This window comes from Cydia splendana, chromosome 11 (assembly GCF_910591565.1).
Source record: "Cydia splendana chromosome 11, ilCydSple1.2, whole genome shotgun sequence".
Taxonomy (NCBI): Eukaryota; Metazoa; Arthropoda; class Insecta; order Lepidoptera; family Tortricidae; genus Cydia; species Cydia splendana.
Genome location: NC_085970.1, coordinates 14,180,901 through 14,325,079, shown reverse-complemented (window position 1 = coordinate 14,325,079; position 144,179 = coordinate 14,180,901). Strand labels below are relative to the sequence as shown.

Below are 144,179 nucleotides of genomic sequence, written 5' to 3'. Positions count from 1 at the left end.
TGGTCAAGTACTTCTTGCACCTTTTCTGGGGGAGTTTTATTTGGCGGAACATGATGTCCTCGTCCATCAGCACCGGAGTAAAATCCAAGTTCATCTCGGTTTTTAACAGCGTCACTGAGTGTTGCACGTGAGATGCCTAAAGCAGAGCAAAAGAATTTCTGACAAACTTGTCGCTTCTCTGTGCCTAAATCAAAATAACACTTTGTAGTGTAAGGTCTAGCTGGTCGTTTTCTCTCTACCAGGATTTTCTTTGGTGGCTGGACTGTAATACGAGCCAGTATAAAGTTTTTTTTGCTTACAAAGTCCAAATGCCAGTAGGTTCTACAAATTTTCGCTCGGTCTTGTTCGGTGAATGTATCTGTACATTTGAATAAGCATTTTGTACAATCAACTGTCTTAGGGACTTTGGGGGCTCTTATTTGGTTATTAGTTGTATACGACAACCCTTCCGCACGTCTCTTTTTTGCGACATTTTTTTTCCAATTGCTCGGATCGGCAGTTCGCCAACGGCTTAATGTTTTCACTTCTGCCCAAACCAACTCTAACACATCTGATAATATTAGAGTAGCAATGTCAGAGACTGTGTCATTATTTATCTCTTCATATTGGTGAATGGTGTCTGGCTCTGGTGATATAGTAAAAGATTCAATGTTTTCCTTAGCATTGGGGCCTAATAAGTCCTGCAACGTAATTAAACCACCATCATCATCGCTGTGGTTGCCAGGAGACCGCTGCTGGTCCTCTTCGTCTGGATGGTACGTAGGATCGTTATCAGAAAAGTCGCTGCCGAATAATGACGACTCTGACTCTGATGTCGTTTCCGAGATTCGCCTTGCAGGCAATGTTATTTTAGTCCGTGGTAGCTCTTGCTCCGACTCTGGCGTGCTATCATCGAGAAAAATATTATCATTAAATATCTGCTGCATGTGATCAGCTATACGTTCTTGTGACTCGTCGAGATCTGAAGCCTGGCGTTGTTCGTACTCCTGCTCGTGTTTATCTGCAAAAAAATACCCTGACAATTTATTATTATAGATATACCTACTAGTGGCTCTGTGAGCTGTAGACCTCGCGTTATGCTTAGAAAATGTAAAAGTTAAAAATAATTAGGTCGTTGAGTCGTTATATAAAATTTGTAGATTATACAAGTCAGTTACGGCTACTAAACAATAATTAGGTAAGTATGTGAACAGTATTTATACGCAGCAGTAACTTACCGTGCCGCAGTACTTGATGTACAGCGCGTGCACTTGCGGGAAGCGGCTGATCGTCAGCTGAAAAATAAACGTACAGATTAATTTAATACAAGTGGCCAAAAATACGTTGACTAAAATTTTTCACACTTACAGTGTAGTGCATAATTATTCCAAGTATCCACCGGCCGGCATGCCCAAATACTCAAGAAATACCGTAAATTAAATTAGTCAGATACAGGCAAATTATATACATAAATAAATTGATATATAAATATTAGGTAAAGACACTCGGGGTTTGCATATAAACTAGGGCTTCCAAATACCGGACTTCTTTCAATACCGGTATTAATACCGAAACTGTCTTCATCAATACCGGGATCCCGGGATCCCGGTATTGACTATAAGTAGCTTAAAAAAATTGAGTTTTTTTTAAAGGCTCACTTTTACACCAGATATGTATGTCCTTAGCTTAGGATATTAAACAATAATCGCCATCTGCAATAATTATGTCAACCCTCCAGGTTGGCAATCATTTTATCCGCCTTATTGTCTTCACAAGTCACATTTTTAGTTCAACCTAATAATCAGCCAATAAATATTCTTTGGCACCAAAAATTCGTATGCCATTACAATTAATGTCTTTCTACTTTTTGATAAAATTTTAAGAACTAATTATATTTAATTATTATAAAATTATAGAAAAAAAAACACTTTTTTCGTATCTTGTTTGCAGTGAAGAATCTTACAATTACATGTACGAAATCTAAATATTTGGGTTCGTCTTTGACGTCTCGAGAAACGTGTCCAGGGTTTTCATTTTAAACTAATTAACACAAAAGTTATGGCCAGAAAACCAGTTTAAAGCCTAAAATTGTTCAACTTTGATGCCAAATATCTCGAAGGCAATGAACTTTGAAGTAAATATAGGCTACTAAACTGCAAAACGTAATTCAAGACCAAAAAAAGGTAAGACAATGTTGCCACTGTAATAATTTGTTTGTAAAATAGTAAATTCCTTTTGATAAATAATCACGCTAAGATAATTTATTTATTAGTAATTTTACTCCTGCGAGTTAAAAAAGTACTTTTATATACTTATTTTTGCATTAATACAAGACGCGCTAGTAAAAAGTGGCAACATTTTCTTACTTTTTTTGGTCTTGAATTACGTTTTGCAGTATATATTGCTTCAAGCTGTTGTTGTTAATATAATAAGCTACAAAAAACATTAGAAAACTAAGGGATTCAGATCGAAGGTCATTCGCGTGGGGTGGCCCCTTAATATATCCAGAACATCAGAATTCATCACCAAATATTTATCTAACGCATATGCACAGATCTTGTTTCAATTAAATGATCTTCTTTAATTAAATTGGCAAGTTATCTTTTGATACAGCCGAATTTGACCATTTTAATAGATTTTAAACGTTATAATAGGCACATTTTCCTTGTTTTTGAAAATACCGGGATCCCGGTATTTCATTAAAAAATACCGGTATTGAAAAATCTGTTTAAACAGACGGGATCCCGGTATTTCGGGATCCCGGGATCCCGGTATTGGAAGCCCTAATATAAACACAGAAGTAGGTACCTACCTACTTACATAGTCAACCGGCCGGCACGGCACGCAGCGAGCGCCTTGGATATTTGAATGACCTTGTACCTGCCTACATCCCAGGTATATCCTCTTTGCAGAACTATGCAAGTCTATTCTTTATTAGAATCTATAGTATATATATACAACAGTTAAAAATATTCATTCACCGGCATAAACGTCTCGAAAATACACACATACTAACCTCAAATTTAAATTTAGGCCATAATTAAATAATATTACTTACGGTTTCCATCCTTGTCTTTCGTGGCCATTCTAACGAGTCTTCTACTCCTGGCACTCATTTTTATTACACAGTGTCATTAACTTAGGATTCTAAACAAATTATTCACAACAATTATCAGAGCATCAAACGTTACATCGGCGCGTGAGTCGCAACTGAGTGAAGTTAGCTACGGTGCGAAGCTAGTATTAAGCGCACTTAGTTCATTCTGCCTGTACAACTACATGTTAACATTGCAATAAAGTTACATGCAAACCCTACTAAGCCGTTGTACATTTTTTTGGCTGAATGATATTGCAGCTTAATGAATACGTAGATCTTCAGACAAAACAATATAAAGATGTTTAGTATATTTAGCTTGGCATAAAATAAATAATTAGCTGGATAATCTTTTACGCAAATACCAAATATGTATACATAGAAGATACTTTTAGAATATACCACGGATATAATTTCATAAAATGAGTATGCAAAAACACATTAAAACCTGGTTACAGTTTTTACTTGGAGGAGAACACATGAATCATTGTGCTATGATACACATTTCAATTTCTTCCAGTACATAATGCTACCAAATCATCAATAAGTTGCATTACGCTCGAGCTATCTTCGGAACGAAAGGTAGTATCAAAAAATGGGTTTTACCAGTTTGTAGAGCTTGAAAAATTAATTCTAATGGTCTAATAAAACCACTTTCGTCATAAAGTCACTTAACAGGTATTTGCAGTAATAGGACGAAATTCTCTTTAAAATAAAACGATGGGTAGACACTATTACGACTCAAATATTAAGTTTGAGATTAGACTTACACTTTTCGCTTCTTGCTAGTCGAACTCGCCATTGTTCACGGAAGATTTGAATAAAAGTAAGTTTAAAATTCCCCGTTGCCGTAAAACTTTTAAAAGTGCCTGTTTAAAATTTGACACTGACATTTCCAACTTAAAAAAAAAATTGGCTATCTCTTAATCTTAATACTGCGAGAACGGGACAAAGTTATCGTGGCTAGTGACGTCCGTTTTTAAGGCTGACTATTCACGCTTTTTCCAATTATTTTTGTACCGATTCAGTGTTGCAACAAAAGAAAAGTTTGTTCCATGTGTAAATGGCCACCCCGGCTAAGTCGCGCGCGGGATGGCTTTCTCTCGTGGAACTCTTTTCTCGATGTGCGAACTCATGCTACCAAAATCGAGAAATTGACAGATAGAGCTAGAAATTTGTGACAGGCGACTGCTGTGTCTCGCGGCGCGAGTTATCCCGCGGGTAATCATGTGCTAACCGTGCAGGATTGCGTTCTAGAACTTTCTCTAATTTATTTTCTATTATTTCGTTCGACGACCAGTTCAAAACACATCTAACGTTGTCAATAATATCAAAATATTCTGCTAGCGATAATTTAGACTCTTGTAATTTTGTAAGTGCTACTTGAATTATTCTATAGTTTTCGTGAATAAAATTTAGTTGGGATTGAATATTCTCTTTCCACATCGCGGCTTTTGCTTTTCTTATAGATATTGCTTCATTGCTATTAAGGTTACCTACAACACCCGATATTTGTTGAAAATGTTCCGCATAATACGACGTTGCCTTTAGCCATGTACCCCATCTAGTAATTACTGGTTGCGGAGGTAGCGGTAAATTAGGGTACAGTCAACGGTAAAAATATGGGTGTACAAATCATTTCAAAAATATGTCCCATAACTCTTATGTCAGTGAATTAAGAACTATGGGACATATTTTTGAGTAAGTTGTCTACACCCATATTTTTACCGTTGACTGTACATATCCTTAAGTAGTCTTACTCTGTTAGGTGATTTTAAAAATATCTTTTTTACATTGGCTACTAATCAACGTTTTCGTATTGAGAGCGTACTTGTTCCGCGACTCTGTTAAGGGCATGTGCTAAGCAAGTTACGTGCAACATATTCGGAAAATCGATTTTCAACAAACGTCCGGCTCGTAACGTATATGCCACGCCGTCAGAGCATAACATCAGCACATTGTTACATTTTTCTTCAAATGATTCTCCCCACATTTCTTTTAATGATTCAATTACAAATTTTGCTACAGTTTCCCCGTTTACCTTTTGTAGCACTTTGCATGCAATTAAATACGGTCGAGTCGCAACATTTTTTATTAAAGGCATTGCTAATAAGTGAACCACATATCTTCCCAAAAAATCGGTTGTTTCGTCAAGAGATATCCACACCTTATTGTTTCCTATTGTGTCGTATACATGTTTCAATCGATCTTTATAAAATTCATCTAGATACTTTTTTCGTCATATTGATTCAGATGGGACTTTCTTATCTACGCATACACAACAATCACTGTAGCAAACATATTTGCCAAAAAAAGATTGGAACGCAGCATTATTAACTTGCGACCAAGGGATGTTACACAAAATTAAAAAATTTACTAAGTCGAAGTAAAATTCTTTCTCAGGATTTTGTCGCCTGCCTTGATGTATGGCTCCATTGATGTGCCGAACGTTGCCTTTCTTCGTGGCTTTCAAAGAGGTCTCGCATTTGGTGCAAAATATGACACCACTTGCTTCGTCCACTTGGATTATTAACAATTAACTAGTGACAGTAGTGATTAGTTCGGGTCTCACTTTGTTTGCCATGTTGACAACAAAAAATATATAATTTATTCCGAAGGGTACCTGAAATAAATTAAACGAAGTGTTAGCAATGAGAGTTATATTCCTTAGGCTCGAACATTTTTTTGATATTTAATAATTGGGAACCAGAATCCTCTTCACAGTTAAAACCCGCCGAGTGAAATTTAATTAATCTTGTAATCAACAATGATTTGAGCGTGTTTATAAAGCTGTGGCAAGTGGGATCATTGTTGGGGTAATTGTACGCTCGTACCTGACCGAAAAAAAAATTCAATGGAGTCCGAATTAAAATACCTCGGCTGGATTATTTTAATATATATGTTTTTGAAAAACTGCCACAGCCACATTTAATGCCGCTCGTTTGATTTATTTTTTTATTATTATAAGATTTAGGAGCTTTTAATAATTTGTATGGAATTCGTTTTTCGCTCCTAACTCTTAATAATAATTAAAATAATGGTGTTGCCCTTGAGCCATTCTAGATGTCGCTTTTTGTGGGGGCCCATCTTGTGAGGGCGAGTCACCGTCTGCCGGAAATAAAATTGCATACCGTTTTATTAGGCAGGCGTCCGGTTTTTTACCCCATAGCTCAGTACTTAGTCCATCGCTTTCACCCAATAACCTAGCTCATTTTAGATTCCATCAACTCTCAATAGCCCTTACACCCTGGCGGGTGCTGCCTCTGCGTGCGTCCCATGACACGGGCAAGGGCAGCATCCGCTCGGTGTACCCCTTACATTTCATTAAAGTGTCAAAAGGGTCTCTACGTGTTGGCTTCGGCTCCGCGCACGCCTCCCAAAGGTCCGGAACACCATTGTTCCGTGATGGGAAAGACACTAAAATAAAATCTAAAAAAATCAAACGAGCGAGCATAGCTGTGTTTAAAATACATCAAATTGTATAAAAATATTTTCAAAAATACATCCTATTAAAATTACTACTGTTTTATTTTATATACATATAGGTAATTCAAGCTTTCGACATTATTTTAATAATACAAAAACATGATTCATGATTGTCCATGTTTAGTAAGGCAGGATTATCTTTGGAAGCTGCAACGTGTTTGATGAAATGTTTCAGTACATCAACAAACAATTCAGCATGCATCCATCCAGAAAGGGCAGCTAATCCCAATGTACCCGACGGTGCACCATACAGCATATGCGGCTTAAATTTTTTTCGCGGAAATACCATAACCGGGGGTAGCGCTTGTCCCATTGCGCCGACAATGCAGCATGTTGTGACTAAAGTTCCTCTCTCGCCACTTGTTACCTTGGCTACGTTTGTACCCTTCCGTGCCAAGACTTTTCCTGGCCGCTGGACTGTAGTAGTAGAAGTCTCGTCTAAATTATATACTCTGATGCAATCTGCAAAGCTTGTATGTCTCTCCATAGCAGATTTTAAGTTGCGGAAGAACGAATCAACGTTGTGCTTATTAAAAGCTGTCGCCCTTGCTAAGCTATTAGCCTCTGGTTCCCGTAGTGAAATATCGGGATGTCTTTTTCTGAATGATCGAAGGCATTCAACCCCAGCCATTTGATTATCAATCCATTGTAGAGGAATGTTTTTATCATTGATATTGGCCATCTGATAAGCGACGCGACGGCAGTCTTTGAGGGTGACACCGTAAAATATTTGAGCGCAATAATCAATAAGGTACTTGCGGGTATTAAGGCCTAGCTAAGGGAGATTCTTAATAAAATGAAAAGTTGCGAACAAAATCAACATATTTTAATTTTAATCACTCTGCAGTTTCATGCACAACAAAACAAACTAAAAAAATGGCAGCTTCAGCCAAAAACAAACCCATAAAAAAATGTTTTTAAAAACCTTGCTCATAGGCCTTATTTTACTGTGGCAGTATAAAAAGGCCTAAGACTTTAACAACTTTTTAATAACAAAATACGTCATATATTTGGCTCAATGAGATCAATAATCATTTAAGATGAATAATTACGTTTATATTCCTAAGCATAGATGCTTAATAACCTAGATAACCTTTATTTAGCACCCAAAATCATCAGTAACTTCCGGTCACTTAACTATCAATATAAGGAACAATAATCAGTTGGAGAGTACCGTACATAACAAATAAACAAAAACTGCACATTTTTGGCATAAACAAAAACAAAATTAAATATTTTTTACCATCTTACCTGTAGGCCATATTTTACTACAGGCCTTATTTTACTATTTGTAGGATAAGAAGGCCTACGTCTACTTTAACATAAAATTCAAATTAATTTCACGTTACACGTGTATAAATTTAAGAATATTGATTATTAATTAAGGTTAATTCAAAATGAGAAAAATAATGGGCTCCTCTAGCATCCATTTGGGCATTCAAAATTTTCTGTGCCTGTCGCTGACAAACCGACGCACTCCTCGTGATACCATTTACCACATTTAACACATTTTCTCATGTCAGCTACTTTATCCTCTTGGCAGCCATGACAGTACCAGATTTCTTGGATTTTATTTTCTCTGCCTTTGGATTTAGAGGTATTTTTCTTCTTTGCCATGGAAGATTTTACTTTACTATTTCTACTTTTGTTTTCTTTCGCCTTTTTGTCAAACAGATCTTTTGTTACTGGAGTACCTCTATAATTAATAGCTTTTTTCCTAATTGTTGGTGTTTTGTTTAAGGCTTTGAGCGGCGTAGGCATAAGATCTTGAAATGCAGTTTTTTTCAACTGAATGAGCGGCATATTGTCTTCATCATCATCGGAAGTAGAACTATTATAAACCGTGCGATAAAAGCTCCCAGCCGGTCTAACTGAAGTACTATTCGTTGATGACAATGTTCCAGAAGGTGACATATTACGCGACCTTGAAGTTGTTGGCCTTACTGGGGTCAATGCTTCTGATGGCGATCTGTTGAGCATTGTTGGGGAGTTGTTCGTTAAGGCTAACAACATTTCAGGCGACGAGCTAATTGGAGAGCTTCTGGTTGGTGTTAAGGGCACTTCAGCTGGAGAACTGCATCCCAGAATCTCTTCCTCGACTGCATCTGAAACTGGAGGTGCTGGAGCTTCTGATAATATTGATGGAGCGAAAGCAGTCTCTGGAATAGCCTGAGGGTTCAAAGGATACAAGCCAGTAGCCTTAAAACCACTAGTAATGTTACTATGGGTCATGCATTTGGACCAGACATTTGTTAAAATCACATTGAAGCGAGCCTTGGTGATTTTCTTATCTGGATTTTGGTCCAGAAATAACAAAACTTCAGCATCCCAGTGGTGTTCAAATGATCGATAGACAGCGTTGTCGAGGGGCTGGAGCTCATGAGTGGTATTTGACGGCAAACAGTATAACGATATGTTGAGTGAATCAGCGACTTCGACGATAGACAGATCTAAATGGCAGGCGGCTCCGTCGAATACCAAAAGGCATTTTCCACCACTTTTGTATCTGGCCAGGTGCTTTAAAAATTCTTTGAAAAGTTCATTGTTCATATAACCCTTCGAAGATTTTTCAACTAATGATCCAGCAGGCAAATTATCGTATAATTCTGGTTTCAACCGCTTGCCTTTAAATATGATCATCGGTGGTATGGCAGTACCTAGTGCATTTACACATCCTGCGATGGTTACACTTTCTGCATGCTCCGATGATACTAAATGCACTCTTTTGACTCCTTTCTTAGCTAGAACAGCTTGCTGATGGTGGATTGTCAGGCGGCAACCTTTTTCATCCATATTGTAAATTCTTTCAGGATGATCTTTTAGATCAAGTTGATTATATATTTCGTTTATTCTTTCAAAGTGATCATCGACAATGAATTTGTTCAGCTTTTGCGCTCTGGCTGGATTCATGAATTGAGCCTTTCTCTTTGATATTTCTGGATGCCTTTTCATAAACGCCTTGTACCAATCTTTTCCAGCTAGTCTCATGTTTTTATTAAAACTGTGTTTGATGTCGTTAACCTCGCAAAATTTATAAACCAAACGACGCAGTATGCGTGTTGTCACAGGTAAACCTATATCAGCAAACCTGATTATTCTGTTCACAAGATCGGTTTCTTGGTCATTGTTCAGTATAGTTTTTCGGCCTAGTGTTTTTTTCAAATTGCCACTCTTGAGATGATTTCTTATAGTTCTTCTTGGAACCCCATACCTCGCTGCAGCTTTGTATGTGCTAAGTATTCCTCTTTGAACTGCCTGAACTGCAGACGCTAAGGCATCTTCTGACCACAATGCTCGTTTTCGCGGCATTGTAGTCATAAACACTGAAAATATAACAAATCGTTATATACTAACGTCGTGGTTATCTAAAATACATTAAATATATATACGAAAAACCGATATGCGAAGTAGGAGGATAATAAAGCCTAAAAGAAATAATTGTCTTTATATACCGACAATTTGTATTTCAAATCAAATCGTTAAAAATAAATTAATTCATAAAAAAATAATTATTACAATACACCTAAACCGATATGTGAAGTAGGTGGATAATAAGGCCTATAAGAAATAATGTTTCACACTATGAAAATATAACAATTTATTACACACTAACTTTGTAGTAACCTAAACTTAGTTATAGAATAATCAAAAGTGATATTTTAAATACGAGGATAATAAAGCCTAAGAGAAAATTCGTTTCCATATAGTGCAATAAGGCCTATAGGTATTTTTTGTAGGCCATAATAACCACCAACCACGTTTATAAACAAAAAAGAATGAAAAATATTTAGATCACATCACATTGACCATATATTCAGCCCATTAGAAGAGTTTATTAAGAAAGAAAATAAACGTCAATTGACATTGTCAAATGCAATAGTACAAAAGATACTTAAGATTCTTTTGGGCCTATTTTTGTTACACGTGCCACGCGGCCACTTCGCAAACTGAATGACGCAATACTGGCGGCGGGGAGCGGGGCAGCCGCGCCGAACGAACTTGTAGTTCCTTGTTTGTCCGCTAGGTGTTAAGCCCCTGCTACACGGCAGCCGACAAGCCTACTAACCGTCTGACCTTGGTCTGTCCTTGGTGTGTGGGTCCGTTTGAGTTGTCTGGCTAGACGGTGGCAAACCACAGTGTGTTCAGAACTCGCGGACGGACAACACGTATTGCAAGTGTTAGAATATTGTTATTCTATGTACAAATTGTATTACGTATGAAACTGACCTGTTTCTCTTTGACGTCCAATGTTGATAATATATTACACTATTTAAACACTTAACGCAACATCACGTGAATTTTACAGAATTTGCTATTTATGTGGGTAGGTACGATACGAAACCACCGTTGACAAGAGAAACAGTAAGTCTGTTAACTTACTACTTAAATTTGTAAACTACTTTGAAGTAATTATATTTTGAATGAATATTACTGATTAATAATTTGTATAACGGAGTTTATTGAAAATATATTCTAATAGTTTTATTCTGCATGATTCGATAAATGGACGAGGTACATGAGAAACTACTTCTGTGACGTCACTTATCGAATGTCAAGTGGCATGATCAACCAGTTGCCAGGTAGAAATGGGTATAAAAGGGACCGACCGATCCATTATTGATCATTCTGATTCTGCATTCTGCTTTGAGCATTCTACATTCTGCTTTGCCCTGCAGCACTGAGTTAATCATCGCCAAAGGAATATTGAAAGTTAAGTAAATACTATGTTGGTAATTATTATGATAATTATGTACTTACTTGATTAATTAGATGGATTAATTAATTAATAATTAATTAAATAATCTCTTACTGAATTATAAACTAATAGTGATTGTATTTATTAGTTGTTGATGATAAGGTGAATAAATTGGATTATTTACTTGAATAAAACAGTTTTATTTTCAATTACATCAGTTTATTATTTTATTTATCTTACTTAAAACTTAAATAGTATCCAGTTATTGATTTTGCAGTTTTACATAATTATAAATCATGATAAATAGATAACTTCCTGACAAGTTTTACCTTGAAAATAATATTTACTATCAGTTTTGTGTTTTTAATATTTAATATTTTAAAAAATTATTCATTTATCTAACATCAGAAGTGGGATTGTATCCAGCTACACTACATATATACTTATATAATTTCAGACGAATTTGGAAGCCTTCTGAAAGCTGTCTCCGGTGCTCGCAGAAGAGACAAGGACATCGCTTTGCCCACCTTTAACCCCGCTACAAACGACAGTGGAGCAGAGTCCTGGTGTACCACGAAGCTATGGTCAAGTAGAAAGATGTGTAGCAACTGTAATTAATATTTTTAACACAATGTGCAATGATTCGTCAGATTGGCCGAACGATCTTTATGTTATGTAGGTAAATATATAATATATGTTACTCTATATTCGAATAGTGATCATACAAAGATTATACGTATAATTAATATTTATTGGTCAAAATCACTTAAAAGTGATTGATTAAAGTTGTTCAATGATTGATTATTTTTATTGGATTTGTGGCGATGTAGTTAGACACTTTCGCTGGTCGGCCTTTCATTTGGTGTTTTTCTGTCTCACTGGCAGCGAGTGAATGAGATTGACATGTCTAGATGATTGGCAAAGTGATGAGTTAGTTAAAGCACTCCGCTGGTCGGCCATTTGTTTGGTGTTTGTTCATTTCATTAGCAGCGGGTGAATGGGACAAACATGTCTAGATATCTGGCAAGTGGTCAAAGTTAATATTATTTTAATCAATCACTATCCTATGATTATGCTATGGTGTTTTTTTTTATTATTATTAAGATTATTGATTAATTGTGTACTTCGAGAACGAAGTATACGTCAGTATGGCCGTGTTAGAATATTGTTATTCTATGTACAAATTGTATTACGTATGAAACTGACCTGTTTCTCTTTGACGTCCAATGTTGATAATATATTACACTATTTAAACACTTAACGCAACATCACGTGAATTTTACAGAATTTGCTATTTATGTGGGTAGGTACGATACGAAACCACCGTTGACAAGAGAAACAGTAAGTCTGTTAACTTACTACTTAAATTTGTAAACTACTTTGAAGTAATTATATTTTGAATGAATATTACTGATTAATAATTTGTATAACGGAGTTTATTGAAAATATATTCTAATAGTTTTATTCTGCATGATTCGATAAATGGACGAGGTACATGAGAAACTACTTCTGTGACGTCACTTATCGAATGTCAAGTGGCATGATCAACCAGTTGCCAGGTAGAAATGGGTATAAAAGGGACCGACCGATCCATTATTGATCATTCTGATTCTGCATTCTGCTTTGAGCATTCTACATTCTGCTTTGCCCTGCAGCACTGAGTTAATCATCGCCAAAGGAATATTGAAAGTTAAGTAAATACTATGTTGGTAATTATTATGATAATTATGTACTTACTTGATTAATTAGATGGATTAATTAATTAATAATTAATTAAATAATCTCTTACTGAATTATAAACTAATAGTGATTGTATTTATTAGTTGTTGATGATAAGGTGAATAAATTGGATTATTTACTTGAATAAAACAGTTTTATTTTCAATTACATCAGTTTATTATTTTATTTATCTTACTTAAAACTTAAATAGTATCCAGTTATTGATTTTGCAGTTTTACATAATTATAAATCATGATAAATAGATAACTTCCTGACAAGTTTTACCTTGAAAATAATATTTACTATCAGTTTTGTGTTTTTAATATTTAATATTTTAAAAAATTATTCATTTATCTAACACAAGCGCACAAAATGGCCCCTAACCTTTCAGAAAGTTGGCGTGGCATTAGTACCTACTCAGTGGCGTATGGCCCTAAGGGCGGCGTATGCCACCCCTGGCGGATTGCATTTTGTTTTTCTTCCTTCACTTCTGGGGCAGCAAAACTTATTGGTCGCGGCGCCAAATTTCATAACCTACCTACTCATACTAGTGCAATGACAAAAAAATAAGTTTATGGCAAAAAAACAATTTTTGGTACAAGCTTTTATCGCTGACTGTACTTTTCTTTCCAGAGGCAACTAATACTCGTCGAGACAATTCTAAAAACCCCAAACACAATTAGGTCGCGTTGTTCTATCACAGGGTTCCTATGGCCACCTCCTGTCTCCATCATCAGATCAGCTCTATGGTACCATAATAATGCATTGTCACCCGACTTATATATGTATGCAAATTTTCAGCTCCATCGGAAACTAGAAAGTGGGTCTAATTTAACTTGCAAGATTTGACCCGTACAAACATATTTACATACTTACGATTAGGTATATTGCAAGTTAATAAAAAGTTTGTAAAAAAAGAAAAGGGTATATGAATGAAACGCTGGCTCAAAAAACGGCATTTGTTGAGTCATTTCAACTTAATGAATTCGCTGGACTACGCTACGGGGACATACATAACTTTCTGAGAATGAAGAGGAAAGTATTTGATAAATTATTAGAAATGCTACTGAGTACCCATGGCATGTCTATTAACCACACGAGCGCACACGGCGCGTCCTCCAAGCGAAATGGCCTAGTGCGGTCGGCGTCGGGCGGCTACACGGTTCCGGACCGACCGCTCAGACCGCGGTCGCTGGCGCGCGCTCGCATGCCAAGGGCGTCCGGAGGTCAAACGAAATTTTGTTGGTAACAACTGTCTACACGGTCCGGGACAGACCAAGGCCACGCGGTTTGGGGGCTTGTCGGCTGCCGTGTAGCAGGGGCTTTACTTACCGCGGCCTTGAGTGTAAGCAAGCATTTTAAATAAGATTTTCGCTACTTAGGCCTTACTACCCGACAGGCTTTATTACCCGCAGGTACCTTATATTTTACGAGTTATTCTTCTTCCTCCAATGTAAAAATTCTATTTACTTCATAGTTTGGGGTCAAACGTATCGGATTGCCTTCATTATGATTCAGTTTTATCCAATAGTACAAACGTACTGTTGGATACCGCAGATTACATTCTTTACTGGCTCCTCGAATGCTCATACCAGGGTCTTCGGTATGAGCGCCTATTTTCTAGCCGCTGTTTTTATACGCCCCATCTTAAATAAGAGAAAAAAAAAGAGTTATATTTCGCAAGTTGTGATAATATAGTTGGTACACATTTAGCCACCCTTGTCGTACAATTAGCGATGGCTAAATGTTAGAAAACACGTTTTGGTTAAATGATGGACCCCCCCCTTCTAAATATAAAATGAGTAATAATATATTATTTATTATTATATAATAAAATGAGTGATTATATTTTATGAAATTCTATTAAATATTGATATATCGACAGAAAATATATTAATTCTTTTTATATTGATCATTACACACCCGTTTTCATAATAATCAATAAGTATTGTTAGTGCTAGGTATGGCAATGCTTTGAGATGAATTGTTCGAACATGGCGTAATTCAGCATTTACCAACTATCATTATCTCGCTCCAAAGATATGAGAAGATCCAAATTGTTGTCCTTGCTGCTGTTCTTGCGTGTCATGGCAAACGCAAAAATTTTCGGCTTTAAAGTGGGGAATGTTTCTGTGATATCTGTATATTTTCCCGTGTATAGGTGTTCAAAATCCTTTTGTAGCTGAATAAACAAAGAATTATTAATTGAAATGAAACACTCTATAACCGATTAAAAACGCTTTTCAAGATCCAATGCACCAAATAGGACCAGACAATGTAAAAGACCCCAAATCATTATAGGTGTGCAATATTAGAAGAGTTCCCTCATTTTTGTCAGATGCGCATAAACAGATCCATACCTAATGACAATTGATCCAACTTTGAAGTACAAGTTATAATTCTTTCAAATAAAATATGAATCGTAGAGAAATATAGATATCGGAGAGCATACATATTGAAAGGTCCCCATAAATTGCGAACCTTCTTTCTAAAGTTAGTAACTACATATAATTATACTAATTAAGCATATGATAACATTAAATTTGTAATTATTAAACTTACCAGAAGGTATCCTTTGGGTTTTTTTAATGTGCCATATACTCATTGAAATACTGTCCTATGGTCAATTCTTTTGACTGTAGCAGCCTTGCCTGTGTAGTTTCAATCCATTTTTGTTCCACTGCTGTGGTAGGGCTCAGAAGAATTTTTCAACCACAATAGCTTTTCTTCTGCGTTCTCTTCGTAGCTTATTCCATCTGGCAGACGAAGGCAGGGTGATGGTGATGGCGAGGAGTCTGTAGATCTGCGTGGAGGTTGGTGTACTGCACACTTGGGCTGGACTGGAGGAATATTTTCAAAATAAACTTCACTTTATGTTCCACAAATACGGAGCTTTTATTCCAATAATAAACGCACCATTTGCATGTCAAGATTGCCTTAATTATAATTAATACAAATATCATATCGCGCACAACAGTATTCGGGAGAACGGACATTAGTTAAGAGAGAGATAGCAATAGAAACAGATACGGAACTATGTATCAAGTGACGTTAGCTGTCACTGTTATGCATTGCGTTTTGTTATATGCTTAGATATATTCGATAATCTGGATTCTGGAATGTCGCCGACGCTTTTCTATTATTATACCAGTCTCCCTATAATTTCTTTCCAAATTATGGACTTGATCTGGTAATTTACCAGCCAATCGTGTCGTTATCACCCTTGTTGATTCCACTAGCTTTGTGTGATAATAGACTTGTTTTCTCAAGCGGAAATAACTCTATAATAGAATGTGCCCAATTAGCATAGACAGATGATCGTACAGTTTGATTGGGGTCTTGCCGCAATATAGCAGTGCCTATAATCCTGGCTAAGTTTGACCGGACTGCATTATTCAGTGGAATTGTCTTGTCCAGGCAGTGTTGCCAGATGGTCACAAGTCACATTTTTCGTGACTTTTCGCCTTCTCGTGTGACATGTGCGTGACTTACGATCTTGAGGCAATTTTTGTGACTTTTTAAGCTAGTCGAATTTTGGACAAGTTTAGGTCTGCAATTTGTATTATTTAGGAACGCGGTGAACGCACCCAAGTTGACACTTGCACTGACACCTTGACGTTACATTCACCATTATGTTTATTATAATAGTCGTGGCAAGATGAGACTTGTTACCTTGACATGACGGTGTCATTTAGTTTGATAGTAGTGGTTATTTTTTTAGTGTATGATTCATTTCTTTTAGCCTCATATCTCGAATATCTGTACGAATAGCATTATAATTACTTCGGACAAAAGTTTTATCACAAAATTTTCTACAATATTGGTTATGTTCATTTTTACTCTGCGATCAATACTTTAGGAGCTACAGGCTGTTAAAGTTAAATAAGAGATAAAAAATAGACGGTTTAAGAAATCGTCGTCTTTTCGTAATTGTTCATAATAAAAAAAATAGTTTAGGATTAGCAAGCTAAGCGATCTGCTGATATAATATAAAAAAAAAACAGACCAAGAGCATGTCGGGCAATGCTCAGTGTAGGGTCCCGTAGTTACCCGTCCGTAAAAAATAGACTATTTGCAAAAACTCAAAAACTGCTAAACCGATTAGGTTCACTATATTTTTCCTTGAAAGTCTTTACTAAGTTTTACTTTCACGATTTTTTTTGGACCCATATTTTCGGAAATAATCGATCTGAAAGAAAAAAAGTTGTGTTTTCCCCTTTAGTTCCCCTAACTTTTGAACCATGGGTCCAAAAAAAATCATAAAAACATAGCTTAGTAAAGACTTTCAAGGAAAAATATAGCGAACCTAATCGGTATAGCTGTTTTTGAGTTTTTGCGAATAGTCTATTTTGACAGTCGGGTAACTACGGAACCCTATACTGAGCATAGCCCGACATGCTCTTGGCCGGTTTTTTTTTATATTTTATCAGCAGGTCACTTAGCTTGCTTACTCCAAACTAAATTTTTTATTTATGATGAACAATTACGAAAAAAACGACGTTTTCTTAAATCGTCTATTTTTTATCTCTAATTTAACTTTAACAGCCTGAAGCTCCTAAAGTATTGATCGTAGAGTAAAAATAAACGAGTGATTCTCAAAATAGTGGCATCTTAACCTGTCATCCAGTTTTTGAATTGAATGAATCCTTATTTGCTCTTTTTCATATGAAACAAAAATGTATCTAGATAAACTAAAACAATGTTTATCGAGGCCAAGTCATTATTTTTATTTAAGTTTAATACTTATATTTATAAAAAATAAAGAGTAGCACTTTTCACTGTAACCTGTATTGTCCAAAAGCATCGCTCTTCCAGTTTTAGTTCTTTAGATTTTATATGCATCAATTTATGTAAATAAAATATCATGCTATATAATAACATAAACAATACCTTTTAAAATGTATTTTGCACAGGCCGTATATATATATTTTTTACAACAATATTCACGCACGAAGTTTGTCCAAGGATATTTTCACTGTTAACCTGTACTAACCTGTACATGCGCGGCATTGCATCTGACTCATACGCAGAAAAAATTATTTAGATCATAACTATGGCAAAATATTAGGTAAGTATCAAGCTAACCGCCGTAGGGTACCATTATGACCCAAGTGTCGTAGTTTCGTAGAGACAAGTGGTTAAAGGCAGACATCTGGGGTTTTGTAACGGAATGTTAACTTTAACTTGTCTGGATTATTTTAAGAATTTGGTATGGGGCCTAATGTAATAATATCATTTTAATATTGTATGAAGGTTTATTCATCTATGCTAAAAGTGAGACATTCGTATTATTATCCGTTCAAGGGAAAAAATAAAAATGAATGTATTTTTCACTGTAACCTGCTTAACATTAACCTGTGTTCGATGTATAAGTTATTGTAGGTCTTGAAAATAACTTCTTCATTTTCCGTTCCCTTTTGAAAATTTGGGGTACTTGAAGTAGTAAAAAAGAAGTAGTAAGTACTTGAAGTAGTTGCTTGAAGTAGTAAGTAGTAAATGCTGTGCATGGACGGCTAAGAGGACGGACTTTCTTATAAATATAATGTACCAACTATTGTAACTCCTTTTTTTGCAAATAAAATATTATTATTATGAATTGAATTAAAACATATTTTTCATTCTTAAAAGTAAAAAAAATACAAAAAAAAATTTTTCATTAACTTTAACCTGTCGATGCCACTTTCTTGAGAATCACTCAAACATAACCAAATTTGTAGGAAATTGTATGATAAAACTTTTGTCCGAAGTAATTATAATGCTATTTGTACATATTTTCGAGATATGAGCAAAAATATGAAAAAAGGTACCTTTAACCCTCCCTGCACTCTCAGCACACCCCCTACCCTCGAGGACTTTTAGTATGTTTATCTGGACACCATTCGGTATACCTGTACCAATTTTCAAAACTACACGAATTATTTCCGCAGTTTTTTCTAATTTGCTTGGGTTATTGAAAACCTTAATTTTTTAACTTTCTCATTGACCCCCCAAAAGTAGCCCCCATGCTTAAAATTCATTTGTTTACGTTACATGACTTAGATGTTCGTCTTTGGGTCACTAATTTACATATGTGTACCAAATTTCAACTTAATTGGTCCAGTAGTTTCCGTGAAAATAGGTTGTGACAGACGGACAGACAGACAGACAGACGCACGAGTGATCCTATAAGGGTTCCGTTTTTTCCTTTTGAGGAAAAATCATATAAGGTTAGTAGATTCTTTGTGGAATATATTATTTTCTGAATTTCTTCTAACAAAATCGATTTACCTACCTATACAATACAATAATATAAAAATGTGACTTGAGCAGCAAAAACGTGACTTTTAGGGAAATGAAACGTAACTTATTACTCCAGAGCCCTGGCAACACTGTGTCCAGGTTCAATGGTCCTTTTCCTTCCAGTGATTCATTTACTTACTTACTTACTCCTCTGGCGCAGCGACCCAAAGTGTGTCTTGGCCTCCAACACGACTGCTCGCCACTGATCCCGGTCCTGTGCCGTTTCTCGCCAGTTCTCAATCCGTAGCTCGCGCAGATCAGCGTCCACCATTCATTCAAAAGTAACCAAAAGTAACCGCAAGTTCTAAACCAAAAAATTACAAAACACATTACACACACACAAACACCCACAGGTTTAAAATATACTTGTATGTTGTATTAAAGCCAAGTAGGACGATATAATTATAAACATAAATATGAGCATGAGCATAAACCAATATACCGCAAAATGTGGTGAGTAGGGACAAAACTGACATTCAAACCTCATTATACATAATAAATGTTCCGGTCGTTTGAATTTTAGTTTTTTTATGATTTTGTGTAGTTCCATTTCATAATTTTAAAGATAAATACGAAATAGTAGGAAATCCCAGCTCACCCCTTAGTAGGGGCGAGGAGGGATTTCCTACTAAGGTGAGTTTTGAAAATTGTTGGATCGACACTTTGGGATTATGAACATTATAAATTATAATAGCTTGATTTGTTATTAGCTCAACAAAAAAAACTTTGACATATCTCAAAATGCTTATCTTATCTTATTGCTTTCCGGGGCCCTTGCGGATACACTTCGACCCACAGGGATCTTTTACCTCAAAATGCTAGTAGCACTTTCTGAGAGATCTTCGCCAACAAGTTATTCGGGTGGTAAAGTTCTTGTTCCATAAAATAACCTACAAATATTGGACTGCGCACATCCAATTGTACAAAACTCCAGGCAAATAGTCTAGCACCAGCGGCTTCCCCTTAGGGGCACACCATCAGTGAGTATCTTCTTCTCTTCTTTCTTTCTCTTCCGAGAGTGAAACATAACACTGGACACCATACCTTATAAGGTGTACAGATCTGTAGTTGTGGGGCGACAGACCTTTTGCACCACATCCTCATGGGCACAACCTGACCAGGTTAATAATAAGGGTTTGCATATAGTTACATAAAAAACATATACATAGAATATAGTGGCACAAGTACAAGTTTCAGTAAAAGGCATTTAAAAGTACACGGGCAAAGTCTAATGCATTACACAGGTTGTCTTCTCACAAAATTTACGTTTAACAATGCAAACTAAATCTAAATTTGTCGAGAGACAAGGTAACTATGCCATACTTTAAATTTTAAAACATTACTACCACGTGAAATTTGGATTAATGAGCTACCTTACTAAATTAGTTAGTCAAAATAAACTACCGTTAACAAATGAAAAAACTAGCACCACCAAAAAGAAAAGAAAGTCATACATGAGCGCACCACCACTGACACTTCACTTTAGTAAATTCTTCACTTTAACAGCGCTGATGTTCCCGACAACTTGTGAAGATGGATACTTACTTGTTCAAAGCAGGGCACACTATTATCCCTCTCGAAGATTCACACAAGTCCAGGCTACATTACAGCTACTGACATGTCAATGTATTATATATCTAAGTCATGTGGTCGCCCACTGCCACATTGGCATCCTTCTTTTTCCTTATGACCAAAGTAAAATCAATTCAAAGCTGTGCCCTCAATGCGAGCCAAACCAGGCAAGCTAATGGTCAATAGCAAGTGCAGTCTTAGCAAATACAGTAGCAGCGTGAGACTCGCAAGCGAAAAAAAAATCCGTCTTCGAAAATTCACGTTGAAAAATACAAAGTTAGGTTAAGCACGTAGACGTTGACAGCCACTTTGGTACAGTGCAAACGAGAAACTTTTAGGTTACCTTCTTAAATAGTTGCTATCACGAGTATCGCGACACGCGGCCCTCTTTGAGTCGGTCGGAACTGCCCGGAACGCGATCCGCCATGCTGCCAAATCAACCACTTTTCTTGACCGCTATTATGCGCAGCAATTACAAAAATTGGTTTCAAAAATAGATGAAGTTTTCAATCAATTCGGACTTAAAATCAATTGAAAAAAAAGTAAAACTCTTACAGTATCAAAAAGCATCATGACAGCATCTAAACGCCCTAAAGTTTACAAATCCATCATATTACAGGACACACCAATAGAGCAAGTCAATAAATACAAATATTTAGGAAGCGTAATAAAATAACCAATGACTCTAGATGCACCGAGGACATCAAACAGAGAATCGCTATGGCTAAAAGAGCCTTCAATAACAAAAAAGGCACTGCTTAAGGCACGCATTTCAAAAATAGCCAAAATACGATTGATAAAGGTGTTTATCTGGAGTATTGCGTTGTATGCAAGTGGGAAGTGGGACATGGACACTGAGACAAAAAGATAGAAAGAGGTTGGAGGCTTTCGAAATGTGGTGTTGGCGGAGGATGGAGAGGATTAGCTGGACTGAAAGAAAGACGAATGAAGAGGTCCTGAGAATGATAGGAGAAAAGCGATGCTTGTTAAACGCAATAAGAAATAGGAGAGGCATGATGTTAGGACACCTTATACGGCATGATAACTTTTTCCTAAACATCCTGGAAGGCAGGATTGAAAAGACAAGAGAAGAAGGGAGACCTAGAATCACTTATCTCAGCCAAATAAAAAATAATGCGTCGTATGTGGAAATTAAAAGACTGGCACAAGAAAGAAATGATTGGCGATTACTCCACCGACAAGAGCAAAGCTCTTAAGTTATGATGATGATGATGATGATGATTGTGCGCAGGGCGTATGCTACTCTGGACCAATAACCTATTGGAAATTGTGCCTGGCAGTGCGCGGCGCGGCGGAGTGGTTGATATGAAATTAAAGTACTGACGGACTTTCGAGAACTCGGTTTTTATTAATAATTTAACTACATGTAATACGTGCTTACAGGTGGACGGCTTGAGACAGAGAGTGCAATAATGGGACAGTATAATTTGACATTGACAGATGACTATTTCTCAAAAAAGTGTCCCGTCATGAAATTGTCAAGAAATCAGTTTGTCAAGAAACGTCAGGAAATTATCAATACTAAGGATGTCATTATACCACAGAGCTATAGGAATCAAGTAACGCAAAATTAAACACATGTTAGTCTCATAGTAATTAAATGTTTTTTTTAATTATCTGTATTATAATAATCTAAATCTAAAACATAAACAGCTACATCGAGTGGTAAAAAATGAAGACAAAATATATGCATTTTATCAAAGGAGGAGGTATTCCACTTCAAAACATATCCCGAGTCGACGAGAAAAATATATATCCGAGGAAGGAGGGTAACAAATTTAAATTTCTTTTACATTTATGTCAGTAGGAAAAATGTAGCAGTTTCCTTCTTTTTTTTTGGATGGTTAAGAAATTCAACAATATCTTCTTTTTCAATTATTGAAATATCATTCTTTATAGTAACATAAATATTTTTCATCTTTTTAGACTTAAACCTTTGCACTAAGGTGCTTTGGGGTATATTCGACATATTTTTAGGCGAGTGTAGAGTATGTTAGGGTTTGGGCTCGTAAGTCAGAACTTAAGAAGTATTCCTTCCAAGTAATGAGATCTTTGCGAAATAGGATATATTCATCAACGGTTTGTGACAATAGCATTTTAATACGTTGCTTGAATTTGGAAATAAATGTAATTAAAAACATAAAATATATTGAATACCATTTTTTAAGGAGTGGGTAATTTCGAAAGCAATTGGGGTAATTTCGAACGTCTGCAGAAATGGTTTTTATGCAATATGAGTTTAAGAATCATATTTCTTTTTAGTTCTAATTTACCCCCTTAAAAAATCCCGCTGATTCACGGTAAAGAATATGTTTTTTTTTGTTAAAAGCACAATTTATTTTCAAATTTCCCCCGCGCTGTGATTAATAAGATCAGTGATTGTCAACATTTTTTAAATAAAATAATGGTTTTTTTTTATAATCTATAAAACTGTAGTTACTAATTATATATTCGTATTCAATAACACATTTACAAAGAAAACATTAGTCTAACGTGAGGCGGTCTTAAAAATGAAACAACCATGAGATAATAAAAAAAGAATTTAATACTCAGTAACAATAAAGTTAAGTAAGTATCTTGTATGTGCATAGGTACATATGATCAAAGTAGGTATTGTATACACGGTGTTTTTGTTATGTCCGACCATACTTTAGAGATTGTTTATATAGATGGTCAAGCAAATCTTGTCAGTAGAAAAAGGCGCGAAATTCAATTTGTCTACTGATTCATACATAACGTAAAATCATTATGTCGATGGTTTCTATGGAGTAAAGTAAAAATGTTGATGAACCTACTTTAATATTACCCCCTAGAGTATGGCCAGCGATAACAAAATCACCCTATATTTTACCTAACCGTCTTAACAAAATAATGACTGGTTAATATCATAATATAAGAAGCTACCCGTAGGTATATGACACATTTGCGTTGATAATCTTTCCTAATCAAATTAAATTAAATCTTAACTTATGAAGTTTAATTATTCAGTCTCTAAATACAGTAACTATATACATATGTCATTAAAATAAAATAACACTTATTCATCCTCATTCAATAACACATTTTAAAAAAATCCCAATACTCTTGGTTCTATAGAATTATAACTTTGTTTTGTTCTGAATTTATAACTTACATCTTCTTTAAAAATAATAGTGTTTAATCGAGAAGTTGAATCGAAATAAATTTTAAAATGGACTGTATGGTTTTTACATTAAGACGAAAATTTTCTTTTGCTATTAAATATTTAAGTAAATCGAATTCACGAGAAATAACAACTTAGAACAGTGCACAATCACATACCTTTATGTTAATGATGGTGAAGGTTCGTGCGGGTTCAGGCTCGCTCCCCGAGGATTCCACGGTGGCGGCGAAACGTGCGAGCTCGACTTATCGTTACCTTAACCCAGAATACCTCCCTGCAAGGCCTGTCACTCTCCACACGCACAATGTAATTGGCACTTCTCTAAATTACTTCGAAAGTACAAAATCTGACCGAAAGTTGGCTTTACAATAATTACTCCACAATTTTAACTCGGAGCAACGTACTTTTAGTAGACTGATTAGAAGGTTAATGGCTGCCGGAAACGGCTAGTGTTGTATGTAACTAACCCTACCGGAAGTGATAGGCTAATAGAGATGTCACCTAAAACCGATATTCAAACGAAAGTTGAACATTCCGCTCACCTAAATATGCAATATTTACGCTGTAAATAACATTAGAATCCGACAAAATACTTAAAACTAGCATACTATGCTAAGTGGTGATACTAGTTTAGGTGATTAGTTTAAAAATGGTAGAGGGCACAGCTTCACGACTGGGCGTTTATACTGTCCAGTGGCTGTGCGGATGGTGGCGACACGGCAAATCCCGTCGTTACCGGGATGCAGTTGTACAATGCGGCCTAAGGCCCAATTGAGTGGACTACATTGTTCGTTAGCAATGACGACAAGAGCCCCTACTTTTACGTCAGGTTGTTTATTAAACCATTTATGACGTTGTTGTAAGGTGTGTAAGTATTCTAAGTGCCACTTACGCCAAAAATCCTGATGGATTTTTTGCAGTAATTTCCACCTTTGGAGCGGACCTATTTTAACATCAGTTAGATTGCTTTCTGGCAATATCGTGAGGGGCTCCAATGTGAGGAAATGACCAGGGGTCAACACCGATAGATCATTAGGGTCCGAACTGACTGGGGACAGAGGCCTCATGTTCAGCATAGATTCAAGTTGAGGCAATACCGTGTAAAATTCCTCATATGTCAGACGTTGTAAGCCTATTACACGCGACAGATGAGTTTTCACCGATTTTACTCCAGCTTCGGCTAAGCCAGAAAAATGTGGGCTACCAGGCGGGTTGAACACAAATTCTATTTGTTCCCTTTGGGAAGCTTCATCCATTAAATCCTTAAGCAGGTTGCAGGCACCTACAAAATTTCTGCCTTGGTCCGATATAATTCTTGAGCAGCGACCGCGTCGCGAGATAAACCGGCGCAGAGCTGCCAAGTAAGCCTCTGATGTGAGCTCAGAGACGAGTTCAAAATGAACTGCCTTAGTGGCAGTACATACGAAAACACAAATGTATGCCTTGTAAGATTTGCTGCCTCTTGCCCTACCTAACGAAATAGTGAAAGGTCCAGCATAATCTACTGCGGTAGACGAAAAGGGTTTCAACTGGCTTATACGAAATGACGGTAGGTCTCCCATGAGAGGCGGTGGCGCCATTTGCGGGCGCACCCGAAAGCATCGGAGGCATGACGAGACAACAGAATGAATCGCGCGCTTGGGCGAAAGAATCCAAAAATCCTGAGCAATGAGGTTGTGCAGGGTTTGTAACCCCGGATGGGAAAACCTGCGATGATATTCCTCGATCACCAATGCCGTGAGCCGATGTTCACGAGGCAACAACATGGGGTGCTTCCTTTCATAGTCGAGCGTGTGGTTATGGGTTAACCGTCCGCCCACCCTCAACAAACCCTCTTCGTCAATGAACGGGTTCAGTTTCCGAAGAGGCTTGTGAAGTGAGTTAGTTGAACCCTTTTTGATGAGACGAATTTCAGTCGAAAAGACATGGTCCTGGACATGCCTTACGAGAAATCGTATCACCGAGTTGGTTTCACACGTCGACAAGGTCTGTGTCGAGGCTCTCGCTGCGGGATTCTTCAAATTATGGAGATAACGAAAACAGTATGCTAATATATTAACGATACGACGAAATGATGAATATTTCAACAAAAGTTGTTCGACAAAATCCGAATTTATGGCACTAAACAGTGTCAAAACCTTTTCCTCTTCGCATGCGGCTCCGTCACTTTGCGTGACGTGCCTTGGCCAATCCTTTTCAGGACGCGACAACCATGCAGGTCCCGCCCACCATGACTTACACTGCACTAAATCAGCGGGAAGTAAACCACGGGATCCGTGATCCGCTGGGTTATCACCAGTGGAAACATGGTGCCAACAATCGGGAGCAATTTGCTCTTGAATCGCTGCAGTCCTGTTAGCAACAAATGTTTTCCAACGAGACGGACATGATCGAATCCATGTCAAGACCACGGTTGAGTCTGACCAGGCATATGTTTTAGCATCATAATGGGAGTCCTTCAACGCATGACGAACTGACGCTACGAGATCCGCCAACAACACCGCCGCCAACAGCTCCAATCGAGGAATGGACAGCCGACGGAGGGGGGAGACTTTACTTTTTGCACAACAGAGACGAACGATAATTTCTTCGTCATCATTAACCATGCGACAAAAAACTATTGCGCAATATCCTCGCTCCGAGGCATCACAAAAGACATGAATTTGAATGTCATGGGACAAAACTATTCGACGAGTATGGAGAGTGAACTCAAACACGACAACTGAAATTTTAATTTGAGCCACTCCTCAGCGATAGGTGCGGGAACATCCTCATCCCAGTGGAGCCCGGAAGACCACAAAAGTGCATCAAATATTTCGCCAGGAAGACCACTGGCGAAAGGAATCCTAAAGGATCAAAGATCCGAGCGATCTCTGAAAGAATCGACCGTTTAGTGCAACGACACTCTACGTTAGAAGTTTTAAACGAAAATTTGTCAGATTTAGGTTGCCACAGTAGTAGAAGAGCCGGCCGCAAAATTTTTAACCGACTTGATACCACGATGAAATGCACAATGGTTTCCCAGAAAAGTTATGCTAAGTCCGAATTCGATAGTCTGCCACGGCGGAACTTGCCGAAAGTACGAAAAAGAAGGCCACTTCCGGTGCGAAAAAAGGGGCTGATTTAACCCATCTGATACCGAGATAGTAGTTATGGCAGCAGTTAGAAATTTACATGTAGACACAGAAAAGCGAAGTCTGCCACTATTTTTTTTGCCGGAAGTGCTTGGCAGACGCTCTCAAAGGTGACCATCGGGACCCCTAAATTAACCCATCTGATACCACCATGAAACCAATGCCAGTCGGTAGGTATGAACTCTCATGTCAGGAATATATAAGTCTGCCAAGGCTTTTCCTGCCGAAACACCATGGCAGACGAGATTATGTAAGCAAGGTCGCCATCGGTTACCCTACACTAACCCATCTGATACCACCATGAAACCAATTCCATTCGGTAGGTATGAACCCCCATTTTAGGAATATATAAGTCTGCCAAGGTTTTTCCTGCCGAAACACCTTGGCAGACGAGATTATAAGCAAGATGACCATCGGTTACCGTACACTAACCCATCTGATACCGCCATGAAACCAATTCCAGTCGGTAGGTATGAACCCTCATTTCATGAATATATAAGTCTGCCAAGGCCTTTCCTGCCGAAACTCCTTGACAGACGAGATTATGTAAGCAACATCCGCATCCGTGGGACCGGTATAGGTACGTGATTACTGTAGGCTTATTTATTACTTTATGCTTTTACATATTTGTATATTATTATGTTATTAATGAAATATATTTATAATTTATTAAACCTATACCTAATACATTGGGAATTCATTACCTGCTTACGGCAGTAGTAGGGAGTAGTGGGTGAGTTCTGGCTCACTTAGCCAGGCCAACAGTCCCTCCCCCTTTTTTTCCCTTGTTGAGGCCCTGCAACCTTACCTTGAACCCAACCTAATGTCATTGTAGCTCGAATCTAACCTAATCTATTTTTATTGCGTTTAGAAAATATTCTAATAACAATTATCTACTTTTGCAAAGTTAAATGTTGAATTCTTTATTTCGCAAAATGGAATTTTAATGTGACTATAATGTATGTGCAATCTACTTAGAAACTGGGTTTAGAAATATAAAAATACACATTTTATATAGGATAATAAGTTTATTCAAGTAATATTCTGAACATATGAGATAGAGTAACATCATTACTTATTCTGTGTACAGTGGAGAAAACATGCAAGTTGACATTTTTCGTTTTAAAATAAAGATAAACTAAACAGTATTTGCCACAAACCGATGTTAAAAAACTTTGCAGTTGTTGGTTGGCATAATACCATCTCTTACAATTTCTCTTCATTAACATTTTATGATACCTTCCTGTTTTTATTTACTTAATTTAATTTTTTACTTTTTATGTGATCGGTACTTCATTTATTTTAGATTTTGGGCTAATATTAGTTTGTTAACCGACTTCCAAATCTCAAAGAAGGAGGTTATCAATTCGGTTGTATGTTTTTTTTATTTTTTATTTTTTTTATGTTTGTTACTCTATATCTCCGTCATTCCTGGACCGATTTTGAAAATTAGTTTTTTGATTGTATGTATATGCATACAGATTGGTTCCGTTTTTGTCAAAACCCAGTTCTGATGATGGGATCCATGAGGAATCGAGGGAACTCCTCAAATTTTAAACGCATACATATAGTGATTTTTGGGTTTTTATCATCAAATTAAGCATACACATTCAAAAAAGTGACATTTGATGAAGTGCAACTGCTGATGATGATCAGAACGGAACTCTTCAACGACGCATAGTTCACGTTTGGCGATTTGTCGTCTTCGTTATGTTTGTTAAGCAAGTCAAGTTTTTAAGCCACATTTTTGTCAAGCTCGAGTTCTGATGATGGGATCCATGAGGAATCGAGGGAACTCCTCAAATCTTAAAGGCATGCGTATAGACATTTTTGTATTTTCATCAGAAAATCAAGGATTTTCATTAAAAACTGGCGCATTTGATGAAGTGGAACTGCTGATGATGACCAGAACAGAACTCTTCAACCACGCATAGTTCACGTTTGGCGATTTTTCCTCTTCGTTATGTTTGTTAAGCAAGTCAAGTTTTAAAGCCACATTTTTGTCAAGCTCGAGTTCTAATGATGGGATCCATAAGGAATCGAGGGAACTCCTCAAATATTAAAGGCATAAGTATAGATTTTTTTTGTATTTTCATCATAAAATCAAGCATTTACATTAAAAACTGTCGCATTTGATGAAGTGGAACTGCTGATGATGACCAGAACAAAACTCTTCAACGACGCATAGTACACGTTTGGTGATTTCTAATTTCGATTTTGACTTGGACTGCGACCCGGACTCGGACCCAGAACCGGACTCATACCCGGATCCGGTTCGGACCCGGACTCGGACCTGGACTTGGAATCGAACTCGGACCCGGACTCGGACTCGGACACGGACTCGGACTAGGACCCGGACTCGGACTCGGACCCGGACTCGGAACCGGACTCGGAACCGGACTCGGACTCGGACCCGGACACGGACTCGGACACGGATTCGGACCCGGACTCGGACTCAGACTCGGACCCGGACTCGGACCCGGACCTTGACCCGGAAAACCACTATAATATATATTATATTATAATTATTATTATTACACGTAAATTTGTTCACGAAGAAACCGTGTACCGACTCTTCATGCCATTATATTTTTAATTTGCTGTTATTCTCTACAAATCGACACTAAAAGTATCAAAATATCAAAATATGGAGTTCCGTTTGAGAAAGAAGCAAAACAATTTTGTCTTTGACAGTAATTGAATTATTGTGTGATTTTGAAAGCTAGACAATTCAAGATTTATATTTTTACTCACAAAGACAACACAGAAATTCAATCTCAAATGTAAACCTTCGAACAATTTCCATACATTGACGACATCACTCAAAATTCTTCTTCAAGTCAGATGCCCGCTGGGGCTGCACCGGAGCACACGTATAATTCTTCAAATAAAAATGACAGCTTGATTTGACATTAAATCATATACGCACACGACAAAGTATACCAGTAGATAAATTGTATTTCAAAAAATAGGGTACATAAATATCAGCTCGCGTCTCCTTTAAACTTGATTTGCTGTTATTTACGGGTCATAATGGTTGAAAACCTCAGTAAACTATCTTAAAACAATACGATTACAGTCGAATTTAAGTATTATGTTCCTTCAAATCAAAACTCGCTTAAAATGAAAAAAGTTTAAAGACTCATCCTTTACTGATTGGGATTAATTTTCATTTTGCGTCATTTTAAAAACGTATTTGACTTCTGTACGTCAATTAATTTTGATGACAATTGTAATCTTGTAATATATTATAGAACTTTTATCTTAAAATATTGCCTATTAACAGGAAGCGTTATGTAATTCGTATTAGACGTGTGCGCCGCGCCGGCGCGCCGCCGCCGCCGGGGTTTTTGACCACGCCGCCGCCGCCGATAAATGATCGGCGTGAAATCGGCGTGACCTTGAGTGTTGTTAATGAGCTATTCCAAGTTGGTTTTTGGATTACAAAATCGAATTTCTGTATTAATTATGTTACAGTTGTCAAATATACATAAATTATTAATTAAATGAAACTGAATAGCCAGTTGCAGAAACTATTTGACTCACCAATTAAAGTAACTGAGTAATCCTAAGTATTCACCGTCAACTGTTAACGAATGAACGAAGATTGCTGCTAGTGCTGCTTATACCTTGGACAGCTAGAAGAACAAACCCCTCCATTCTCAAAGAGCTCTATATCGCCACTCATCTCTTCCCAACATGCCATGGGTGAGCCATTAGATTCTTCGGACATATTATCCAACGCATGATGTGGAGAAACACATGAATTTAAGCCGAATGAATGGCAAACGTGCTCGAGTTGAAGCATGTGTGAGATGGTCGAACGCTATGAAAAGGTCGGCTTGCAGCAGTCTGCACCGTGCAGTCCATACGGCTTATGACCGCACGAAGTGGAGACAAATTACATGTGGTCACGAGCCTCAGCAATCAGAAAACGACAAAGAAGATACGTCTCAGTGAGCCTGGTGCTTGTACGACAAGTAAACTATTAAAAAGAAGCCATAGCAATCCACTAAACTTACTTACTCCGCTGGCTCAGCGACCCAACATGAGACTTGGCCTCCGACACAAGACGCCACTTTTCTCGGTCCTGTGCGACCTCTCGCCAGTTGTTGACTCGAAGTTCGCGCAGGTCCGCCTCCACCATGTCGCGCCAGCGATATCTGGGGCGTCCGATAGGACGTCTTCCTGCTGGACGGCCCAGGTATGCTCTTTTCACGTTCCGATCTTCATCCATTCTCTCAAGGTGGCCCAACCAAGAGAGTCTGTGAGCTTTAGTCTCTCCCATGATATTAGGTTCAGCCACTAGGTCTTCGATCTCACGGTTCCTAAGGACTGAACTGAGTTTCCGTCCGGTCTTTTTTTTGGGCCCAGTATCTTACGGAGGATCTTCCTCTCGGTCACCAGCAGCATGTTTTCTTCCTTGAGTGTCAGTGTCCACGCTTCGCATCTGTAGGTTAGGGATTGGGCGAATTACGGTCTTGTAGATTCGGATTTTGGCGCGTCTACTTAGAAGCTTGGACACTAACACTTTATGAAGGGCTGCACTGCATCGCAAGGTATTCTGAATCCTGATCTTGATATTCTCGTCACGATTGTTGGTGTCTGTAACAGTGCAGCCTAAATATTTAAATTTTGACACTCCTTTGTACTTTATATCTCCTACATTTAGATTTTGGGGTGGAGCGCGGGTATTTTTATAGCGTCGCATGTGGAGATACTCGGTCTTTTCGTGTGATATACTCCACATATGACGTGATGTGTGATATAGCAGTCCACTATAGTCTAACAAATGTCAAAGATATGTGGAGTTCTGTTTTGTTAAAGTACGTCATTTTAATAGGATAAGCCATGGAAAGCTTGAGAAAACGGAGAGTTACAGATCGGATCGAAGGTCATTGGGACCAGGTAACCTCTTAATGCAAGCCAGTTACTAAGGAAAATAAGTTATTATACCTATCCTATATTCATTTACAAACCCTATTTTACTCACAGCATTTTCAAACTATACGTAGTTAACTGACCAGTAACCTGCATTGATAAAATTTTGAAGAAAAACAACAAATTAAGGATTTTTTTTAAGAAACCTGAAAGTCAAGGTCACGCCGATTTCACGCCGAAAACACGCCGCCGCCGCCGATTTTTTGGCAAACGCCGCCGCCGATCATTTTTTAATCGGCGCACACGTCTAATTCGTATAAGTAATACCTGAAAATCTGATCTGTAATACCATGGATTGCGACGAATAAATGATTATGATTATGCCGTTCGTTCCGTCTATATGTATAATGCGTGTACGTGCTGTTCTCTGAAAATCTTCAAGAAAAAATAACGGCTAGACCAGCACGAAGTACTAGCGAGTTTTTGCGGCTTTGGAGACCGAGATAAAGCTTACAGGCCAATACCGCTGTGGCCTGGTTATTGTTATGTATACCTATGTATCGAATGTTTTAAAAAAAAAATTTACTATAAAAAGCAATGTTTTATTTCGATTAGGTCTACATTTTGTGCATATTGTATATCTGAAGTATTTTCGTACTAAACTTGAAACTTTCGTTGAAACTAAATAAAATAATTATTCCTAATATACAGTCACCTGCAATTTATGTTACACAACACACAACGAAGGCCGCAAAAATATCTGACACGATCTTATTTGTAGAACCATAAGAGCATGTCATATATTTTTGCGGCCTTCGAAGAGTAGGTACCGGTCATTATCACCAACTTTGCCCGCATTTAAAAAAAAACACGAATTTCTCAAAAAAAAAACAAATCGTAATTACTTTTTTTGCTCAGCACGTCCATTGTGATCAAACGCATCAGTTTATTTGAAGAAAAAATATTTTTATCGTGTTTTTACCCATTTTTTTGCGTTTTAGAGGGTGGGCAAAGATATCCGGAGTTTTCGCCAACATTGCCCACGTCAATTTGGTATTCAAATACAGCTCGTATGATGATGATGTCTAAGGATCACTGGTTTTGGGCAATCCTACCATTCCCTGTTAATAACTCTAATAGCGATAAGTGTAAAAACTTTTAAATAAATTTGCTGGGCAATGTTGCCTACCCGTTTTTGCTCATTTCCATATAAGGCTCGCCTAAGCATTTTACAAAGGCTAGGGTTGTCACTTTTGAGAAAATCTGTTACAATAGTTTAATGGCCAAAAATATGATTTTTGCTGTGTTTTTCATTAGTTAACGGGATAAAACATCTAAGTAAAGGATAATAAGACAAATTAAATACAGTATATATTTATAAACTTACTTTAGTGTACAAACATAACCTTATTTTACATGCGAAGTTGGGTAAATTAGATGAAAGTGACAACCCTAATCCGTTTTTGGTGGTGGGCAATGTTGGTATGGATGCCAAATCACCGGATTACTTTGCCCACCGCTAAAACTCGCTAAAAATTACAAATTAAAGATATCTTATTGATACTGTTTTAACACCCCCTGGCACTAATTAAAATAACCGACTTGGTTTCACATTACATCTCAAAACTTTTTGAAGTGAAAATTTCTTTAGCGGCGTGTAATAGTGCCCTTGCGGCCTATTTGCTGAATAAATGTTGAAGTTTGAAGTTTGCATGCCAAGTTTCGTGCTTTCTGCCGGATGCGACAGGATTTAGGATGGGTCAGACCAGGACCGCATTTTTGCAGGTTCATCTTTTATTAGCCAGACTCTACCTCCATACTGAATCGAGCTAAGGAGTCGCACTATAAAGAAATATTGAACATTTTCTTTCAAGTTGATATACAGGGTGTCCATGCATTAGGCTATTTATATTCAATATTCAATAATTTATTCATAAAATCAATACAATTTTACACGTCAATGGTATTTAGAACCAGTATACAAAGTATCATAACAAATTACGATTTTTTTACTTTGGAGCAACCTGTATGTGTTAGTAGCTCCTGAGGTAATAAATAGTATGACTAGATTTTGCCCTGTGCGCGGGGCCCGAGGGCCCCGCGGTCTTCTTGTAGTTTGTTGTTGGTGCTGTTGTTTTTGTTGTAGTAGTAGTAGTTTGTTTTCCAAAGGGAAAAAGAAATAAAGTTGTACTTTTGCTAGGACGAAAAGATCCGCGTGAAAGCACTACATTCCCGCAGCTCGGCCTGGCCTCGCGTGCTTGGGAACTCGTAAGGGACGCTCCGGGCCTTCGGCCCTACGCGGAGCTCGGCCTTCGTCCTTCGCTGGGTTTCGAAGCTCAGCGTCGGGCCTTCGGCCCGCCGCTTCGCTTATTAAAACAGTTGGGAGGGTTGGTTTTGCTTCGGGGCTTAAGCGGGAAGTTGGAGCTTAAACACGACCCAATAGGAAAAGTGTCATAGACAAGCGAAACGGCGGGCCGAAGGCCGAAGGCCGTAGGCCAACTTCCCCCTCTCGTGTGACGCTTCGGGCCTTCGGCCCTACGCGGAGCTCGGCCTTCGGCCTTCGCGAGCCTCGACGCTTCGCCGTCGGGCCTTCGGCCCGCCGGCTTCGCTTATCAAGACAGTTGACTTTGTAGAACGCTTGGGGGAACTGCATTCACGCAGCTCGGCCTTCGGCCTCGCGTTTTGGGAGTCGGGGTGGAGGCTCCGGGCCTTCGGCCCTCCGCCGGGGTCGGCCTTCGGCCTCCCGGCCTGAAGCTCGCCCTTCGGGCTCGCTTAACACACTTTTTGTATAGGATTTGCTTTGTTCGTCATTCCCGCAGCTCGGCCTTCGGCCTCGCCCAAAATTACTGGGGGTGGGGCACGCTTGGATATTCGGGGTGAAGCTCCGGGCCTGACGGCCCTACGCGGGGTCGGCCTTCGGCCTCCCGGCCTGAAGCTCGCCCTTCGGGCTCGCTTAACCTACTTGGAAATTTGAATTTTGCCCTTGTCGCCCGCCATTTTGGATTTTTCCAAAAAAATTTTTTACATGGTAATGCTGGGCCCCCTAGCTCGCCGCATGCCAAATCTCAGCGCACTCGGACCAACTTGAAAAATTAAAAAAAAAAGTCGGCCATTTTGAAATTTTTTAAATGCAGTTTGCTTTGTTTCGGGGCCCTCTATGACATTTGGTCGAGCACCCCCCACCTACCTCCCACCGTTTGGCCGGGCCGTCGAACATTTTTCTGACCGGAAGCGGTAGGCCAAAAGTCGGAATTTTCTGAAGTCACGAGACCGCCCTCTATACGACCGTACCAAAGTCTAACACCCCACGAACCTCCTTCTGGGAGAACAATCATGTCAATTAATCAGTCGTGTTGCAGCTTTAAATAAGATTAATTATTAATTATTAAATTATTAAATTAAATTAAATTAATTAAAACTTTCTTCGACCGTTTTGATTATCTTTTTTATTTATGACATTAATAAGATTCTGACTTTTGACAAATGTCATCATTGCCGCACATTTTCAAACAAATTGTCAAAAGCACTGCCAATGATTAATACAGTATGTTTCTTTTTGTTGTCGATTATTGGAATTAACTTTTGTTTGATAATTTAATGTTTTATCTTTTGTTCTAATTAAAAAGAAATTACCGTTAGAGCATTTCTGAGAAGTAACCCTATGTGGGATTTCAGGGTTTGTCCAATGGCTAAGGTCACCCTGTATTTAAAAACGTAAACGTTAAAGTTTTTGGGATATATGTATAGTAGACTATTTATACTCCACATTGATACCATAAGAAGTTAATAAAACTGCCTGAAAGTTAGAGAGGACTATGGAGAAGATTACTGTTTACTAGCTTTTGACTTAACTCCTGGCCCCTGTTTCACTAACGTGACAGGTGCGACGAATTGTAAAATCACTGTTGCTGACGTCACAGGCATCCATGAACTACGGTTACCGCTTACCATCGGGCGGGCCGTATTCCTGTTTGCCACCATCATTGTATTATTAAAAAAAAACTTTATGATATCGAAAAAAAAACAGATATTTCTCTTGCTAAGTTTATGACAATTGTCACAGAAACACTGCAATTGTCACGAAATTCCGACATATAACTCATTACCTGTCAAGAATTACCTACAATTCTTCTAGATCTTTGACAATTGTCAGAAACTTCACAGGAGAAATATCTGTTTTTTCCGATATAATAAAGTTTTTTTTAAATAATACAATGATGGTGGCAAACAGGAATACGGCCCGCCCGATGGTAAGTGGTAATCGTAGCCCATGGATGCCTGTGACGTCAGCGATAGTGATTTTACAATTCGTCGCACCTGTCACCGATGTGAAATTGGGGCCTGGCCTCTATTTCACTAAGGTGGCAGGTGCGACACTTGTCGACATCACAGTTGGTACTGACGTTACAGGCCTCCATAGGCTACGGTAACCGCTTACCATCAGACGGGCGGTGTGCTTGTTTGCCACCAACATGTTAATAAAATAAAAACTCCATTATATCGCCAAATACTAAGTACTTATTTTGCGAAGCTAATGACAATTGTCACAAGAAACACGACAATTGTCGGTAATTCTTGACAGCAAATGAGTTCTGTGTAACACTATATGAGTAAAATGAATATAGGAGTGGAATCGAATGTATTTGCAGCCAACAAAATGCCAATGTTTGTTCAGCTACCTGTTCACCTGTTTAAATTGCTTATTATCAACTTAGATCCGGATTTTAAACCTGGCTGACATCGGATAGCCATTTATATTGATGTCAATGGTGTTGGTGAATATTTTAATTCATTCGGGCGAAAACCGGAAGGTTGGTTGGGTATCATAAAATGTTCATGGAGAGAAATTGTAAAGGCCCCAGTACACAATGGGCCATTGCCGGCCACTCCAAGGGACGCAGCCATGCGGTAGAATGAGATAGCAATATCATTTGCTCCCTCTAAGGCATAAATGCGTCCCTTGGAATGGCCGGCGATGGCCCATTGTGTACTGGGGCCTTAAGATATGGTATTGTAATCAACAACTGCAAAGTTTTTTTTACATCGGTTTGTGGCAAATACTGTTTAGTTTATCTTTATTTTAAAACGAAAAATGTCAACTTGCATGTTTTCTCCACTGTACACAGAATAAGTAATGATGTTACTATATCTCATATTTTCAGAATATTACTTGAATAAACTTATTATCCTATATAAAATGTGTGTTTTTATATTTCTAAACCCAGTTTCTAAGTAGATTGCACATACATTATAGTCACATTAAAATTCCATTTTGCGAAATAAAGAATTCAACATTTAACTTTGCAAAAGTAGATAATTGTTATTAGAATATTTTCTAAAAGCAATAAAAATAGATTAGGTTAGATTCGAGCTACAATGACATTAGGTTGGGTTCAAGGTAAGGTTGCAGGGCCTCAACAAGGGAAAAAAAGGGGGAGGGACTGTTGGCCTGGCTAAGTGAGCCAGAACTCACCCACTACTCCCTACTACTGCCGTAAGCAGGTAATGAATTCCCAATGTATTAGGTATAGGTTTAATAAATTATAAATATATTTCATTAATAACATAATAATATACAAATATGTAAAAGCATAAAGTAATAAATAAGCCTACAGTAATCACGTACACCGGTCCCACGGATGCGGATGTAGCTTACATAATCTCGTCTGTCAAGGAGTTTCGGCAGGAAAGGCCTTGGCAGACTTAAAAATTTCCGAAATGAGGGTTCATACCTACCGACTGGAATTGGTTTCATGGAGGTATCAGATGGGTTAATGTAGGGTAACTGATGTACACCTTGCTAACATAATCTCGTCTGCCAAGGTGTTTCGGCAGGAAAAGCCTTGGCAGACTTATATATTCATGAAATGAGGGTTCATACCTACCGACTGGAATTGGTTTCATGGCGGTATCAGATGGGTTAGTGTACGGTAACCGATGGTCATCTTGCTTATAATCTCGTCTGCCAAGGTGTTTCGGCAGGAAAAACCTTGGCAGACTTATATATTCCTAAAATGGGGGTTCATACCTACCGAATGGAATTGGTTTCATGGTGGTATCAGATGGGTTAGTGTAGGGTAACCGATGGCGACCTTGCTTACATAATCTCGTCTGCCATGGTGTTTCGGCAGGAAAAGCCTTGGCAGACTTATATATTCCTGACATGAGAGTTCATACCTACCGACTGGCATTGGTTTCATGGTGGTATCAGATGGGTTAATTTAGGGGTCCCGATGGTCACCTTTGAGAGCGTCTGCCAAGCACTTCCGGCAAAAAAAATAGTGGCAGACTTCGCTTTTCTGTGTCTACATGTAAATTTCTAACTGCTGCCATAACTACTATCTCGGTATCAGATGGGTTAAATCAGCCCCTTTTTTCGCACCGGAAGTGGCCTTCTTTTTCGTACTTTCGGCAAGTTCCGCCGTGGCAGACTATCGAATTCGGACTTAGCATAACTTTTCTGGGAAACCATTGTGCATTTCATCGTGGTATCAAGTCGGTTAGAAATTTTGCGGCCGGCTCTTCTACCACAGCAACCCTAGAATCTTTAGGGATACGTCATGAACGTCCTCGAAATTTCGAAAATGTTCCGAGTATAAATCGGAATCCGACAAATCTGCAAGGAAACCCTGATCGTTGGACGTCCATTTCCTTAAATGCAAACGAGCAGAAGCCAAGATTTTCAATAGCTCGTCACGAATGAGTATCGCATTTTCTACCGAATCTGCGCCCGACACGATGTCATCGACATAAGTGTCCCTGTTGAGAACTGCAGCACCCAGAGGAGCGGTATCGATAAACTCTTGCGCCAGCTTCGAAATACACCACAATGCTTGGTAGGTAGAGTAAAAATAAACATAACCAAATTTGTAGTAAATTTTATGTTAAAGCTTTTGTCCGAAGTAATTATAATGCTATTCGTACAGATATTCGAGATATGAGCAAAAATGTGAAAAAAGGTACCTTCAAACCCCCCCCCCCACCCTCAGCACACCCCCTACCCTCGAGGACTTTTAGTATATATGTTTATCTGGACACCACAAGGTATACCTGTACGAGATTTTTCTAATTTGCTTAGGCTTAGGGCTTGCAATATTGGATGGTTTCCAATTCCGGAACTGATTTTCGACATTGGACTCCAATTCCGGAATTCCGGAACTGGTTCCGGAATTAGGGTTTATCATATTTTTATTCGATTTTTTAGTATAAAACAACAAAAAATGTGAAATTCTGATACTTAACGTTTATTAAGGTTAATATTGTTTAAGAGAAATTGAATTTGAAGTACGTTTTTTTTCACCTCTTATTTTATCAACTTATTAAAATGGTACCACTTATTCACTTCTATTATAGGTACGGGGAACAAATTGGGGAAACTATAGTTGCTAGCAAACCATTCGATGCATAATTTTATAAAATAGTTACATACCTATAATAGCTTCCTACTCTTCCTAACCTAGTATTCTCTCTGAATCGAAGATAAAACGTCCAAATATTTTTAAATTTCAATTCTTAAAATTCGCTTATGTAGGATTCAGAATATTCTGACTTTTCTAAGCAAGTAAATTGCTTTGCTTTTTTATGAGCCCATATTGTCCCACTGCTTTAGCAAACGGAAAAGTAAAATATACCTATACTATATGTAGTTCACTGAATGACTAAGAGGCACTTAATAACAACAAAAATCACCAGTATAGTGTAGTTTCTTAACAATTTTCAATAATAAACGTATTAAAACCTAAAAAAAGTACTTAAATCCAATTCCGGAATTTTCGATATTCAGTTGTATCAATTCCGGAATTGTAATATTGGAAAATTTGTCCGAGATTCCGGAATTCCGGAATGCAAGCCCTACTTAGGCTATATTGTCTATTCTCGCGACCACTACCAGCGACAAGTCTAATGTGACATTTACTGTCACTGATCTGTATCCGGTCTCTTTCAAACATGGCTTCCACCTACTAGCTGCCCAATTTTGTGTTGTCCCTATTTTATTTTACCTATACAATTTTATTTATACTAGTGTTTAAATGAATTTTTATGGTCGATTACTAAAATAAAATAACGTAATATTCAGAAGACATCAGTTTTATTTAACCACAAGATCTTCAACACGTGCCGGCCTCTGCGCCAGAGTCTGTTTAACTAATATCCAGCCGGATACCGGATAGTGACCTACTATCCGGCCGGATACCGGAAACGTTGCTTGATTTCGGAGTAAACAAATTGGATTTAAGAAAGTCACGGTCATAATCGTACTTGTTTATTATTTTATAACAATTTAAACATTCCACTGACTTGCACGCGCACTCATTTCGAACCTATTTAGAAATGTGTCCGCGCGAACGTTACGGAATATTCGGCCGATGGTCAGGCCGAATATCCGGTATCCGGTCCAACAACTATCCGTTACATCTCTCAGATTTGCGATTTTGGTATTAAGAAAAGGTAATAGGGTAGATATTTGCCGAGAGGGTCGAATAGATTTACCCGAGTTTAAAGTTGAGCAATACATATTTCCCGCCTGATTTTAAAGTGATAGGGTTTAATTTTACATAGAGCGCTGGTGGCCTAGCGATAAGAGCGTGCGACTTTCAATCCGGAGGTCGCGGGTTCAAACCCCGGCTCGTACCAATGAGTTCTTCGGAACTTATGTACGAAATATCATTTGATATTTATTTACCAGTTGCTTTTGGGGCTATTCATAAATTACGTCATTTCAATTTAGGGGGGGGGGGGGGGGTCTGGGCATCGGATGACGGTAGCATGAAGTAGGAGGAAATGGGGTCATTTGAAGCATGATTTTTGGATGATTATGGGGTGGGGGGGGGGGGTCAAAAATCGTCAAAAATCGATGACGTAATTTATGGACAGCCCCTTTCGGTGCAGGGAAACATCGTGAGGAAACCGGAGTATTCCTAAAAGACCTAGTTTCCCCTCTGGGTTGGAAGGTCAGATGGCAGTCGCTTTCGTAAAAACTAGTGCCTTCGTCAATTCTTGGGATTAGTTGTCAAGCGCACCCCAGGCTCCCATGAGCCGTGGCAAAATGCCGGAATACACGAGGAAGAAGTTTCATTTTACTTAATTTCTGACCCTTATGCCTTATAAAGGGTTAACGTAGTAATAATTAAATAAAACCACTTACATTCAGGAGGATCAAGTTTTAATTTTCAAATAATATAAAATGTTTTTATACACCAAAACTTGAAAGAAGGAAAACACATATTATTGTAAATATAATATTTTGCCTCACAACATAAACTGTACTAAAGTTGAAACTCATGCGTTGGTACCTATATAAAACAGTGAATTCCAACAACAAATTTAACAATAATAAAAAATTTGATTCCACTCATTTCATGCTTACAGCTAAATATACTATTATAATATCAACTAATCTTAAGACCAGAGTTTGGACGGATAAAGAAAATTAATATCCTAAATTATATCGAAAACAATTGGAGGTTTTAAATTTTACAAGACAACAACCATAGGGTAAAGGCTAAGGGTTGAAGGCACGTTTGCATTTTGTTGGGTACCTAAGGCACAAAATTTTGTATAGCCTAGTGTTAGACGACCAAACGAACGAAAGAAAGAACACCCGTAGAAGTAAGTATGAGGGTTTTTATGAGGCACTTTATGCCGTTAATTAATTAAATAATTACTTAACACGGTCTTCATACTCGATGCGCAACGCTCGCTGCTTCGGTGTGCGAGCGGGACCTCGCTATATATGTGCAAATGTCTCGCTCACACACCGGAGCAGCGTGCGTATTAGCATTTGAGGCATTACCGCGAAAAACGTAAATCAAAATTTCTTTATCTGCCTCTTTAACTCTAATATGCAAGAGCGATAGAGAGGCAGGTAACGAAATTTCGATTTTTTTGCGGTAGGCTGTTAGTGTCATAACCGCGTTAAGACCGCATGCTTACTTCTGCGGAGTGTTTTCTCATCCCAAAAACAAACAAAAGCGTCTATGAAGTTTGCTCTAATGAATCTATAATCCGTATTTCTTTAGTGGAAAAGTACAGATTTTTCGCCCATTTTAAGATGTTCTTTCGTTCGTTTTGTCAACTCTCTTGTGAAGAGGGTTCAGAGCGTCCTGTTGAAATTTTTCATATAATTATTTGGCCCATTGTTCCACATAATTCGCCAAAAATGCATATGAAATAATCCCTACTATAATCAAGGAAAACTAAAAAGCGCGGAACATCTAAACAAGACGCTCTTATAGGTAGAAAACTTAAGTAAAGCCCCTCTTGTATGTACAGTCAGCAAAACTATTAGCTTAGCATGCATACATATTTGTACAGCCGCCATCAGATATATCGGAGCGGCTTAAGCGCTCACAAATATCTGAACACGCCTCTATTGTCAGCGCGTTAGAGTGCGTGTTCAGATATTGTGAACACCTTGGCCGCTCCGATATATATGGCGACTGTACGCAGGGGTGCTAAGCTAATTACTTAGCTAACTGTAGGTACTATGCAGTAGTGATATTTGGGCGGACAATCCATATTTGAGATTCCAAACGAAACATACAGTTTGATGAACTAATTGTATGTACTGAATCTCGTAATTTATTTGGTTAAGATTAAGTTTGATGCCCACTGTTTTTAATGTAATGATTAGAAAATGAATACTTACAGTTTGTCAAAGGACTGTCTCATTTCAAACATAGACAAAGAGAATCACACTATCTTTGTCTTAAGGCCGTAACACACTATCGCACCGCACCAAGGTCATTGTGCGACGCACCGATAAGTAAGAGCGAGAAAGAGATATCGCTTTCTCGCTCTTACTTATGGGTGCGTCGCACAATGACCATGGTGCGGTGCGATAGTCTGTTACCACTATTACACTAGTACATCATTAGCACCCAAAAGAAAAGGATGAGTATGATTTTTTTGGTTCTTATTTCATGACCAATTTGGTTTGACCAACTATAGCAGCATAAATAGTCAGACCGACTGCACAGATAGACTGTGCAAAGTGTAAAAGCCGTAACAGACTATCGCACCGCACCGCAACCTTGGTTCATATCTCTTTCTCCCTCTCCCTTCTGGGTGCAGCGCACCAAGGTCGCGGTGCGGTGCGGTAGTCTGTTACGGCTTTTAAGTAAACGTCATAATTTCATAGAAGTTTGACGTTTAAAATAACACTTGTCCAGTCTGTGCTATCAAAATCGCTGCTAACTTAGCTTGGTCTGACTCAAATTGGTTATTGGAAATGTATACACGAATGCAAGAAGGGCATTGCTTAAGTTTATACCGCTCAAGGTTTAAAATTACCTAAATAATATTTTTAAGGCGAAATATGTTTTTACCCTAAACTAACGTGACGATCTTGTAACAAGCCTGGTGGGTTTTATTAATTTTAGGAATGTATATTTACAATACTGTGTAATACTAACTTATATAAAAGTAGTCATTATATTGCAACTAAACTTACAGTTAAGTGATAAAATGAATTGCATAGAAATATACAACAAGCTATATGTATAAAACATTCTCTCAACACTTTGTGCTGGTAATAATTATACTATGTACACGCGTAGACAATATATAGAAAAGAACTTTGTTCACGAAAATATACATAAACGTAATTAAGTATATAAAACTGTGTAAAAAAAGGTATTAAGTCTTACAACTATTTGATTGTAAATAACTATGACATTTACTCTCGAATAGTTTTGAAACTTTTCGCCTTAATAGTAAATAATAAAGATAAGATTTTTGACAAATATATTCTTACTTTTTTATCCATCTACTCCAAAGAGCAATGAAATCGGGTCACTGTTAGTGAAATTTTCATACAAACTGACCAGCTTTCGTTGCTCTTCTGTATTTAACTCAAGAATCGAATAAATGGCGTTACTACCATGCCAAGCGCCATTCAAAATGACTGAAAACTTTTATAATTACGCCATATGTATACAACTGCCTTGTTATTCAGATCTTTATTATTTACTATTCGTCTTTGATCGCCACATAACCCTGTGGCTGTATTTCACAAGATTTCGTCTAAAATTGGTCATGTTCATATAAGTACACAAGAAAATACTCATAAAAACGGATCACTCAAGAATACCATAGAACGAGAATCATTTTGATTGCTCTCAAGCCATTTATGTGGTCTCCATTTCACAAATAAATTTATTGCGATATAAAGTCATCAGTATAAAAAGGTGTAAATAGTGAGATATGTAGAGATTCATGATGTATGAAGCGTGCTTTAACACTTGCCACTTAACCGATATCTACATCAGTGTGTGCGATGCTTTTTGATGTTTGCTTATATTTATATTGCCGCTTAATCCTTTGAACCCTCAACCTTTTCGTCGCCGTGTCAAACACAAAAGCTGTCACTCGGACGCCACGTCACCAAAGTGTCAGAACTGAAATTGAACTTTATGCATATGCACGTAGGTCTATCTTGCTCTGTGGTCTGTGACCGATTAATCAGTCTTTGGCGTTGGACCTGCGGTGCGGATATATAGGTCATTGGCGTCCAAAAGGTTAAGGGCGTCGTAATAAGTCGTGCCTGTGGCGCCAAGAACGCTTATAAGTGCTATAGCATACGTTGTCAAAGTAACCTTATTTATGAGTAGTAAGGTTTATATTTGCTAGCTTGGGTTTGACAGAGGCGTTCAAAAGGTTAAACAAGGTAAAAGATTTTAATAGGACTTGAGTCTACCTGAGATACCTTAGCCGTATCGTCCGAGATGGTTAGACAGGTGACATGGTTAGGCAATACTGAAATTTTATTACTATGGGACCAGTCAAGAAATAGTAAAAAAATATTTGTTGTTTTTCGCGACTTTGAAGTTGGTCTCATAGTCGAAGTTGTTTAGTATAGTACCCACCTCGCATAATATGGCTTAAGGGCGAAAAAACACCCAGTATAAAAACGAGCATTTTACAAATATAAGCAAATATCTTGGTTTTGCATATCTTACAAGCTAAATATACCTACTAAATTACTTAAGTCAGGTAAGACCAGTGACATTTACAAGTTTCGTTTGCCTTAGGACTAAGGTGCGTATTTGAGAATAATGTATCAACTTCAGGTATTACTTTTCAGGTAATTTTAGGTGTTTATCTGAGCCTCTACCATCAGTTTTAACATTGACATAACGCTCACGTCTACGTAATTTACTTTCTGTACATCTCGCTTGCACTATTGCTCGCATATGCGAGTACGAGCGAGATGCATAGAAAGTAAGTTACGTAAACGTGAGCGTTATGTCAATGTCAAAACTGGTGGTAGCCGTACTGGACACTCGGCAAAAACTTTGGAACCATAACAAAGTGTCTTTACAAATCGTTATGTTATAAAACTCATACAACTATGGGTTCCAGGGTAAAGTTCAATCCAGTTCAAATTTAATCTGATGACAATCGTATCTAAATAAAATTTTATTTAAGTTGCAATCAAATTTGTAAAAAAAATCGTTTAAAAAGCGTTTAATGTGGTTCTAGATATTGAATTTGACGTTTCGATCCAAAAAAACAGATACATGCAGTTTAATTTACTACAAAAGTTGACATGTTACATTTTGCCGTAGCAAAATAAGGGTTATGCCCACTAGTTACCACCAAGTTCTTACCAGTGGTAACTACTCGGCTTGGTGGTAACTACTGGGATTTTTATTCCCAGTAGTTACCACTGGTAAAAGGTGAGAAAATAATTCCCAGTAGTTACCACTGGTAAGAACTTGGTGGTAACTAGTGGGAATAACCCCAAAATAATTGTTGTATAACTATTTTATGTAAATGTGGATTTAAGTATATCCATGTCACTAAATAAATATTGCTTAAATTGTTACAATTTAAGTTTAGTGTATAAAATTGGTCTAAATTTATGTCTAAACAAGTAAATCAATGTCCAAAGTTTTTCTTAGTCCTTTTCTGCTTTCGAAGACACATACATGCTTTCGTAAAGGCGATGTTCGGATGTCAACTGGAGTTAAATTAAGGTGACAGTCCATTTCCAACGACAGCTGCATTACTGTTGCGACGTTACTGTCATTCATTTTACTATGGAAATTGACGATAACATCGACGTGCTGAGCAGTAGTGCAGCTGCGGTCAGAAATGGAATGTTACCTTTACTGTTTGTTGTCGCCGCTGTATCTGTCAATTTAAAATGAGTGACGCTTGCCGCCGCATCACTGCCGCGATTATGACATTCATTGCGTCATTCAATTTATCGAGGAAATTGACAACAACAGCGGCAACAGCGACGCTGCAACAGTAATGCTATAATAATGCAGCTGCAGTTGACATCCGAACGTCACCTTTATTTGATATTATTTATTGACAGGCCGATTCCCATTTCGCCGAAGAGTCGCTTTCCGTAAAAAAACTGGTGAACGAGCGTCCTCCCGACGGTTTCGGTATAAAAATAATTCAAATCAGGTTCGGTTTCGGTAGAAACTAGAGCAAAACCGAACCTTTGGTTTCGGCAATAAATCCGATTTCGGTGGGACACTACTCGTTCCCAAATAGACTCACATTATATTCGATACGGTCAATTCCTCCGTGCGTGCGGTATCGCCTCGCCTATACCTCAGTACTGTGCGTCTGTATGCGCACCTTCTTCTGACTGCCGTTCCTGTTGAGCGGGGGGGAGTGGCCCGAGTAGCCGGGGTTGGGGATGCCGAGGCCGGGCGCGGGGCGGGGCTTCTTCAGCGAGGAGCGCAGCGGCGAGCGCGTGATGCTGGCCTCGGAGGCGCCCGTCAGCGTGGTGGCCGTCGTGTTCATGGAGGCGACTGAACCGTGACCGTTGCTGCTGTACGGCTTGCCGGACGCGTCCGTCATCGAGATACCTGGAAGCAAGCGGGGAATGATAGGTAGATAATAAAAATTGGAATATAATATTTAAAACTTCCGCGTTTTAACACATATTAACTCACATTTATAGACGGGTCTAACGCGAAATTTACCTGATTTACCTGTGTCGAAACGTCGGTAAATAAAGGTAATTGAATAAATTAGAATTTAAAATTAGACCCGTTATAAACGTGAGTTAATAAAAATTGGACCGTAAGGGTTATATGTAGGGACATATCGACGCGCATTCAGCAAAATCCGATAGGAAAAAGCTTTATGTCTGCGCAATAGGAGCGTAAAAGTCGTCGATCGGCTCGGCTCGCATCGGCCGGCGCCTGCCGACGCGTCGACGGCTTTTTCGCTCTTATTGCGGCTCCTATCGGCTTTTGCCGAATGCGCGTCGATATATCTGGGGCGACCCTAAGCCACTTGGGTGCTTTTGAGCCTGCTTTACTTTCTTTCGTGCAGGCTAAATTGAAATTTAACTCATTTCCCGGGCTGAATCCGACCTGTACACAGTAATTTAGACCTCTAATAAAGACTTTGTGACAACTCGCATGCGCGTAACATTACATTACGGTATTGAATTAATTGACTCGGTTATAATTATTACTCACTAGCGACCCGCCCCGGCTTCGCACGGGTTACACAAAACCTTAACAAATTATACACCTAAATAACCTAAACCTTCTCAAGAATCACTCTATTGATATGTGAAAACCGAATGAAAATCTGTTCAGAAGTTGTTGAGTTAATGGCGAACATACATTACATACACACAAACAGACAGACGCGGCGGGGGACTTAGTTTTAAGGTGTTAGTGAAAAGTCGACAATGTAACAAAAGTTGCGTATCTTATAGCAATTACTCGAATTAGCTCGACCCTCCTTGAAGCCGGGATTATTGATGGTGGTGGAGTCGGTCTCGTGCGTGGGGTCTCCACCGCTGCGGCGAGTGAACAGCACGTCGTAGACAGACATGATGAATAGAAGCGAGTCAGTGCAAACTCAACGTGGTCGAACAGAAGTTCTTACCTCGGCCCTCCTTGAAGCCGGGATTATTGATGGTGGTGGAGTCGGTCTCGTGCGTGGGGTCTCCGCCGCTGCGGCGAGTGAACAGCACGTCGTAGACAGACATGATGAATAGAAGCGAGTCAGTGCAAACTCAACGTGGTCGAACAGAAGTTCTTACCTCGACCCTCCTTGAAGCCGGGATTATTGATGGTGGTGGAGTCGGTCTCGTGCGTGGGGTCTCCGCCGCTGCGGCGAGTGAACAGCACGTCGTAGACAGACATGATGAATAGAAGCGAGTCAGTGCAAACTCAACGTGGTCGAACAGAAGTTCTTACCTCGACCCTCCTTGAAGCCGGGATTATTGATGGTGGTGGAGTCGGTCTCGTGCGTGGGGTCTCCGCCGCTGCGGCGAGTGAACAGCACGTCGTAGACAGACATGATGAATAGAAGCGAGTCAGTGCAAACTCAACGTGGTCGAACAGAAGTTCTTACCTCGACCCTCCTTGAAGCCGGGATTATTGATGGTGGTGGAGTCGGTCTCGTGCGTGGGGTCTCCGCCGCTGCGGCGAGTGAACAGCGCGTCGTAGACAGACATGATGAATAGAAGCGAGTCAGTGCAAACTCAACGTGGTCGAACAGAAGTTCTTACCTCGACCCTCCTTGAAGCCGGGATTATTGATGGTGGTGGAGTCGGTCTCGTGCGTGGGGTCTCCGCCGCTGCGGCGAGTGAACAGCGCGTCGTAGACAGACATGATGAATAGAAGCGAGTTTATTACTATGCACACGATCTGGAACATTATGAATATGGTTATAAATCACTGTTTAAATTTGTACATTTTCGGGTAGTTATAACATTAATTTATAAACCAACCAAATACAAAACCACCTGGATCTGTCACTGAACGACCTGACTTTAACCTACATTATTTGATCATGTAATGTTTTCATTTTTCATCTACCCTCAACTGGCTTAAGAAGCCATTTGAGGGTAGATTTTGTTCACTCTTTTTTAAATACCTAAAGATACAGACTATAATCAAGGTCATTAGTAACAAAACTTTCGTGAGACAGAAAATCTGAATTTTGTGTGATGTACTCGTAATTAATGGATGACCCCTATGATAAGAGAAGATAGGTACAGATGTGCATAATTGTTCTCATACGATGGAGATGTTCGGGTATACTCTTGGGTCGTCCCATTCGTTTTTTGTCAAGTTCTTAAATTAGTCCCATTCTGCTTTCGTCGCCCATTCTACATTCGTCAAGTTCATAGGTGGTCTTTTTCATATTTGGTTATATTTGGTTGTTTGCCTTTTTCTTATTTCGGCTTATTTCGGCTTATTCCGGTATTCGTCATCATCTTCTTTGGGCATGTTCGATGTTAGTCAATTTCTTTTTTTAGTCTCATTCGTTATTCGTCCTATCGTCTTTGGACTTATTCTAATTTCGTATTTTTCTTATTTAGGTTCTTTTGAAATTTAGACACATTCTCTATTTGTCCCGTTAATTATTCGTCCCGTTCGATATTTGTCCTATACGATATTCGTCCCATTCACTATTTGTCTCGTTTTTTGTTTTGATTCCATAAACAATAATCCTTATACTTAAATATTAATTAAATGTATTCTAAACAATACACATGTAGGGGAGATTAGTCCAAAACGGGGACACGGGGCTTACTCCGTCGTGCCGTGCCTGGTCTTAAACCAGGGCACAGTAGTATGGCTACTTAAAGATTACCAGCGAAAGTGACGAATGAAGAATATGACAGAATACAGAATAAGACAAATTAAGAACTTGTCAATAACCGAATGGGACCAACAACGAACGTGTCGATGAAAAAATGACGAATAATGAATGAGACTGAAAACGAGATAGACTAACATCGAACATGCCCAAACAAGTTAATGACGAATACCGAAATGGGTCGGAATAAGAAAAAGGCAAACAACAAATATGACCAAAGATGATAAAGCCCACCGACGAATGTGACGAATGTAGAATGGGTGACGAAAGCAGAATAGCACTAATTTAACAACTTGGCAAAAAACGAATGGGACGACCCTAGAGGATACCGTTTTTGTCATGCTACTTCAGTCAACCTCAGTACTATTTGTACCGACGCTGACTAAAATAGCAAGACACGTTCGGACGTTTCCGTGAAAATACGATAGAAAATAATTATTCACTACATCTGTAACAACATTACTACACATACACATTATGGTTTTTGCGACGTACAATTTCAGCTGAATCCCTTAATAGATATGACATTTTCCTTTCAGTCTAGCTAAGTTTCCTAGGACTAGGTGGACTGATGACCTCGTAAAGGTCGCGGGAGTCCGCTGGATGCGGGTGGCGCAAGACCGGTCATTGTGGCACTCTTTGGGGGATGCCTATGTCCAGCAGTGGACGTCCTCTGGCTGATATGATGATGATGTTTCCTAGAAGAAACTCATCGTAAGAAAACGTCGCATATGAGTAAGTAATATAATTAATGAATATTACCTGCACGTAGAACGCCTCTCCTCTCGTCACCCTGAAGCCTCTGTCATCGCCCTGCACGGCGAACAGACCTGCCGCGGCTATGGACAGCAACGCTGAAATGCACATTTGTATGGTGTTATTAACACTGCTGTACGGATACGATGGTCGTTCTTGTCTGCGTGCCAGCGTGATAAAACGGTGTCCGTCACTTTCTATCCCGCGGTGTTGGAAAGTGACAGTTATTTTATCACGTGGATAAAACCATCCATAATACGCCGGCTGAGCTCGGTTATTCAAAACGCCCTGTTTGTTAACTCTTTGTCTTTGACCGCCCAAGACGTCAACTGACGCGCGCGGCTACAACCCAATATCAACATTATCAACCTTAATGCATTCTGATTAGGTCCACGATTACGCGCCGCACATAGGTGTAGCGTTCAAAGGATTAACGCATTCACTGCCAGGGGGCGTGGCCTAGGAACAAACTTGTATGACGGTGGACGCACATGTGCGTCGGGGGCAGTGAATGTGTTAAACAGTAAATATGTACAGTGTTTTTCTTGTCTAGCCACTCTGGGCATACTGTATATTGCCTAACCCAGAAATTAGAAAAACGATACACATTTTTTAGCCCATACGTTTTCACTTCTCGGGGTAGGTACAAACAGCACCACTCCTAACTGTACATCGGTGGACCTTATTACATTAGGCATAAAGTACACCGATGTACCTACAGTTAGCAGTGTGAGCGATGGTACATCTATGGTCGGCTTACAATACTTAACCCCTAAATTTGACAGGCAGCATCTGTCAAATTTGATAATTAAAAAGTGACCTGGACATTTAAATAGATTAGGTTAAAATGCCCACGCACGGATCCGTATCTAAGCATACGAGGGATTAAGGCTTATTCAATAGGTAAGTACCTATACTATACTTAGGGTTTATATTAATCAATCATCACCAAAGTGAAGTGGAAGTGCCGTGCTGCGCTTGGACTTTACAGCCACAGGAAAAGATGTTCCGCACCTCCGATCTCCGACGGCGCACACAGACCGAAGAGGCTCTTGATAAACTGTCGCTGCAACAATCATCTGTCAAGATGCTGTGGCCAACGATGAGGGTTGAGACTTACCGGCTAACAGCGCCAGCGCTAGCTTCAGCATGACGAGGGTGGAGTACTTCAGCCCGACGCGCTCCTTGGACGAGATCATCGCTAGCTGCAGTACCGTAGTACCGATCGTCCCCGCCACGTCACGGTTACATATCAGAATACCGAAAACTGATTTACCTAATGTTGAATCACCTATGCTTGATTCACCTATTTTTAAATTACCTATCGATCATTTTACCTAAACATTGACTGACCTAAGTTTATAATACCTAAGCTCAAATAACCTAATGGACGAAACACCTAATGCACGATATACCTAATGCACGTTTTACCTACTGCACGTTTCACCTAAAGCTATTATACCTAATGCACGAATCACCTATAGCTGATATACCTAATGGACGATACACCTAAAGCTGATATACCTAATGAACGATGTACCTAAACTTGATTTACCTAATGGACGAAATACCTAAAACTGTTAAACCTATCGCACGAAATACCTAAAGTTGATATACTTCCTGAACGAATTACCTAATTTCGATATGCCTAATGCACGGAATACCTAAAGTCTATATACCTAGTACAAAATTCATATCATTTTGCCGAATGATCAAGTGGCAACTCCACCCAATAAATCGTATGATTTCCCAACCTTACAGTAGAAACTGTTTGTTTGGATAACAATTTAAAAATACACTTTTTGAAACGCTACTTTTTAGGTAGTAGAATGATTTCGTTAGTCTAATACAAAATTAGTTATGTTATCTTATCTTATCAAAAACTAAAGTTAACATCATGACGATGAATAAAAGTCGGTTTTGGCACTGTTTGGTCGTAGTTAACCTAACACGCTCCTCCTCGCTTTGCTCGTCATCGCACCTGTCTCGACTTCTTGTATGTCCTAATAATATTCTACTAAACAATAATTATATTTTTGATTTTAGGTACATATTTCGTTCATTAAGTGCATCGACTTCAGGTATTTCGTGCATTAGGTGTATCAAATTTAGGTATTTCGTTCATTAGGTATGTTAACTTTAGGTAATGCGATCATTAGGTATACCGACTTTAGGTAATTCGCGCAGTAGGTATGTTAACTTTAGGCAATTCGATCATTAGGTATACCGAGTTTAGGTATTTCGTGCATTAGGTATACCAACATTAGGTGTTTCGTGTATTAGGTATATTAGCTTTAGGTATTTCGAGTATTAGGTGTTTCAACTTTAGGTAAATCGAGCATAGGTATTCTGAGCTTAGGTAAACCAATTGTAGGTGAAACGTGCAATAGGTAATTCATTCATTAGGTGTTATGAGCTTAGGTTAACTGATCAATAGGTATTTAAAAAAATAGGTGAAACGAGCATAGGTGATTCAACATTAGGTAAATAGATTTTCGGTATTCTGATATGTAACCCACGTCACCGAGTATGTGAACTGTTCTCTTACCGGATAACAGCGCCAGCGCCAGCTTCAGCATGACGAGGGTGGAGTACTTCAGCCCGACGCGCTCCTTGGACGAGATCATCGCTAGCTGCAGTACCGTAGTACCGATCGTCCCCGCCACGTCACCGAGCATGTGAACTGTTCTCTTACCGGCTAACAGCGCCAGCGCCAGCTTCAGCATGACGAGGGTGGAGTACTTCAGCCCGACGCGCTCCTTGGACGAGATCATCGCTAGCTGCAATACTGACAGCACGCAGAACACGCCGAGCACAGAAGTACCGATCGCTCCGACTACGCCCGCTATGTGGACCGCAGCTGGAAATAGACAATGTTAATTGTTAATTTATATTGTTAATAATCTTTTTCATTGAAGTTTTAATTTCGGCCATGTGGAGAGGAGCTGGGGCGGCCAACTGGGAGTCGTTCGGTCGGAAGGCCTAGGTACCGATGGATTGATGAGGTCCAAGCGTGAAGTGTGAAGCGTGAGCGTGGCATGAGGTGTGACATCCAAGCGGCTGAATGGCGTCGGATTGCACAGGACAGGAACGAATGGCGAAATCTAGTGTCGGAAGCCAAGATCCACTTCGGGTCGCTAAGCCAGCGAAGTAAGTAAGTATTAAAGTTGTAATTAAATAAGCATTGGTAGAGCTGGAATGACAACTGGAGATAGTGGGTTCAAAATCCAATTCGTTACAATGAGCTTTTTGGGACTTATGTAAGAAATATAAAGAACCGTGTCCCGGATAACTAGTATGGGTTCTGGGCCATGTCGCGTCCCGAAGTAACTTATATATTATTAGATAGTACATAGCCTATATCGATAGAATACATCGTTCTTATGAGCGTATTTGGTGGGCATTCCTTGTTAGAAAAAAAGGCTACTGCCTTATAATAGTGTGGCAGAAACCCATTTCATTTGTAAAAATTACGCCTGTAATTTATCTGTAAAATATAAAAACATTGTATTCATACTTTTCAAATGCCAGATTCAGTTTTTTTTTTACATTTTAAAATGTTTGACTTCGGCCATAATTCAATTTAAATGGAAATCGTCACCGCCACGCGCTACACATTTATTGTTCACAAAAAAATATATGAGTGCCTATTATAAAGTGATACTTTTTAGAATAAGGAATAAATGAGCTAAATTGTCCAATTTTTTATGTAGTACAAATCGCCACACTGTGATTGTAAAGGCCAAAATTGTCCTAAAAAATACATATAATTTGAATTTTTTGTACAAAAATCAGTTTATTTGTATGAAAAGGTATAACGATTATTTCAAAAATGAATTCCTCGTCCCTAAATTATACAAAAATGATATATTACTTGCCCTAGTTGCTAAGAGCATGAAGAAATATAGCATAGATTGGACCTTGGACCTGGGGAGCCGACCATTTCCCCTCTCCCCTTCTTTTGGTACACGGTACGATCTCGTTGTTACCGGGCCAAATCAGCACATTATTTGGTAATAAATAAGGGTATGCAAGGCATCTAACACAACCAATTAAACGTCCATGAACAGAAATGTAAGACACATTTTATAAGATTTGACATTATCCATGAAGAATCTTCAAATATATAAACGGCAATTAAGACACCAGTGTTGGGTTGCCTATAATCATATGCCCACTTCAATTAACAATGAAACTATTTTTCCGTGAATGTGCTCGTAAACCCCTATCCGTTAGTATGCGATTCGTTAATGGACGCACCGTGGCCCAAATCGGGACACGGTTCTTTGATGTTTTTTCGGTGTAAGAAAATCTCGCGAGGAAACCAGGCTTACAACTCTTACAAGGCGTTGTTTCCTTTCTGGAGATGGAATTCGCATTCATAAAAAGAAACACTACTCCTCAGGCAGGCTATTTAACTGTACATTTTTAAGTTTAATGAATACGTAAAGACACTTGACACCAAAACTGTACAAAAATTAATATGTCCGGTAATACCAGTAACAGGAAAAAATAATTACGACAGATCCGTAATATACTTAAAAGGGCGCAATAAAATGGTTTACCTCTCAACTAAATTGACCCTGAATCTAATCATATCAGTTAATGAGTTGACCTTTGGAGCGCCAAAGACGCGCATGGTTACCACTTAATATCAACCTTTATGCATTCCAATAAGGTTTACTATAGAGTGTTATTTATTTAGCCGTAGCGTGGAAAGTGTTAAATTTCGCCAATAACCTTTTTTCCCATTTTCCTAATATCCAAATAGGCACACATCACTTTTAAAACCAAAATAGTCCCAGTAACCATTAAAACAGTTTTCAGTTTTATTTATTGCAGCAAATCGGTCACATCAAGACACCGAATGACACAAAGTTGGACTGAGCGGGCACCAAAACACTTTCCTCTTACTTCATTTCACAAAATGACTCACCACATACACTTCAGACTTGAACTACCGGCTTTTTAAGTCACGACTCGCTTTCGATACTTAGTTGAAGTATAGTTACTTACTTTTAAATATTTTCATGAGACAGTTTATGTAGAATCAGACCGAACGAACTCTGCATGGCATTCTCAATGAAAAGTGAGGAAATGTCATCATTAATGTCAAATTTCTAGGAAAATATGACGTTTATCCGGTTTATCCCACGCTTTGTTCTATCCAAGTTGGTGCACAGTTAGCTTAGACGGACTCTAATAATGTTTAGGTTTCCTTACAAAATGTACCGGTAAGTATAAATACGCCTAACCGATGACTGATTTGGCACTTAAAGGGGCCCACTGATTAACAGTCCGACGGACGGTATCGGCCTGTCAGTTGTTCGGAACTGTCAAAATTTTGTTCTAACTGACAGGCCGATACCGTCCGGCGGACTGTTAATCAGTGGGGCCCACTGATTTTAAATAGTTGGGCCTGTGAATCTAACAATGTTAAAGGAATTCTGAGCAATAGTGTTATCAATATATTCAATATGCATGACACGCGTAACCCGTAAAGTTGTGGTAGGTAAGTTAGTCAGGGCAATCCCATGCGTCATTACATTTAGACACCTGCTTATTAGTCATTCATTAAAAATATCAAACTAATCGTAGCGACTAACGAAATTGCGCGAATTATCTATCATTACGGTAATAAGCAGTTATATTTTATGATCGTCTCAAAATTCCATTCGACGATATGAGTGTTTCCTGTTTCCGGTATAGTAAAAAAAGCATTGCTCTTGTCTCTTTTACGTAGCAAGACCCATGTCTGTGTCCATACTTTTTCATAGTTTTTCCGGAAAAAAAGTAGCTAAGTTCACAGTGTTAGCGTGCACTGAAGAGGATAATGTGAGTACATATTTGGGTCATATTTCAAGGCTGGGCATAGTGTTTACATGTTTTAGGTCATTTGCGACAGTTGACAGTAAGTAATGTTGAGTAATGTAGAGCGAAGCATTAGCTCAGCTGAATTTGCATGAAAATTACATAATGCTCGTTAGACCAGACTAGTATTATTAGTATTTATGATGGCTGTTTTACCACTTATGTTCGTTTTAACGTACGAGTTTTTGTTTTCAATGCTTAGCTTTATTAAAGAAATAAATAAATGTAAACCTACACACGCAAGGACTAAGCAAAGTCAGGTGAGGTAAGAAAAGCATAGTTTAATTTGGTCAGGGCCAGAGAAACAGAAGTAGGTATGAAGACTATAAAGTCCTGCTTCCTAAGTATCTTAAGTTAATTTTATTCATGCATTACTTTTATTTTTAGTATCTGTAACTGTTTATTTTCCCTACAAGTGTTTCTTGTTTCAGAATTTCTCTTACCCTACATATGCATATATATTATCTATATTTGAATTTTCACTTTAAAAAACTCCATATCAGTTCTCTGCATAACTTCATACATACAAATACCATGTGACAAAATCTTCAAAAATGTAAACACAATTACACATTTGCCGCGCTCTGGTTAGCGATAGAGAGAGAGCAAAACCGAAATTGACAAAGGACCGACGAACGAAACATAGTCAATAATGAATGGTGGTCAACGGTTTTATATTAAAGTATGCTGTGGTGTGGCATCAAATGACAGGCCACAGCAAGTTATTGTCATATAACCATAACCCGGTTACATTAGAAATTTGAGCCCACGAATTCGTTGCAAGCCCTAACATTAAGATACTTAGAAACTATTTATAAATTAATAGTATTGAACGTTGCTACAGAAAGTAGTTACATTTACAGGCTTAGGTGACAGGTGACCTCACATTAAATTTGGTCGCTATAGGAACATAAACATATACCATACATAGGGTATGGATGGATAGATATCCACGTATATGACAATAACTTGCTGTGGCCTGAGATTTGATGCTACACCACAGCATACTTTAATATAGAACCGTTGAATTCATTATTGACTATGTTACAATCGACAGTCCTTTGTCAATTTCGGTTTTACTCTAGGATTGGATAGGTATCCATCCATACCTCTACGTATTATGACAACAAAGGAGGATTTTTATTACACATATAATTATCATTCGACGTCCCAACAGCGTACTTGTAGCAGACCATCGCCCAAACGGAGTATCCCATCGTCTTGTCAAGTTACGTTTAACGTTTTAAACCTGGGACACAGCGACTCCACTTTCGAAAGCTCTACTACTAATCTTGACCTACTCCTACTACTACTATTTCTTACTAATCCTGACCGTCTAGCATGAGTTGCGTTCTCGCGCGCGAGTCCATACTTGAAGTCGCGCAAGATATATGGAGTCGCGCGCGAAACGCAACTCATGCTAGTAGATCAGGCTACCCTTGTACCAGTCCATAACATAGTCACTTATTTCTCCCGCGCATGAGCAGTTTAAACATGGACTACACACAAGTCTACCTACTCTACCTACAGTGACATCATTATAGTGGTCAGCACCGAGATATAGTTTGTCAAAAGGACTGTCTCATTTCAATCATAGACAGAGGAATCATACTATCTTTGTCTTACACTAGTACTAGCACCCAAAAGAAAAGGATGAGTATAGTTTTCCTAGTTCTTACTGACTGACAAATTAACTATATTCATTTTAAGATACCATGTACTTTACCGCATTCTTGTATTTCATGCTTTAGCTCCAGCTAAACGTCATCTAATGTCATGCCATTAAAAAGCGAGTAGCAGTCACCGGTCACCGAGACAATAGCGTTGGCATTGACAACATCAGTCATAAAGTAATTGTCCATTATCTCTGATACACCGTGTAGGAGATACGAGGAAAATTGACGAAGGTAAACGGTTACAGGAAATGCGCTTCTTGCGATGTAGAAGTAAAATGCATTACGAAGTTAATGTTCATAGTTTACGTATTTTAGATGATCTTCCTTGAAGAAACAACATGTATTTAAATTACGTTACGATAATGTAATGGAAGTCAACGGTAGCCTGCCCTTTACCAAAGAGAATAGATAGTATAGAGGGGTTCTGTCATTTTTACTAAATCTCTAACGGTAGCACGTTTACTACGTTTACGAGTATCTATCTCTATTGTATATTTTGAACCCTTGGTTAATTCCCAATTGACAGGGAGAGATTAAAATCAAAAAAGTCACCGCAATCCGAAGATTTATTTGCCGCTTCGTGTTAATGCAAATGGTTATAGATTATCTACGTTAAATATTGTTAGGTAGGTAAGTTAACATATTCTATAGTTTCTATACGAGTATGTATAAAATATAAGGAACAATAATCAACATTTTAATTTTGTACTACAGATAAGCTGCGAGGCAAGGTATCAATAAACTGCAGTCAATCTCGTGGAATTTTAATGAAAACTATTAGTTGCTCGCGTGCTGCCAAATCGAATCAGTGACGTCATACCGAACTGGTTTTGTGTCTAGCTCGGAAAATAACTTATTATAATAAACGCCGTTTATTAAACGGTATATTAAGCATATATGTATAAATAAATCCTGTTGTGTGTATTTAATATGTTAAGTTTTACTACATATTATTTCCATTTCTAAATTTTGTTTTGAAATGTCAGCTCTCTATCATCTACTACGGTTATTGAGATACAGCCAGACGGACAACGAAGGATTAGTAATAGGGATGGCTGCTGGTGTGCTGGCACTGGCAAAGCAGGGACCCGGTACGCCGGAAGTACTGTAAGCCGGATTCTTCCTCGCGTTGTCCCGGCATTTTGCCAGGGCTCATGGGATCCTGGGGTCCGCTTGACAAGTAATCCCAAGATTTGGCGTAGGCACTAGTTTTTACGAATGCGACTGCCATCTGACCTTCCAACCCAGAGGGTAAACTAGGCCTTATTGGAATTAGTCCGGTTTCCTCACGATGTTTTCCTTCACCGAAAAGCGACTGGTAAATATCAAATGAGATTTCGTACATAAGTTCCGAAAGCGTACATAAGTTGGAAGCGGGAGAACCCCAAGCCTCTCGCGCATGACCCTCGCGCAAAAATTTGGAAAACCCTGAGCTCAAGGGAGCTCGACTATGTACAGCTAACACAGCTTTGGTATGCCAGCGATAAAACGCGGCTTTAATATGTAAATATCGGCAGATTGACAAAAAATCATTTAAGAACAGAGACGCAAAGCTATATAAGTACTTGTGAACCTATTCAAATCGATAACCATATACTTCCGTATCTTATACCATAGGCAGTCTCATATCATATTCCCAGGGAACCTGATACTTTCCCCATTCTCAGTCTTAAGGCCCCAGTACACCCCTTGGAGTGGCCGGCGATGGCCCATTGTGTACTGGGGCCTTAACGACGTATAATGAAGTTGGTAACGTAGCAAAACCTGTAGAACTCACACTGATAATATAATCAACTTTATTACTGGAACCGTTATTCGAATAGGTGCATTTCAATAAGGATTCCGCTGAAGAACCGGTTATATCTGTATCTTAAACATATTGTGTACCTGTGTCGGTGTGAGCGTGGTAAACAACTATACGCGTTGGTGCCATTTACGTCGTAATGTCAATGTCAATTTTATTGTTTTGCTGATGTCATCATTAGTAAATAGAATGAGTTTGAACTAAGTATATAGGAAACGAGGTTATTTTATTATTAATCTCTTCTACTCTATCAAGTATAAAATTAGTTCTGGTAGTTATAATTTAAGTTTTTGATAGTCACTACCTAAGTGCATACTTTCTCAAGACATTCATTTCGCGATTTCACGGATGACTTAATTCCTCTTATGCCCCATAACTATATGTTCCTAAACCTGTCTACTTGCCTTTACCCTTTCTTACTTTTCTATACAACAAATATGATTATTATCCAAAAAAACTATTAAAAAAAAACACAAAGCATAGTGGGAAATACGTTGCAAACAGATTCACCGTCACAACACAAACTAAAGAACACCGATGATTCAACATTATATTATACAAGTATGTATTAAATTAAATGCAGTTACTATTGATACTGCAAGGCGTGACTCAGAGAGACGTGCAAAAATGCCGTCCGACTTTAACGTGTCTGCTGAACTATAGTTCCAACTTACATTTATTTACTAAACTCTCTAATAGTCGTGACGTTTATCACGACCATGGTATTATCTAGACCAGTGGGCGTTTAGCACTAGGCTGGCCACTTACAAAAGTTGCGAACACATTAGGAGAGATACCGTTAAAGACTACATGTCGTTAAGGTTGGGACTATATTCTGGTTTTTCTAATGGGTTTTTTTGTACTAGAATGTCTAGAATGCTAAGTTTCTCGTCATATCGAGTTCAGCTAAGTCAAATACTTAACATTCATCAGCAACGGTTTCTATATAAAAACAAATAACTAAAAACATAAACTATAAACCTATATTGAACCGGTTGGATCGTGCTGTGCAGTCGAATTAAGTTATATTAACTAGACTAGCATAATGAATACTAAGTAGAGAATAAACGCTTCATTCTGTACGGCATCGTCCGCTTCTAACAATACAGGAGATCTCACAAAGATGGAATTTGTAGGAATCATTTTTAAAATTAGAATTTTACTTGAAATGAGGTCGGCAACTGTCAAAGATTTTTATAGATAGCGCCAGCAAAGCTTTCCCCTGTTTCTAGTTTTGTTCTATTGGATTTCGCTTAAAAGGTATCCGGGTCGTACAATAAACAACCAATAGTGATTGGTACCTAAGATCGACAGAGAGACGTACATTAGCGCAAGCTGTAAAAAGCTTCGACCAGCCAACCCCATTAGAAGCTACCATGGAAATTACATGTGCTGGCTGGATGTTGATCTAATTGTAACCAACTTCTTTGCACGAATTTGTCACAAAGGTTTACTATTTATGTGTTCTTAGTACAACTAAACTGTTATCTTTTATTAAATAAGCTGCATCCTGTCTAGTAAGTCTATACATGGTAAAATCATTCAAACCATGCGTTGCTGCAGGCGCCAGACGTATTGTAATTCACTAGATGACTAGACGCACTACGCTTAGGTCTATGTAGATATGATATCAAACAGTCATTCTATGGAATCAATGGTCGGTAAAGTACCGTATGTTGGTGGTTTAAAAACTTTAAAATTAGATAAAGGATACTGACTTTTGCGGGAAAGTATTTAAGGATATTATGATTACGGCTATGATTCTTTTAAGTACTTTTTATTAAAGTGACTTTTTTTATAGCATTATCATATTTTAGTGTCCTTCGAGGTGTATGTTAAAAGCTAATTTAAACCAGTGGTTCCAATACTAGGCTAGGCACATGACTAGGGCTTTCAAATACCGGACTTCTTTCAATACCCGTATTAATACCGAAACTGTCTTCATTAATACCGGGATCCCGGGATTGACTATGAATCGCTTAAATTTTTTGAGTTTTATTTAAAAATAGGCTCACTGTAACACCAGATATGTATGTCCTTAGCTTAGGATATTAAACAATAATCGCCATCTGCAATAATTATCATTTCACCCTCCAGGTTGGCAATCATTTTATCCGCCTTGTTGACTTCACCAGTCACATTTTTAGTTCAACCTAATAAACCAGCCAATATATATTCAAATTTGCCACCAAAAATTCGTTTGCCATACTACAATTCATTTCTTTCTACTTTTTGATATAATTTTAAGAACTAATTATATTAATATCATATCCTGGGCATCAGAATTCATCACCAAATATTTATCTAACGCATATGCACAGATCTTGTTCCAATTAAATGATCTTCTTTAGTTAAATGGGCAAGTAATCTTCTTGATACAGCCGAATTTGATCATTTTAATGGATTTTAAACGTTATAATCGGCACATTTTCCTTGTTTTTGAAAATACCGGGATCCCGGTATTGCATAAAAAAATACCGGTATTGAAAAATGCGTTTAAACAGACGGGATCCCGGTATTTCGGGATCCCGGGATCCCGGTATTGGAAGCCCTACACATGACTGTGGTTCCTCTTAAACCTTACTGCAAAAACGTACGGTTCTCCAATGGCCAATTAATGTAGTGTTCGTTCTCATTTGCGCTCACCAATACATGGACTGCAAGGCAGGTGACAGAGGCGCGTTGCATCTGATTATATTACTGAGTGAGTCATATGTCCCTGATCTATAACATGAGGCATGCTGAGCTAAATCAGACCATTGTCGCTGGTACGTGGCCGGGATTCTGTATGGTTGTATAAAGTTAGACGATTGGGTGGTTTTGGTTGATGGAAAAAGTGATGGTATGACGCTAATAATGGCTCATTTAGCAAAATGTATTTTGACGGGTCTCTGTATTGATAAAGCAATGAAATCGGTTATTTTCCGTAAAATTACGCTCACCTGTACCTAGTGTACCTAATCGAAATAAATCTCAGCGACACTTCCTTCGTCCTTGTACCGTAGGTATGATAGTATTCAGGAGAGAAACTAGTAACAAAGTAAACAAGGGGTAAAATAGTAACTTACTGTAATTACAGTAGGTACTTCAAAACACTAAAATGTAAGATTTTCAATTCGATTGAGGAGTAGCAAATAGGTATAAGTAATGAATGTATGTATTGTACAACACAAATAATAATAATGCCTTCTACAAATAGTAGCGACTAATACTAATAGTAGCTCATTAATCAACGTCACGTTATACGCATGAATCTAATATTAGTGGTATTTAATCCAGAGCACGTAAAATCGGCTGGAAGCGTATTTATAGGTCGGCCTTCCGAACGCATAGCCCTAGATTCAGTGCAAGGGCATCTTACAAAACAGATGCTGTATTCTGGTACTTGAACGTTTGTGGAGTAGGTATTGCGTAGGACTCCAATACGAGTACAAGTGACTAAGCATCGTTGGCGATAGGTAAATATGGTTAAGTCACTATAAGATTACACTAAGTACCTACGCATTTTTTTGACTTGAGAGAGCTGAGAGGAAAACACGAGTCATGGCAGAACACGTTATACGAAAAAAAAAAAACAATCTGCAAATGAGATGTTTCTTTCGTTTGACTTATGAAATTCAAGTCTCATCTTAATCTAATATTAATATGGGTCAATCACTAATATCAATATGTCTCGCTCACACCGACATATATAGGTACCTATATCAATAGTTAATAAATATAAGATGTGATTAGTAAAGTTCACATGTCCTATGTTATAAATCTGTTCAAATCTGTCTTATAGAGAGAAACAGGTCTAAGTAAAATTTGACTACCTTTGTTACATTTAAGTTTTTACGTTTCCGTGTCAATATATCAATAAGTTGATTCATTATAACTTATTCGTAAATTAAATATTCACCTAACCTTGACGTATAATGATTTAATACTGTTGTGGCTGGATAACAGTCCATCAGCATACTGATTTGGGGATCATTTGTGCTAGTTTAACATATTGTCTGTTTATCGTGTTCATTACGTTTGTTTACGTTAAGAAATTAAAAAAAAATTGTGAGTTCAATCTTCAGTTGCGCCTGATAGAGCAAAAATACAAAAAGAGGGTGTAAAATTAAGTATTAGGTATCTTGTAAGATACATTGAAAAGAAAATGGGTATATAGGGTCATTTGTTTCTTCAAAAAGTTCTGATGTTAAATCATGATTAATGGTGCTTTTTTGTAAGTTTTTCACCATTTTGGTATAATTTAAGTGTTTAGTTCATTTAGTAGGTAGTAACTACACGCGGACATACACAAGGGTATCACCGTAAGCAACGGATGTATACTTTAAACACGTTATTTGTACCGTCTCCACCGTTCAGCCATAAGGAAACATTCACACGAAGTAGATAATACCGCAACAATGACACCCCAATATGGCTAACTGTTTGAGGTGAATCGTAATCTGTGAAACACATGTGTTTAGGTTTACCAGATACAAATTTAGAATTTCCTGACAAAATTCCTGATTTCCGAATATTTTTCCTGACATTCAGGGGGAGGGGGGGTCTAGCCGTTAGCGATGGCCACCCGATTGAGCCGATAGCCGGGTTTTATTAAATTTATTATTTGTATCGATTTACGTAAATAAAAAGCTACTTTATAAAAAAAGTCTATCAATTCCAAAAATTCCTGACATTTTCGTGTTCCGTCCCCATTCCTGACAAAAGGCCAAAATTCCTGACATGTCAGGAAAATTCCTGTCATCTGGTAACCCTACCTGTGTTTAGGTTCTAGAATTAGTATGCCGACAGTGTTTACTGCAGTTCTGTATATGTCGCGTCATTGTCGGGCTATTGTGAACAAACAAATGATGATTAGATACAGTAAGTGACTTTGTTAATTATTGCTGCATTCTGCTGCCCAGAAGTGCTATTGATTGGTCGGAATTAAGTTTTGTAGCAAGTGTTGATTGTACATTTAGTATAGTTAAGTCTAATTGAGCTTTTTTTCTGGAGAGATAGGCTGAAGTGATGGATTTTCATATACAACTATACCTTGCTTTATAGAATTACGTTTGAGCATTCAATTAATATTCGTTTCTTTACCCGTTATGTCCCGCTGATATAATATCGCGATCGTGTCATCAGAAAATGTACCTGTCTAGGCACAGAATAAATAATAGTACTAGTCACAAAGACGCGATTTCGTAGAAAATGTATGGAAAATCAAAAATGCCCAGGACATTCAAAAGTACTGGGACTCGACAAAGGGTTAATCTGGCAACCATATACTTGTTTGTAAATAAAAACGTAGGTACCTCCAATATGTACTAGTTTTATTGATTCGTATTAGTTTATTAATTTTTCAAGCCCTGAAAATGGTGTGAACTACGACACTAGTTTCCACGTGTAAATAATTAATGCCACAGGTTACATTAAAACGTAGGAAGATAGTTATTATCTGCAAGTTACATTTCTCAGATAATATCGTGATGTTTTTCCTGTACCTCTAGTTACAGGGTCACCGATCACCGTATGTTACTGTCTTCTCGCTTCAATCGGCACGATTCGGGAAATAAACTAGAGATTCACTAGATATGAAATAGTAAAGATATGTGACGTTCCACGTCAAAAGGTACCTTATGGCGGTTGGCGCTTACGCTATTATTAACGCCGCTCCAATATAATTGCGGCCGCCATAAGGTGCCTTTTGCCGTGGAACGTCGCATATCTTTACTATTTCATATCTAGTGAATTTCTAATTCATTTCCCGAATCGCGCCGAATGTCATTTTGTATGAAGAACATTTTGTATCTATTTGGATTAGTTTTATTAACCGTAGTTTTTCAGAGAGCGATCAATTTTGTTTTTGTCATAAATGCAGATAAAAGCATTGAGATTAAGGTCTAATACGAAATGGAACTGCTTTCTCGATAACCACGGTTCCTATGGATGTATAATACAATCTGGCCATTCTACTTTTATCGCCGCATCGATCTGTCTTCACATTTTGACGTATTATTCGTGACTTAGAGATTTATGTACTATATATGAATATAAAACATGATACAACTCAGTTTAAATAGACGATCAAATAGTGAATTGATCGAAAGTGTTCTGCACTGTCTATCACAGTGCAGAACCCCGGAATCGAATAACCCCGATTGGTAACATTGGTAACGCAGTGATGCCAGTGCTAATTTGAGCAGAAATTAAATTAGGTACCTATATGGGGTATTATCTATGAAAAGGGACCTTATTGTCGATGGCGCTTACGCGGTACAGCGTCGCGCAACATTGTATTTATATCGTTGCATCGTTAATAATGGCGTAAGCGCCATCGACAATAAGGTCCCTTTTCATAGATAACGTCACATATTGATACCAGAAATATTTAGTAAATTCGTGACGTAGAATAGACAACTTGTTTTGAAACGAATATGTATTATGATGTTGCTGGTAAATAAATGAACACAGCGTTACATTTAATATAAACATATCTAACGCAATCTTTTTTATCCTATACTTACATACTAAGTAATTAATTGTTCTTTGATTCGTGCTTTAAATTTAAATAAAGGTTTAATATTTAAATAACCGCATGCTTACGGAATACTTAAAAGAGTACAGTTTTTTTCCTCGTCCAACTGTAAACTGAGGATGGTTGCCAACAACGGGACCAATGTATAACATCGCATATGAGTGGGGAGGGGGGACAATGACATTGTTGTCGCATTACGCGAGCACATGGCAACGTTTCGATGCGAAATTCCTTTGCCCGTGCAAACGACAGACTTGTAGTGAGATCGTTTGTTTAACCCAGTATAAAAACAAAACTTTTGTAAGTAAGCATTGTCAGAAAAACATTTGTTGGTGGCTAATATTTATATTTTTCGGCCAGGACGTCGCATAAAGCAAATATGAGCTTTAAAGCACCGTTTATACCGACTGATAGGCTCGTTCTTATTGCAATATGCAGAGTTCAGAGCCATTGAGCTCCATCACTGGATTGAATTCCTGTTTTCGGTATTTTTGTGTTCTAAGATTAAGTAGCTTATGACATGACCGAACTTAAGACAAATCAAATCATATTAGAATAACAACGAATCCGCTCTAGTCCTACTAAACGATGGCTAAGATCATTATTCTTGACAATGACAATGATGATGCCGTTCAGCCTTCTACCACCCACTTCTACTATTATAGGTCTACGTATGTATAGGTCTCTATTGGCGTACGCCATTTGTCCCGGTCCTGTGCTAATATAATACTGTGAAGAGATGGGCAAGACGTTGCGTCTTTACACTTCGGCTAGGCTGTAGTAACCGCTCACCTTATAAAGGCGGATTGTACTCTCGTTTATCACCGACATGGTATAAAAATGGTTTATCACCGTGAAGCAGTGTAAAGTAGCACGTGCGAAGGATCCCATACTACTCTCGACATTGTCGCGACTTTCGAACACGTTCGTATCATCGGACGTGGTAAAAGGAGTGTTTCTGTTGATTCAGATAACATTTTTGTGATGCTTTGCTTCTTAAACAACCTTAATGCCAGTAGACTATAATTAAACGAAAGGAATTTGTAACAAAGAGGAGTTTCACTGTCTTATTCCCACATATAGTAATAAACTTTCAGTGTTACGGAGTCTACCTATCACTAAAGCAGAACGGTTCGCGAAAACATTGTAATGAGAATCGACATCTGTGGTTTGAATGCTAGTAGGTAAAAATGAAATTATTCTTCGTGTTCAAAAGGTATTAGAAATTACCGCGGAACTATCTCAGGATATAATAGTTAACACATTTCAACGTAGCTATAACATATGTCTTTCATAATTGCTATAAAATTTGGATATAATTTAATGGCTAAGTTAATTAAATTAGTACTCATAATTCCACAAATTACGTTAATGTAACAACTTCGTAATTACAGGCTCATTTTCTCGTCTTTTGTTTCGTTGTTGCGCACTTGCTAGTTACTTAAATAGAGATTACAGATTTATTGAATTAAAGCGATACACATCACACGTTGAGCAAGCATGATACCACACAACACAAAGGTTTAAAAAAAATATCGCAATAGTCGTGGAGGCCCTATATTTCATTCGCTCACCGCACGGGTCACTGGAGTACCTGTTTATATGATCTGCTAAGGCATTTGTTACACAGAACTAGCGAAGGCTATCCTCGCTGAGGCAGATTGCTTGATAACCGATTGGAACAGTGCAAGTTTCGAAAACATCACACCAACCACACAGCGTGGAAACGCGTCCAAGCGATAAACAAAACACAGTCGCGTCAAAACTTCCACGTACCGGGCTCAGTAACAATCGCATTCTTCTAGAAACGTTTAGATAAACCACTAACACTAATAGCTTAACACGTTAGACTGTCGGCGGTGTGGTGGGAATACTGACTGGGCACCGGGCTAACCCAAATGAGACGAGCCTATAATGTTAAGGGATAGTTTTTGTTTAACTGTATTCGATACCCCGCGTTTTTACATCCACGAAATACGCGTAATGCCCATCAGGGGGCAGGGCAGGCAGGCAGGCAGGGCAGTGACAATTGTTTATATGAAACGCCAATAGAACCTCAAATAATGTGTGGAAATGTTCACGAGACTTTCCGTCGCATTTATATTCCCGATACATTTTTACTTTTATATTGGCGTTTCTGGATAAAAGTTTACGCCAAAGCTACGGCCCCTGATATTGAGACGTTACTGTAGTGGTTAACACTGTGCTGTCTTGTGTTAGTTTGTGTAAGATTGTACCTAATACGAGAGCTTGAAAAACTACGTTTAAGTTTGGCGTTATCAGCCTATTTAAAAATAATTCACTGAGTATTCTATAAGTAGGTGTTATTTTACTGATGCAGTCTGTTGTTCACCTGATCACGTGTGAAATACTAACAGATGACTGTTCTATTTCTATGACATTTGATTATTTAGTGGGCAATGACAATGCATGACCCAAAAACTAAAATCAAGCGTGTGTCCTGCGGGAACCATCGTTTGTTGACCTAAAACTGGCGATCAATACAGGAATATACAGCCCACTAAAAACAACGTACAAGCCTTCGAAATAACATACATTTGTGATGATGGCGACATACGTTAAATTTTTGAGCGGAATTTTGTGTGCTCATGTTTAAAGAAACCATGTTAGGTACGTTACAAGCGTAGTTTTTATCAAAGTTACTGTAATACGGTTACAACCCAAAAGTTAACTTATTGTCGGTTATCAATATGACATTGCTGCCATAAATATGCCATTAAAAATCGCCCTTATTGACAACCGATAGATTTAGATAGAAAACTTTACATTTATCGGCTGTCCAGGACCGGTCCTACCGCGTAAGGCGACAGAGGGGAAAGAAGGCCGCGGGGGACGGCCCCGCGCCAGAGCCTATACAACCACCAAGACGAGCGCGCGCGCGCATCCCTAAAAATTAAAATAGAAATAGTTCAGCATGTAACTTTCCAAGAAATAAATGTTAATATCAAGAATCTGCAGTTTTCATCATCAACAAAAGTGGCGACCGTGACTACGACACATAAGAAATGAAGAAGGACACTACATGTTAAACTAAAACCCGTTATTTAACGGACATAATTTGAACTTCGCCATACGACGCATCGACGAGCTGGGCTGGATATTATGCGACATAAGTGAAGAGTGGTACCTACATCGCGGCGAGTCAGCGTTATTACAGATGAGTAGCCCAATCCTTTCATTTATTTCCTAAATATTCCCTCTTCAAGTTTGTGTGATCGGCGAGTTTGATCACGAGTGTGTAACACTAATATTCTTTGTGCACTAAGTGTCGTGTTAATCTAGAATTTAGTTTCTTTTTTGCATGTACACCACGGTGCTTACATATTTTTACGTGGTTTAGCTCTTAATATTTTTAAGCAATTGCAATATTTCCGCTTCGCTAGCCCTTTATAAAAGTGTTTACTTAAATCAAGCACTGCTTAATGCTACGGTGGTAAATAAATGCTTAAATACCTTAATTTCATAGCTAAACGCTTAATTTGCACGTAAATATATACATTATAAATAAAAGCGCAGCGTTTTCCTGACATTAAAAATATAATTTATCGTTCTTTATTTGCAAAAAGGCTTCTCAAACTCGTAATTTATTTAATTATCTTAAAATAACTTTATTTCTAGAAGCAAACTATCTTTATGTCCCTATAAGTTGCTCGATACTTTATTTCTTCGCTTAAAAGTAAAATCAATCGTAAACATAATTATAATAAAACCATTTTGCTAATTATTTTCGCCGAACATTCCAGGCGGACCGCTTACGTAACCGGCAAGTGGCCGTTGCTACCTGCATTGTCATCGTGCACTGTGAATCGCACGGCGCGGCACCGTGTCTCAGCGTGTCGAGTCGCTCGCGTTATCAGAGCGCACCTCGCACGGCACTGTGTCTCACCGTGTCTACATGGCGCGCAACTGCTACTTCATTTTTAACTGGTTTGATGCACATTTTACTTTACTTAACTCATTAATTGCGTTACGTTTTTAGCTTTAAAAATGGTTGAAACTTCTAGCGTTGATCCTGATGGAAAGAAATTGAAAGAGTTAACTAAATTACGGGGCACTATTAAGGGTCGTTTGACACGATTTAAAGATTATGTTTCTGTCTTGAATGCATGTAAACAAGAGGAAATAAGTGACTTAAAACTTAAAGAATTGAAATTTCGTTTAGAACGAATTGAAAACTTGTTGTTTGAGTTTAATGAAGTTCAGTCTCAAATTGAAATGTTTTCGTCTGAGGAAGATGATAGTGAGGTGGATAATTTTGAAAGCGTTTTTTATAGCACTTTATCTTTAGCTCAGCATATACTGGACACGCGTCTTAAAGTTCATGAAGAAAAGGAAGGGAGCCTTCACTCTGCTCGCTCCTCATGTTCAAATACGTGTAGTCATCATCATCATAACTCAAATATCAAACTACCCACTATAAAACTACCTACCTATGACGGAAATTATTTGAAGTGGCTTGAATTTAGAGACACTTTTGAGTCGTTAATTCACTCCAATGATTCCATATCGGACATAAATAAATTCCATTACTTGAGGTCATCATTGGAGGGAGGTGCGGCTTTAATAATCAAATCATTAGAGTTTAGCTCAAAAAATTATACTGTTGCGTGGGATTTAGTACGTGAACGATATGATAACAAAAAGGTTCTTATCAATAACCACTTAAAAGCGTTATTTGAAATAGAAGGCATCTCAAGTGAGTCTCACAAAGCAATACGGTTCATGATAGACTATGTGTCAAAAAACTTAAGAGCGCTTGATACTCTAGAGCAGCCCACGGACAAATGGGATGTTCTCATCATATACTTAGTGTCTACTAAATTAGATACAACTACCTTCACTAAATGGGAGGAACATAAAAATACGTTCAAGGACTTACCGACCTTATCCGATTTTATGCAGTTTTTGCGTAACCGTGCTGATATTCTTGAGACCATGGCGATCAGCAGAAGCGACAAACGTGATAGTAAACCTAATTTCTTTAAAAATAATCAGAAACCTGAACCTAATAAAAACAAGGAATACCCTCATAATAAAACATTAAAAAGTTTTGTTGCCTCTGCTAGCGCCAAACCGACATTTTCGTGTCCATTCTGTAATCAGCAGCATCGGATTATAGATTGTCCTTCCTTTAAGCAGCTGTCACCTGAAAAAAGATGCGATGAAATTTCTAAATTAAAACTTTGCTCCAATTGTCTACGCAGGGGTCACGCAACAAATGAATGTCGCATTTTGGGTACATGTAAGATCTGCAAAAGCAAACATAATACATTATTGCATGTAGATAGTTACAAGCCTGAAACAAGTACTACCGTAAATCATTGTAGCTACGCACCTGTGTCCCTGCCGGCCTGTTCTTCGGGTGAAGTTGTCCTTGGCACCGCCATAATCAAAGTCATAAATCCTAAAAATAATAGTACTTACCTTGCACGTGCGTTCCTCGACGGGGGTAGTCAACCATGCTTCATCACGACAGACCTGAAAGAAAAACTCGGATACGTTAGTAATGGTACAAATACATCATGTGTATTCGGCTTAATGAAACAGCAAACTCCAATATATGATAGTTGCGAAGTGACGATACAATCATGTGTAAATGATTTCGGTACACGTCTTAAATGTCTAGTGGTTCCTGACATCACAGGGACACTCCCTAATTCCCCAATAAATGTATCAGAACTTAACTTACCTGATAACATTCAACTGGCGGATCCTAACTTCTTCCGCCCTTCCAAAATTGATATACTAATAGGTGCAGAGTTGTTCTATGATCTCTTGTGTTACAACAAAATAGAGCTAGGCCCAGAAAAGCCGCTGCTTGTCGAAACCAGGTTAGGTTGGATGGTGGCAGGTCGTCGTTATATTTCCGATCTGCAACCAAAGCGTCAAGAATATTGTAACTTCACCAAAGAAATCAGTGATCAACTGGCAAAGTTTTGGAGCCTTGAAGAAGTTCCAACCACAAAACCAACTTTGTCAGCTGAGGACGAGTTCTGTGAACGCTACTTTACTGCAACTACGAAGCGCCTTGATGATGGTAGGTTTTCAGTTTTCATGCCCTTTAAAGAGACTCCAGAGGTAGCTCTTGGTGACTCTTACAGCATGGCTGAAAAGCGCTTCTACAGTCTTGAGAAAAAACTTAATAAAGATCCTCACTTTAAAAATGAGTATTGCAAATTTATTCGTGAATACGAGGAGCTAGGTCACTTAACTGAGATTAGCAGGCCTCAATTCGGGTACTTTATGCCCCATCATGCTGTGATTCGCGAACGCAGCGAAACTACGCGCTTGCGCGTTGTTTTTGACTCGTCAGCGAAATCATCCTCAAACAAGTCACTTAATAACATTCAGCACGTTGGCCCCGTAGTCCAGGATGAGTTGTTTAACATACTCATTCGCTACCGCCAGCATAAGTACGTGTTGTCTGGAGACATTCAAAAAATGTATAGACAAATCATGATAGATGAGTCACAAAGACATCTCCAGCTTATGTTATGGAGAGAGCAGGATAACATGCCTCTTAAAACTCTGCAGCTGAACACAGTGACATACGGTACTGCATGTGCACCTTACTTAAGCACTCGGTGCCTGGTTCAGTTAGCAATGGAATGTTCTGATCCTGTCGTGTCTAAGGTAATAAAAAACGACTTTTACGTCGACGACCTCTTGACAGGTGCCGCGACGGTGGGCGAACTAGCTCACATCCTAAAGTCGGTTACCGAGGTCCTTAACTCTGCTGGTCTTCCTATACACAAATTTAAGACAAATTGTCCAGAAATATTTCAGGAAGCCACAGAATCCGACTCTCATAATTTGTCAAAAGAGTCAAGTGTACTGGGAGTACTGTGGGCACCTAGTACTGACACTCTCAGATTCGAAATAAACATAAACAAAGATGAACATAAAGTCACCAAACGCATAATTCTATCGAATACATGTAAGATCTTCGATCCTTTAGGTTTGCTAAGCCCGTGCACAATAACACTTAAAATTCTGTTACAGAAGCTTTGGGAACTTAAATTAGAATGGGACGCAGAGGTGCCAAAGAGCATAAAAAACACATGGGATAGGATCATTAAAAACTTAGACGTGTTGCTTGCACTTTCAATCCCCAGGTCTGTTCTGTGCGCTTGCCCTGTCTCCACAGATCTTCATTGTTTCGTGGATGCCTCACAAGACGCGTATGCTGCTTGTGTGTATTTACGCTCAACTGACGATGAAGGTATCGTAAGCATCCACCTATTATGCGCCAAAACGCGCGTTGTTCCCTTGAAACCTGTTACGATTCCCAGGCTCGAATTATGTGCTGCTCTTTTAGGAGCGCGGCTTGCAACAAAGGTTTGTGAAGCTTTGCGGTGCAAAGTTAACACTAGAACGTTTTGGTCTGACTCGACAATAACCATAGGATGGATTAAAACTCAGCCGAAACTCTTAAAGACTTTCGTTTGCAACAGAGTTAATGAAATCCATGAATTGACAGAACGCGAATCATGGAGACATGTACCGACTCACCTGAATCCAGCGGACATGGCTTCTCGAGGCGTTGAACCCAGCGCGCTTGTTGATTCTGCGCTGTGGTGGAACGGTCCTAAGTTTCTGTCAAAACCTGAATCTGAATGGCCTCAGCAGCTAACTGGGCATTCAGAAACTCAATTGCCTGAAATTAAAGTTCATCATGTCCGAAACGATAGTCCAAAATTCGTAAAATTTGAAAATTTCTCGAATCCTTTACGCCTTCAGCGAGCATTCGCATATGTATACAGGTTCATAAATAACTGCAGAAATCATAAGAACAAAACGGTGGGTTCTCTTAATGAAGCTGAACTTCATCAATCTCTTACCTTCCTTCTTAAAACCGTCAACAGGAGTCCTTTGGATTTGAGATAAATGCACTTCAAGAACACAAGTCGCTTAAAAGGTACAATGTTCTGCAATTATCTCCCTTTATTGATGAAAAGGGACTGCTGCGAGTAGGTGGTCGGTTAAAACATGCGAACCTTAATTACGATGCCAAGCACCCTATTCTATTGCGATCAAACCATCGTCTTACCAAAATCTTGATGTCAAGTGAGCACTTAAGGTTATTCCATGCTGGTCCTCAATTGCTTCTCAGCTCTTTCAGAGAAACATACTGGCCTATTGGCGGAAGAACACTAGCTAGAAGCATTGTGCATAAATGCGTCACTTGTGTCAGGATGAAAGGTAGGACGATGGAACCATTAATGGGTAATCTACCTACGACTAGGGTGTCTCAATCTTATCCTTTCCAGGTTACTGGAACCGATTTTGCTGGCCCTTTCATGATTGCCAGCAAAACAGGTCGCGGCAGTAGAACCACAAAATGCTATCTGTGCATCTTTATTTGTTTCTCTACTAAAGCTGTGCACCTTGAGACGGTCAGTGATCTCACAACCCAAGCTTTCATTTCTTGCCTTAAGAGATTTATCGCTAGAAGAGGTAAACCTGATTACATTTGCTGTGATAATGGCAAAAATTACGTCGGAGCAAACAATGAGTTAGGCAGAGTGTTGCAGTCAAACCTAAGTAGCGTAACTGACTTTGCGACTAATAAGGGCATAAAGTTTGTTTTCAATCCCCCATACTCTCCAACTTTTGGCGGCCTCTGGGAGGCTGGCGTAAAGAGTGCCAAATTTCATCTTAAACGTATAGCAGGGAATGTTAGTCTTACATACGAGGGGTTAAGCACGCTTTTCACTCAAATTGAAGCGATCCTTAACTCCCGACCCCTAACTCCTTTATCACCTGACCCAAACGACCTTTCTCCTTTGACCCCAGGGCACTTCCTCATCGGGCGGCCGCTGACGTCACTACCAAGCCCGCAGAAGCCTGAAAACATGAAGATTCGCACAAGGTACCAGTTGGTCGAACAGCTCCGATGCAACTTCTGGGAGAGATGGAGAAAAGAATATCTGGCCGAACTGCAACAAAGAACAAAATGGCGTTCCCGGCAGATAAACCTTAAAATAGGGGATCTGGTGGTCTTCAAAGAACCCAATTTACCACCACTTAAATGGAGACTCGGCCGAGTTCAGCAGCTTTACCCCGGCGATGACGGAGTGGCCAGAGTCGCTGACTTTCTGACTTACCGAGGCGTTGAACGGCGAAGCGTCAACAAAGTCTGCCCTTTGCCAACCACAACGGAGGAGTCTGATGTCTTGGAAGAAGCTGCAAGTCCTTCCAAGGGCGGGGAGGATGTCCAGGACCGGTCCTACCGCGTAAGGCGACAGAGGGGAAAGAAGGCCGCGGGGGACGGCCCCGCGCCAGAGCCTATACAACCACCAAGACGAGCGCGCGCGCGCATCCCTAAAAATTAAAATAGAAATAGTTCAGCATGTAACTTTCCAAGAAATAAATGTTAATATCAAGAATCTGCAGTTTTCATCATCAACATCGGCAATCCGGGATCGCTAACTACGTAAGTACTTATTAACGTACCTTACAGCATTTTTTTTAAATTATGAGAACCAGTATTTAATGATTAATTGGGACGCTGGGAATAATAAAGTTTAAATCAACCAGCACAAATAACAATAGATGATGCCATCAGTAATTATACCGGAGCCATCCTATTTATACAGATATGAAGATTATCATCTACCCTGTCAATGGCGATGGCGTGTCGCAGAATCTTGTCAGTGATAGCATCTCTTATTTAGGTCCAATGTGAAATGACGTAACTCGTGATGATGAACACGGTGGTGACCCAGACCGCTGAAGTCTTATATTGCAGTGGTTTTAGAGTTCAGAACCTGAATTCTCGGTCTCCCTTTGACGCTTGTCCCTCCGTATACCGCACTTTTCATGAATATTGCAACATTTCTATGGAACATGATAATCGCTTTTTAGTGATACGACCGTCTGTTGTTTACCTCTACTTCTGTTGCTGTTTTCTTTCTGTATTGTTTTTATTGAGGTGTGCAATAAATACTATTTGTATTGTATTGTGATGTTATAAGCAACGTATATACGGTGTCAAATGGGAGACCAGGTAATTTCGCGTGAAAACTCTTCCTTCGCCTTGTTATAGCAAAGAAGTACAAAGACTGCCCGGCAACCTTATCTCTTAGCATCGTAGGTTTTATCACAGAATAAATAATAGTACTAGGTACAGAAGACTCACTCTCTAACAAAGCGCGTTTGTTACGATCAGCACAGATATGGCCGCTAGGTGGCGACAGCCACCAAAATTGGTGTGGAACGGATGTACTTGTAGCTACCTGTTGCAAAGCGACGAAATCGCAGAGTGACCCACGCCTGGTTTTATTATAATTCATAGGAACAATTATAAAGTTGTTGAGATTGGAAATCGTCAAAAAGCGAGCAATTTGAGTAATAGAAGTTTTAAACCCGCTCTTAAATCTCTAGCTCCTCTAATAGTTAGTTATTCAGCCACCAGATTCAGGCCTAACGTGCCTTCAAAAGGAACTGAATATCGTGGAAAGTAAAAGCTAAAACTTTTAACAATGTAAAACTTTCCCTTAATGCGCTAATATGACAACATAAATTAAGCTTTCGTGACATGGAAAATGAGAACGCGAAAGTGTCAGATATGTCAGGTGCTAATGAAACATGTACGTGTACGTACCTATGCGTGTGGTCACGTCCCAAAAAGCATTACTTGTTGATTGGATAGCCTAATAAATACGTAATACCTATGTAAACGAGCCGTGTTTATTTGCTATTTGTGATCAAAGTCAGTGGAACATCACTACGCTATAGAAAGATGACGATCCATTGCGTGTTAGCTAAGAAAGGTAAAAATAGGTAGGTAAACAAAACCGGAGACTTTCAGTGAACTGTGCAAAAATTAACGATGATTTTTCAACTTACAACTTTTAGTTAACTTATTAACGGTTTAACGTGCTTATAAGGATGAAGTAAGAGAGTAAAAATTAGGCTTTAAACTGCGTTTACTTTATAATGTCCGCAAGAAAAATATACGAACAGGACATTAAACTAAAAAGTTTTTGTCCCTTGTGTAGTTAATTCGTAATTGAGAAGCGATTTTTTAGATTGTTTCTAAATCTTTATATTGAATTGTTAAATACATACTAATACATGCCAATACTGTATAATAGTACAGAAAGAAAACCGTTTATGTCTTGCACTACTTCCGGAGGGTAATTAATATTAACTTTACTGAATAGTTTGATTGAACGATTAATATGAATAGGTGCCAATCAGCGAAAGTGACTACTAACGATTTTTTCCTTTTTATAAGTCTGTACGAAGTTTGTACAATAACGGCAAAGTTTTCAAATTACATATGTACAGGAAGTTTGTCACGTAAGACATAAGTCTCATACAATCGTCCTGTTAACTGACTATTCCTATACTATATACCTTATCGCAAACACACAAAGTCCACCAATGGTCTAGGAAACAGGTTTCATTTACAACTATCGGTTTTCTTGGTTATGTAGAGCAGTCGCTGGAATGCAAATAAGTCACGTGCCAATTCCGACAGCCGATCTACGTGATCTACTATTACTATAACATGACTATAGCTCGTTACACGATATGCGCAAGAGATTTGCAAATGAAGTATAGCGGTTATCACATTGCGACGCACGACGCTCCGGTGTGTGAGCGAGAGATAGCGCTTTGCACGTATCGAATATAGCGATCGCGCATCTCAGCTTAAGGAATATTATATAAAATTATGTCTGTAAAGCCATTTCCGTCAGTAGAAAAATGCGGCAAATGTTAAAAATGTAGGCGCCAAGGGTTATCGTTCGATAGAAAATTTAAATTTTGCCCCTTTTTCAACTGACAAAGTTGTTTGACCGGCTTTATTTTTTTTATATAGGGTTCTATTTTGCCAGTGTAAAGTGGCGTAACACATAAAATCGTAAAGATTCTCTTACATTATGATATTTATGATACTTTGACATGGTTACATGGGCATACTTCACTAAAAATCTAATAATACTTAATGATAATAATTTCAGCCTATAAACGTCCCACTGCTGGGCACAGGCCTCCTCTCATGCGCGAGAGGGCTTGGGCCCCAGGCTAGCGCAATGCGGATTGGGAACTTTACATACGCCTTTGAATTTCTTCGCAGATGTATGCAGGTTTTCTCGCGATGTTTTCCTTCACCGAAAAACACGGGTGAAGGAAAACTAAAAATCAAATTTATAAAATCTGACTAAAAATATAATACATTATAGTACATAATGTCTGGAACTCTGGCTGGGCCTTTAAATCACTAGAAGAGCGCTTCTTTTATTGTTTGCCAGTTTTATATATTGTGACTTTTTTTGCCACTTTTGTGTTATTTCTACTCAGAATCACGAGCTCTTTCGATCCTAATGGGATAAAAAAATGTCCCAGTGTATTTTCTTATTGTGTTACCATTTCCTCATATACTTTGTATGGCGGTAGCAAAAATGAAAGTTTGAAAAATGTATGGAATTTTTAGGACACTTTTTTTTCTCCTATAAGGATGAAAAGGCCACGCGATCCTGACTAGAAATAACACAAAAGTGACAAAAAAGGTCACTAGTTATATATAAAAATCGCAAAAAAATAAAAGAAACGCTCAGAAATGAAACTAGGTTATAGGCTTAAGTGAAGTGTCTGAAATTAACCTTGCAAGGTAGTAAACTGGGAAACTTTTCCCCAGAGGGCTACAAACCCATAACGATTTATTATTACCACGGTAAAGCCCAGACTTAAGGTGCGGTTAATACATTAAGTGCATCAAGGAAATCCAATTAGCTAAGTTTATTTGGCAATTGACCTAATCTGGTGCGTCAAGTTTGCTCAATAAAATGTATTAAAAATGCAATGACACAAAAAGAATTTATTTGTACAACAAGCAAAATAAAAAAAAATGTAATGGCACAAAAATTGTTATTTGTACAACAAGAGATCAAAGTTTGACATTTCTTCGAGTGCTTATTTTGAGTCCCGTGCAAGCGAAAGATTCTATAATATAAGATTTTGCTCACTGTTTTTAAGTAGCAAAGTACCCTTGTTCGAGGTACTTAGAAAAGGTAATATTCGTATAGTAAATGGTGTATACCTATAAGTAAGCTAGCTTGTGCCCGCGACGTGCGTAGAAAGATGAATTCCGTGATGAAATCTACCCTATGTCCTTCCCCGGGCCTAAAACTATTTCTATACTAAGTTTCATATAAATCGGTTCTGCGGTTTAAGCGGAAGAGGTAACAGATAGACAGACAGTTACTTTGGCATACCTTTACCTATATAAAAATTCAAAATATGTGATAATCTGTATCAAAAGGGACCTTAATGGCAGTCGGCGCTTACGCAAGTATTAGCGGCACCCCAATGCTAATCCGGCATTACGCGACGTAAGCGCCGACCGTCATAAGTTCCCTTTTGATATGGATTGTCACATACCTATATAGTGTTAAATAAAGATATGATGCGCTGAGTAGTTGGTAATGATCGTAAATTATAATCTTGTGGTGTTAAAACGAATGGTTATGACGTGCAAATCTCATTTTATGACTTTGTTCCTTTTCTAATACATGCAAATCACATGCAAATAGTGGTGTGTTAAATTAACATTAATTAATGAACAGTTAAACGGAAATAATGATTTATAAATTAATGACTGGAGTTAAATGGCAGCGGAAATTTACTTCAGATACAAAAAACAGGATAGTATATAATTTCCATTACATCGTATAAGCGCCATTTATGGTTAATTATTACATTAGAAAGATACTAATATTTCAAGTAGATACTTAAACAAAAGTAAAACGAAAACCTGCTGTTAGGTAGGTACATAATCTTTACTCCGCTGTTTAAACAGCTTTTCAAATATCAGTGTAAGGAAATACTTGGCATAGTTTGGCTTTTGTCACAAACGTTATCAAAGAATGTTTCATTGATTACTTAACGTCTGACTTTCATAGGAAACCAATACACCGTGATATTGAATTACCCGCCCCACTTTAATGTATAAAAGTTATATGACGGGGATAGGTACACTTTGCTTGAGAACTTCACAAAGTATACTATAAAGTTACTCACATTTTTTTTGAATAAATTATTATTATACATACTTTTTTTTGGAAATTAATTATTTTAAAAAATTGAGAATTTACAGATGTGTATCTTTAATGGATAATACATTTTTAGGGTTCCGTGATAGCTAGACAGTTGAAATTTTCACAGATGATGTATTTCTGTTGCCGCTATAACAACAAATACTAAAAACAGAATAAAATAAAGATTTAAATGGGGCTCCCATACAACAAACGTGATTTTTGACCAAAGTTAAGCAACGTCGGGAGTGGTCAGTATTTAGATGGGTGACGGTTTTTTTTTTGCTGTTTTTTTTTTTTTTGCATTATGGTACGGAACCCTTCGTGCGCGAGTCCGACTCGCACTTGCCCGGTTTTTAGTTTAACTTAGGGTGGTATTCCACATGTCCAATCTCAGTGTGTCTGACTCTCTCATTAAAGCAAAATGAGACGCAATACACATTGGACAAAGAAATTGGATAGATGGAATACCACCCTTAGGGTGAAGTGGTCACGCACATGGTCTAATAAAACATGGTCTTCTATTCCCAGAGTGACACAGGCCTACGTCACAATAACATGGCCGCTATATATAGCGCTATCGCATATTATCATATAGCGCTGTCGCGTGATGACGTAGGCTTGTGTCAGTTAGGTGACCTAGAAAAAACGGGAATAGAGTACCAGGCGGAGTATATCATTATACCATGGTCACGCATTTATAAACTGACATATCTACATCTGAAATCATTCGTATAAATTAAAAAAACCCTGGTTACCAATTATTTAACCCTACTCTTGCAATTTTCTAACCACTTTAAATGATAAACATGACTTGAGTCATATTCATATTAATCACAATAGAAAATAAAACGCAACTGAAAGTTATGGCTAGAAACACCCTAGTATGTTACATCGATTTGAATCAAAAGGACAGTTGAATGACATTCAATGACAACCTGGCACGCGGTGACAGCCTAAGCACTGTCTTTTGTCTAATATGGGACATTTTACACAAGCCACATACGCCCCATTGACGTATCTACTAGGTAAGTAAAAGGGTTGAGCTAGCTGTCTCCTCCTAAGGCCCGAAATCGGCAGTTAAGTTTGAAATCATTAGTGAAGGAAACTTGGTTGAATTCGTTTTGTCGTGTCGTTGAATAAAACAAGAAAAATGCAAGTGTGTTCTGGACCTTGCATATGAAGCTAGTTTATTTTGCAATCAGATTAAATCCGATAAAAAATGCTTGAAAAATAAAATCCTCACTTTAAAATACCACCATTATTTAAATTGCATCTCAAATTAATATGCATGTGAGTAGTCGACATCGTCAATTCGTCGTATTAAATAAATAAATATTAGGGGAGGTCATACACAGATCAGGGATGTAACGGATGTGGTTTTATCGGAACCGAAAACGGAAACAGATGTTTTCAATTTAGTTTAACGGAACCGAAAACGGAAACGGAACCGAAAACGGAAACGGAATCGAAAACGGAACCGGAACCAGAATCGGAGCCTGCCTTTTTAACGATGTAGTCGTTTTCCCCTTTCTAGAATAAACCTTCAGACAAAGTTTACACTTAGCCGTGTCCCCACTAACTTCATCAAAATAGTTCCAAATCAAACTTGATTTCGGCTTCATTGTGCGTTTTTTTACACACTAACATTCACCACACACACTACACACAGTCAGTAGTCAGTACACAACAGAACACATACGATTTTAATTTTAATAACACGAATAAAACAAAGTATACAAACAAACAACAAATTAGCGTAGCACGTGGCAAGCGGGGCGATGAGCGAATGACTGGTATGAACCTGTTTGTTTTTGATGTACGCCGCCGCCGCCGCGCGAAGCATTGACATCCGTTATAACTTCCGTTTCAAACATAACGGAACCGGAACAGAAACGGATGTGTAATACCAAACGGAAGTTCCGCCTTAACGGAAACGGAACCGGAGCTCCGTAACATCCCTGACACAGATCAACGTAGCCCCAAACTATGCTAAGTTAAATCAGCTAAGTTTAACTTGAATCAGTGTTTTATGAGTCTACCCTACCTACATACGAGTAGTAGAAGGTTTATCAAAAACCAACTAGGTTGTGTACGTGTATTGTTCATCTTTTAGTAATGGAGGCCCATCTGTCATGGGTCGGTGGCACCTCTACATTTGACTAAACGGTAACCACTGACCTATTTTAGGAGACAACGCCCTATAGACTTTCCTTTGTTGTTGTTAAGGCACCCATTTCACGTTTATCTTTCACGTCCGTCAACTGTATAAAAGTGATCGTTTTTACGTTAATTACGCCTGTGGTTGAATATTTATTGTATTAGGTACAGATGTAGTGCATAATTATTCTCCTTCGTATTTTCACGGAAACGTACGAACGTGTCTTTCTATTTCAGTCAGTGTCGGTACAAAAAGTACTGAGGTTGACTGAAGTAGCATGACAATACGAACATTTCCGAGAAAATACGAAGTATAGCAATTATGCACTACAACCTGTATGTTGGTATTTATTAATGATTGGTCTAGAATCTAGGTAGTCATTAGGAAGAACAAATGTGGTGTCACGCAGCTTTTTTTTTATATATTGCGCCACTTGTAATTGGCACTGTTACAAAATTCGTGTTCCAAAGTAAAATTAAACGTAAAGCGATGTTCGGTCTCTAACAAGCATGGTCGATCTCCAGACGGCCGGGCTCAGTACAAAATTAAGTAATTTTATTGTTCTATTTCTATAAATATTGACTTTGATTGTACCTAAATGTTTGTGGTGTAAAATAAAATTTCTCTCTCTCTCTCTCTACTATTAGCCGTTGCGTTGTCCAATAAAACAGTTCCCTGCCCTGTCTGCGTATTGGATCTCCTGACATACGATCGTCTATGTTTCGGTTTTGTCAAAATTCTTATTTTATTTGCTGTACTATGTTGTCCTATTTCAAAAATCCAGCTCATCCATGGAAATCATCTAAACATAAAACCAGGAATTATATTTCCATAACTGATAAGTTCATAACACAAATCGTTATTCGTTAGCCTCCAACATCGTTAGTTAGGTATTTGTTGTGTGAACTACAAGCTTGCTAATCAAATATTCATAAGTGTGTAAATCGTTTTGTAATTGGATAACACTTCAATAGACGATATGAAATGTGGCAAGGACATCGCCTATGGAATACTCTGACGGCTGTATTGTACGTAAAGCTATAATTAGTACCTAATTGCTGCTAAACATAATTAGAAGAACATTTTTGCTCAGATGTTTACAATAAAAAGAATTAGTATGAATTCATAATTCTCTCAAGCTAAGTCAAAGAAGTCGCATAGCCGTCTAAAACTCATACAATAATACAAAGTTTAACAATTGTTCGTATTTTGGAAACGGGGGGTTTGTATATCGTGGTTATATTTAATAGTGCTTGACCTAAATACAACAGATCGCAGGTTTCCGCGTGTTACAAACCCATAACCTAAGGGTTGTTGGCGATGGCGTGCCATTCCCGAGGGGTTGTCAAGGAATCGATTAAAGAAACAGGAATAGCATTAGCATATCCACTTCGACAACTTCGTAATTTCACGATGGGATATCAACTTAATTTTGATGAGATTAAGGCTCATAATACATTCTTATTATGCAAAAGATATAGAGCTGAGAAATTATAGCCTTTGTTCCTTGCGGTACTATTGATTACGGAAAGACACTGCAGTTTTATAACTAAGGAAGTATCTATTTCGTGACAATACAATCATTGTGGACTGATGTAAGAGGAAATAATTCAAAGTTGGACGGACTGTGTGAGAGATGAGATGATTAAAGAAAGTATGAGAATGATGAGATGACAGGCGACAGAAAGGTGTGGAAGAAAAACGCTTTGCCGACCCCAAGTGAATGGGACAAGGGCAAGCGAATGATATGATCTAAAATAGTCTAGTTTTATTGTCTCCGGTTCGGGTTATATTGAGCTACTGTGCTTTCTAAAAAGTTAAACACCCAAACGTTAAAAAAAACGTGTAAAGATAATAAAGCTACCGTTTTTGTGTAAATCATCGCTCAATAAAAAATAGCTTACATAAATTCTAACTAGTTAGATTAGATCCACGTTTAGTTTTCATAAATTAATGTTTATGATTGCTATAAAATAATCAAAATGCCTTAGAAAATATTCTACGATACTTCCTCTTAATTTAGAGTACGAAAGCTGAGCTGAACACTTAATTTTTACCTCTCTAAAAACATAGGCAAAAATTTATGCAGAACGAATCAGATTCTGCTAAATAATTATTCTCATAAAAAGATAATGCTTGGGTATTTGGTACCTAACGGTAAATTCAAAATGAAAGTGTGAATACTGTATAAAGTTCCCGTATTTGGCAGTCATGCTAAATTTAATTAGTTTGCAATAACTGTGATTGACATTTCGCCGTGGAAACACTAAATAAAACTACGTTCATCTCTCACTGTTTAAATTTTAGTAGCGGATCAGACGCGTCAAAAGTATCTATGGACCAATAAATTACAAACTAATAAATAAACTTTAGCTTAACAGGAAGAGATGTTCTAGAGCAATTAGACACCGCGACAGATACTTTTTAACAACTGTGAAGTTGTTAATTATTTTTCCCTTTTTTCATTGTGGGACGTATATACGACATTACAATCTCGACTAGAGGTTTATCACGTGTATCGTATCGTGTATCGTGAATTTTTTCATTGTGATTGACATCTGTATACACAATTTATAAATTGTAATGATATATCTCTATTTTGAAAAGTATTCCATGGTGGCAGTGACTTTTGGCAACTTTTGGTGAGTTGTTTCATTCGCTACTATTAATGCTAACTGTACACATTTTGAATAATCCCTTTAGCCTAACCACATATGTAAATATATCCCAATAGTTTGGTGTCTGCAGACACCAAACGACTTTGATGTTAAATCAAGAGTAGCTCAAGGGCAATATTATACATGAATGTAATAATAGAACTTATAGAACGCTCTGAAGACTGTATCCCGGTTTATATCCATTTGATCTATATTGTTTAACCATCAATCAATATCTAATTTATAAGCGTAGAAGAATCTTGTTTGTTTTGGTTATGCATAATATGATTCAACGAATTTATACTAAAATATTTGTGCCGTTTTGAAATAATAAAATGCGTTATAAATACAAATTTCGTTACGAATCAGTATTTAATCCATTTCACCTAGATGATCGGCTAAAAGGGGTGTTTCAAAATGGTCTACTGACTTGATTATACCGTCTGAGATATAAACGGTATTTGATATTCTTTTTTTATACTGACGGAATTAAGCACTTTCGTGTTTCTAAAGGCACGTTAAGCCGTTGATCCTTAACTACTCCCAAGGGTTTAATTGGACAGGCAAAAAACGGCTTTAAGATTTTAAATTTAGGACTGAATTTTGTATTTCTTTGCTGGCCCGAAATCGAATCGGCCAGAAGCGAGATGTTCAACCTAGTCTTCACAGCTCTGCAACGGGAGGCAGCGATCTGCTAGAGTGAAAAACTAATATAGGTAGACTCATTCACTCTAAACCAGTAGATTCGCAGGATTGCAAAAAGGATCTAATACAGGCCTCTGTCTTGAAAACTCCTAATTAAAAAGTCACTTAATAAAGCTTAACTAGTCAAAGTTTTTTTCCGCGGATTGGCTAGTCAGCAACTGCGTTTCTGATGTGATCCTCGCCACCTTCCTCGTTTCGTGTAATTTGGTATGTAAGCCTAATGTGGACATGCCTTAACCAAAGGATCGGCAAACGGAACAAAACGAGTAAATACCTCCAAAGAGCCGCATGAGAATCGTGAACCGCGGTTTCCCGACCCCTGCCCTAACCTTTTTTTTTATTCCATTTCAATCCTGCAAGCTGTCTATCTTTGACATTTAGCTGGAGATTAAGTATTTTTAATAGTCGTGCGTGGTGCGATATCCTTTGATACGCCCATCAATTTCATAAAATCTTATATTTATTTTATAAGATCTTGAGGTGCTCTTCGCTTCAGCCTTGTAGTGTTAGGTGGTTCCTTCATGAGGTTTCTCGCGAGTAAGTTTGGGTGTTTCTCCATTCGTTTGCGATATTTGTCTAAGGTGTCGGACACTTCTTGGTTTATTGTTTTGATTTTGAGATCTCGATGCAAATTCTCTTTTTGATGTACCAAGGGGCTTTAGTGATAATACGTAGTATTTTTTATCGGAAGCGCCCTAACCCAAGGATATTTTCATTAAGATAGTACTTACTCGAGGGTCTGAATTTGGAGACGTCGTCGCCACATTTCTCCCTGTTGTAGAGCAGACTCTTGCACATGCGCCATGGCCCGAAGTAGCCTTTGTCGTAGTTCGGGTTCTCGACTATGGACAAAAGAGGGATGAAATAAGTAACGTATTTTATTTATTTTGTAGCTTATCCTTGTGTGTGGCAAATAAAATGCTTACAAAGGCCAGTGCACACCGGATGCGTGCACTTGCAGGTTGTAATATACAGATCCTTATGAGAGACGGCACACCGCTTGCGTGACGTGCGCACGTGGGGCTTCATTCAACCTAATGAGAGTGGTGGGCCGATTGCAGAATTTCGATTATCTATAGAGTTTAGGAGTGAAATTTAAGGCAAAAGGTAATATCGTTCCTCCTTATGGCAGGAACGCCTATGTATTATTAAGTTGCCTTTTCTTTGAGAACGGCACATATTGTTGTCGTTTAGCAATGTTTCCAGTACATAACTCAAACTAATGATCGGAATCGTTACACAATTATAGAAATTCTCTCGATTGAAACTTCTCACCATATCACCCTGAGTACTGAACAGCAGGCGTACCTAGTACCTATTGATATCATAATTTCACAATTATTTCATCCATGCCAGCATTCTAGTATTGATACTTGAAAAAAGCATGCACTAAAATTAAAAATAGGCGATCAATAAAGATATTCATGCCAACTTAAATTCATCCAAACCGGAAACCTAATAATTATAGTAATTATTACAAATTAGGGTCAATTTTCATAAAGTACCTATACCGCATTATAAGTATTCAATCCATGCTCATCAGATGCGAATTATCTTATTAGTAAACCATACATATTCATAAGTAGTACCTATTAATAAATAGTACACAATCATTCGGGTATACCATTATTCAATGTAATGCTTTTACAATAGAACCTAATTTGAATAAATTGTGGAGATCAAACTCCTAAAAAAACAATTTGCTGGTAAATACTACCTGTGTAGCAAAGACGAACAAAAAGACCTCTACGAGAGCACATAGATAAAACAAGCAAATGGTTAAACAGACTAATTTATACTTTATTTCAATGTTAAAAGAGTTGTTTTTTGTTAGTTATAAAGCTTGAGAATCGTGGCCTCGCGACCCGTGGCTCGTAATCCTAACAGATAAAGTAAACCATATTAGATCCCTCGTTATGTAAAGTTGAATTAGGGTCTCCCCAGATATATCGACGCGCATTCGGCAAAATCCGATAGGAAACAGCTTTATGTCCGCGCAATAAGCGCGAAAAAGCCGTCGACACGTCGGCAGGTGCCGGCCGATGCGAGCCGAGCCGAACAACGACTCTTATTGCGTAGACATAAAGCTTTTTCCTATCGGGTTTTGTCGATTCCGCGTCGACATATTTGGGGGAACCCTTAACCCATAAAGTGTCATCGGCGGCGTCGGCCTTGACAATTACCTTATTACGCATCTTAGATGTAAGGGCCCTATTCTAGTGGTTTACATGGTAGCTCGTCATATCGCCGTAATTGCGACGTCTTGATTCGATTTTCTATAAAGTGGACTTTATGTTACCGTGTAATATACGAAGTTTCTAGTTCGGAACGTAAGCTAGAACCGTACTTACCTCAAATTGATTAATTTTATTTTGGAAATACATAATTAATAGATAGGCAACAATGTATCTGTACATATCAGTATGTCACAAATCAAATCAGCGATATCGCGACGTGATATTGTTACGTCTAGAATAGAGTCGGTCAATAAACAAACAGAAGTATTCGGCAGTGTGATGTCACCGATTTTAGAATAGGCCCTTTTCGGTCAAGGTAAAGTACTGTTACATCATTCATAGATATGTGTATGCGTCGAAAGCGAGTGTTTTCCAAGCTAATTTAGCCCATTGAAGCAAGCGTTATGAAATCTAACATACTAGTATTCAGGTCAAAGAGATTTTCATATACCTATAGGAACTATATTGACTAAAATTATACACTTTGAAAGTCTTTATCTCGGAAACTATTAGGTCTACAGAGACAATTCTAATCTCATATTGTAGTAAATTTAGTCGCCTTTAAAAACATCTTGAGAATGTATATGAAAAACTAGTCATTTAGGGTTATAATCGCCCAAATCTGAAAGAAAAAAACCGAAATTATCGCGGTTTTTTCGATTGTTGACAAAGTTGCGTTCGACGGTCGAGGTCACAAACTTGGATTATTCATTAGGCCAACATCATAAAGAAGTCTGCAAAAAATCAGAACTACCGGATTTGACGCAAGCGCTAATGTATAAAGTTACTAGATAATTTTCTCAGGAAAGGAAACTACTTCATAACCTGATCTGGTCTTACATAAACTCCTTACCTACGCATGTTATGAATATAGATACATAATTCGACTACACGTAAACATAGTTATTAGCGCTTTCATGTCTACGTGATCATGAAAAACATGTTTATATCTGAAATAACCCTGAGGTAGTTCTTTCAATACTTACTTTATTGTGTAACTAACTCAATTTTTTTTCTGTACTGGTTCCCCGTGATACAGGCGTAGCCAGGCGGAGACCCCTGACATATTCTGCTATATGTGTTTTATTGTTAATAAAATGTATTCCTATTCTTTATATAAACCATGGCTAAAATATTCTTATTGGACAAACAGTCTATCGGATTTTTTATAATAGAACTAAAGAAATTATAGTGTGCCAGTATGTATTTCACAAAGGTATTAAGCTGACAAATATTACGATCTTTACACATAAGCGCCTCAGTGTCATTGCTAAATATACTTCTTTGAACTCAGCTCTCAGATAGGTTACTTAGATAGAGTGTGTGCGGAAAGAGAAGAGTCAAGAAGAGACTCTAGAAGATTGTCAGTTGCGAGTTCACACTGTGCACAGTAAGCAGTATCTAGGACAAAGTATCCATTAATTTCAGTTGACCGTATGACCCAATAAAATCAAATCACGATGAGTTTTTAATTCGCATTCTTCCGCTCATTTGTCTCAATCATTGACTACAAATCTAATTATATCAAAGGCGTGGCTCAGCAGGTACCTTTGAACTATTCGGTGCTAAAAATAGATTTGTAGTTTCCACTGACATTCAGGTGAAATTAGCTTTAATGCTTACCGACTACTTGGGAAGAGGCAGACCAGTGTAAGAATGACTTTCGAGTGCGCTTATGAAGCGAGTATTCAGGGTTCTACGTCAACGAATGTAGTTTGGCAAGTGACACTTATCAAGTTATCACTGAAGCATAAGCAGAGAAAATGACACATACTGTCATTTTCTTACTCAAAATAGTATGTTTTTCATTTATTCTGCTCTGCTGCTGCTGAGAAAAATGTTTCCTATAGTCGGATTTTAAGGTTTCCGAATGTTACTTAAAACTCTTCCTAAAAACGGACATCTAAAAAAATTCTAATTATACGAGTAAGTGGATTTTCTTACATCAGAGACGAGGACGTCTTTTCATGAGGCGGCTCGTCTACTTAACTTTACCTAAGTATTTCATAAAAAAATTGAGCACAATTTGTACCTAAGATAATTTTGCGAATGATAAAACAGGTCGTGAATTCGCCTTGGGTCTGTTTGGAAAGGACAACAACGTGCAACATTGACGTTATATTATTCTTCCTAATGCCTAACATTATCTTAAGGCACGACTAAGATTTGCCTGTTTAGATATTCTAGCTAGATTTTAGGGTTCAGTCTCTCTCCGCCGTCCGCTTGTAAGCGGGCTGTACCTATCTCTTACCATAATGCGGGCTGTACACACTCGTCGAGAAACCCCAAGAGTGTGTACATGTGCTCCCTTCTCATCTCGCTCTTACTCGTCTCGTTACACCTTTCTCCGTTGGGTAGGTTTTTTGCTGAGTCTCGGCTTAAGGGGTTAGTTATTTTGCAGAAGATTTGAGCAGGATAATAGGTAACAGATAAAAAAACTAGATTAGCTCGAGGTATTAAAAAACAAAGTCGTGCTTTCGTGTCCCCTCTTAAGTGAAAACAGTGGGGTATCGTCACGACTTCCTGTGTGCGCACAAATTGAATTTGCACCACTTCTCTAAACCGGTGGAACGCTAATTGTAACTAAGTACCATGCTCGTTTAGGTACCAATCTGGTCAGATAATCTACACAAAATATGGTAACTGCGATCACGGCTCTTCCATTACTAACTATAAACTAAAACATATAAAATATAAACCAAAAGCGAAATAATAAGGACTCGGGATTTTAACGTCCATTTTGTGTTTAAATAGTGGTCGCCGAGTGGATATGACGTCCGACTTTCAATCCGGAGGTCGCGGGTTCAATATGAGTTTTTCGGAACTTATGTACGAAATATCATTAAATATTTACCACTAGCGTTTCGGTGAAGGAAAACATCGTGAGGAAACCTGCATACATCTCCGAAAAAATACAATGGTGTATCCGCAATCCGCATTGGGCTAGCGTGGGGACTATAGCCCAAGCCCTCTCGCACATGAGAGGAGGCCTGTGCCTAGCAGTGGGACGCATATAGAGTGAATGGATTGCGGCATTCCAGCACCAGAGCGAGTTGGTTTCGAGCTACTGGGATTTTTTTTGTCCCGAGGGGAACCCCCTTCATAACTAATTTCTTATTTTCATGCAGCGCTAGAGTGAACCTTTTATTTAATTTTACAACCATACACGCAAGTTCAGTGTGAAAGCTGAAAGGACAAGAACCCGTGCACCTTAAGACGAAACAGGAGCTGAGTTTTAAATATTTTAGGTAAATATACCCGTCTCCCGTTGGCAATACAATGGTATTACCAACATGGTTTGGTCTAGACACCCATTTCGGATGACGAATGATCAAAGATTTTGATCTGCGTTCTTAATTTTATCATACTACAAAATATCAAGGACACAACACAGCTATGCGGAATTAGGTATACGAGATGAAGTCACAAGTGTAATCATAATCAAGATTAGTTCTTGTTAATTCTGTTTATTATCAGCCACTGATAAGAAAAACTCGTTATTTTAATAATTAATTCGTTCAAACAGGCTGTAAAGTTCTTATCACGTGCAGAGGTTTCAATTATATAAGTGGAACACAGCAAGGCTCTAAACATAGGCATAGGGTAAGTGTATGCTACCATTGCTACCTACCTACCCACCTACCTATCTACCAGTGGCGGCGCGTCTAGATTGTTCGTAGGCAAGCCGTAGCTGAGTTGCCCTTCCTTTTCTTTATACGTTTAAAGAAAATAGCCCAAGAGCCTGAATATCAGACAAGCTGATGGGAATCGAGTTCTATGGACGCTCCGCCACTGCTACCTACCCACATACCTACCTATCTACCGAACCTACCTACCGAACCTATCTACGACCGAATAAGAATATAAATGTAACATTGAAAGGTTTTTAATTCCTTTTTCTTGTTTACCTTATCTACGCCTATTATCTTATTTGTGCCTGAGGCTAAACTTTCATTCGGTTATCTCATACACTCGCTGACATACTAATTTAGAGACCTTCCGAGGTCAAAACCTTTTGCCGTCACCTTTACACATCGGAACTCATAGTTTAAGTGATGCGATGAGTTAATTAGCTTCATGATGACCGACAATTATGACTGCATTATGCATTTTTATAGCTAGTTATTTGGCAGGCCGTTTCGTCACACGATTTAGTCATTAGGTACATAATAAATGCCAAAGCTTGGTTATTAAAATTGATATTTTCAAGTAACCTTCGCCGATAAGTCGAAAACAAGATCACACGTTTGTACATAACTTGGAAGCCTAACCTATGATACATTGCAAAGTACGTGTGCACAATCTTACGGTGTCATACACACTTTTTGTGAAAACGATTGTGACCCCATAAAAACCTTTGTGAACATTAGGATTATGTCACCGACGACACTCCGAGTACATCCTACACCTACGCAAATATTATTTGACCCTTACGGTTACCATCAGTTTGTCACTGACGTAAACGCCGTCGAGAACGTAATTTACTTTCTATGCATCTCGCTCGCACTCGCATATTAGTGCAAACGGGATGTATAGAAAGTAAATTACGTTCTCGACGGCGTTTATGTCAGTGACAAACTGATGGTAACCGTACCTGTAACTACAACGTAACCTTCAACCTTACGTTTCGTAATACAAACACTTGATCAACTCAAATCAGATAGAATACTGGAAGTATCGGCCTGTCAGTTAGAATAAAAATTTGACAGTTCCGAACAACTGACATGCCGATACCGTCCGGCGGACTGTTAATCAGTGGGCCCCTTTACCTTTGATAGCAATACGAGACGATTTATGCCATTGAAAAGCTGTATACAAAAAAAACTGGACAAGTGCGAGTTGGACTCGCCCACCGAGGGTTCCGTTCTTTTTAGTATTGATTGTAATAGCGACAACAGAAATACATCATCTGTGAACATTTCAACTGTCTAACTATCACGGTTCACGAGATACAGGCTGGTGACAGAGAGACGGACAGTGGAGTCTTTAACTAGTAATAGCGTTTTTACCCTTTGGGTACGGAACCCTAACTATGAAATCTAAAATAAGACGAGTCGTCCTACTAAAGGTATGATTCGTTCTTTGTTTAGTACCGTACACAACGATCAATCTGTCAGATAAGTCGTATTAGATCCGACCTGGCCGTATTATGAATGCACAAGCGCAGGGCAAGTTCTCGAGCCAACCAATGTAACGTGTACTTAGAGATGACGCGTCACATTACATTTATTATTCCTACTATTATTTGTTCGAAAATGTTTCTCTTGCAAAACTTCATACAAGAAATTTGCCATAATAATTATTATTCATAAAAAAAAGTCTTGGATAAACTCGCCTCAGAGCGGAAAATGAAGCCCCGCGAAGTGGGGCTCCGTCAACTAGTTACCAACCCTATGAGTTCAAATCAAATATAATACTTTCATCTTGTTTCAATTGCCTTCAATTTGATTTAATAATTTCATCGTACGTTTTCATGATGCGACCTCCTTAGCAGGAGTGAAACTTAGTCTCCTAGGCCAGAAGGGTCATAACTAACAATCTACTTGTACACTCTACTTGTCTACTTGTACAATTGTGTCTTGTTGCTAACGAGACATAGGACGATGACGATACAAAAATCGAAGTTGTCCACATAATCGAATCGCTGAGCGCACTTCTCTGCTATTCATCTAAGCCTTGTCGCTCGTGCTTGGTAGTAATGGAATGACACCCCATGACTGTTAGTCTACATAACACAACATAATTTTAACAGATCATGGATATACCTTATCTCCCTGTATTAAGGCTCACGATTGATCAGCTAACTGGGTGGATGACGGTACTATTCACTCTATATTTACCAGTATAGTTAGACCTTAGAACCTGAACTAAGTGTGTGGCTTCAGGTATCTAATTTATATTGGCGCAGCTTTTGGTCGGTGTGCTATATAAACAATACTGCTGGTTCCGCTAGCATAATTTTACTAACGGTGTCCGTTACAAATAAAATTCAATGAAATTGAAACTCATTGCGCAAGAAAACAATAAATAGGGTATTTTATACAAAAAATATTGTTGTTATTTGAAAAAGAATAAAAAATTAAGCAAAACGGCGTAAAATTTAACTTGTAAGTATCTAAGGTAAAATATAACGAAGTAAAAGGTTGCAAAATGGTAATTGAAGGTTGAAAGAAATTGATAAGTACAATATACGAATATAGGTATATATACCATAACATCACCTTGTATAGCTCGATTGATAAGAGATTTGTACTGAGTTGTCAAAATTCGCATACCTATAAATTCCGCGTCAGCTTTCATGAATCAACCTATAAGTAATAAAATTGTCGGCGATGATAATCGGGCGTCGTCGCTTATCGAATCTTTGTAGCTACGGCGGCGCCATTACAGACAAGACAACCGAAAATACGTAAGCCCAGTTTTTGTTAAAAACTACACTTTTTTAATAATATTTTAGCATAATACCGTACAGTTTACAGCTTAGGGCTTCAGTTAATGTATCATAACAGTAGGTTGCGAGCGTAGGAACAATAAGTCGTTAAGTTCCGCGATAAATTTTTACGATTTCAAGGAGCCCTGGTAAACCGATAGCCTAGTTACGCCCCGGTGTAATGCACTCTGGTGTACATTATTATCTAAACTTATGGGGAGACAATGTTTTTCATTGAATGTATAATAGGTAGGATGAGAGACGCATGAAGGTTTAATGACGACAGGCGTTGCATCTTGGATATGTCTTTTATGTTATGTCAAGAAAGCTACAAAACAAGGAAGCTAAAAAACAAGTGTCATCAAGTGCTGGTTCTGTTGATGAAGATTTGATTAGCTCACCACAATTTAATTAGTACAGTTTCAAGATCCTGGATGACTGACTTAGTACACCGTCAAGCTGCATAATAAGCCTCCAGTGAGTAAGGTAGCCAAGGTAGGAGTGTTCTATAAGTCGTCTGTAGACTGTAGCGGGTAGCCCCTAAACATGTTGTTAGATTTGTCGGGTAATATATGTAGACAATTAATATTTAATGTTTTTAAATAGCCGGTTCTTTTGCTTTTCTTGTTGACCTAGGGCGGTAAACTAAGGTTTACCATATCACACCTGTGTTTTTATAAACATGTAATTGACGGTTTTTTATAAGCACGCAGTTGATATCAGCCCTTGACTTGAAAAAATCATTTCCTGCACGCGAAGTGGGTGGCAAAAGATAGTTAACGGGAAATTAAGTAGGTATTCTATATTGACTAAGACTAATCTATTTTTAAGCCATGTTTTAATATCTTTCAATGAAATAAAATTTATCTTATGTTATATAGTTTGTTAATACTAGTATTAAGAATAAACTGGCCGCTTTAATATGTTTCTTTTGTTAATCCAACGATTGAGATATTCCGTAAAAAAATCTGTCTTCTTCGGGTACTGAACCATCTTTTATATCCTTCGGGTACGGAACTATAGAAAGAGTAAGTAAAAATTATGATAAATCAACAACAGTACCTACTTCTGCTGGCGTATTATGGATCGCTTTATCCACATTTATCTACGTGATAAAATAACTGTGCCTTAACTCCGCGGGATAGAAAGTGACGGACACCATTTTATCACGATGCCACACTTGCTACGTAGACAAAAACGACCATCATATCCGTACTGCAGCTGTAATCAAAAGTGCATAATGTCACCGTGCTCAACAAAACGTAACAAATTGTCAGACTTGACAGTTCATTTGGCATCAATGTCGCGAACAATGAAGACGCCATCTAACTGCGGAACAAAAAGGCATAAAGAAAAAAGCTGGACCTTCATATTGCGAGGCATCTAAGGTCAATGGCTGGCAGTAAAGACTTGTGAATAATAAGGACTGTTAATTTCGCGAGAGAGCTAAAGTCCGTCCAATTACATCCATTTGAACAGCACTAAGTAAGCCAGTCATTATAAACGTCATGTTTTAATAAAAATATTTTTTGACGTGATAACGTCTTATAAATCGATGAACATCGGCATAGCATGCACGAAAGTGTCACGTTGTGGACAGATGTCCATGGTAACGTTACGTAATGTAAAGGTAATGTTTTTTTTCTTATGACGTTATCACGCAAAATCATCGTCCGTAAACCGACTTTACAGTCAGTGGACAGGTGGGATACCATACCACCCTTACTTACAGATTCAATAAGCGTAAATTTAAGCGGAGGTCAAAGCTCTATTCGACGGATAATTCGCAATGCCAATGAATCCCAATTGTATGGTATGGAAATTAAATTGGTCTCTCACATATCATTCATTGCATGTTTTCACCAAAAAAGTTAATTTATAACGCCACGTTATTAATTTTTTTGGGTTTTTGTAGTGGCAAATTGACGATTTATCGAAAAAACATAAAAATTCAGAAGCAAGATTTTTAAGGTTTATGTTTATCCGGATTAAGCCTATCCAAAGGCGATTTGGAGGAACTGTCATAGGGATCATGGTTCGACGCGTGAAGTATTGTCTTCATTATTAACTCGTCCCTGATGTCACTCACAAAAAATGGCATTGTCATGTTGTCCATTGATGGCTCGATACGCGTTGGCAAACATCAACAACAGTTACTCTATTATAGAACTGTGAGAGAAAAATTTGGATCCGAGATAACATATATAACCAGGTGGATTTGGTACGAAGGGTCAGATGAGCGATAAGCAGTTCCATCTGGTTTTAGGGGTCTTCGGCAAGGCATACCTTTTATTTAAGGGGCTACCACACGCCAATTACCTTCGATCTGAATCCCTTAGTTTTTTAATGTTTTTTGTTATTATTATTCTTATCATATTAACAGCAACGGCTTTAAGCAATGTATTTAGTATCCCATATTTACTTCAAAGTTCATTGTCTTCGAGATATTTGGCATCAAAGTTGAACAATTTTAGGCTAGAAAACTGGTTTTTTGGCTATAACTTTTGTGTCAATTAGTTTAAAATTAAAACCCTAGACACGTTTTTCGAGAGAAAGACGAACCCAAATATGTAGTTCGCGTACATGTAAGATCCTTCACTATAGCTACGAACTAATTAGATACGAAAAAACTGTTTTTTAAGCAATGTTTAAATTCATAAAAAAATAAGTATTCATTTCTTTCAAAATCCGGTAAACCAAAACGGAAATAAAAGATTGAAGAACCGATAACCGTTTGTCTTATAATTCTATCTGTAGTGCAAAAAAAGGAGATACGATAAAAAACTTGTCAAAAATCGATGAAAACCTCGGGAAGCCCCTTAATAATTTAAGGTTCCATTCAGATTGAGACTACACCAGCATTACTGTAGCAGTAACGTGGCGCAACATTGTTGCCTACTACACCTAAAAGCGACTGGTAAATATCAAATGATCGTATGTAGGTGTAGGTACCATCGCCAAAACTGTTAACTGACAGTTCGTAAACCTTATTACAAAAGGCATAATGTCCACCGATGGACAGTTAAGGCCGTTCCCGTACCCAAATGAAATCTACAATCGAGCCTCCCCTCACGCCACCCATCCCGCCCCTAGATACAATGACGATACAACAGCGCCACGCAAGAAGTAGCGACTTAAATGAACTAACAGGACACTGATTTGTAAAACGTATTACTAAATACTGAAAAAAAGCATGCTGCATCTCATAGATGGCGTTAAAGTTAAATTGGAAAAATAAATGAAACATAGTGCAAATTAAATATTCATTTTAATGAAGTCAACTCTTATTTCAATAATATTTAATTATAAGGGTAAATACAGTTTATATTTAAACAAATTAATGACTGCAAGTTTTCTATAATATCATTATTTATTAGGTATACTGTGCAGGTATATCATCGATATTTATTAAAAAATTAGGGCATACCGATACAAGTGCGAAAAATAGGTAATTCGCACATGTATCATACAACGTTTTACAGTACATAATATGGCCCTTTAAATTTTCGACATAGTTACGTAATGTGCTAATTATCGCACTAATGCGGTAAAGTAGCACCATATTGTAATAGTACTTACCTACATTACGTTTACAAGTGCGGCAAATAGGAAATTCGAAACGAGTGGCGATAAATTCGAACACGACCGAAGGGAGTGTTTTGAATCGACACGAGTTGCGAATTACCTATTGGCACATGTATCGTACAACGTTTTACAGTACCTACAGTCCTACATACTAGGGTTTGCTCCCGGGAAATACCGGTACCGAAAGTACCGGGCATTCCCGGCATTTAGAGCCAAGCAAAGAACCGGGATTTCAGAATTAAATTCCCGGTACTTTCGGGATTTTCGGGACTAATATTTCCGGTACAATATTTGACTGTTTTCTGTTACTTAGCATGAAATATCATGTTTTTTAAAGAAATACATTATATAAATCCATTGCTGACGCTGATACTTTTACGACTGACCATATATTAAAGCAAAACAAAAATAGTCAATGGGTTTGACAATGCCAACAAAATAAAATAGCTTTATTTTGAAACTATACGAGTGTTTCTACGATAAATAATTTTATACGAATAATTAGTTAGTTGTATAACTAAATACGAGCAAAAACTAGAGAGAATTGTGTAATTAATAAAATATTTCTTTTAATTCGAATACGGTATAAGAAACTCTTATTGATAATCTGAATGACATTTTAAAATGAATTAAAATATTATAGTGATATGTCCTCTCCTTGGTAAATTCTTAATTCTGGCTGCAACAACTTCTTGATCCTTCCTATTGATAATTTTATTACCACTTTTACCTACTCACATGCAATTTTGCACATTTATTCAAGCCCCTTATCTTGTCTAGAATACAAAATTTCGTAAACGTAGCTCTAACAACTATTCATAAATTAACGTTTTAAAAATCTTATCTTATCTTATGGATCATTGATCTGCAATAAATGTTTTTTGTTTTTTTTTTTTTTTTTTAACCGGCATAGTTGTAACTGACTGACTAATAGATCAAAAACCTAACCCACTTCGAGCTGACCTAGAAACTTGAAATTTGGCACCAAGGTAGACTATTAGAGTCTGGCTACTGAAATATTACCCAAAGTTTTGGCGGGAAATTCAAAAAATCTTGGGCTGGTCACACTGTGTGTAGTAGGAATTATAGTTTTGATACTAGAAAATATTTTTTATTTTCTGTGCACACGTAAGGTACCAAAGGAAATACGTTGACTGCACTCAAAGTCAGCTCACATTAATTTCTACCACTATGTAAAGTATAGTCAACGACAAACACATATGATTACGTTCCAATGTTTTGATTTTATTGATATTTTCCAGAACTTCTAGTTTATCCGTTTTTTTTTACACACTTGTCCTGTTTATGAAATTCAGGTATTAATAAATTGACATACTTAATCAAAGTTATAGGGAAATGTTAGAAGTTTAGTACTAGTACTTAAAGTATCAAAATATTAATAGAGCACCAACCTACTAAATTGTTTCCGACTTGTAAACATTGCAGTTTTTCGTTATAAAACGCTTCACGTCGACTTCGCACATTGTCGTAATTATTTACGAGCTTAAATAATAGGTTGCGGATGTCACTCGATATAGTAATTATTAATATTATTTAAGTATTATTTAAAATAAACGCCCTTATAAACCGCGAACAATTTGAATGAATGACATAAATTGACAAGAGACTTTTAACTTTTTTTAAAAGCATAGACAATTGGTGATGCAACAAGGAAATATCTGTCAACAAAATTTGGCTAGCCAGACTCTAGGAGTTTATAGAGGGAACAATCTAAAAAATGAAAATTATTGATAATTTGATGAAGAAAAACATATATACTTATCGATAATAGGCTAGATGACTAATTTTCATTTATGGTATCAATCGATCAGGTTTGTCTTTAGGATCAAAAGTCTATATGGGATCCATTGCATTAAAGGAATACAAAAGTCAGAAATGATAGTCAAAGTCCGACAGTCGTACTTCACTCGCGAAACGCCCCGAACAAAACGATATGTGACCGTGACGTCAAGGTCACAAAGAGTCCATCTTGAAGTATGAACAAAACAAGAAAATTGCGATTTTGTCGGTGAAATATTGCGTTTATGTAGGTATATAGTTTCCATACAATCTTTTATTGGATAAAATGTGAGGAATCGAATCGAATGGTAACTAACTGCGACAATTCTTCGACCGACGGTTTTGTCAGGAAGCTCTTCTTCCACATTGAACGATATTTGTAACTGAAAATAAAATATATTGTATGTGTTAGCATTTACAATTTGTCACATCATGTACAGTCGACGTCAAAGATATGTACCTATTGCAGCATACTCCTTTGTAATAAGGTGAAAAATGTATATATATATTTGACGTCGACTGTACATATAAAGCACCGGTGGTAAAGAACCAACGAGAGAAATAGAAGTAAGACCCTGTATAATGACTACGAATCGTGTGATAAATCAATTTACGATGGAATTCTGGCACACGAAGTTGAAACAATGTTATTCTAGCTAGGTAGTTAGTACAAAAGGTAAAATTGTTCTCTGCTCTACAATCAATAAGCATAATTAGCATGAATCACCTACCTCATGGGTATCTTCTTCCTCTAATATACTAGGAACCCGCTAAGTGTCATCCACCTGTGCAATGCGTGGGTTCAAAATGTTTGAGCCTGTCGCCTCACTGTCAAAACCAAAATTAAATAAATGTATGATGTTTTACAGCACATATGGACTTTACCGCACTAGTGCGATAATGCACACACACATTACGTAACTATGTCAAATATTTAAAGGGCTAGTAGTAGTAGTAAACTCTTTATTGTACAAAAAGACATATTAAAAATAACATACAATTAGCAAGAAGTACAAAGGCGAACTTATCCCTTTGAGGGATCTCTTCCAGTTAACCTATAGGGCTATATGTACTGTAAAACTGTCGGTCGAAGAATTGTAGCAGCCAGTCATTTCTTTACAACATCACTCAGTTTATAAATTAGTCCATTACTATTTTATAAATTGATCATGGACCCGCGAAACGCAGCATTCCAGAAATGCAGTTATTTCGAAAAGTGAGACAGACTAATTTCAAAATTTTTATGTAGGTACCTATATTATAACAAGTGATGACAATGGAGAAAACTACTTGAAAGTAAATAAACCATTGTGCTGGTTACAGGTACAGTCGGCGTCAAATACTTTGTAGCAACAAAGTAACCAAATAGTAACATCTAGCAAGTAACATAATAAAATTGCGGTTTATGACGTAAGTATTAAAAAAACTGCTTACTAGATCTCGTTCAAACCAATTTTCGGTGGAAGTTTGCATGGTAATGTACATCATATATATATATTTTTGTTTTATCATTCTCTTATTTTAGAAGTTAAAGGACACACATTTTACCACTTTGGAGGTGGTCTCTCGCGCAAACTATTGAGTTTAGAAAAAAATGATATCAAAAACCTCAATATATTTTTTGAAGAATCCATAAATACCCCACACGTATGGGATTGATGCAAAAAAAAAATTGAGTTTCAGTTCTAAGTATGGGGAACCCCCAAAATGTATTGTTTTTTTCTATTTTTGTTGGAAAATCCAAGTTTCAACAGTACCTATAGTTCTTATAGTTTCAGAAAAAAGTGGCTGTATATACGGACGGACAGACAGACAGACATGACGAATCCTTAAGGGTTCCGTTTTTTGCCATTTGGCTACAGAACCCTAAAAATGCTCTATCACAGGTAAATGAGAAATTGAAAATGGAAATAATTGCCCAAGATTATTAGTTTTATTAAAATAAAAAATCGGTCAACACGCTCAAGAAAAGGAAATCATTTACTATTGTGTAGGGTAGGTATAATATAAAATAACTACCAGTTCATTAAAAAAAACGTAAAAGAATAACGAAAGTACGGACAATCGGTAATCCCGGGATTTTAATTTCCGGGACTTACTCAGGCAACCCTATTACATTCTATCAGTGTACATTTTTAGGGTTCCGTACCCAAAGGGTAAAAACGGGACCCTATTACTAAGACTTCGCTGTCCGTCCGTCCGTCTGTCCGTCTGTCATCAGGCTGTATCTCATGAACCGTGGTAGCTAGACAGTTTAAAATTTCACAGATGATTGAATTTCTATCGCCGCTATAACAACAAATACTAAAAACAGAATAAAATAAATAGTTATGCAACAAACGTGATTTTTGCCGTTTTTTGCATAATGGTACGGAACCCTGCGTGTGCGAATCCAACTTGCACTTGGCCGGTTTTTTTAAATTAAGTACCTCTTGGAGAATATCAAATAACTGATGAGGGCAATGTATCTCGTACGATATTATTGATTGGCGACATTTTATTTAGTTTTCGGCGAACATTTGCTAAGTAGGTAGTACTAATAGCCATCTAGGAAAATAAGTACAAAATATGTCCATATAATTGAGAATATCAATTCAATTCATAAAAAGATATAAGCATCTGCACTGATAGGAAAACAGTAGGTATCTAAATCTAACTAAGGTCTTTTCGTACGCCGCCGCTGTGAGTACTTGAGTAGGTAGGTATTTATCGCAACGCACGAAGTTACGCGCGACATAGGTACCTACATATGTGACGTTATCTATGAAAAGGGACCTTATTGTCGATGGCGCTTCCGCCATTATTAACGATGCTCTGATATAAATACCACGCCGTGCGACGCAGTGCGTCGTAAGCGCCATAGACAATAAGGTCCCTTTTCATAGATAATGCCACAATTAGAATTAGAACTTACTCGTTACCTTGAATGTCAGTGGTTGATGAAATCGGAGATTCCATTTCCATATTTTGCAGTCTGTAAATAAAGATAAGTTGTAGTAGTGTATTGTGTTACGTAGGTAGGGCTAAAAAGCACAAGTCAAATAATTATACTCACTCGATGTAGTCTAAAGATATAGTATCATGTTCGGCTGTGAAATTATCCAATTTTCTTCTTTTCCTAGAAAGACAAAAAAGTAAAAAGTCTAGACGCATGACAAATCACGAGCTGAGGTTCGAACCCTCGATAGGTGGATGGATTGCTAAAAGAACGCTTTATGCGTCTAATTGTGTGCGTTACATGTATCACTGTGTGCTCGTATTTATAGGAAGGCCCACTACACCGCAACCGCGTAACTACGACTCACGGAGACGCACACATAGACGGCAATGTTTTCTGTCTTTGCCGTGCATTAGGCAGCGGCGCTAGTGCCGCGTGGTGTAAACGTCGCGAATCGCAATATCCTTTTAAGCTATTTAAATGATGAATTGATGACAATGTTTAACCGGTAGATGGAGCGATTATTAAATTCTAGAATGTTTTAAGTTATATGGATTACTAATTAGTACGATCAAGTATATATTAAATTAAGTAATAATTACGTATTTCACTGTGTAATAAATATACATTTTTACTTACGTTAGTTCCATTGTTTGTTGGAATCTTCCGAGTTGTCTTTTTCGAGATGTCTTCTTTTTATTCAATTGCTTGTTACCCATTATAACTTAAAGGTTTTGGTGCACACGGTATATCACTAGGACACACAACACAGCACAGTTTTTATAAGTAAATCTTATATTTGTTTTGGGGACACCTAGTACAGGTCCGTCTGGCACGAGCGCTCAGCCATCACTGTCTCATTTCGAAAGACGGACGGAGATAGAGCATGCAGGCCGGAGTCGATATTTTGTTACGATAGAATTAGTTGATGTTTATTTATTTTAAAAATATTGCCTCTAATTATCGTTTTTCTAAAGCTGTCAAATTACTGTTATAGTTATGATTGATTTTTCTCCTTTTTTTGTTTCATAGTGTCACATAGTAAAGAAACGAGTAAAGTTGGAGTAAAAATTCGAATTGGAGGTTACTTTGGGAATAAATTGTATCGAGCGAAGTGTTATGAATCGTGTATCGAAAGCTGTGTTATTAAAGATAATATAATCAAGAATTATATTTATTTTTCCCACGTCTACAAATATCACCGTTTCTTAGAAAAATAGGATAATTATTGGGGTATTTTTACATTTCTGGCTCAGGGAACGGCCTTAAGAGTGTTGCTCCTTGTACTACATAATACATTCTGAAAATCTCATTGGTACGAACCGGGGTTTGAACCCGCGACCTCAGGATTGAAAGTCGTATTGACAAACGACAAACTGGAATATAAAATCAGAGCTTAGGGAGTGAAAGAATGATATCTCTAATGAAGTAAATTTTGTCTAATTACAAAAAAATTTGGTCTAATCTGTCTTATTGCGAACAAATTGATAAACACAAGTATAAAAACTTGAGATATGATTAAACAGTTAAAAAAATATCGCGATTCAATTTAAGCTGTGATATACCAGTAAAAACTGTCGTTTCAAACGTCGTTTGCCATTTTTAGGGTTCCGTACCGTACCCAAAGGGTAAAAAAAGGGACCCTATTACTAAAACTCCGCTGTCCGTCTGTCTGTCTGTCTGTCACCAGGCTGTAACTCATGAACCGTGATAGACAGTTGAAATTGTCACAGATGTATTTTCTGTTGCCGCTATAACAACAAATACTAAAAACAAATAAATATTTAAGTGGGGCTCCCGTTCAACAAACGTGATTTTTTTGTCGTTTTTTGCGTAATGGTACGGAACCCTACGTGCGCGAGTCCGACTCGCACTTGTTATTGCACCTAAAACGCAAACGTACGAAACTCGCTGTCGCTGTCGCTGTATGAATCTTGAGTTTTTTTTGGTTCCTCAGTGCATTGTACCTTTGCTCGAGTGTTTAGGACCCGATCCGTGTGGCTCCCACGCAAAATATTTGCTCGTACTGTGGTAGCCATTTGTAGACTTTAATACGTGGCAATAAGGTATACGTATGATCAGTTTAAGATGGTATGTTAGCCCTGAATTAATGAGATATCTTTTTGTATTGTGGCGAGAGGATATTGGAAGTTGTGTTAATGAAATGAAATGTTTATAGGACTAAAAGGTCCACGACCGTAAAAGTTAGTTTGTTATTTCTTAATTATATACACCACTTTAGAAAGGACATGGATCGGCTTACAGGTTTAATAATAAAGGAGTTTAAAAAAATCAGCTTTGAATTGAATCAGTGACTACCTAGAGGTAGAGTAGGGATCTACAAATACTCGCGGAAAGAGGCCAGTTCCATAAAACCCGGGGCGCAAAAAGGAAGCGGGGGGCCTGCGGGTCAAAAAATTTGGACTTTGGAGTCCCCTGACTTAAGAATAAATAATAGTACTAGGTACAGAAGACTCACTCTCTAACAAAACGCGTCTGTTACGATCAGGACAGATATGGCCGCTAGGTGGTGACAGCGCCACGCGCGGCTTATGGCTAACCACCAAAATTGGTGTGGAACGGATGTACTTTTAGCTACCTGTGGCAAAGCGACGAAATCGCGGAGTGAGCCACGCCTGCTTATACTCTTAAAGTCTAAACAAATTGACTGTCTTTAGTTTTAAAGGTCTCTGACTGACTTGGTTTTATTAAGTTTATTAGTTTACCAATAATAATGTTTAACAATTGTTAATACGTCAGTTGTTGTTGTTGGCATGCATGTACTTACTCTTAAATATCTAGCGAAATACCAGTAATCAAAACATTCCAAATGATATACCGAACCGGTTTTTTATTAGTGTAGGCGTATTAATGAGCTGTCGTTTTTAGAATCACGATTCGATAATGATAAAAGGACGTAAGACTTTAAGAAATTATACACGTTTGATACCTTTATAGTGGTCTTTCAACTAATAAATATAATGATACCTTTATTACACGGAAGGCTTATTGGAAAGCGTTTAAACGTCATTACTCCGTATCAGGCAGTGAGTGATGCAGTAAAGAGATTGAAAATAAGTAGGTATTGATTTCTTTGACCGCCTTTTGAAAGACGATGCTCGATTGTATTTGTAATTCTACATTTTTAAAGTTACGAATGAGTTAATTTTAGGATGAATTATAAAACAACTGTTGACGTTTAATCTGTTAATCCTATTGCAATGATGAATCTAACGTATGCTGGTACAAATGCTGCAAAAGTTACTAAGCGCCTAAGGTATTCTTAGCTGAGATAACAGTACAATAAATTTAGGTACTGTAAAAAAGGAGTAAGAGCGAGTAACAATCATTTTGACCACATTATTCGCTATCTACTTCTGCTGCTGTTTGTACGCTAAAAGCCATAGAAATAATTCATATTTACTGGCATACATACAGAAAACATTACCCTCTTCAACAGCAGCCGGTAAAAGAGCCAGTCGAAGCCATAAGCTACAAGTTCTGTGACAAAGGTCTAAGGTCAATAACCCGTTTGGCGGGACGGCGGGCGTGCCATGTTAAAAATGCATCGTGCTTCGGATAATGGAGACAATACATTCAAAAAACGACCTTAACGCCAAAGCACTTACGACTTTATTGAAGTGACTTTAACATCAGTACAAAGATGACACTAAAAAACTCAAGCAAAAAACGACCTTAAATCGAGGCGCTTACAAGGTCTTTCGACACTAAACGACTTAAGCACATTTCGCTTGGGTATGGTTTTTTTGATGCTTATAATTGGAATAGGTAATTGCAGACATGTTTTATAACTAGATAATGTTTAGTTGCTCAATTAAATACACGGTTGATTGTACAATTTGAAGAATGTTAATTAGATTCGTGATTTTCATGCAAATTGCGTTGGTTTATCACAGTCGTGGTCGGATATCTTGTACTTCGAGAAAATTAAATGCAACAGTTTATGATCTTTACGTTATTTCTAAATGAAAAACATACAAATAACTTATTTATGAATGAATACACAGATTTAAGTAAGTAAGCAAATGTTCTTTACTAAAAAAACGTTAATTCAGACTGTTTGTCCATGGCTGTTAGATACATCAAAACAACAAATTTGGAGAGGGACCATGTAAACAAAGGTAGCAAGAGACGGTCTTATTGCAAATTTAGTGGTCTCAGTCTTTTCAGTTCTCCAAAGTTGTGATTGATGCTACAAATGGCCACAATTTTCACACCCGAAAAACTACGTCGGGACCTGTTTTTGGGAATCTAATTCATTACTAGAAATTACGCTCAAAAGAGTCATTTTTTGTTTTTCTGTTTGTATGGCCTTTAGTCTTATACCAAGAAATTTGACCGTGATTCGCAAAGCTTCGCATGTGGATGTCTTGAGTGAACTGTACTTTCGGCTTTATCTTTATTTACTATATATAAGTGCAAATGCAATTCTTAATATTTCATTATAAGGAATAAAATTGCATCTATGGGTGATGCTTTCTAATGCGGAAGAACATAAACTTGAACATAAAATAAACTTCCATGGGAATATAACTTAAATACAAAGGTATCTCCTCCGTTAACGAGGGGTTAGAAAGACTGCAAGGTACAATTTTTACAATTATAGATGTAATTCGTCTTTTAATTGAATCTTCAAACAATAGCCCATAAAACGTGATTCAAACAAAACATCAGGTTCGCGATTGCGATTGCGTTAATGTTTTCTCATCATAGCACATGTAGAGTAACTCATCTCAGCATATTTAAAAAATATGTTCGGCGATAAGTCTCGACTGAAGCAATAGTACTTAGCCTACACCACTAATACACGTTTTGGACGGAGTGCTAGCCCCGTAAAAAGGTATAACATTTTGAGAGCAATTGTTTCGCTATATTAATATCTTTTGCTGGCCAGCCTCTGACATCCACCAATGAGATGACGATGACTAGACGCCCGGGTTTATTAATAAGGATAGTAAATCATAGTAACTAGGGATTTCGATCCTTTTAAAATTGTACTTTTGCCCCGGGGTTTGCTCTTAGTTTTTTTTCCCGGCCATTTAGTGTGAATCGTCCCTTGTTTTTTGCGCGCGGCCTGGTGTGTAGCGTGTACTTTTGCTCGAAGATGGGCTACGTTATAATGACTTTATACTCTACTCTGGTTTCGTTTCGACTTGTCTTAGGGTCTAGAAAGGTAAGTAACAGTACACCGTATGTATCGCGCGGTTTGCCCTAGTTACGACGCCAGGGCACCTCAGTGTAGTATAAGTCAATATGTAGTCTAATGTCTGGGAGACCGAGCTTTGCTCGGAAAACATATAAGAACACAAAAATGCGCGTTTTCACAGAGATAAGACCTATCTAGTTCGATTTTTCGCTCCCGAAAACCCACATATGGCATATTTCATTGAAATCGTTAGAGCCGTTTCTGAGATCCCCGAAATACAGTAGAATCTGCATATAATGACATCGAAGGGAAGTGACAAACACGTCATACTAAGCGGATGTCATATAAAGCATAGTTGATTAACTTCTTATTTTTGTTAATTTGTCCAAATTCGTCTCAAATTTCTATTTGAGAGATGAGTTTTATTAGGTTGTACCAATTATCAACTTGTCACTGAGAATCAAAACTAAAACAACTTACACGCCACCAACGCACCAAACGTCCTCGCAGGGAAAGACGTGGGGACGGTCACGAAAACCAGCGAATGTGTCAGTATAACCGGACATAATTTCTCGAAAATAGGATTTATAGGTCATAGTAAGCGGTTTGTCACTATAAGCGAAGTAATCTTATCCGACTTTGTCACAGTGAATTTTATATGAAAACCAAACTCCCCACAGGAATTAGGTTATAGTTAAGCGGTTGGTCAGGATAAGCGGAGTCATAATAAACGGATTTCACTGTATATATATAAATAAATAAATATATAGGTATACAAGAATTGTTTGTTTAAAGGTATAAGATTTTCATTATATACAATTTTCACGAGATTTTAGGTAAAATGTTACAAGCAAACTGTCGTTTGGTTCCCGGTGTTTAAAATAAATAGAAATTAAGCATAACGTAGCTTGGATGACAATGCGATCAAACTGGTTTTTATGATGGAGACAAATCGATCGGCTCCGTTATTATTATTACAATTATGTCAAAGTGACTTCTTGGCTGCGAAAAGTACATATTTCATATATATACTATACATGAGGAATTGAGGATGCCGAAGACCGGGTAAAGGATGACTCACGTTAGACCGTGCCGTGCCCGGGCCGGGGCGTTCGACATGTCTTTTTCTATGACGGCTGATCGATGATCACGTGGCGCTTTCCATAGAAAACGAAACTCCGGAAGCTCCGGCCCGGCCACGACCCGGTCTACCGTGAGTCATCCTTAAAAAGGAGAAGATTGAGCAGGAAAGCGGACCCTGGCGCTAGGCCGGGAAAACGCTAGGCTAGGTTGAAGAAGAAGACTATAAAGCCTAAACTTATACACATAAAGGTCAATGATATTATTCTTCGGAAGCTTTATACAAGCTTTTGATTATGTTGTTCGTATGTGGATTCTTCCGAAATATTAATTGCTTTGATAAATTTTCCCAATGTTAAATTGGATTATTGATTAATGCCAGGCGGCAATATTGTTCGATAGATTTGTTAGCTGTACGTCCAATAGACCAATACGCAGTTCGTCCAAATGATATTTCAATTCGCATTTCGTTCAACACGTATTTCGTCCAACATGGATTAACTCCAACACACATTTTGTCCAATTGATATTGACAATTTCTGTTACTTCAAATGCACATTGTGAGTATTTAACACTTAGTAAATTGTTTGTTGCCTATAAATAAATAAAAAAACTGAGTCCAGTCCAGTAGTTATGATTCTAATGGATTATGTTAAAATGTGTGTTATCCACGAAAACTATTTCTAGACCCAAGTAACAAACTAAATACCAACTTAGACTACGCCGTCGCGATTTGTCCTACTTTCCGCCCGGGGGCACTAACATCAGTGCAGGTCACTTTTTATTTAAATACAATGTACAGACACGTTTCTCACTGGTTTTAATTAATTCATTCATACGGTGTGCGATGGGGAGAAAACTTGGCTGGAAAGTGACATCCTCTGCGAATGTAGTGAGTGCGAAGTGGTTGCGTAGATGATTTTATGACAAAAATAATTAATTTCAAGCATTTTTACTAATTGCTCTTTATTATTGATAATTCCGATTTCAAGTCTGACCAAAACACCATTAGTGCGAAATTCCAAACTATGCTAAAAAGATTGGGGGTTTGGGTTTAAGATATTAATAAAATGAGTGTGCAGCCACTTGATTATACTATTCCTATTGAATAGGAAATATGAATAAAATATATAAAATAACGAACTATGCAAACTTTAATTTTAAAAGCCATTTTTTCATAGAAATTTTACATTAATTTGTGATATTGCCACACGTCATCGTCATTGCAGATGCCATGCAGAGTTATCTTGGTCCGGCTCTAAGTAGTTACATATTTAAGACAGTAAGGTTTACTCGGCTAATTCCGAATGTCGAAAACTGTCGGATAATTCCGAAATTCAGATGAAAATCACCCTTAATTCCATCATAATAAAAGTCTCTTTTCGGAATTATCCGACAGTTTTCGACATTCGGAATTAGCCGAGTAAACCTTACATATAAATTAGTTACCTACCTATAATAGGAACATCTTATTGAAATCAATAAGAACTCGATTTACGTAGATTTTACCAGTATATTTTGCTAACTAAATGTAAATCTGTTCGCCTTTTTCTACTACTGCGTGGTCATTAAGTATAAAGTTACTTCCTTGCCATCATATCCTTGACAGCACACTTGAAGATGGCGAAGTAATTTCACCCACGCTTCTTAACGCCCAGCATCTAACACGAAAAACCACTATTAACGACTTAACTATATACTGTACCGGTAAATACTTAATGCATTATGATTCCTAAAAAAAATGTTTTCACCTCAGCAGCTCGAACAAGGGTACTTTGCTTCTTAAAAACAGTGAGCAAAATGCGATTTTGCTCGCTAAGTGAGACAAAATGACATTCAAGTGACCTTTATAGTCAAATGTCATTTCAACATGCGGGGTCTAATACAAGTTCGAAATACTTGGGTTCTATTATCTCTGTCCCTTTCACACTGTTAGCAAAAAGAAACAGACAAAAAAAAGTTAAAACGACATTCAACGGTATATTGACGGTTTATAATAGACCCCCGAAAACTTCAGACCGCATCGTTCCAAACCACGTACGAGTATGAATTCTTATTAATTAATTAAAAAAATAAAGTTTAAGATTTGATAAAAACTGATAAAATACTATATTTTAGGTATTTTATTGTACAATTAAAATAACGAACTCAAAGAATACACAGATTATCACGCAAAATTAATTATTTTATTTTTAAGAATTTCTACCATAGTTGACAAATAGTACGTATCCGCAATTCGGACCGTATCTTACAAAGTTTTTTTTTTTACAAAAAAAAAAGTTGTCGATTGAAGTGTCAGTTGATGTTCGTTATTTCCATATTATTTTACTGAAATTTATTATTACGTTTTGTTTTCGTGTTCGATTGCGGTAATTAAACTTAATTGTTTGTATATCTTAAGAAAACATGAGTGCAGGTATTAAGTGATGAAGAAGGATTACATTTTTCAAGTTGTCTAATAGGTATGTTCTCACTGCTATGGTGAAAAATTTAGTGTACTACACGAGATCAAAGTTATTTACATCTCGTGCGCGTTTGAGTCCCTTACTACGCTCAAGATTCTAAATTAGATTCACTCGCTACGCTCGTGAATCTATTATAGAATCTTTCGCTTGCACGGGCTCAAAATAAGCACTCGAAGAAATATCAAACTTTGATCTCTTGTTGTACAAATAACTATTTTTTATCAACAGTGAAAAAGGTTAAGTATGCACAATATGCATTGTTACACAGGTCAAGAGTGCATTTAACTTAAAAATAAGTAGGTTTTCAATTCTTAACCGCCTCTTAAGCTTAAGATAGGTGATAGTGATAATCGTCTTTAAAATGTCCGTCTTAGCAAAACTGAGATGGTAATGTAATTTTCGTGTTACATTGAAATAGAAAGGCGCTTCATTACCGGCCATGCGATAAAAATAATGACTATTTTATCTCCGATAGTACGGCAATTCGTATTTCACCTCGCCTCGCTGCTGGAGGTATAAAACACCATTAGAATCATTAGACGTATCGTATCGTATGGTATGGTTCAGGAAATATCACCGACCGAATGATCGCAAGGATCAGCTAAGACTAGTGCAAATCTGAGATTTACCAATACCGAGGTTTGAGTAAACGTTCACAGCTTACACAATAAAAACCCTCTACCTGATATAAATACATATTTGCTTTCTAATTAAGTTTTCAGAAAAATAATTTTATTATACTTGCTCAAAAAATACTGTGTGTAAGTGTAACCCGGGATGTATCATGTATCACACCTTGTAAACCCCAGTCTTAAGATTCTGTCGACTCACGTTAGAGTTAGACCAAGAAAAGTCTGCAGCCATTTTGATAGCCCACGCAGTGCAAGTGTTATTTACACGTCATAATTTCATAGAAGTTTGACGTTTAAAATAACACTTGCACTGCGTGGGCTATCAAAATTCCTGCAGACTTTTCTCGGTCTGACTCTAACAATTTTATTTTGCCCATACCTCCCTATTATAACTAAAGCACCAACCTAGATGCTTCAACTGTTTAAAAAGAACATTTGGCATTCACCACGCCAAAGTTTAACAATGTTGTTGTTTGTGTAAGGTATCGGATGAGCAGTTTCACAACAGTTTGTCTTATAAGGCTTCTAGCACCCTTTAACAAAATTATTCAAACGGAAATTTACAATGAAAAGAACGTCTGCCTCGAGTATCAACTAGCTTGGTTTACATTTACACCCCTTCCGGGTACCTATCTAATGATCTTTTTTTGTGTCATATTTTTTTTTACATGTCCATATGAATTTTTTGTCTTGGGTATGGTGGTTTGGTTCCGTATATAAGAGAGTTTTTGTCTCCCTGATTTCTTTTTAGATACTATGGCGAATAATTTGATGACATTTTTGGTGTCTGGTAGAGGTCCCTGACTACTACCACCAAAACACACTGATGATATTGATCTACTTTGTCAAAGATGTGTCCAAAGAAATTATGCCTTTAACACGGCCGTGATATGTTACATCGCCGACAGAGTTCACTGGATAAAATCAAAAAAACATGTTTGCCAATAAGCCTGCTTACTAAGTCGAGCTATAAACGTACCAAGGCGTGTCAAGGTGGACTCTGCTTTACGTTTAATGACAAGTCACGGTAAACAATCGAATATAATGACGATCGTTAGCTAACATGACATGTTGCATTATGTGCATGCACGCTGAAGACACTTACGATAACGTCAAGTTTATGTTTAGAACTTAGAACCGCCTTTAGTTTATACCTATGAGTAAGGTATTATTTTTTATTCAATTAGGGTCTTAGGTTAGGATTTTACAATGTGAGTATAAAAGTAAAATATAAAAACACTTACAAAACATAACAAAAATATATAAACACATTATAAAAAACCTAACCTAGGGTGCCGCCGGCAGCGGGGCTTGGCCCAAGCTGCCGGTGGTCAGGGCCGCAGAGTGAGGAACCGACGTACTATACGCGCTGTGTCCAAAATTATGTATTATTTAATTATTATCAACAATTACATTTTTAGAGCGACCTTTATACGAGTGAGCTAAATAATAAATTTGGTCTATTCTTAGGTACAAATAGTAAATTACATGTACTATACAAGTGTCACAAGAGATTCAACAAAAATTTACAAATTATAATGTAAAACAAAAAAAAACTGCTTATGCGTGTCTTAAAAATATTCTTCATGCGTGGAATATTCTTCATGCTGCATAATGCGAGAATCTTACGAGAACTATGAATAGTATGAATTAAAAATAAAATACCATCATTATTTAGGAAACGATTAGTTGTTTAGATACTTTAGATGATGATTAGATATTATAGAAAGGTGAGACACCTTCCTAGAAGATCGAAAACTGTATGTACCTAACTAAAAATGAAATTCTCGGGAGATACTCGTCGTATGTGAAATAAACTTATTTAAGCCGTGCACCCACCACCTTGCTCTCTGTCGAGCGTCAACATTTTAGCCAAACATTCGTGAATATTGGCCGTGGTCTCTTTTGCAGCGTACATAGTCCGGTGATTTCACAGATCGTTTATTTCTCTCTAGATCTAATAGTGACATCTGTGTTTGACCAGACCAATATTGTGGGAAATTTGACATAGGTAGGTATCATGCTTCTATGAAAGGGGGGTGTACTTACAAGAGTGCCACTGCAATGCGATATCTATGCCAGAATCATCTGAAAGAATTAGTGTCGATCTAGTTGTGCGGCTAATAGTAATTAACAGTTAAAATGTACATATTTACAAGTGTTTGGTCATTATCAGAATCATGTACCTATTTTGATGTTAATAGAGTATGTAATATGTTCAGTAATTCTGCGTATTGGATTGGACTAATATATAACTTCCCTACCCACAGCTTATGTTTTGTTTCCTAAACGCAGTTTTAATGCAACAGAAATATGCACGAAAATCTAGTATGTACCATTGGTCAATTAAACAAATAATTAAAAAAAGGAAGAAACTAAAGAGGTATAAATCTATCTGTTAAATATATGCAAGAATTTTATTGAATTAATTAAGTACCTATTAAAGTGTTGACTCAATAAACATTCATGATAATGACCAATTTTAAAAGATTTAATGTAACCAATCATGTGTAATTTTAAATACCTATTAGTGTATCTGTAATGTAAAGTGTGCTAGAGTAAATATCTAGTAGAATAATAACGAAAAGTATCATGTCACTAAAAATCTGCAAAATGATTCAGCTGTGAATAATTAGCTAAACACATTCAAATTAGTTACACTAATCTATAAAATTTACTCTCTCAGGGACTAAAGACCTTAGTGATAATGCTTCAGAGGAATACACAACTTAAAACCTTCAAATTTGAATTTATACAGATCTTATGGAACATTCGTATTGAAATAATTATGCCTTGAACATATCACTAAGGTTGTATTTCCCTTAAATTAAGATTGATTAATCCATATATTAATAATATTAACACTCTCATTTCCAACATCCATTTAAAGTTAAATAGGTATGTGAAAGCATTATAGGTACTAGTTATTGGTAACAACACCTCTAGTCACAAAACACCTTTTATCGGATTAGGATATTACTTCACCCTTTTTGTACCATTGCCATATATCATTCTAAAAAAACTATAGAAAATTTGATGTGGTAATGACTGTGTTAATTGTTATACTTACAACTGTAATAATAGCCCCATGTTGGTAGGCCCACCGCTATGGCACCGACCACAAAACATATGAAGCCGAACACAACAACGGCTATAGAATACATAGCCTTGCCGCTCGCCATGGCTGCATCTCAGCCGATCTCACACCAGAACATCAGGAATTGTTGCACACGGTCTGGTGCAGATTAGGGTTCGCGGACATCTGCGAGCAAACAGACAATTTAAAGCATCATTTACATGGCACTTGACGGAATAAAATTAATTCAGTTTATCAACCAAATACTGCAATGTAAGGAATATTGCATGCAAGATTATAGAACAGGTTTAAAGACCCTATACTGGCAATAATTAGCTGGCATCTCTAGCTAATGAGTTTCCCTGTTTTTTCATTGAAGCCTACCCATCCTGTTTTATATTTGAGTCAGTAATCCATACAAACTAATTTCTGTAAGACATTTTTCTGGTTGTTTACAACTTAAATTTTTGTTATACTGTTTAATCTGATTAAAAATTAAATAATAAGTAAGTATATGCTCACTGTAAGTATTCACCATGCCGGCGAAGTTTTAAATGGTTGTCAAAAAAGGGTATCAGATCAAATTTTGGCTTTTAAATTTGATAGCAGGAATGTTACAGCAAGCATCTAACAACTCTGATAACTGTTGTTGTCCAAATCATTATGCAAGAAGCCCTAAAACTTATCAGTTGTAAATTTCTTCTTGTATAAATAAGTCTTTCCATCCCTTAATTTATGGTGTTAAGGAAAATAAATAAAAACAAAATATTAGTAGTGCTGGCTTTTGTTTTTGACTTTGGCACATACATAACATATCATTATCCTATATGGTGGTTCTAAATTATAATTTCAAAATAAATAAGGCAACAACATAAAAGTACGAATAATTGAATGAAATTTAAATAGAGGCTAGACCAAACCGGTTAATATAATACACAGGAATGCCGAAATCAAAACATCTACAATAACACTGATGTTCCTAAACAAAACAATCCATTTGTTGTCGAAATATCCTATTGGAAAACTTAATGAGACAACCAATTCTAATTAAAATCTCACAAGAATTCACTATACAAAAATCCGCTAATGCTCTCTCATTAAGAACCGCTTTATACGCTATAAAATACAGTTATTTGATTGTTACTTTTACTCACGTTTTCAATAAAGTCCGCAAAGAATTCGTCACACGAAGTTCACTGGTGTATGCAATCGAACTGAAGATGTGTTCCGCAATCTATCAACATCTCTTTTTTACACGTTTGAACTGCACATGCAACTAAACACCTGTATTTTCACGTGAGTGCACACAAATTAAACTCACGATTCAAAATTCACGCTGCGACACACCTATCACTACTTTTAAATTTATAAAAGACACTAGTTTGAATTAAAGTTACAATACTTTTATTACAACTTTAAATATAAACGCCTTAAAACTAATTTCTGATAAGGACACACGGACGGCAATAAATTAAATGTTTCGAAAAAGCTCTGCGTATTGTGTACGCTTGCAAAGCGACACTCCACGGATATAGTCGGTAAATAAACTGGTTTTTTGACTTGAGTTAGTGAAACGGTCTACCTACGTTGCCATGCTGCCACGACAGACTATCCCTACTTCCATTCCAATGAAGTCAAGTACAGCTAACTCACCCTGTTCACGTGCAATAGAAAGAGAAATAAGATTGTCACTGTGAAATGCTGTGAAGTGGTTTAAGTTTATATAGAAGACTATACTAGATACTTATAATAATTATTTTATATAATATTAAAATAATACTTATAAATATAATTAATTTGTATTTATTCTGAAAAAAACTTTTCGAATATACTTTTTTATGAATATTCTGTTGTTGCCAGCTTAAAAAAAATTACTCAAGTCAATTAACACGTTCCGTTTTACTTTTATGTCGTTTTGTCAGTTCAAATTAATCATATTTTTTGCATCGAAATCTAGATTTTTGCCATTTAAGAACTTTAGCGCCAAGTCGTATTCGGCATTCTACAAATTATATAAGTTCAATCAAAAGTGACTATTAGTAACTGTCATAGGAATCATCATTCGACGCGAGAGGTATACCTAATCCAAACTGATTCTTAAATTGGTTCAATTTATGTTGATCATTGAAGACATGCGTATCCGTAGTTTTAGTTCATAATGTAATGTTTCCTCTCAAGTTATTGTGTGACCTACTGATTCAAGAGTCAGCCGTGTTAATAAAAACAAAATACCTATTGCATTTTTACTTCATATTTATGTATTTGTAAATCCGACGATGTGGAAACTTATATGTATAAGTTTTTGGACCTATGTTATACGTAAGTTTTTTAAATTAACATTTATTCTGAAGTAAAAGTATCTATCCCCTATCATCTTCATTTTATGCATACGATATAAACTTACTGACTATTGTTTTTTCTTCTTCTATACAGTGACGGAAGGGGTAACCGATAAGGTAAACGTTAACGTCATAAGTAGTTGACTAGTTGCATTCGAAATGTGGTATGATGGTGGGTTAATTAAATACGGACTACTTAGGCTTTTATTTATCGTTATTTTCAGCCCTCTGTGCACTGGTGGTGCGATGAAATAGAGTGTTATTACAGTGACACTGACACATTACCCTTCGAAGAAAAATGTGATAGCAACAAATCCATGTAAGTACTTATTAAGTGTTTTTTAAGTTTACGCTGAAAAGGTAGCTAACATATGTCTAATATTTTCTTTTATTTGCCTTGTTTCAGCCCTTATCGCTTTAACAGTACCACTGGAACTTGCGAATTGAACTTAATTGGATTGTTACTGTCATTTAAAGTTTTAAATAATAGATTAGGAGCCGTTGTTGCAGGTAAACAAAAGTGATTGCATTTTTACATGAACTTCTTTGATTTGATAAGATCATATAGGGTAATTGTGTCAGTTTACCGTCCGGTGTCAGTTTCCGTCCACTTGACGGATTAGCAAATAGTACATTTCATTTATAATTTGCTGCTTGTGAAATATATTTTTTATGCAGATAGATAAATTGTTTAGATATTAAGGATTGCAATAAGTCCAAATTTGTGCAGCAATGAAGGTTTATATTCAAAATCAGATTTCGTCAAGTGGACGGAAAGTGACACCGGACGAAAATTAGCGCAATGACCCTACTTACCTATCTTATAATTACTTTCAGAGAAAACCCGCAAGAGCAATGATATTATTTTTCAACGAGTGATTAATGCGGGCATAATTTTTGCGGGATTTGCAAGCGTGTGTTTATTTTTAGGATGCTTTTATTGTTATTGGGTGCAATATTCGTAAGTGTGAATGAAAATTGTTTACACATTTATTTTCATAAATCATTTATTTGCTTGAAAAGGGTAGGTGCAATTTACAGATGTTCACGTTTGTTCTTGTCCTCCTTATTCAGATATCCACAAACAGCATGCATAATTACATTTTGTCTTGAAAATATATAAGTTGATTGTCTTATTTTGCTGTCAGGAATCATCAATTGAGGAGAAGCTTGAAAATAATAGAAAAAGAAATACACGTACAACAAACAAACAAAAGCAAGCAAAAAGTTGGAAGAAAAGAAAATAAAGAAAGTGGGAAAACAGACAGATGTAAAACCATGCCCGAAGAAGTTCAAGTGTCCGTTGTTTAATCCAGTTGTCTTTTTAAAGCTATTTATATTCCGTATTATAACAATAAAATTAAAATGTTTAAAATTGTTACAATTATTAAATTATACGTTCAATTCAAACACAGTCCAAACAATCAGCGTCATGATTCGAGGCCAGTCTATTTTAGTTCCTTTGCTCTCGTTCGGCGACCCAACTAAACATTTCGCAAATGTCTCATACCTACTGCGTGATTTTAAACTATAATCTTATTTTAATTTGCCTGTTTTGTTTCAAAGTGTATTGTCATTAAATACTTAAGTATAAACGTATCAAAACAGTAGTGTGTGAACCGTATAGTGTTTATTATTTTATTATAAGAAGAAGCATTATTGTTGTAGTATTTGTACGCCGAGTGTTTATCGTATAATGTGTCGTCGTGGTCAAATATTTTTTTGTGCATTTCTTATTAGTGGTTGGTGTGCTTTAACATGTAAGTGGCATAAACTCCGCTACTATTAGTAAAAAATATTACTTACCACTTTTTATATAGGTACCTAATAAGTATTACACTTGTTTTTTTTTGCAGCTGCTGAGTTGTCTCCGGCTGAAAGTAATAATGTACGTAGTAATAAAGAATTGTAAATTTCAATGCAGTAAAAAAAAAATTGAGATACTCGAAAGATCAAAATTTCTTTTATTTTGTGTGGCTTTGAAAGTGCCATCTAGTACCTATTTAAAGCTGTTACAAAGCACTCTATTTTATGTAAATTTTTGTATTATTTTTTATTTAGATAAATCTCATAAATCTGATATCAATAGTGTCTGAACATGTATGTATTATTGTTATTTTTGTTTTTAGACGAATTGTAATGATGTCGGTGACTGTCCATCAATAGGCACAGATTGCAAGGAAAAATGCGGTTGTGATCAAAATATGTACGTATGTAGAACTATTTTAATTTTAGGTTAATGGCACAATCACACAACTAGTATTGTGACACTTTTCATAATATAGCTAATGTTGCGAATCGTGTTAGAATGAAGTAAGTAAGTACTCTAAAACTGACTTTTTTATAATTTATTTATTTCAGCCCAACTACTTTTAATAAAACTACCCAGGAATGTACAATAAACGTACAATTGTTAATCCTGTCATTAAAGGAGAAATATAATACGGAAGGTGAGAAAAAATCTTCAAGGAACAATACGCCAATATATTTAGTAACCGTGTGGTCTAGTTAAAATTGTAACTTTTTACAGATAATTATATGTCTACAGAGGAAGATGGTATGGCAAGTACGTTACATATGCTCTCAGTTGCACGTTGTTGTACCTGTTTATCCATGTATATATTTTTACTTTTTGACTTAAATTATCAAACAAACCTTTCTTGCTCTCAAAATTTCACATTTCATATATATTTTGTTAATGAGCTATGTACATACTTGACTTGTAAAGTTCTCCCTATACATACCTATAATATATATATTTCGAAGTGTTATTATTTGAAAAAATAAATTCATAAATGATAGTCTCAAAGCATTCCCTTGAGGAACTTTTTAATATGAATTTTTAAAGATTTGCTGGTTGGATTAGATATATGAGCTACAACTACATATATAATAATTTAGCCTGTATACGTCCCACTGCTACGCACAGGACTCGAGGGCTTTAGCTATAGTCTAGCCCAATGCGGATTAGGGACTTCACATACACCTTTTGGATCTTTTCGCATATATATGCAGGTTTCCTTACGATGCTTTTCATTGCCAAAAAGCTAGCTAGCTAGCCATAAGAGGTATAACTTAAAAAATCGAATAATGATATTTTTTATATTATATTTATATCGAATAAAGTCGAGATTTTTAAAAATTCATTCGGATATAAAATATATATTTGGATAATGTTTTGTTTTCAGCTAAAATTCGAGCGGAGGCTGATAGACTATTTAAAGGCGTTGTAGTTGCCGCCTTTCTTTTCATTGCGTGTGCCAGCGTCTGCACTTTAATTGCGTGCATTTATTGTTGCAGAATTAATTACACGTAAGTTTTTTATTATTGTGCCTTTTGCGTTAAAATTTTGTAAATCATACAGGATGTTTAGTATCTAATTACTAAGTGTGTTTGGTGGCAGGCTGTTCGAAAGGTAATCCAATCCTACTAATATTATAAAAGTGAATATTTTATGTTGGGATGTTTAAAAGGAAGTCTTTATTGCATTATATTTACACCCAGTTTACTAAGTACAATTAACTCACGCAGTCTTGCAATTTTTGTGATATGGACCTGCACCTCCACCATATGGAAGCATAAAACCTCTTTCTTCTTTGTAAAATGTTTTACTATTAAATCATGTTTATAATAAAGTTGCATTTCGAAGTTTAAAACATATAATAAATAAAATTAATAGAAAACGACAATTTTACTTAAAACAAACATAATTTAAACAAACACTTTAAGGTTTTGCTACCAAACGTACCAAACACACGCTGTAAGAGTACGTGTAAGCTGTTAGAGTTGTATGGTAAACTTATTTTACTTCTTTTTATAGAGATTATCAACTGAAGAAAAGTATCAAAGTGCTGGCGAAGAAGACGGGAAAAAAGTCTCAAATAATCAAACCCGCCAAGGTCCCCACAGAACAAGTGGCACAGAGTTGCAATGTTGTTGTAGAAGATGCCGGTATATTCTGTGTTTAAAACGAATATTTGTTTGCATTTCCTATTATGATTGGAACTACTTTACGATTGTTTAAATAATACGTTAAAAAAAAAAATGTTTTGTGTGATAAAAATGTTTTAAACAAACGGAACGTTTTTAATTCATGGCAACCCGAAATCTGACAGATGAACTTCAGTCCCCATTCATTCATTGTTTTGAGTTTGACATTTACGACTGACGACTAATATTTCTACGTCCATTCATGACTTCTGTACTTAATAATTATAAACAAGAGAGAAATTTGTATATTACTAATCCTGAATTTAATAAGCACGGTTTCAAACAGTTGCCAAAATCCTCAATCACTCATATTCTTATGGTTAGCGTAAGTATAAACTCTTAATTACCTTGTATTGATTTATTGTTTACTATAAACAAATCCAATCAAACGCGTTCATTTGTTTTTGTTATTTTCAGTTGGATCTTCAGCAACAGGTCATATAATATGATAGAAATTAGCTTAACAGAGTATATTATCATGACTTTTGGTGTTTTTCTAATTTTGGCGTTGTTGTGCTGCCTTTGCTGCATATCTATGAAGATAAGGTAAGTTTATAGTTTATAAAAAAAAAAAAACGAAAGATGAAGTTGCACAAATTGTTATAGTAAATTGAAAAAGGAAATACCTTCCTTTGGAAACATTATCGGTAACAACCCATGTCTACTCCATACATGACAATCTGCTTTTCTTGCCAGGCAGCTCATTCTGTTTGGACCCAAGTAATAATGCTTGGGCACTACTGAATAGGCTAAAGTAGTTATTCTATAGTCTGTTCAGAAAGAGAAGAGTTGTGGAATGTATTGGGCTCCATACATTCCACGACTCTTCACTTTCCGCACAGACTAGTAATTAGCGTATGTGTATTATTATTATATTTTTATCTTAAGAGGCTTCAATTAGATTTGGTATTGAATTTTTTATAGTAATAGAGCAGCGGTTGGCAACCTTTTAGCAGCCAAGGGTGACGTAGTAGTTAACCAAGTTAATGCAAGCTGCACTTTGTTAATAAGTGTGACTTTATCATACATTGCAGACTTTATCAGGCTGGTGGTGACACTGTCGTTTGATAATATTACATACAAAATAGCCAGGGGGGCTTGTGAGCCGCCTGTTGCCAACCGCTGTAATAGAGGATTATCAATGAGGACATGCATTTAAAGCAATATTTTAATTATTAATATCCAACCCCTACTCTTTCATAAATTTTATTTAAAACAAATCTTGTAACTCATCTCATAAATAATAATTAATAACATACCTTTAACAAAATGTTTCAGTGACCTCCGGATGAAGAGCTACATATTAGAAATGGCGAGCCAGAAAGGCATAGAGGTAGACCTAGACAAAATAGAACCCAAATACGCCTTACAGTCTTCACTTTCAAATGAGAACTGCACAATAATTGTACCAGATGTTGTTGTAGTCCTTTAGCTTATGATTTGACAATGGAAAGGGCGTTTGGCCCTTCAGTATGTTAAGCTGAGATGCTCCAAGCGGTTAAGTGGATGCTCCAAGCAGTTAAGTGAGGCAAGTGCGGTAGTCACTTTGATGTACAGAATATAGAGGTATTTGTACAAACTTTACAACCATGACAGGTGCGAGAACAAGAAGATTTGAGGAGAATAGTGTGGGAATGCTGTTGGGACAGTATCCTACATCTCCAACTCCAAGGAATTCGGCCAATGAATGCAACAAGCGATCTACAGTATGCCTGTTCTTGGCTGTTCTTATACTACAACTACATGACAGGTACAAGAGTATGTGCTATGACAGAGAGAAGGAAGGTATAAATGTAGATTAATTTCTTGCCAAAAATTGGATATGCTAATAGCATTGTCTTATGGTAATGCTATTAATTATCTGTTCTGTGCCAAAGGATTTGAGTAAGTACATGAAATGTACATACATTCAAGAGTAGTATAAAGTTTTTATATAAAATGGTAGGGGAACCTTTTATAGCGATCCTTAATGCTCTTGACTACTTTAGATTAGTGAAAGATTTATGCTGTCAAGTAGAAAGACTGGAATTTTAGTGCTTATAAGCTGATACACACACATACACTGATTGACATTGACAGGCTGATAAAATCCCTTTTTAGATCTGCATAAATGTTTTGAATTGATCTGTACAGTGTCATTTAAAAAGGTTTAGATATGTTAGTTTTAAATTGTTATGTGTCTTTTTGAATGAATCTGTTTCTATTAATTTGAATGTGTTTATGTTGAAAAAATATTTATGTACCTACTCATTTATGGATATTTGCATAATTTAGGTTTTAAATTTTTTAGTAGATTACTCATATTAAAAAGTTCAAATTCTTTTTAATAGATTGAATAATGTAGTGTAATAGCATAGTGTTTAATAGGATTAAATATCCAAAAAGTAGGTGCTTACTAAATCTAGTATTTTTGTAAATATGATTTAGTTGTTTTATTGTGAAAAAGCTATTTTAGCATTAATAACAAACATCTAGTCTGTAATTAAAAAAAAAGCCAGATTAGCTCCCTTGCCTTCGCCGTTTGTATGGCGCCCATGACACATGTAGCCCTGATAAGCTCTTAACCATGAAGCCCTCATAACCATGTAGCCCTCAAATTTTAGTGTTCTAGTCAAATATACCTACCTATAGTGAGATTGTGTGATGTTGGCCTTACCTTAAATTAGTAATAATTGTTCTTTAAACTAATTCGAAAATCAATCAATTCACTAAACTATTAGTAAAAACTTCAATACAAGAGTTTGTAGGAAATGCTTCGCGTATGTGTACCTACTTATTTATATGATATACCTAATTATAAAATACTCTTAAAATTATGGGAATATACTCGTAAAGATGTAGAAATGCTTAAATGCATTTATTTATATACTTACCACGAAGAATCAAAAACACTGACAAAAATGTGTCGACTCAGTAGAGTAGGTAGATTATTTGGGATTCCAATTTTATAAAATAAACTAGTCAAACATACCTACTTTACGTACATTTTAGTGTATGGTATTTATATGTATATGGTATTTATGAGTCTAGTTTTTTAATAATTAACCTAGTCACTATGTAAGTAGGTATAATGTATTTTGGAACGTAGCAAGGATTAACCTAAATTATTATTGCTAAATTGTGCTTAGTCTGTACATATTCTAGGTCTAGCCTACAAGGCACTGGATGCCGATATTTGATATAATATATGTCGGCGGCCGATCGTAAAATCAGGCAGATCATAAAATAGTGAAACGCGAAAATCATTGCCTCGTTCCCTGAGTCGACGGAGCCCCGCTGCGCGGGGTCCTATTTTTATTGCCTAGTTCGTTATCCAACCTATCTTTTGGTTTAATGTGACTAGGGTCAAAACATTACACAGGATCTTTACGATTGGGCGGATATTACGATGGGACGCCGACATATATACCTACGTATACGGGTAGGTACAGTCAGCATCTAATAGGTAGTCACTATCCAAATACACTCAAATACATCATAACGCATCGTTATTTCTTTAGGCCACCCCACACTAGCGTCTTTTGAGCGTTGGCGCCTAGTCAGTGCCATGGGAATGGCGGCGCTGCGCCAACGTTGCGTCGAGAGGTAGAGTTGAATCGCTGACGCTCGGGAGACGCTAGTGTGGGGTGAGTGTGTTACGAATGTTACAATATGTTTGGGAACTTTGGCTGTCATTATCTTTTTGATGTTGACTGGACCATGGATGGCATAGACAAAAGAATAACGAGACGCACAAATTATAAATGTAAACCTTATAGTGTCCGTGCACGATGCTATAGAATAGATGGCGCCGCACGGAGTTTAATGCTTAAGTATATAATATAACCATATAATAGGTACGTAACGCTTAACCATGTAATACCATTTTCTATTGGACCGAATGAGCGCCATACAGAATAGGGTGCGCCACTACCACAATCCATCACAATCTGGGGGTCTGTCTACCGCGAAACAAGAAAATTGAAATTTCGTTATCTAACTTCTCTATCAATCTTGCATATTCGAGCGATAAAGATAACTAAATTCCGATTTTGCGTTTCCCGGTAGGCCCTTGCTAACAAACCGCCTTGATGCATCAATGTCATATTTTATTGTCTGTGAAAACTTATCAAAAAACAGTTTAAGGCATAGTATGTATAAGTTACTCTATGGTTTACTAGAGGCGCTAGTGCTGCACCCTGGCGGCAGAACATTGCAGTAATATCCCCTATTGGAAGGCTGACCATGAATATTTTTGTGTGTTTATTGCTTTGGCTATGTATAGCCAGTATGTTTTGGGGCATTCCAGAAAAGTGTCGGGTACGTGATGCTATTTATTAACTCTTCTGATAAAGCTAAAGAGATACAAAATAAAAGACGAATATTCAACGATATATAATACAGAATTCTGCAGGTTTTTAAGGTAGACGCCATACGCGTCACACTTCCGACTAAAGCCTATCTTTGGGTAGGTATTTAAATAAAAGTAAACAAACAATTTGTACATTTTCTATAACATTTATTGATTAACCGACCAATTACAAAACCGCCTTGATCAGTCACTGAACGACTTTGACCTACATTATTTGATCGTGTAATGTTTTCTTCTACCCTCAACTGACTTAAGGAGTCATTTGAGGGTAGATTTTGTTTACTTTTATTTAAATACCTACCTAAAGATACAGAGTATTATAGTTCGAACTACGTGAGTAATTTAGTCGAGTGGCGAGTATTACATGTCTGAAAACCAAAAATTTAGTCACAACATGTTTTATTTAATTGCTTAGATTGTATAGCAAGTTATAACGGAAGAAAGGCCTTATGCAGCAATACTTAAAAATAACGTAGTTTCAGTGGCGTAGCTAGGGGGGGGCGGCGGGGGCGGCCCGCCCCGGGTGTCACCCATTTGGGGGGTGACACCCGACCGTGAACATCAGTAGTGCCATCTATAAAAATTCGTAAAACTGTGGCAGATTGCACAACCGCCATTAAGGAAATAATATACAACATGCCCACGAGGAACCCGAGAGATTTTGACAGAATATTCCTGATCATATTTAAAGACTAAAATGTCCTATAATTTTGGAATTCGCCTAGTTTCATAGTCCAGTACCACCAGCATAGCAATGTACAAATTGCAGAACATTCCCAAAAAGCGGAAACGTTCTCGAGAATGTTCTCAGAACATGGAAATTATTGTTCCGCCTTCTTGGATTTTTTCCAAAAAAATGATTTTGTCATAGGTATCTAGAGGCCTCTATCTCCCGCCATGCCAAATCTCAGCGCGCTCGCACCAATATGAAAAAAATTAAAAAAAAAACTCGGCCATTTTGTTTTTTTTTAATGCAGTTTGTTTTGTCTCGGGGCCCTCTATGACATTTGGTCGAGCACCCCCCACCTATCACGCACCGTTTAAAAGTTGCCATACAAAATAAAAGTGGCCAGTTTTCCCGCAATTGTAGTATTTTTCCAAAAAAACAATGTTTCATAGGTATTTAGGGGACCCCGAGATTCCGTGGCCAAAATTTCAGCGCGCTAGTGCAATTTAACTTGAAAAAATTAAAAAAAAAAATCGGCCATATTGAAAAAAAAAGCATGGCGGCATCAAAAACTACCAGGGTCCCTCTATGACATTTGGTCGAGCACCCCCACCTAGGTCTGACCGTTTGGCCGGGCCGTCATACATTTTTCTGACCGGAAGCGGTAGACCAAAAGTCGGAATTTTCTGGGGGTAAGGATACTACACCTAAACTATCGTGAATATTCATGGTATAAACTACGATAAATAAATAAATTCTCGTTCTCGAGAACATTCTCAGAAGTTACCGAGAAATTCTCATGTGGAAAGTTTCGCAACTTTGGAAAGTTTTTTTTTTTAATTGTGTGATTATTTCTGTAATTGACAAAAAAAAGTTAAAATTATTTTTGGGTGACAGTTTTACAAATTATAGCATTTACATTTTATGTACAAAAATCGAAAAACGAGAAATTCTCATGTGGAAAGTTTCGCAAATTTGGAAAGTTTTTTTTTTAATTGTGAGATTATTTCTGTAATTGACAAAAAAAAGTAAAAATTATTTTTGGGTGTCAGTTTTACAAATTATAGCATTTACATTTTATGTACAAAAAATCGAAAAATAATTTTATTTTGGCGAAATTGACTTAAACTCTTTTAGTATTTTGTCCTTATTTTGGCCTCAGAAATGCATGGTTAAAATCTCTCGGGGTTCCTGGTATGTAACAATAATATGTTGGTGCCTCGTAGGTTTTTTTATTCAGAAAGTTTTTTTTATTATGTGATTATATCTGTAATTGAGAAGCTATGTCACTTTCTAATTGGGTGACACGGACTATTTGAAATTCATTGTGAAATGGGATTTTGCAGAATCTCTTTGAAATCGCGCACTTGGCAAAAAAAAAGTTTTTAAATTTTTTTTTAACGTAAATTATTTGTATATCTTTCACGGGACAATGATGACTCGGACCTTTGGGAGGCGTGCGCGGAGCCCAGGCCAACATGTAGACCCTTATGACACTTATGAAATGTGGGTTACACCGAGCGGATGCTGTCCTTGCCCGTGTCATAGAACGCGCGCAGAGGCAACACCCGCCAGGGTGTGGACTATTGAGAGTTCATGGAATCTAAAATGAAAGCGATGGAGTAAATTGTGAGCTATGGAATATTAAACGTAATTTTATAATTGTAAAATATTAAACATATTTTACAATTTTGATTGAATTTTGGGGTGACACCCACAATTTCCGCCCCGGGTGCCACCCATGCTAGCTACGCCACTGCGTAGTTTATACATGTACTTAACTCAAAAAACACATTGTAGATTAAACATGGAATTGAAAAACTACAAAATCGATTATCGAAAGCTTGGAAATCCTCGGTTTCATAGAGGACGCATTTAGTTAACTAATAGCTCCATACATACATTTTGGGTGAACTATGATACGTACTTTAAAAAAAATACGTTTTAAATTTATTTACTTGGTTATATTCGACTATTGATAGACAATATTCAATTAACATTGTCTACAGTTTTATATTATCTATCTATTGTAAGATTACCTATCTATTTGGGTAGAGTATATTTTCAGATAAATTCTTCTACAAATTCTTACCAAATAACGAAAGGTTGATATTTTTTTAAAGACATACCTGATATAAAAAAATAAATCTTTGCATTACCTACTCGTAATTAGTCTTTTATGGTTCTGAATTTTATTTACATATACAATGTACTACTTGTGATAGAAACGGTAGTTTAAGTAGGTATATTTTTAGAGATAAATACCTAATCCTTAGAATTTTCACAACATTAAATTAGTGACTAATAAATACCCAAAGGACCGTAATCCCTCGTACTGTATAAAATTAATATTTTTGCAACTGTCAATTTACCTACAGAATAACCATTAACATACACATGATGTCTTGGAAAACAATGCTCTTAATAAAATTGCACACCTCGATGAAAGAAAACAATAAAGAGAATACAGCAATTTAAGAAGAGATAAACAATAGGCGGCCTTATCGCTAAAAAGCGATATCTTCCTACCTGTCATTTTTACTAAATTATGTGTCATAAAGTGACGATATATTTACATGTAGGTACTTAGTTCGGTGTTTGTATTATTTTCCTATTATGTCAAGGGGTTTGGCTGTCGAATATTAATATGAAAGAAACGATATGATAGTGATACTAGTAATTGTCATTTTTTAACGTTGTTTCTGTTAAAACATTATTCCACGATTTGCCAACTATGTGTGCTTGTCTTTAGATAAACACAGGTAGCCATTGAATGTGTAGTATGAAATATATGCAAAAAGGAGTACCTACCTTGCCTATGCCTTTGTTTATATACAGGCACAGGAATACTTGGTGACAGATTTGTGCAGGGGTTTCCAAAGATTATGCTTCACGGGATACAAGTGATACAACTGTGGTTTGACAAATTCAGGCGGGCCAAAATTAGGTTTTTACGGCTTTTGATAAATTCGCTTCTGTTGTTGTCGTGTCGTTCTAACCTAACGCTTTTCTACTGCCGGGATTGGTCCGATTCGCCCGTGGGAACAGATGTGAAAGTAGCAGAAACTTTCCAAAAAGTTGGAAAAGATCTCGGAAATGTCAGGATAATTTCACAGGAAATAAAGGAAACTCATTTTGAAAATGGAAAGTTTCGATCTAACAAAAATATGAGAAGTTTCTGAAATTTTTCCTTGTGGGTATTTCTCAATTTTCTGGTTTTCTGGTAGCGCTGTTCTGTATCTACTATGTAGAGCAGCGGTCGGCAACCTTTTTGCAGCCAAGGGCCAAATAGTAGTTACCGAAGTTGACGCGGGCCGCACTTAGTTAATATTTATGACTTTATCAGACATTGTCGTTTGTCAATATTACATACAAAATAGCCAGAAAGGCTCGCGGGCCGCAAGTGAGAGGTTCGCGGGCCGCATGCGGGCCGCGGGCCGCATGTTGCCGACCGCTGATGTAGAGTATCTACTAGAGTAGTATCTACTAGAATCCATATTAAAAAGTATAAGTAAATTTTATAGTTTTCGTACGCCTGTGTTGCTTGTATAAACTTAGGTCTCCGGGACTAATATAACAAGCAATGAATGATTGTAAGTATATAATAATCGATTAATTTGGTGGTGACACTGCCAAACTTGTGACTGAAGGATATTACGCCTGTGTAATTTTAATAAACTATTTATCTACAATATTTACTTTTGTTTTATTTTTCAAATGATTCAAGAGTTACAGTCCGCCTTGACAAACACTGCACCGGATTTGACAGAACCCAAGTGTGGAAGTAATCATTGTAAACGTCATATTTTTATATAAATTTTACATTCCTGTATTTCCACACTATAGATTATTGCAAATGCCATGCAGACTTACGTTGTTCCGACTGTAGGTAAATATTTGTGAGAATTAATTTGTGATGAAAGTGCAGAGAAAAAAATATTGCGCGGAAAGTATGCTTGACAGAAATTTTGGAAAATACTGATAGGAATTAAATCTACCACCAAACTAGTTGTTAAATATTGGAACAGACCGCAAATTGACGTCCATGTGCTGAATAATTATGCTAAATAGAAATCCGAAACCCAACTGTCCCCTGATGCAATACCTAACGTCAGTCAAACAGATTTATCTTAATACCAAAAAGCAATTAGTCCAATTTGAACCGCATGACAACTCACACAAGAGTGTGATTGGTTTGACTCGGCGTCTATTAGTCCGCCGGATTTTACTGAGGGAATTCGACATAAAATGGAACAATGGCGTATCAAACAATAAGCCCCTGGGCTTATCAAATATATCACAGTCACTCCGCTATTTGAGGGCTTTGAGTAGTGTTGGTAACTACTCAAGTCTTAGGAGTCTTCACCTCAAAGACTTGAGTCAGTTTTTAGACTCGGAGCCATAAAAATGCTGCTCGAGTTCTTTCAAACTTTTTAAAAACTTAGAAACTTTGTGACAAAAAATTACTCAAAAATTTTTCAAGCCGCCTCTCGTCTACACTTATACATGAATAACGAAATTAAGGTAAACATAATAAAGGGAAAACTTAAACTAAAAACTTAATAAAAATTGTCTTAGGTGGCTCGATTCTTATTAAATTTGGTTCGAACTTCGAAGACTCAAAATTTTTATAATATTTTTGAGCCACTACGTTTCATTATACCAATCCGAAATTACTCTACAACTAAAATACAATACAATACAATACAAATACTCTTTATTGCACACCTCAATAAAAGAAAACAGAAATACAAGCAGAGGTAAACAACAGGCGGTCTTATCGCTAAAAAGCGATCTCTTCCAGCCAACCTTTGGGTAGCGGAAATTAATAAATGTACATATCATATATCAGTAGGTGTTGCAAATGCAATGAAAGAAACCTATCACTAAATACATCGAAAACAGACAAATTACCGTGCAAATAAAAATACATAAACATACTTTATATACATACATAAATAAATACATATATTATATAAGTAATATAATATAATATAGCAGTGCCAGCCATAGAGAAAGAGTAACCAGATAAAAGTATTAAGGAAGAGATAAGAAATGGAGTTTAAGTAGTCTCTTAAAAGAGTTAGGAGACTGAGCGCACCTTAGGTCAAGATCAAGAGGCAGAGAATTCCAAAGTCGAACAGCTTGAAAAGTATAGGAATTACTAGCAAAAAGCAGAGCTTTGTAAGGGCTCGCGGAATTTTTCTACCTATATAGTTATTACTAAGGTAGTTTTTAATAAGAGATTCATCTTAAAAAAACCGGACAAGTGCGAGTCGGACTCCCCGCCGAGGGTCCCGTACAAATTTAACGTATTTATTAATTTATTTACAAAAAAAATTGTTTTCAAATATTTTCCCAGTATTTGTAGTGACGATATTACTTGCCAAATTTCATAGTTCTAGAAATTCTAGATCAACGGGAATTACCATACTTAAGGGGGCCCACAGATTACCAGTTCGCCGGACGATATCAACCTGTCAGTTGTTCGGAGCTGTCAAATTTTACGTTTAACTGGCCGGCTGATATCTTCCGGCGAAGTCCGTCAGTGGGCCCCTTTATAGGTACATTTTGATTCCTTTGAGATTTTCGAAATATACATTTTTTGCGGCATAAACGGCCGTATCTTTTTTTCCGATCACTTAGATCTCTTAGAAGTTTAAATTTTTCACAGCTTTTAGGACCTAAGTTATGCTTTTAATTTCAACTCGATACATCCACGCGTTCCCGAGATAAAAGGTCTTAGTAGACAGACGGACGGACAACAAAAGTGATCCTATAAGGGTTCCGTTTTTTTCCTTTTGAGGTACAGAACTCTAAAAATGATATGATATGATATAAGGGCTTCTATAAATAATTAATACCCCAAATCATTTTGTATTATATTATATCGAGAGTGTTTGTATTATATTATATCAATAGAAACTTATATTAAATTCCTCATGCGAATATATTCTTGTTTCCTACATTTCAATACTTGAGTGTTTAACATTACGTAGGTTTAATCTATTATAAGGGAACCATCTATATCTTGATGTATCCAAAACTTCTCATATTTTTATACCGTTTAGTACAGCTTTTATGTCTACCGTTCTCCAATTCTCCCTCAATTGCTCAAAGGTTAACTGGAAGAGATCCCTGAAAGGGATACGTTCGCCTTTGTACTATAAAACTTTGTGTGTTTTTTCATGTCTTATCTTATGTTTCTTTTTGTACAATAAAGTGTTTTACTACTACTACTACTACTACTACTACTACATCTCATTAAAATGCCAAAAGGGCCTCACGTGTTGGCTTAAACTCCGAGCAAGCCTTACAAATGTCCGCAACACCTATAGCTTCTTGACCGGTAGACATGAATATGAGCGTAGCGATGTGACAACCCCATCGCTTGCTGATGGACCAGTACAATCAGTCAACGCAGGGCAGCTTGTGGAGAGCTGTTGGGAAGAAACATTCCCACGGCTCCTGGGAAGTGGGAAGTTCTGCCACCCGATAGAAGGGTGGATAAAAAGGGCCCTCTGCCTCTGTCTTGCTTTAGCCGGTCGTCCAGAGTGGAAAGCGATATCGATTTCGACATTTGAAACGATGAGGCAGTAATATCGCGCTGCAATACTGCTGCCGACTGCGATATTAGTGCCGACTATATTACTGCAAATGTCAATAATACTGTCAGCGACATCAATTTTGACATTTGCAACAGTAAGGTAGTAATGTCGCGCTGCAATACTGCTGCCGATTGCAATATTACTGCAGACTACATTACTGTCGCAAATATCATAAACACTGGCAGTGACATCGATTTTGTCTTTTGAAACAGTAAGGCGCTACAATACTGCTGCCGACTGCATTACTACTGCAAATGTCAAAAACCCTGGCAGCGACATCGATTTTGGCATTTGAAACAGTAAGGCAGTACTATCGCCCTGCAATACTGCTGCCAACAGCGATATTACTGCCGACTGCATTACTACCGCAAATATCAAAAATCCTGGCTGCGCCTGTCATTTGCGCGCTGCAATACTGCTACCGACTGCAATATTACTGCAGACTACATTACTGTCGCAAATGTCATAAACCCTGGCAGTGACAACGATTTTGTCTTTTGAAACAGTAAGGCAGTAATATCGCGCTGCAATACTGCTGCCGACTGCGACATTACTGCCGACTGCATTACTACCGCAAATGTCAAAAACCCTGGCAGCGACATCGATTTTGGCATTTGAAACAGTAAGGCAGTACTATCGCCCTGCAATACTGCTGCCAACAGCGATATTACTGCCGACTGCATTACTACCGCAAATAAAATAAATAAATCCTGGCAGCGATATCGATTTCGACATATGCGCGCTACAATACTGCTGCTGACTGCAATATTACTGCCGACTACATTATTGCCTCGAATGTCAAAAACCCTGGCAGCGAAATCGATTTTGGCATTTGAAACGGTAAGACAGTAATATCGGGCTGCAATACTGCTGCCGACTGCGATATTACTGCCAACTGCATTACTGCCGCAATTTCGAAATCAATCACGTGTGATTTTAACCGCCATAGAAGTAAAAACGATTATCGATTCAATCAAATAAAATAAATTAATTAAAAATTAAAAAACACGACTGCGAAAAAGCGAACTGAAAAGACAAAAATAATTTTTAGTTGTGTTAGTTACTCAACTTAATGAATGTAAAAAATTATTAGAATATGAGTGTTTAGTGAAGGTTATAAACAACAAACGCAAAAGTTTTATGCTCATTTAGGATCTCGACTGTACCTGTGTATTTTATTTCAATTGCAGCCTTTTAAATGGGAAAATGTCAATACATCAAGGTCCCCGACTGCAATTCACTAAACACTCATATTCTAATATTTTTTTACATTCATTAAGTTGAGTAACTAACACAACTAAAAATTATTTTTGTCTTTTCAGTTCGCTTTTTCGCAGTCGTGTTTTTTAATTTTTAATTAATTTATTTTATTTTATACTTTTTAGAATTTTTACATTCATTAAGTTGAGTAACTAACACAACTAAAAAATATTTTTATCTTTTCAGTTCGCTTTTTCGCAGTCGTGTTTTTTAATTATTTATTTATTTAATTAATTTTGGGGTCATGATTTCGTTAATAATCATTTGAAGTCACTTTATATTACTTTTGCGAGGGCGTCCTCAGTACAGAAAGGCACGCAGAGCGCCGCATATATCGGGCTACGCCCGACTACTTTGGAACGCGTACAGTGCGCCACGAACGTCGGACTACGCCCGACGCTTTGAGCAAGAGGGCACTGAAGGCGTCTTGGTAAGGGTACAGCGTGTCACGTATGTGGGCCTACGCCCACCACTTAGTATGAGAGAGTCAAAGGCGCCTGGCTTTGGACCGAGTGCAGCGCGCCACGTACGTCGGGCTACATCCGACTCTTTTACCATTAGGGCGCCGAAGGCGCCCGGCTTTAGAACGCGTACAACGCGCCTCGTACACGCCCGACGCTTTGAGTATGAGGGCGCCGAAGGCGCCCGGCTTAGGTAAGCGTACAGCGTGTCACGTACGTCGGGCTACGCCCGACACTTTTAGTATGAGAATGTTGAGGGGACTGGCTTTGGACCGCGTGCAGCGCGCCACGTACGTCGGGCTACGCCCGACGCTTTGAGTATGAGGCCGGCTTTGGTAATCATACAGCGTGTCACGCTACGCCCGATACTTTTAATATGAGAGAGTCGAAGGCGCCTGGCTTTGGACCGCTTGCAGCGCACCACGTACATCGGGCTACGCCAGAACCTTTAAGTGTGAGGGCGCCGAAGGCGCCCGGCTTTGGTATGCGTACAGCGTATCACGTACGTCGGACTACGCCCGACGCTTTGAGCAAGAGAACACTGAAGGCGTCTTGGTAAGGGTACAGCGTGTCACGTATGTGGGCCTACGCCCGACACTTAGTATGAGAGAGTCGAAGGCGCCTGGCTTTGGACCGAGTGCAGCGCGCCACGTACGTCGGGCTACATCCGACTCTTTTACCATTAGGGCGCCTAAGGCGCCCGGCTTTAGAACGCGTATAACGCGCCTCGTACACGCCCGACGCTTTGAGTAAGAGGGCGCCTTCGGCGCCCGGCACTTTTAGTATGAGAAAGTAGAAGTCGCCTGGCTTTGGACCGCGCGCAGCGCGCCACGTACGTCGGGCTACGCCCGACTCTTTTAGTATGAGGGCGCCGAAGGCGCCCGGCTTTGGAACGCGTACAGCGCGCCACGTACGTCGGGCTACGCCCGGCGCTTTGAGTATGAGGCCGGCTTTGGTAATCATACAGCGTGTCACGCTACACCCAATACTTTTAATATGAGAGATTTGAAGGTGCCCGGCTTTGGTATGCGTACAGCGTGTCACGTACGTCGGACTACGCCCGACACTTTTAGTATGAGAAAGTAGAAGTCGCCTGGCCTTGGACCGCGCGCAGTGCGCCACGTATGTACGTCGGGCTACGCCCGACTCTTTTAGTATGAGGGCGCCGAAGGCGCCCGGCTTTGGAACGCGTACAACGCGCCACGTATGTCGGGCTACGGCCGATGCTTTGAGTATGAGGGCGCCAAAGGCGCCCGGCTTTGGTAAGCGTATAGCGTGTCACGTACGTCGGGCTACGCCTGACCCTTTTAGTGTGGGGGCGTCTTTGGCGCCTGGCTTTGGACCGAGTGCATATACTTGGACAAGTTGCAGGAAGCGCACATCTTTCTTACGCTCTGAGCCGTAGGCCCTACGTGGAGCTCACCCTTCGGCCTTAAAAAAAAATGTCATCATCATCATAAATGTTAAAATTAAATCAAACCATACGGTTATAATGATACTTTCACGATTTGTTCTGCCAAAGTCGGTGCAGAGTTAGCTTAGACGGACTCTGTATCGTATCGATTAATAAATAGAAGTTATATTTTAAACTTTTCGATTCCATAAGCGCAATTACGAACATGTTTTAAAAACTATGAGTAGTATGTACCTACCTAATATAATATAATTATATTGTTTTATGATCAGCGATCAAACCCTTTCCTTTTATTTTAATTAGTATCCCATTCAATAATAATATTTGGTTTTATGAGATTACCTTCTCTTAACATATTTTGTCAATTCTCACTTTCTCAAAATGAAACTTAAACCCACATGTTGCATATATAGTATCAATCGGCTTTCAAAGCCCTTCATTTTGATACCCTACTCGATAGGTTTGCACGATATTTTTTTCTAAAGGTTGCGTAATATGGCGTATTAAGTCCGCCATATTGTTTTTATAATGACGTCACATAGCCTATGTTACCCGGGATGACGTAAGGATTCTAATGATGTATCATACGTCTAAATCGGTTAAGGCATTCAGAAGTTAAGGTGGAATAAAGAAACTCACATACATACAAACATGAACGCTGAAAACAATACACTCTTTTTGTTTGGGCAGTCGTGTAAAAATATATAGTCACGTATTAAATTTCACCCATAATTAATTATGATTACCTACTAATAGGGTATTTGACTGTACTTAAGATAAATTATTTTACACCATGCAAGAAATAAAGCACCAGAAGATTAATAGAGAAACGTAAATAGCAGTTATTTTTAGTCACAATTTCTATTATAAAACCCGATAACAACTATAAAGAGTAGGTAATTTGCTTGTGACGTCACATGCTAGTGTTTTATATAAATTCCATAGTAGCAAATCGTTTTAACAGTTCGAAAAAAGAAACTCATTTGACTAGTATAGTCAAATACCCAATTATATTGAGCCACAAAAACCCAGCGCGGGTCTCTATTGGTTCCCATAATTTTTTTGTTCCGATTTATTCAATCCATAACGTTTTCCATCATAATTTTTATTAGTCATATTGTCAATAGTCATAAATTTTAACAATATAAATTGCAGTTCCGATTTTTGCAGGTCACTATTATTGTTAGTCATAAAATTTGTTACTCATAATATTCAAAGTCCAGAAGGTATACCATTACATAATATTGAAGGCAATAAACTTGGTTACAATAATCGTTATAAGGTCTTTTATTGCAGATTATAATGATAAGTAGGGGCTCTATTGCATTCTCTAAATTTTAAGTTCCGATTTTTTTTAGACCATAACGTTTTCCATCACAATTTTTATTAGTCATATTGTCAATAGTTATAAAATTAAACAAATCAAATTGCATGCTTGTCTACGTACCTGGGGATTTTTTTTATTTGGCTTACTGATTTCCCCTCCATTTCTTATTTTTCACGTAGTTTATTAAGCCATTTCATCCCGCCAACGAGTCGACGGAGCCCCGCTTCGCGGGGCTCCTATTTCCGCTCTGAGGGACACAAGGTAACTAACGAACCTACCTGAGGAATCCGATGTTTTATTGTTTGGTTTACTGATTTCCCGCCATTTCTTATTTTTCATGTAGCTTATTAAGTCATTTCGTCCCGCCAATGAGTCGACGGAGCCCCGCTTCGCGGGGCTCCTATTTCCGCTCTGAGGGACACAAGGTAACTAACGAACCTACCTGAGGAAACAGATTTCATTTTTCTTTATATGAAGGATGTCATTAAAAATGGCCCTTTGTTTGACATAATTATTGAAAGTCATAATGTTTAATATTATATCCTCTAATATCCTAAATATTAGAATATTAGAGGATATCATTTTATGACTATCGAAATTCGAAACAGTGAGTTTATGGGAAACAAAGAGATGACATTAAAACGATACGATTAACGACCATTAGTCCGATAAAATATATGCCTTAAAATATTTCTGAATAATTATTGATATACCTTTGAATGTTATACTCAACAATTTTATAACTTTTGTGATTATAGCGTTTACTATTATAGATGTTTAACATTAGAACTATGAAACGTTATACTTAACAAAAATTATGACTATTGATGTTTATGTCCATAAATTATATGGATATCAATTTCTGACTATCGAAATTCGAAACAATAAGTTTATGGGAAACAAAGGGATCCCACCCAGCGCATATTAACGGAACAACCTTTAACCTTGTCACTACTAACGCCATCTGTTAGAAAAAGAAATAACTAACATTAGTCCAACAGATGGCGTTAGTAGTAATACACATTATTTACCCTTTTATTTATTTTTTATGTTTATATAATGATATTTTTATGCTTGATAACACATCTAGACATGAATATAAATTACTATGTTAAATCTCAAACCTAACAGTGCGATAGTTTTTCCGTAAAGTGTACCACAAGAATGCATAGATTGTCGAATAGTGATAGGGCTCGCTTCGCTCGCCCTAATTAAAATACTCGAAAGTCTTATCCTTAAGTCTCACAACAGATCTTTTCACTCATAAGAATCGAATTTTTCACCAACACTAGTTCCGAGGGACATCGTTCTTTTAATATCAGTAATAGAGCAAGCCACGTGTATTTAGGCATACTCGTGGAGGCAAAGAATAGAGTACAAAAACCGGCTAAGTGCGAGTCGGACTCGCGCACGAAGGCTTCCGTACCATTACGCAAAAAACGGCAAAAAATCACGTTTGTTGTATGGGAGCCCCTCTTAAATATCTAATTTGTTTTGTTTTTAGTACATATAGCGGCAACAGAAGTACATCATCTGTGAAAATTTCAACTGTCTAGCTATCACGGTTACAGCCTGGTCACAGACAGACGGACGAACAGACGGACAGCAGAATCTTATTAATAGGGTCCCGTCTTTACCCTTTGGGTACGGAACCCTAAAAATTGTCTTAGAAGCTAAGCTGGAGGCAATCATCGTTGTTTGTCTTGTTTGTCTCCTTGCTCTGAAAGGGCTCAGTTTTATAAGTAGTAGAATTAGGGCGTTACTTGGTCTTCATAGTTAATTTATTAAAGATTTATTTTAAACCATTCTGCCAAATAACGTGTTGGTTATACACAAACTTACTTGCGTAATTTTTAATGCAATTAATATTTTCTCTCGCCGTAATATGGAATACTTACGCGAATGAATACCTGATAACGATTCATCACTGGTACCTACTTAGATAGTAAGAAACTAATAAGAACCACGTTTTCACCTCTCTACGATGTTCCCAGAAAAGACTATTTTTAGGGTTCCGTACCCGAAGGGTAAAAACGGGACCCTATTACTAAGACTCCGCTGTCCGTCCGCCTGTCTGTCTGTCTTTCACCAGGCTGTAAGTCATGAACCGTGATAGACAGTTGAAATTTTCACAGATGATGTATTTCTGTTGCCGCTCTCGGCACTCCGACTCGCACTTGGCCGGTTTTTTAAATAGTTGGTCACGTCCCGTGTCCGTCGCTGCGAAAAGAACATGACTCGCCAACTTTTCAACAACAATTTTGGCTAAGTAAGTAGGTATAACAAAACAAATAAAACATTAAATTACATTGAATAGGCACCTACAACTTTTTAGCTGGATAGGATATCTTTTTATAGGTTGTTACTTTGCCATTATCCCAAAATTTATGGTCTTGAAATGCTTCTTCACGGTTTTTATTTATATATATTGATGACACACAGATACCCCTATCTGCGTTCCTATTTCAGTCTTGGACTATTGGCGCTAAAACTTACCTCGACTGAAATAAGTGACTTTCATCTCTTGGTTAACAATGTATTATTGTGCAAAAAGTTATTAAACACGGTCGAAAGAACCCATGCAAAATATGCTTAATTACAATTTTTGATTACAAGTAACACTAATTGCTGCAGCGACGGTGTTAGAAATAGCATGATGTTCACCTTTTGCCGATTTCGGCGCCCCTCCCTCCAAATATCTAATGCAGACTTCCCCTTCTTGGCTTCTATCTCCTATACCACGTGTCCCAAAATTCAACGATAAGCTGGCACCAGAAGATGGACCTGCTCATGACTACTCGAGGAAAAAAAAAGAAAAAAATATATCTCAATTTATTATGGAACTAGCTGTGCCCGCGGCTCCGCCCGCGTGTAATTCGGTCTGTGTCAGTAAGCGGCTAATTTCTAATCCTAATTTCTCTCCCTCTCCCCTGGAGGCGGAACTTGAAGTAGGTAAAGTTGACAGAGGGATATGCTAGAGGACTGTAGTCCAGATATTTTACAATTAGGTACCACTAAATAAAACTACACTCCAAAGTCAATAGTTTTTTCGCCCTTATTCAAATTTTACACGTGATTTAAACGACAGAGTAGGTAGTAGGTGTATATTGGACGATACAGTAAGCCGTAAGGTATACGCGCGCGAGCGAAAGCGAAGCGGCCTGCCTGTGGCTAGACCGCCACTCACGGTGGTCTTCTTCAGACTCCTGAGGAAGACACGTGCCCCTTGTAACCTCAATGCGTTGCAAGACTTTCGGGAATGATTCGATTGTTTTCGGGAATGCATGGTAATGCGTATAAAATGCGAGTCCCAAATCATTTGACTCCGCAAACGACCAGTGCCGGATTAAGATATTTTGATGCCCTAAGCATTTCTAGACCATGGTGCCCCCTCTCTCTAGGGTCATCAATATTACATTGAATTTTTTTGGTAAATTGAGTGACGTTCATTGCCGCATTACAGCTGAGAATGGAAATTAATCACATCATTTTATCACGACAATTGACAGTGCCGCAGCAGTAACGTTGCAACAGAGTACCTAATGCTGCTGCAGCCGCCACCCGAATGTCACCTTTATCACATCTTAGAATGTCATTGAAAACGCGAGCGAAGCGGGCGCGAAAATTTTTCGATATAAAAACGCAATTTTATAGACAGTTGTACATTTTTACTTTTAGTATGGAAATCAGTCACATCATTTTATCACGAAAATTGACAGTGCTGCAGCAATAACGTTGCAACAGAGTAATACTGCTGCAGTCGCTATAGCTTAGAAAGTGATTGAAAACGCGAGCGAAGCGAGCGCGAAAATGTTTCGATATAAAAACGCAATTTGATAGACAGAGTTCTACATTTTTACTTTTAGTATGGAAATCAGTCACATCATTTTATCACGAAAATTGACAGTGCTACAGAAGTAACGTTGCAACAGAATAATGCTGCTGCAGTCGCCATATCTTAGAAAGTTATTGAAACGCGAGCGAAGCGAGCGCGAAAATTTTTCGATATAAAAACGCAATTTGATAGACAGTTGTACATTTTTACTTTTGGTATGGAAATCAGTCACATCATTTTATCACGAAAATTGACAGTGCTGCAGCAGTAACGTTGCAACAGAGTAATGCTGCTGCAGTCGCCATATTTTAAAAAGTGCTTAAAAACGCGAGCGAAGCGAGCGCGAAAATTTTTCGATATAAAAACGCAAATTGACAGACAGTTGTACATTTTTACTTTTAGTATAGAAATCAGTCACATCATTTTATCACGAAAATTGACAGTGCTACAGCAATAACGTTGCAACAGAGTAATGCTACTGCAGTCGCCATATCTTAGAAAGTTATTGAAAATGCGAGCGAAGCGAGCGCGAAAATTTTTCGATATAAAAACGCAATTTGATAGACAGTTGTACATTTTTACTTTTAGTATGGAAATCAGTCACATCATTTTATCACGAAAATTGACAGTGCTACAGTAGTAACGTTGCAACAGAGTAATGCTGCTGCAGTCGCCATATCTTAGAAAGTAATAGAACACGCGAGCGAAGCGAGCGCGAAAATTTTTCGATATAAAAACCCAATTTGATAGACAGTTAGACAGTTGTACATTTTTACTTTTAGTTTGGAAGTCAGCCACATCATTTTATCACGAAAATTGACAGTGCTGCAGCAGCAAAGTTTCAACAGAGTAATGCTGCTGCAGTCGCCATATCTTAGAAAGTTATTGAAACGCGAGCGAAGCGAGCGCGAGAATTTTTCGATATAAAAACGCAATTTGATAGACAGTTGTACATTTTTACTTTTAGTATGGAAATCAGTCACATCATTTTATCACGAAAATTGACAGTGCTGCAGCAGTAACGTTGCAACAGAGTAATGCTGCTGCAGTCGCCATATATTAGAAAGTGCTTAAAAACGCGAGCGAAGCGAGCGCGAAAATTTTTCGATATAAAAAACGCAATTTGATAGACAGTTGTACATTTTTACTTTTAGTATGGAAATCAGTCACATCATTTTATCACGAAAATTGACAGTGCTACAGCAATAACGTTGCAACAATACCCTGTAAAATATCTTAACTGATACCCTCGTAGACAGCTACCACAAGGCGTGCCCCTTAAAACCACCGGCAAAGACTGCCATAAAGGGTCACCAGTGGTGGGGCCCAGAACTGGAGAGACTCCGGGGGAAAACCAGAAGACTCTTCAACAGGGCCATGAACACAACGGCTGAGGTGGACTGGGATAACTACTACGAAGCCAAGGCCAGGTACAAAAAGAGATTGCGGTACTGGAGATCCCTGTCATGGAGGAACTTCTGCAGCAGCATTGAAACACTTGACCACGCCAACCGGGTAAGGAAAACCTTAGCGCACAAGCCCACATCACAATTGGGCTCACTGCGTAAACCCGATGGCACATACACATCTAGCCCTGCAGAGACCCAACGCCTTCTCCTGGTAACTCACTTTCCAGGATGCGTAAGTCTCGCCGATGCAGATCAGCAGGACGAGGAATACAGTACAACGGACAACAACTGGCAAATGGCGCACAGAGTCGTCACCGCTGAGAAACTCAGGTGGGCCATAGACAGCTTCCATCCCTTCAAGGCGGCTGGTCCGGATGGGATCTTCCCCGCTCTCCTACAGTGGGGTCTAGGACTCATCCAGGAAACCCTGACCGACATCATGGCAGCCTGCCTAGCCTGGGGGTACGTGCCCAGGAGATGGAGAGATGTAAATGTGGTATTCATACCTAAACCAGGTAAGAACGACTACACAGCTGCCAAATCCTTTAGGCCCATCAGTCTCACATCATTCCTGCTGAAGACCTTGGAAAAACTGTGCGACAGGGACCTGAGGGACCGAGCGCTAAAGAACATACCGATGCACAACAACCAGCACGCGTACAGCTCAGGTAAATCTACGGAGTCGGCTCTACACATGGTTGTAAGCCGCATTGAGAGGGCCATCCACGGCAAAGAAATGTGCCTCGGCACTTTCATTGACATAGAGGGCGCTTTTGACAAGACTCACTTTTCCAGTATAGGGAACGCCTTGGAAAGCCACGGCGCTGAACCCGGACTAGTAAAGTGGATCATGAACATGCTAAATCAAAGGACAATAAGGTATGTAGGTGAACCGCAGGCCGTAGCGGCGGTGCGAGGATGCCCTCAAGGGGGAGTTCTGTCACCTCTGTTGTGGAACCTAGTAGTCAACAACCTCATAACCAAACTGAACGAGGAACACTTCTACACAATAGGCTACGCTGATGATCTGGCAATATTAATATCGGGTAAATTTGCCAGTACAGTATGCGACCTCACCCAGGCAGCTCTTCGGATCGTAGAACGCTGGTGTAGAGATTTTGACCTATCAGTTAACCCCACCAAAACAGAAATGGTAATGTTCACCAATAAAAGGGCACTTGGCAACTTTACCAGACCAACACTTTTCCAGACTGAGCTACAGCTGACCGATGAAGTTAAGTACTTAGGGCTAACGCTCGACAGTAAACTCAACTGGAACAATCACATCAACAAA

At 37.7% G+C, this 144,179-nt stretch overlaps 5 protein-coding genes and 1 long non-coding RNA gene across 7 annotated transcripts in view; 2 read left to right on the top strand and 4 right to left on the bottom strand.

Annotated features, from left to right (window-relative positions):
- Window positions 1-5,657, bottom strand: part of LOC134795151 (uncharacterized) — a 6,270-nt gene extending 613 nt beyond the window's left edge. The window contains exons 1-3 of the mRNA XM_063766983.1: window positions 5,646-5,657; window positions 1,218-1,274; window positions 1-1,079 (exon numbers count right to left, since the gene is read on the bottom strand). The exon at window positions 1-1,079 is cut by the window's left edge and continues 613 nt beyond it. Of these exons, the coding sequence (XP_063623053.1) occupies window positions 1-1,079; window positions 1,218-1,274; window positions 5,646-5,657 (1,148 nt within the window). The remainder of the gene's footprint in view (window positions 1,080-1,217; window positions 1,275-5,645) is intronic.
- Window positions 5,658-7,310: 1,653 nt separating this feature from the next.
- On the bottom strand, window positions 7,311-10,322 carry LOC134795059 (uncharacterized). The gene has a single exon (XM_063766897.1). The coding sequence runs from the start codon at window positions 9,875-9,877 to the stop codon at window positions 7,979-7,981; it is 1,899 nt and encodes a 632-aa protein (XP_063622967.1). The 5' UTR covers window positions 9,878-10,322; the 3' UTR covers window positions 7,311-7,978.
- Window positions 10,323-41,149: 30,827 nt separating this feature from the next.
- LOC134794971 (uncharacterized) lies at window positions 41,150-116,868 on the bottom strand. The gene is made up of 9 exons (XM_063766844.1): window positions 116,379-116,868; window positions 115,219-115,410; window positions 114,198-114,236; window positions 86,546-86,656; window positions 53,050-53,214; window positions 50,361-50,452; window positions 48,502-48,640; window positions 45,285-46,834; window positions 41,150-45,111 (listed from the first exon to the last, which is right to left on the bottom strand). Exons 2-8 carry the CDS (start codon window positions 115,328-115,330, stop codon window positions 46,569-46,571), a joined length of 924 nt encoding a protein of 307 aa, XP_063622914.1. The 5' UTR covers window positions 115,331-115,410; window positions 116,379-116,868; the 3' UTR covers window positions 41,150-45,111; window positions 45,285-46,568.
- LOC134794982 (uncharacterized) lies at window positions 102,791-104,024 on the bottom strand. Its single transcript, XR_010144741.1, has 3 exons — window positions 103,444-104,024; window positions 102,922-102,984; window positions 102,791-102,840 (listed from the first exon to the last, which is right to left on the bottom strand). It is a non-coding gene; the product is annotated as an uncharacterized LOC134794982 (long non-coding RNA).
- Window positions 116,869-117,384: 516 nt separating the features above from the next.
- On the top strand, window positions 117,385-119,055 carry LOC134794811 (uncharacterized). Of its 2 annotated transcripts, none has more exons than XM_063766609.1 (6): window positions 117,385-117,543; window positions 117,658-117,680; window positions 117,788-117,882; window positions 117,970-118,073; window positions 118,401-118,477; window positions 118,712-119,055. In XM_063766609.1, the coding sequence occupies exons 1-6, from the start codon at window positions 117,501-117,503 to the stop codon at window positions 118,808-118,810; spliced, it is 441 nt and encodes a 146-aa protein (XP_063622679.1). In that variant the 5' UTR covers window positions 117,385-117,500; the 3' UTR covers window positions 118,811-119,055. The 2 variants fall into 2 exon arrangements, with proteins under 2 accessions (XP_063622679.1, XP_063622677.1); XM_063766607.1 differs by having other exon boundaries at window positions 117,387-117,543; window positions 118,401-118,524.
- A 151-nt stretch (window positions 119,056-119,206) lies between these two features.
- LOC134794812 (uncharacterized) lies at window positions 119,207-123,674 on the top strand. The gene is made up of 7 exons (XM_063766610.1): window positions 119,207-119,323; window positions 119,420-119,451; window positions 119,693-119,769; window positions 119,925-120,013; window positions 120,752-120,875; window positions 121,384-122,099; window positions 122,832-123,674. The coding sequence occupies exons 1-6, from the start codon at window positions 119,260-119,262 to the stop codon at window positions 121,529-121,531; spliced, it is 534 nt and encodes a 177-aa protein (XP_063622680.1). The 5' UTR covers window positions 119,207-119,259; the 3' UTR covers window positions 121,532-122,099; window positions 122,832-123,674.
- The last annotated feature ends 20,505 nt before the right edge of the window (window positions 123,675-144,179 follow it).

Excerpts from the sequence above, each read along its gene's own strand:
- LOC134795059 (XM_063766897.1), bottom strand. The coding sequence starts at position 9,877 with ATGACTACAATGCCGCGAAAACGAGCATTGTGGTCAGAAGATGCCTTA.
- LOC134794971 (XM_063766844.1), bottom strand. The coding sequence starts at position 115,330 with ATGGCGAGCGGCAAGGCTATGTATTCTATAGCCGTTGTTGTGTTCGGC. Across the intron at positions 48,641-50,360 it reads GAGAGGCGTTCTACGTGCAG|ATCGTGTGCATAGTAATAAA; the intron begins GTAATATTCATT and ends ATAATGTTCCAG. Across the intron at positions 46,835-48,501 it reads CGGCTTCAAGGAGGGTCGAG|GTATCTCGATGACGGACGCG; the intron begins GTAAGAACTTCT and ends GCTTGCTTCCAG.
- LOC134794811 (XM_063766607.1), top strand. The coding sequence starts at position 117,501 with ATGTGGAAACTTATATGTATAAGTTTTTGGACCTATGTTATAC. Across the intron at positions 117,544-117,657 it reads TTTTTGGACCTATGTTATAC|TGACGGAAGGGGTAACCGAT; the intron begins GTAAGTTTTTTA and ends TCTTCTATACAG. Across the intron at positions 117,883-117,969 it reads TGTGATAGCAACAAATCCAT|CCCTTATCGCTTTAACAGTA; the intron begins GTAAGTACTTAT and ends GCCTTGTTTCAG.
- LOC134794812 (XM_063766610.1), top strand. The coding sequence starts at position 119,260 with ATGTGTCGTCGTGGTCAAATATTTTTTTGTGCATTTCTTATTAGTGGT. Across the intron at positions 119,452-119,692 it reads CTCCGGCTGAAAGTAATAAT|ACGAATTGTAATGATGTCGG; the intron begins GTACGTAGTAAT and ends TTTTGTTTTTAG. Across the intron at positions 120,876-121,383 it reads TGTTGCAGAATTAATTACAC|AGATTATCAACTGAAGAAAA; the intron begins GTAAGTTTTTTA and ends TTCTTTTTATAG.